The sequence below is a fragment of the Cnephaeus nilssonii genome (assembly GCF_951640355.1).
Source record: "Cnephaeus nilssonii genome assembly, chromosome: 11".
Lineage (NCBI taxonomy): Eukaryota > Metazoa > Chordata > Mammalia > Chiroptera > Vespertilionidae > Cnephaeus > Cnephaeus nilssonii.
Window position 1 is genome coordinate 28,871,785 of NC_137082.1, and position 144,179 is coordinate 29,015,963.

General features: G+C 44.3%; 4 protein-coding genes across 6 annotated transcripts; 3 read left to right on the forward strand and 1 right to left on the reverse strand.

The window, feature by feature from the left end:
• Window positions 1-598: 598 nt before the first annotated feature.
• On the forward strand, window positions 599-4,341 carry PROKR2 (prokineticin receptor 2; the record flags this gene model as incomplete). The annotated part of the gene is made up of 2 exons (XM_079784602.1): window positions 599-1,130; window positions 3,645-4,341. The coding sequence occupies exons 1-2, from the start codon at window positions 673-675 to the stop codon at window positions 4,339-4,341; spliced, it is 1,155 nt and encodes a 384-aa protein (XP_079640728.1). The 5' UTR covers window positions 599-672.
• Window positions 4,342-53,533: 49,192 nt separating this feature from the next.
• CDS2 (CDP-diacylglycerol synthase 2) lies at window positions 53,534-102,996 on the reverse strand. 2 transcript variants are annotated; one of them, XM_079784029.1, is made up of 13 exons: window positions 102,746-102,996; window positions 75,712-75,848; window positions 74,453-74,549; window positions 73,503-73,600; window positions 72,670-72,809; window positions 70,218-70,276; window positions 68,554-68,636; window positions 62,611-62,698; window positions 61,277-61,345; window positions 60,197-60,349; window positions 57,364-57,483; window positions 56,840-56,943; window positions 53,534-56,585 (listed from the first exon to the last, which is right to left on the reverse strand). In XM_079784029.1, the coding sequence occupies exons 1-13, from the start codon at window positions 102,800-102,802 to the stop codon at window positions 56,456-56,458; spliced, it is 1,335 nt and encodes a 444-aa protein (XP_079640155.1). In that variant the 5' UTR covers window positions 102,803-102,996; the 3' UTR covers window positions 53,534-56,455. The 2 variants fall into 2 exon arrangements, with proteins under 2 accessions (XP_079640155.1, XP_079640156.1); XM_079784030.1 differs by lacking the exon at window positions 61,277-61,345.
• Window positions 102,997-113,467: 10,471 nt separating this feature from the next.
• PCNA (proliferating cell nuclear antigen) lies at window positions 113,468-121,928 on the forward strand. The gene is made up of 6 exons (XM_079784897.1): window positions 113,468-113,899; window positions 115,947-116,044; window positions 116,215-116,282; window positions 117,235-117,429; window positions 120,197-120,320; window positions 120,619-121,928. The coding sequence occupies exons 1-6, from the start codon at window positions 113,679-113,681 to the stop codon at window positions 120,696-120,698; spliced, it is 786 nt and encodes a 261-aa protein (XP_079641023.1). The 5' UTR covers window positions 113,468-113,678; the 3' UTR covers window positions 120,699-121,928.
• Window positions 121,929-122,582: 654 nt separating this feature from the next.
• Window positions 122,583-138,986, forward strand: TMEM230 (transmembrane protein 230). Of its 2 annotated transcripts, none has more exons than XM_079783358.1 (4): window positions 122,583-122,705; window positions 125,266-125,386; window positions 126,772-126,894; window positions 132,141-138,985. In XM_079783358.1, the coding sequence occupies exons 2-4, from the start codon at window positions 125,288-125,290 to the stop codon at window positions 132,279-132,281; spliced, it is 363 nt and encodes a 120-aa protein (XP_079639484.1). In that variant the 5' UTR covers window positions 122,583-122,705; window positions 125,266-125,287; the 3' UTR covers window positions 132,282-138,985. The 2 variants fall into 2 exon arrangements, with proteins under 2 accessions (XP_079639484.1, XP_079639485.1); XM_079783359.1 differs by having other exon boundaries at window positions 122,594-122,712; window positions 132,141-138,986.
• Window positions 138,987-144,179: the final 5,193 nt, after the last annotated feature.

The window sequence follows — 144,179 nt, forward strand, 5'->3', positions numbered from 1 at the left end:
TCAGCCTGTCCATGTGAAGATAGATTTGGTCATTTCCAAGTCGGTGGTTTGGCCAGGAAAGAAGGAACGGTGCCCTGCTGTAGAGGAAAGACCCTGTTGTATCCCAGTCCTTCGGCTTCGTTTTCCCTGGCTAACGGATGGCACCACATTGTGACTGCCGTAGGTGCCTGGGCTAGCTGCCTGGAGCAGCCCATGAAAACTTCCAGGACCCCTGGAAGGCTGTTGGGGAAGGGGAGAGTGGTGACTGGGCAGTCAAAGGGGTCCCTGCCCTGGGAGGGGTCGGGGGGAGGCCAAGATACACATTCTTCTTGCATGTCTTTGGAGAGTCCAGCCCATCCTATGCCCAGTCCCTCCTGACAGCCCAATAGCCAGTGGAGGTATTTCCCAATTTCTAGATCTCATGTCTCCTCTCCCCTGCACCCTGGGTAGTTCTGTCTGTGGGTGGACACCAGGTCTAGTTGGCCTTACCTGGGGAATGCTACCAGATGTTCTCCTGGATGTTGTGCACTGGTTGTGTCTCCTTCCAGGATCCAGGATGGCATGTTAACTCTCCCAAAGATGTGGACAGGGTGCTAGGCTCACCGGCCTCGTGAGAGCAGAAGATCTGGACCCCGAACTCAACATACTCAGATCCTGAGACCTCCACCCACCACTCCACCTGCAAACTTCATCATGGCCACCCAGAATGTAAACATTAGTTTTGCACCCAACTTCAATCTATTCCAAGACCATGTCTCCTCCCGTCCCTTCAATTTCACTTATGATGATTATGACCTCCCTCTGGATGAGGATGAGGACATGACCAAGACTCGGACCTTCTTCGCAGCCAAGATAGTCATCGGTATAGCACTGGCTGGCATCATGTTGGTTTGCGGCATTGGCAACTTTGTCTTCATTGCTGCTCTCGCCCGCTATAAGAAGCTACGGAACCTCACCAATCTGCTCATTGCTAACCTGGCCGTCTCTGACTTCCTGGTGGCCATAGTCTGCTGCCCCTTCGAGATGGACTACTATGTGGTGCGGCAGCTCTCCTGGGAGCATGGCCATGTGCTCTGTGCCTCTATCAACTACCTGCGTACAGTATCACTCTACGTCTCCACGAATGCTCTGCTGGCCATCGCTATTGACAGGTGAGGATGTTGAGCAGGGGTAAAGATGGAGGTTGGACCAGGCTGCCCCTTTCCTCACTTCAGCTCTGACTGTTCGCATTGCTTCATATGTGAATGCTCGCTGAGCTATCACGGGGCAAGAGGAGACCTGGTTTTTCCCGTTGTGGCTCATGCTCCAAAATGGGAGCAAGAGTGAGGCTCCTGAGGCCCACCCCCCCCTGCTCTGGACTATGTCCCCGGATACCACAGTTGCTTCAGATGTGTATGCATGTTACATGACCATGAGTTGTATCAAACACAAAGCAAAAGCAGAAAGTTTAGGCAGCTTAATACTTAGAAGCCATGTGAGAGTTAACCAGGGCAGTTTCCAGTCAAGATAGATTGTACCCAGTTATTCTGTAAACACTACCCAGATCAAGATATACAACATTGTCATCACCTAGAAAACTTCCTGATGCCCCTCACCTGGCAATCCTCCCACCACACACAACCCTGTTATTTAACTTCATAAAAATGGAATCATACAGGGTGTACTCTTGTTTCTGGCGACTATAAAATCAACAACAGGGCTTGTTTGCATAAAAGGAAGGAAAAGCTTCCTTTGCTGTTTTGTATACATTTATATGCTCATTTGCATATATTTGCATGAGATGTTCTGGAAGTCCTTGCTCTGTTATAGATTTGTAAAGTAAAATTTCTAATAGCAGCTTATGATAAATCAGACACATGTTTTATTTCTGCAAAGTGTTGTAGGCCAGCAGGGGCTGTTTGAGGGGAGCAGTTGGTGTCACATTCTCTTGGTCCATCATTGTGAGCTGTGCTGAGACTTGTCTTGATAATGTGTTTTTAATCATCTTTTTTCCCTTTTGTCTCCTTTCAACCCTTTCATTTTTCTCTAGTTCTCAGTGCTATTTTGGTTTGTTGTCCTTTTTATCAACCAGTTGATTATTGTTTATGATAATAAAATGCACATACATAAGAGGCATCTTTTTTATAACAAAACTAGAGGCCTGGTGCACGGATTCGTGCACTGGTGGGGGGGCATGGCCTGCAGGGATCAGCCTTCTGTGGGAGCATCGCTCATCCCAGTCAGCCCAGCAGCTGTTCCCGCTGCAGGAGTGCACTGACCACCAGGGAGCAGCTCTTGCATTGAGCATCTTCCTCCTGGTGGTCAGTGCATGTCATAGCGAATGGTCGACCAGTCATTCTAGTTGTTCTGCCATTCGGTCGCTGGGCTTTTACATATATAGATTCCTGCAGGAAAAACAATTTTGTTATTGCAACTCTGGGGTTCTCCCTAAAACTAAGGTTTATGAAATGTACCATCAACCAACTGCAAAATTCCCTAGGCTACCATTTAATACAGTGAAACAAAGATTCCTGGGCCCCACCCCAGCCTTGCTGAATGGGAATTCCTGGGCTAAGTCTACATTTATATCTAATTCCCTGAGTGATTCTGATGTTTACTCAGGTGAAAATTATTACTTTCCTCATCCCCTTTGTCCCACTAAAATCTTTTTGTCTTTATAATGTAGGGTATGTTTTTTAATGTAACAGGAGTTTCTTAAAAGCAACCAGGTAAATATGCCTGTTCTACTACATATAAATATCAGAAGGACTACCTACTGCCAAAAAGCATAAGGTTCATGTGTAGAGGGCCTGGAAGAGATGCTATGTCAAGTCATAGAAATCCTAGAAGGAGAGTGTTGACCTCAAGAAACACATCCAAGCAAATAGATGGTAACAAACACCTTGCTTTAGGGTGTCAAGGTGACTTCACCCACCTTCTCATCTGAGCTTGAGAAAGCCCAAGGAGATGGGTGTAAAAGTTTTGTGTCAGAAACCTGGATTCTGGTCCCAGTACCAAGTGAGCATGGGCAAGTCCTTTACTTCTCATTAGATTCCTTGGATTCCACATCAGACCACCCTACTCTCCTGTTCAGTAATGCAAGATGAAACCAGCAGGGGAGGAGAGAGAAAGCCCTAGTCCACTGCCTTGAAAAGGGCCCCACCCCTTTATAGCATGAGATATTTGTAATGAAAAGTTTTCAAAGTATTGTGTTCTTGGTCAAAATGGCAAGATTGAAAGCCAATAGGACATAATAATAATAGGCCATATGTACTTATTGAACACCTACTACATGCCAAGCATTTTGCTAACATTATTGTATTTAACGTTCACAGCAGCCCTGCAAGGTGGTTGTCATTTTATCCCATGTTGCAGTTGAGGAAATACATCTCAGAGAGACTGAATGTTTCACCCCATACCCCAAAGCCAATCAAAGGAAAGGCTGGGATTTATTCCATCTGTTTGACCCAAGTTCTATGTTGTTTCCTCTACACCACTCACTTCGCCAAATGCCAAATTATGTTGTTAATAAGACAAAGCTTGTTGAAGCTGGATAAATAGGTGCATGGGATCTCATTGAGACACTTTGCCCGCTTTTGTGTGTGTTTGGGGTTAATAAGAAACTAATAAATGTTCTCAATAAAATGTTCTACATATTATTATTGATGGCTTCCCTCCCTCACCAGATATCTCGCTATCGTTCACCCCTTGAAACCGCGGATGAATTATCAAACGGCCTCCTTCCTCATCGCTTTGGTCTGGATGGTGTCCATTCTCATCGCCATCCCATCTGCCTACTTTGCAACAGAAACGGTCCTCTTTATCGTCAAAAACCAGAAAAAGATCTTCTGCGGCCAGATCTGGCCGGTGGACCAGCAGCTCTACTACAAGTCCTACTTCCTCTTCATCTTCGGCGTCGAGTTTGTGTGCCCCGTGGTCACCATGACCCTGTGCTACGCCAGGATCTCGCAGGAACTCTGGTTCAAGGCGGTCCCTGGTTTCCAGACGGAGCAGATCCGGAAGCGCCTGCGCTGCCGCCGGAAGACGGTCCTGGTGCTCGTGTGTATCCTCACCGCCTACGTGCTGTGCTGGGCGCCCTTCTACGGTCTCACCATCGTGCGTGACTTTTTCCCCGCCGTGTTTATTAAGGAGAAGCACTACCTCACGGCCTTCTACACCGTGGAGTGCATCGCTATGAGCAACAGCATGATCAACACCGTGTGCTTCGTGACGGTCAAGAACAACACCATGAAGTACTGCAAGAGGCTGATGTGGCTCCAGTGGCGCCCCTCCCACCACGGAAGCAAGTCCAGCACAGAACTCGACCTCAAAACCAGCGTCGTGCCGGCCACGGAGGAGGTGGACTGTATCAGGCTGAAGTGACCCTCTGGTTTTTCACAATTGAACATCCAAAAGCCAGTACTTGGAGTAAAATTTATGGATAGCCAAGTGCATAGGCTGCGTGCGAAAGGGCAACTGTGTTCATGCCTCTCTGCCCTCAAGTTACTGGATGCTTCTCAGTCATAACATGGAAGGACACCATACGCAAATCACAGCAGCTGACCTTGACTGATACCTGCTCAGCACCTACTGTGTATGCACAAGCACACCAGTAAGACTAGACAGAAGTAAGAGCTACTGACATTGAACATCTGTGTGCTAGCTACACCCAGGAGATTAGACTAGAGCAACAGGAGCTGACCTTTATTGATCACCTGCCCTGTGCAAAAAAATATTTAAATAACAAAACAAGCCCAGCCGGTGTGGCTCAGTGGTTGAGCATCCACCTATGAATCAGGAGGTCACGGTTCGATTCCCTGTCGGGGCATATGTCTGGGTTGCTGGCTTGTCCCTGTTGCGGGGCATGCAGGAGGCAGCCGATCAATGATTCTCTCTCATCATTGATGTTTCTATCTCTCTTTCCCTCTACTTTCCTCTCTGAAATCGATTAAAAAAATCTATTTTAAAAATAAATAACAAAATGGCAGAAGCTATTGGAATCACCAAGTTATATCTGGATATATAGATGCTCTGGATTATCTGGACTCACTCTCCATCTCCCCTCATTCTGCATCTCATGAGTGCAGGAATGTCAATAAAATAAGGCACCTAGACTTGGTGGAAATGTAAAAATAAGTTTGTCAGAGTATGGGGCTTACAGCCTCTTCAGAAGAGAGTTCATGCCATCACATTGAGCTTTTCCACTCAGCTCTTACTACCTCCCTAGGACATTCTCTAGTATCCTGGCTTCCAGAAAAAAATTCTCCCCATAGCCAGCCCATTGGTTATCTACTGGGGTGTGATTTCCAAGGAAAGAACCAAAAAATATTTTCCACTGATATTTGAAAGCTCATCATTCTTTTGTGTGAAGACAGATAATCCTGAAACAAGGACCACATCCAGTTCCTGATACCTTAGTGTAAAGTATTTCAGGGCTCTGGTGTCAGGGAGGAAGGGGACAGAGAAAAGGGTAGAATTTGCCACTGGCAACGAACATAATCTGTGTGGCTGTTTTGCTAAGGCCTGGATCACTTTTCTAAAATAAATCCTCTTTTACAAAATGAGCTATACTTGGAAAGTGCTTTTCAACTCTATGAGTAATAAAAACGGATCGCCCGGCCAGCGTGGCTCAGTTGTTGAGCGCTGACCTATGAACCAGGAGGTCATGATTCAATTCCCAGTCAGGGCACATGGGATAAGTGATATTGAATGGTGTGTCTGGACAAGGGAAACCAAACACTCCCACTTTTTCGTCCCTGTTTGGAACAAAGTACCCTGAACTCTTCACAATGCAGCCTGTCTACAACTGGGGCAAAAAAGGAACCCCTGTCCTGGGTTACAATCTGGAAGATTCAACTTCAGAGTCTCAGTGAGCACCAGGCTTTCAGCAACCCATGGCCCTAGAAGTGTTGAAAACCTTCCCTGCATGTTTCACACCCCAACACTGCATAATTGGTGGTATTATTATACATCTGTGGTGATTGTATTTGTCCTAATTTCTTCCTGATTCATTTGAGACAAAGACTATACAAATGGTACCTGGTTTGGGATTGGCCCATTCCCATTTGGAAAACTATTTTTTCTATAGAGAAAGTGTTATTTAGTTGTTTGTGTGGTTTTGTAAAATTATTTTTTGTTTCTTCACTAAACAGTGAAGTCTCCATCAACATTTTCTTCCATCACTACCCAGCAGACACCTGCAAGTCCAATCACTATACCCTCAGAAAATGGAAACTCATTTTCATTTTAGCCAAAGCCAAATAACTTGTAAGTTTTAATTTTACAAAATTACACATTGCATTCTAAAGCCAAGCAAATAATTATTTGGGGTTATCTGCATTGTTAAAAATATAATAATAATTGTATTTATTACCGCCTTTGTGACTCTTCTTCTAATAAGAAGATTCTTTAAGAGTAGACTGTGTAAGAAAAAAAAAAAAGAGTAGACTGTGTACAAATTGTGTCTGTTAATAGAATTCATCTCTTTTTCCTTTGATCCAAAATGTACCATCCTTTCTTCATTTAAATGTAACTGAAACAATTTTTGTAAACGTCAGTGTGTTTATTTGTGATTTTCCAGTGAATAAGAGTACTATGTTATTATCAAATGAAATAATTAACATATGGAATCTTAACCACAGAGTTTGAGCATTTGCCCCACTAATCTTTAATATATGTTAGATATTTAGATATAAATGAAGTAATAGCCATCTAAACAGTTCAACACTGAAACAGAAAGGGAATTCTTGAAGGTATTTTAGAACAGTGGCAACTCATATCAGCACCAGCCTCATCTTGGGTACCTCCTTCCAGTTTACAGCCCAGAAGTGTATTCATGCATGCAAATAAGCAGAAAACAGCTACTCCGTGCCCATTTTACCCTCTCATTTTAAAATTATCTCGTTTGTTTAATGAAAATTGCTGTTTGCATGGAAACTGTTCATTCATCTAACTGGTGTTAAGGTAATAAATTAATTACACTTGTGTTTAACCTTTTCTTCTCAAGACTAATTAATGGTAAGCCTAAGATACTTTTAATATGCTAAGATATATAAACACTTATACATATTATTATATTTTGGAAATTTAATCTCATTTTGCAAAAAGGGTTTATTTTCTCAGTCAGAATAAAAGAAAAGATGTCTTTATGATGAAGCTATTAGAGATTTTTCTTTCAGCATCCAACATCTAAAATAAGTTGATTCTCAAGTTGAAGAAATCAAAAGATGGCTTTAAGCCCTTCAGGCATAAAAATCAATTTGAGACTTACAAGGGAGAATGTGACATATGGGAGGTGATTGGAAAACTTAAAGTGAGTTCTGTTTCTAGGAGGAAATGATAGCTTTGAAACTGATCTCTTCAATTTAACGATTATTTCTCCACTGGGCTGCAGAAGACACACACACACACACACACACACACACACACACACACCAATAGGACGCCAGAACAGGAAAAGACTTAACGGCATATAACTCAACTCACTTCTTTCTTAGGCAAAAAGATCTGCATTTCAAATAAGGGAATGACTTACTTAATGATGCACAGCTAATCCTTGCTGGAACCATAACATTGGCCCAAGATCTCACTCTGGTTCAGTGAACTGAACTCAGTAACTGCCTGCCTCCCTTTGAGTCCAAAGGAGAGGTCCTCTCTAAGAATGCTTAAAGGGCCATTTAAGCTGTTTCTGACCTCATGGGAGAATCTTAAGCTGCACAGAAGATAGCTTCCCTCCCTCTGGCAAGCAAAGATTGCATTCCATCTGGGTTAAGAGACTTCATAACCCAGACTCCAGGATTCCAGAGAAACGAGCGAGAATTATACCAGGACCAATCCAGTGTTTCTGCCTTTCTTTTTCCTGGAGAGAAATGTCCCTTTGGTGGAGGTCTAAACACATTTTATGTTCATGTAGAGGGAGCTATTTGAAAGTGATTCTGGAGCCATGTGGGATGGCATATTGTGATGACAGGCAACAGTGGCCCCAGGAAAAGCAAGTGGTGGGAGAAGGGTTTGCTCACATTTAAAGACAAAGCAAGCCTGGGACCACAAAAGATACAGAGTGCATTCTTCACACACATTACTACTGCTGACCTGACTACAGGTCATTCTTCATGCCTCACAAGAGCCAAATGCCTCTGGTCACTCCGTCAGCCTCTCTCCAGAGGTCCACCAAACAGGTACACATTACCTCCTATGGTTGCTTGAACCACTTACTCCTTTACAGATATTCAAAGGGCTCCAGAAACAGTACAGTTTATCCCAGAGATAAACTAGTATTGGGGAAAAATGTGACACTTTCTTCAGATATAACAAATTGGTGAGAGGTGAGGCATTCATTGGAACTTAGAAAGAATAAGTAATCACTGAACAGGAAAGTAGGCCTCGGAGAAGCAGGGAGGTCAGCCCCTGGAACAGAAGGCCATGTGGGCACAAGGTCCTTGTATGCCTTTGTTGGTATCCCTTTATGACCTGTGTCACAGGCTGGGATGAAAGAGGTCGCCTCCAGGAATCTCATTTAATGCTGACCTTGGGTTTCCAGCTCTGGATCCAGCTCCTAGGCAAGATCCTGACATAATCCTTTGACCAAACTCTGCTGCAGGGATGGTCCAGTGTGTGCAGTAAAGGGCCTCCCCCCCCCCCCCTCACCTGGTCTCTGTGCTGGCTGCTGTGGAGGGACAAAGATAATGAAGATGCAAGCTTGAATATCAAGGTGACTCTCAAAATAATATATTTGAAATTGAGGCACTGTATGCACAAAAATGGAAGGAATTTAGAAGACAGATTCCTTTCAGCCATGGGGATCAGAGGTTTATGACGGGATAGTTAGGCAGACCCCTGGAAGATAGTTAATGGTGAAGAGAAGGTATCAGGCCTAGGGAATCAAATAAGTAAACTCATAGAAGAGGGGAAATTAGATGGAATATAAGTGGGACAGCAAATCATTTTATCTGATGGGTACATAGAATGCAGAGTTTTTAGGGGAGGAACAGATTCAGGCAGCAGACTGAAGATCAGGGTGAAGAAAGAGGCAGGATGTGGGGGTGGATTGGAAGAGCCTGGAACTCAATCACACAGGATTGGGTTCAAATAGTAAGTCTAATTTAGCCATGTGAATTTGGAAAGATAACTTACCCAGGTCTTAGTTCCTCATATGTAAAATGGGAATAATAGTACTTACATCATAGGAATTATATGTGGATTAAATATATATCTTAGAAAAATGCCTAGAACATCATAAGCAGTCAACAGATATTAACTATTATTTTAGCATGATTAATTCTAGAAACAGAATTACTCCTAGATGAATCCAGAACATTGTGTCATGTATAATGGATATAATATTTGGGGATTATCAAATCATTTTTATTTTCTGTGATCCCAAGTCTCTGGTATCATGTACACCCTATTTTACCTGGCCATCTCAAATCATAAAATGTCTTCCATAGTTTAGAGATGATGGCCTTTCACCCTCAAGGCTGAGCCAGGAAGTTTAATGACCCTCAAGAAGAAAACTATGATGTAAGGAAAGTCCCTTCCATAAAGGAAGGAGAAAATAGACCCCATCCCTTCCAGTCCCAATGGTGCTGGGGAAAAAAGAAGCAAAAGTTACTTGAAGACCAGATGCATTTGTCCTTGCTTTCTTCTTCAGGGGCTAAATCTAGGCATTGGAGATGGAGATACAATAGAAACATCAAAGGTATATGGAAACCTAAGATCATGGAGGAGGGAGGCACCAATGGAATCCTTCCCTAGGCTCACTGGGGGAGGATCCAAACCTCTAAGAAGACCCTGTATATGGTCCAGAGACATGGTAAGCAGCAGTGGAGGAAACAGCAAGATAGAGGAGTCCAAGGCAATGCCTTGACACCCCTCAGCAGGCAGGAATCCATAAATTTTTATGTTCCCCATAAATGGGTGGACAGAAGCCTGGGGTTGGGTCAGAGAGGCCATTACATATGGGGCCTTTGCAATCAAGAACAAGTATCTAGAACTATTGACCACAAAAGACCAAATGGCACCCCTTATTCCTCAGAAGTCCATTCAGCAGTAGAGCCAGAAAGAATCCAGAATCCATGTAACAGTATGTGATTCTCAGTCTTCCTTCTGCCCTCCTCCAGCATGAGGTCATGGGAAGCTCTACCATAATAGAAAGGAGTAATGGGAAGGAGCTGAAATCCAAAAATATTTCATTTGTCAGAAAGTGGATGATTTAAACGGAAGGGATTCTATTTAAGTTCAAAAAGACTATTTTTCATTGATAGCTGAGTTTAAGTTTGCTTCTCCACCTCCCAATGAGACAAAAGTTCATGAAACTTTGACCAAAGACAGAAAAAGTCAAGAAGCTATGTTTTCCTTGTATATCCCATGCAGTGCCAGCCACCAGCCATGTTGAAGAGGCAGCAGAAGATTAGGGACTGGGTTGGGGAGAAAAGAAGAAAAGCTGTCACACTGGAAACACATGATAGGAATGGAAATTGTCAGACAGGATCTAGATCCAGATCTTCGGAAATAGCACTCAAAACAATAAGCCAGTGTGTCTTCGACATGGACAGTACAGGAAAGTACAGTTGATATTGACAGCTTTGATATTTGTGACTTTGTTCATAAGCAACGACAAAGAACATAATGTAATCATTTGTTATTTTGAGAGCTAGAAGTTTCCATCTTGCACACCTCTAGGCCTTGCCAACCACATGGCAGCCCCATTTCAATAGAACTTTCTTGCTCTTTACTCAACATTGCATATCCAGTTGCTCTCATGAAATAATCAAAGACCATATCTCTAGTGGAAAAAAAAAAGAAGCCCTCTAAATGAAATACAATGGCTTCCTGATGTTGAAAGTGAAGAAAGAAATTAAGATATTATTATGTGGGAAGTTCAGAATCCTCTAAGAAAATGATAGTTCTGAACCAAAGAATAGAAGTTCAGATAAATTTAAAGAATATAACGACGTCCTTGATTATTCCAACCTATGGCATGAATGAATAGAATAAAAGCTTTATACAGAAACAAGAAGTGATTCATGACACTTTCAGCAAATACTCTAGTCTGTGAAAAAATTACATTTTACGAAAAATATTATATGCCACTGTGCTAGTCATACAATTAAGGATTCTCAAAGATCTAAATGGATCCTTCAGGAATGTCAAGGCTTTATCTTTTCCATGTTTTAGTTTAACTTCTGAGACCACCTCTCAAGAGTGCCTTGTGGGAAGATGGAGAATTACAGACCAGATAAAATTTTGATTAGGTATATTGATTCATGGCTGTATTAAAAGAACAGTGACTAAAATATCGGTGTCAATTTAAAGATTAGCTGAGTTCTCTCCCACCTAAACATACTTATCCACCCTCTCGGGCCATGAAAATGTCAGAAAACACGTTGGAGGCCAAGTACTTGCTTCCTCATCCTTCACCTTCACAGGATCTGCTTTTATATAATAAATCCAGGATGACTGCTCCTTGGAAATTTAGGAATTCCTATTACCAACTATCCTCTTAATATCTTGGCACCTTTTTTAAGAAAACAAAGAAGAGGTGGAATCAAATCAGGGGGAGGCCAGGAAATAAGAAGGCACCTATATCATCACCTTCTTGGGTGCCAGGTTCTGTGAGACTTGACATGTGGAAGCACGTTTAAACCTCTATGTCATTCATTTCATCATTTAATGTGGTTAGTTCCCTGCACCCCTGCTCCACCTGGAAGTCCTTGATGAGAAGTGAATAACTGTTGGAAGCACAAGGTATTTACCTTCATCCAGGAGTTGTTCGAAGAATAAGTTTGCAGGGTATTTGTTTAAATAAATTTTTAAATATATTTTTATTGATTTTAGAGAGGAAGGGGGTGAGAGAGATAAACATCAATGATGAGAGAGAATCATTGATCAGCTGCCTCCTGCACGTCTCCTCCTCATACTACAAACCAGTGTCTTTTTCATATTTTATGTAGTGCCATGTGGTGGGGTTTTTTTGCATTTTTATGCTTTTTGTTGGTGGTTTTTCTGCTTAAATGATAACTGAAGGGTTGTCCAGTGCTCCTAAATGCAAGAAGAAGAAAAACAACAACACATGTGTTAGATAGTTTCTTTGAGGCATGAGTTATAGTGATGTTGGCCATGAATTTAGTGTTAGTGAATCAACAATATATATTAACAATGTGTCTTTAAATAGAAACACACATCAAACAAGGTTATGTATTGATTGGCTAACAAAAATGCTGTGACCGGAGGCTCACAGAAACCTACCCCTGTAATTCCTCCAGGAGGAATCAATAACTAGGTTTCACGGTGACTTCATACAACTCAACTACTGCGAATAATGAGAATTGACTATAATCTCCTGAGTTGAAACCTTGTATGTCACAAGACATAACTTGAAGTGCTAGTTGAATGAAACCCTGGAGTTCAGGGCTTGACTTGATCAACTTGACACTTCAGGCAGCATCCGTGCCGCCCGGCCTCCTACACAAGTCTGCCACTTGGATACAAATTGAAACCCCTCGGAAAGAAAGGTCTGCAATGGGTGCACACACTTAATTAACCCACAGCCCACACTTTTTGGGGGATCACAGGTCTAGGGGAGCAGTCTTTTTTTTTTCCTTATTAAAAACAACAACTGAACTTGAAAGCTACAGCTCATCTGTCTATAACATTATTATGGAATGGAAAGAAGAAAACCACAGTCTCCCCATCGCAGAGAGGAAAGGAGGGTAGCCCTTGGCTAAGACTTCAATGGACTCAATGTGGCACTTTCAGAGCTTTTCAAAGTTGGTCTTTGCAGAGCTGCGGGAAGAGTTACTTACAGGTAGTGCTGTTTCTTATTCCCGGTCGACCCAGGTGCACAGTCTGAAGACTGAAGTTGAGACAAAAGAAAGGAGTCAGTGACCTTCCACATACAAATGTGAACTTTAGCCCTGGCCGGTTTGGCTCAGTGGATAGAGTGTCGGCCTGCGCACTGAAAGGTCCCAGGTTCGATTCTGGTCAAGGGCATGTACCTTGGTTGTGGGCACATCCCCAGTGGGAGGTGTGCAGGGTGCTGCTGATCGATGTTTCTCTCTCATCGATGTTTCTGGCTCTCTGTCCCTCTCCCTTCTTCTCTGTAGAGAGTCAATAAAATATATATATTTTTTTAAATGTGAAGTTTAACTCCACTGAGGAAACGTGGTTTTTTAAATTATGAGGTGTGAAGGAAAATGTTATTCTGTCTCCTTTTGGGTTTTAAATGTCTCTGACAATTACCACCTGTCCTTAGAGAGAGAGAAAAGAGGAGAGAGGGAAGGAGGGGAGGAGTGGGAGAGACAGAGACAGAGAGACACAGAGAGACACAGAGAGAGAACACATCGTCACATGCCTTCCCACCTGTTTCAACAGCCACTCACTGCAAAATCTGGAGGATGAAGAGGGGTGCCCGCAAACTATGCAGATGGGGAGACGATCTCTAAGGAAGACTTCATCCTGGGCTTTCTCTGTGGGAATGAGAATGACAAAAGCCACCCCTCACTGCAGGTCACTCGCATAGATGCCTTCCTCAGCAGCAGGGAAAGTTCTGCCAGGGAAAAGGGGCTGATCAGATTCCTTGGGTAAACAATGGAGTTTCTATGCAACAGACTGAAGTATCTCAGAAGGGAAGGGGAGGGGGGGAGATTAACCAGTGAACTTACAGGCATATATGCATAGCCCCTGGACAGACAATAGTGAGGGGGAAGGCCTGGGGAGGGGAAAGGAGTGGGGAGGAGGGGAGTCAATGGGGGGAAAGGGGAACATCTGTAATACTTTCAACAATAAAGATAAATTTTAACAAACAACAATGGAGGAGGGTAATGGGGGAATAAGGACACATATGTAACACCTTAATCAATAAAGAAATTTAAAAACAAAACAAAAACAATGGTGTTTCTAAAGAAATGAGTGGGAATCCCACTATGACGATTAAAGAAGAGTTGGTGCTTTGTTGCTTTAAAGCAAAAATAAGATAATAATGTCTGCTGTCATCCCTTCCATTCAACTTGTACTAGAAGTCACCATAATAAGACAAGGGGGGGGGAGGGGGAGATAAGAATTAGAAAAGAAGAATGCCGCCCAGCTGGTGTGGCTCAGTGGTTGAGCATCGATCGACCTATGAACCAGGAGGTCATGGTCCAATTCCCGGCTTGTCCCCAGTGTGGAGCATTCAGGAGACAGCCGGTCAATGATTCTCTCTCATCATTGATATTTCTATCTCTCTCTCCCTCTCCCTTCCTCTCTAAAATCAATAATAAAAATATATTAAGAAAAGGAAAAATGAATGCCATTGCCGTTATCTGCAAAGGATATGATTGTCTGCATAGAAAACCCAAAAGAAAGTAGTAAAAAGTAGTAGCACTAGCACTGGCAGTGTGGCTAAGTGGTAGAGCATAGGCCAGTACACCAAAGGGTCGAGGGTTTAATTGCTGGTCAAGGGCACATACCTGGGTTGCAGATTTGACCCCCTATCCCCAGTGTGGAAGGCAACTAATTGATGTGTCTCTTTCACATCAATGTTTCTCTTTCTCTTTCTCTCTCCCCCTCCCTCATTCCCTTCCATTCTCTCTAAAAATTGATGGAAAATACATCCTCTGATGGGGATTAACAACAACAAAAGTAGTAGAACTAATAAGGGACTGCAAAAAGGGTAGTTGGTTACAAGATTCAGAAATAAAAATCAATAGTGAACGTGACAAGTTAATCTCAAAATTCAAGCTACAGCAACTTTTTGAAGAAATTACTTATTCTACCAGAGAACAATCTATATATATAAAAGCCTAAGCAACCGTAATGACTGAATGACTAGAACTACCAGAAAGACTGGTCAACCAGTCGCTATGATGCGCACTGACCACCAGGGGGCAGACACTTAATGCAGGAGCTGGCCCCTGGTGGTCAGTGCATTCCCACAGCCAACCTCCTGCAGCCCCTCCCCCTGGCCGGCCCCTCTGATTGGCCCCAATCCGGGGGCCAACCGGCCAACCTCCCACTGCTCTCCCCCCAGCTGGCCAACCTCCTGGGGTCCCTCCCCCTGGCTGGCTAGCCCCCCCTGCCAGGCCAAGGGATCCCACCCATGCATGAATTCATGCACCTGGCCTCTAGTATCCTATATAATAAAAGGCTAATATGCAAATCAACCAAACGGTAAAATGACCAGCCGCTATGACACACACTGACCACCAGGAGGCAGATGCTCAATGCAGGAGCTGCCCCCTGGTGGTCAGTGTGCCAGAAGCCGGGCTCACGGCTGGCAAGCACAGCAGCAGTGGTGGGAGTCTCTCCTGTCTTTGTGGCAGCGCTAAGGATGTCCAACTGCTGGCTTAGGGCTCTGCAAGGAGCAGGCCTAAGCCATCAATTGGACATCCCCCAAGGGCTACTAGACTATGAGAGGGCACAGGCCAGGCTGAGGGACACAAGTGCACAAATTTTGTGCACTGGGCCTCTAGTTTATTATAAAGCTGTAGAAATTAAAAGAGGGGAATATTCAAATAGGCCAATTAAGCAGAACATAAAGCCCCAGCTATCAATGCATGTATATATGAAAATTAGCAAAATCAAGTTTTCTCCAATGTGGAAATCAAGGATCAAGAGCTAATTTAATCTTAGTTATAGAGAAATAAAATAAGACTTTTACACACGACTTTTTTTTTTTTTACTTGATTTTCTTTTTACTAAAAATTTACACACCCTACCTCCCCTTACACTCTATTGTGGAGGTGTTGAAAGGAATAAGGGAACAGGACCAAAAAGGGAAATGTGCTCCCCCACCACCCCTTTAGCCTTGTGCTAATGCCTACAGAGAGGCAGCAACATCCAGGTCATGGGGAAAGTACAGTGCCCAGGTATTCCTGAGTCACCATCAGCCAAGGGAGCAGAGGTGGGCATGGGAACCATGATGCCCTGGCTACTGCCAGGTGGATACACAAGGAAGGACTGAAAATAAACTCTCCTGACATTACTAGGCTGGGAGGCTGGCCCATGAATGGCTCTACCCAAGTAATATAATATATATTATTACCCATGTAATATAACCCCCATATATTACAACAGAATTCCTCTACTACAGATAACAAGCTACAACTCACTTCCTAAACATATTCTTCAATGGCCCTTCCTGTGCCAGAGACATTGCTTTCAAGTGTCTTTATCTTAATCATTCTTCCCTTCCCTTCCCAGCACTAAAGAGCAAGCCAAAGCTGCATAACTCATGAGCTATGATTCTGCCTTTATGTGTTTACCACCAGCTGATTTGTGTCCATTTCTGCCTGCAACTGGTCTCATCCTTTCTTAGGCTCCTCTAAGACCATGGGAGGAGCCTTTGACCTCCTTGCCTTCATCCACATTTCCTACTCCCGTTTCTCTGGCAGAACTTGCTCTCTCTCATGACTCTTAGCCTATTGTCTGACGCTGGTCTCATACCTGGTTCTAGGCTCCCCTCCCCATTGGATTGAACCCTGGCCCATGAATGACTCTACCCAAGTTATATAATATATATTATTACCCATGTAATATAACCCCCATATATTACAACAGAATTCCTCTACTACAGATAACAAGCTACAACTCACTTTCTAAACATATTCTTCAATGGCCCTTCTTGTGCCAGAGACATTGCTTTCAAGTGTCTTTATCTTTGCCCCCAATGTGAGTATCTCCGCTGCCCAAAGACCCCTGCCCCCTTCCTTCACCAGAAGGATGTTTCCCAGGTTTCAGCACCAGCACAGACCAGTAAAAATGACCTGTAATTTAGACCCATGTGACCCAGCTTTACTATTGGGTCCTGCTCCCCTATATCTCCTTCCCCCTCTAACTTGAACCCCTGCTGCCTCAGAAAAGCAATCCCACCTAAACTGGTATCTTGGTGCCTTTACTCTTTCTCCATGTGCCAGTCAAGGTCTTAGGAGGAAATAATTCAACTCAGTTGGTTCAAAAGAGAAGACTTTCACCAAGGGGCTATTTACAGAGGTGTGGGTGGGACTAAGGTAACTGGGCTCCCAGACACCAGCAGCAGAGGGCAGCTTTACCATCCTTAGGACAGGAGAACAAGGGAAGGAAATGGTGGCACAGGAGCCTGGTGAGAGCTAAAGCTACTGTGGAGGGGGCATTCCTGGACAGAGGGAGCCACTATCAAAGCAGGGGCAGGGGTAGATACCCTGACCTCTCCCTCCTGCTGCCTGCTAGTCTCAGGTGCCTTCCGTTGATCAAACCCAATCAGAACCCAACTGGCATGTGATCCCCAAAATGCCATCCATAGGATCAGCTGCCAGGCACCGAGCAGGGCAGAAAAGGGCAGAGAATGAATCGGGTGTACAAATAAGACAAACAGCCTACACCTCTCATGTCACACCCTTCATGCCTCCTGCAACCATGGTAGCTTCCGCTCTATCACAGCCAGGCTTGGACTCTCCTGGCCTCCTGACAGGGGGGTTTCTCTTAAGTCCATCACAAGGTGTCCACTCGGCAGTGGACATGGCATCATGGCTCCCACCATACTATTCCAACCACCCAGCTACCAGTGAGACCACAACTCTGACTTTTTCCCACTCCTGGTGTCAGGAATGACTGTGAACTTATGAAGAAAGGACAGGAAGGCATGTCTCCCACCCTCTCAGTGGAGGTGCAGGCAGGTGGGATGGAAGCAAAAGGGAGAAAGACCACAGGATTTAAAAGCCCAAGCCGGGCCTCCATGGAGGGAAATGACTCCTCCTCTCCTTCCAGGAGGTGCCAGCAAAGAACAGAACAGCTCAGGCAGCCTTGGTAAGGGCTATAGCCAAGACCATGTAACAATGCCCATTCCAAGTTCACACCCTTCATTCTGTCCAGACCCGGGACAGATTCCACCCCTGACTTGGACACTTAGAAATACCCTGCCCTGACTTAGTATGTTTCCCTACCTGCTTCTTGTATTCTTAGTTCCTTCTTCTCCTTTCTTTCTAGGTTTATTTATGTCATCCCATCACTTTTCGTTGTCACTTAGTCCTAATTTCAAGTTCTTTGCCACGTTTTAGGGACTTTTTAAAATATGGTTGCCCTAACAACTCTTGTAAAAATCACAGGCTGGCTGCATTATTTAGCAGTTGGCATGTCCCACCTTGGAACAACATTCTAGTAAAACAGAGGGTGTGTGCTACTGTTTTACGGTAACACTGAGATTTAGGGACGACCAGAATCAACACAGTCACCACTAGCAGGCAGGCACACACATTAACTCATTTAACCCTTCAGCTACCCTCTGAGGTATGAAGCATGACTAGTCCCATTTTATAGGTGAAGAAACTAAGGCTCAGAGAGCCTGAATAATTTGCTCCAGTTCATGCTGCTGTTGAGGGTCAGAGGTGGGACAGGAACCCAGATCTGGCTGAGTCTAAAACACATGCTCTTAACTAGTAAATCAAGAGTCCCCATGTAAATCACTTCAAAGGTCCCCAGGTGAAGATACAACCATGGGAGGTTGTCATGCAGACCTCCAGGATGCTACTGGCATCCACCCTTCTTTCTTCATGAGAAGCCTTCTCAACATGATAATTCTGCTTCTGGGCAATGGCTGGTGACGCTGATGCTCCCCTGATTCTCTTCCTTCCTGAGAACCTGGAGTGTTAAGGAGAATGTCCTAGTTAAAACACTGGTTTGTCCACCTTCTCAATCAGAACAGAATCTGACCCTGAGACCGAAGTTCAGGTGTAAGTGATTAAGAAAGAAGTTCCTTAACGAATTAGATAATTAATTCATTAGGGAGCAACCAATAAGAGAGTGGGAGAAACAGGATATGGAAAGGGAAGAAGCCAAGTGGGGGCATTTCAGGTGGGGCCCCAGGCTTAGCTGATCCCCTGGAGAGCTCAGAGATATATATGACACCTCAGATTTTGTCCACCTTGGGGAGTTGAGCCTCTGTACTCCCACGCCTGTCCTTGGGAAGGAGCAGCTTGGGGAAAGGGCAGAGAACTCCCCAACGCCCTAACCGGTTTGGCTCAGTGGATAGAGCGTCGGCCTGAGGACTCGAGGGTCCCAGGTTCGATTCCAGTCAAGGGCATGTACCTTGGTTGTGGGCACATCCCCAGTAGGGGGTGTGCAGGAGGCAGCTGATCGATGTTTCTCTCTCATCGATGTTTCTAACTCTCTCTCCCTCTCCCTTCCTCTCTGTAAAAAATCAATAAAATAAATAAAAAAAAAATATATATATATATATATATATATATATATATATATATATATATATATATATTTAGAACTCCCCGAGCCCTCTGGCTCTTTTGGGGGCAAGGTGGCTCCACTGCCCAAGACTATTTTCCAGAAGGTACAGGTGCCAGCGTTCGCAGCCAAGGGCACAGCAGCGGGGCACGCATATGGAGAGCCGGGCAGAGGGATCCGCAGGGATCTGGGCAGCACAACTGTGTCCACAACTCACACCAGCTCCTCTCTGAAGCCAGTAGTGTTCTACTTCAGGTGACAGATATCTCGACCCTCCTGGTGCTGTCGCTGTCGTCCAGGCAACTCTGAGGATGCACGCTTTTGCTTTCCAGCCCTGGCACAAGCTTTGTTCACCCCTCTCAGTTAGTTGTCTCTTTGTCCTGTCCATGTCCATGATCCTAGAGCGAGGGACAAAAGCAGCACTTAAGGGATGCACTGTTCTCTCCTCCTATTGCAGTCCTTTTTCTGAGTAGATCTGCCCCTCCTCTTTACCCGATGATTCAGAACAAGACTGAATGGCCAGGAACAGCCTCCCAGATGAGGCGACCTGAGACCCAGGCTGCTCGGGCAGGAACTGGGCCCTGTCAACTCAATAGTGTGCCATTGTGTCTTTTGTTCCCTTTTGCCAGCCTGCTGTATTCCAGGAACAAAACAAAGAACTTTTGTTTTCTCCAGGGAGTGAGGAGGCATAGGGACAGGGTCATTCCAAGAGAGGCCAACTGAGAGAGAAATGGGGCAGGGCCTCTAACTGCTCCTCATCCACCCCCTGTCATTGTCAGTACAGGAGTCATTTCTACAAAATCAAAACCCACGGCAGTTAGCACTTACCAAGCCATTTCCTGCAATATCTAGAGCAGTTCTGGGTCTCTCATCCACCCTTCAGTGCAGCGCACGTGCACACACATACACACACACACAGCCCTGACTAGGTACAGAGTGAGCAAGGGACCAAATGCTCCTGTCCCAGTCACACTCTGAAGCTAAATTCATGTGTGAAGTTTGAATGACCTATAGAACCAACCCCCAGCGCTCGTTCTCATTTTCTAAATAAGGAAATCAGGCCTAGAGAAGCACACTGTCGTGTGCAAGGTCACTGAACCTGTTGGTGGCAGACCCTGGTCTAGAACCCAGCTCTGCTGGTCCCCAGTCTAAGACCCTCACATTGGGCCACCAACACTCCACCCCACCGTGAGGGCTAGTTGTGGAGAGTCAACAGCAGGGCCCAGCAGGGTGAGGAGAAGATTTGTAGGAGAAGAAGCTCTTGAAAACCTGAGAAACTGACTCTCCTGGTCTTTCTCAGGCCAGAGCTCTGCCCAGGTGGGGCTGCCAGACTTACAAATTAAAATAGAGGATGTTCAGTGAAATTCAAATTTCAGATAAGCAATGAACAATGTTTCTGAATAACACTGCAACTCTATCCGACAACCCTATTCCTGAGGTTTGCATGGGGAGTGGGAACCCATACTGCCAAGGACTGCCAGGACCTTCCTCACTTCCCTGGGGGCTTTCAAGCCCTCAGTGCTCTGACTCCAGCAAATTAGATACGGATTCAGTTCTGGTCTGAAGTCAACAGAGCACTAGAGAGCAACTGGGGACGTCAGAAAGTTATCAGTTAGAAAAGACAGATTCCTAAGAGATCAGCCGAAGGACTTGTATGCATGCACATAAGCACAACCAACAGACGCAAACAGTGGGGGCGGGGGGATGAGGGCAAGTGCCAGTGGGTAGGGGAGGCTGGGGGGAGGTCAGTGGGGGGGAAAAAGAGGAGACATATGTACTACTATTTGTAATACCTTAAACAATAAAATAAAATTTTAAAAAAAGAAAAGAAAAGAGATTCCAAAGCATTGAGCCTGCTCCACCTCTTTGCTGTCTGAATTCCTCAAGTGAGAAATAGACTTGTCATGCTGAAATATCTACCCATCAGGGATACCCCTGTAAGAATGATGCCAAGAAAATTACTCTAATAATAAGTAGATGCTCCACACATATTTCCTAAGTGAATGAATGAGCAAGCCAGGGCCGGAGTGGAGTGTCGGGAAACCTGGTCTCTAAAAGACAGTGTTCCCATCTTGAACTGATACTCCCTCTTCTCTCCCAGGCCAGAGCCATCTTTCAGGGCTCAGTGGAATCCCCTCCTCCTCCAAGAGCAAAGCAAGTTCTTGGATGTCAGGGATCTGGTTCACTCGTTTAGGAACCCCAGGGCCTACGTCAAAGCTGGACACACCAGGCCTTTCTCTTGACGGTTTTTATCTCTCTTCTGCAAGCAAGAATCTTAGGGGAGGGTTTCAGCAAAATATTCATTAGTTTTCCAGGTATGTTTTTAATATGCTGATACCTCAAAATGAGGGTAATGCAATGGGGGTGGGGGGTTGGGATTATTCTTTAGTGGGCTTTACTGTTTTACTTTTATCTTGGGTGTGTATGGCTTTAATGGGGCTTTTGTTATTTGTTACCCTGACTTCATCTGCCATTGGGTTTGGCTGGTACAAATGGCAGAGTGATTAGAGCTATGTATTCTCTGGTTAGGGAGGAGAAGTATAAACCATTTGCTCTCAAGTGTCCTTGGTCAGGAAAGGTCTTGAGATTCACTAACTGGCTGTATGTTGTTCAAATTATTTGGCCTTATTTCATTTTCTTGTCTCGGTTTCCCTAACCCACTTGCCCAGGAATTTTCCTAGCTACTTACTATCCTGCTGCACTTCCAGCCTGCCCTATCCATCAGGGGTGAACCAAGAAAGCCCCAGGGAAAGAGGTGCGTTCAGAAGCCACAGGATTAGCCTGCACTGATATAAGGAATGCCTAGGGGATACATGGAGCCATCAAGTGTCTGCTACAGAGACTCAAGATGACTAAGTTCGTTTTTAGAAAACAAAGAAAATTTCAGTTTTGCACTCCTGAGTCTTGTGGCCTTGAAATATGGTTTTAGGGTCACACAAAGTTGAGCAGAAAATACCATTTCCACATACCCCCTGCCTCTGCCATTATCAACACCCTCACCAGAGCAGTGCATTTGTTACAATTGATGAACCAATATATTGACACATCATTATTACCCAAAGCCCAAAGGTCAGATTAGGGTCACTCTTGATGTTGTATATGCTATGGGTTTGAGCAAATGTATAATGACATGTACCCATCATTTCAGTATCATATAGACCAGGTTCACTGCCCTAAAATCTCTCTGTGCTCCGCCTATTCACCTCTTCCTCCCTCCAACCTCTGGCAACCACTGATCTTTTTTTTTTTAAATATATGTTATTGATTTTTTACAGAGAGGAAGGGAGAGGGATAGAGGGTTAGAAACATCAATGAGAGAGAAACATCGATCAGCTGCCTCCTGCACACTCCCTACTGGGGTCGTGCCTGCAACCAAGGTACATGCCCTTGACTGGAATCAAACCTGGGACCTTTCAGTCCACAGGCCGACGCTCTAACCACTGAGCAAAATTGTTCAGGGCAACCATTGGTCTTTTTACTGTCTCCATAGTTTTGCCTTTTCCAGGTTGTCATATAGTTGGAATTAAACAGTATGTAGCTTTCAGATTGACTTCTTTCACTTAGTAATATGCATTTAAGTTTCCTTCATGTCTTTTTGTGACTTGATAGCTCATCATCTTTTAGGGCTGAATAATATTCCATTGTCTGGATGTACCATAGTTTGTTTACTCACTCACCTACTCAGGGATATCTTGGTTGCTTCCAAATTTTGGCAATTATGAATAAAGCTGTTAAACATCCATGTGCATATTTATTTTCTGAGACATAACTTTTCAACCCCTTTGGATAAACACCAAGGAGCACAACTGCTGGGTTGTATGCTAAGACTATGTTTAGTTTTATAAGAAACTGCCAAGTCGCCTTCCAAAATGGCTGTACCATTTTGCATTCCCATCAGCAATGAATAAAAGTTCCTATTGCTCCACATCCTTTCCAGCATCTGGTGTTAGTGTTCTAGATTTTTGGCCATTCTAATAGATGTGTAGTTGCATTTTAATTAATTTTATAATAATTTTTAAAATTACATTTTAACACAGTTACAATTCTAAAAGAAATGTTTTTTGACATTAAATGTCCTCCCTTAGAAAAAGAGAAAGTTGGCCTTCATAAAGGAATTAAATGTAAGAAAGGCACCTTAATCCCAGCCAGCATGGCTCAGTGGTAGAACGTTGACCTATGAACCAGAAAGTCACGGTTCAACTCCAAGTCAGGGGACATGCCCAGGTTATAAGCTCGATCCCTGGTAGGGGACCTGCAGGAGGCAGCCGATCAATGATTCTCTCTCATCATTGATGTGTCTATCTCTTTCTTCCTCTCCCTTCCTCTTTGAAATCAATTATATATATACTAGAGGCCCGGTGCACAAAATTCGTGCACTGGTAGGGTCCCTAGGCCTGGCCAGCAATCAGGGCCGATCGGGGCCTTCCTTCATTCTGCACCACCCCCTGGTGGTCAGTGAACATCATAGCAAGCGGTTAAACTCCCGAGGGGATAATTTGCATATTAGCCTTTTATTATATAGGAGATATATATATATATATATATATATATATATATATATATATATATATACACACACACATATACATATATAATTTTTAAAGGCACCTTCAGCCTGAGGGGTCAGTGGAAAGGGTCAGGAAGCACCCCCTTCTTCCACAGCAACTGGCTCCATCTTTGGCCTCACTCCCCCTTCGTCCTCTCCTCTGTCCTACCCTCTTCCCACTGCCACTCAGAGGCTAGTGGTTGTAGAATGCAAACCCTGTGCCACACTCAACAGACTTTCACTATCATGATTATATTTTACCCCAGAACGTCCCAAAATGTTTGAAAACAGCTTTAAATAGAAGCTGAATGTATTTTAAGTGGAACTGGGAAAGGGGGTGGCTCTATAAGGAGCCTGTGGAGACAGATGCCATGGGGAGCGAGGGCGGGGTAGACAATTTAGCAACTCGATTCCATTCCAGAAGCCTCTGCTGCTCGTGAGCAACATTAAGTCACCAAAACTGCTGAACCTGACCCACTAGGAAGTGAGCAGTGTTCACACAGACGATCGTGTGCTGCCAAGGGAGTTTTCCTGGCTCGTGAACCCCAAAAGCCTGGAGAATTCAGTGTGGGGGTCAGTGGGGCTAATTCACCAGCTCCCCAAAGGGAGTTGGGTGTGAATGTGCACAGTATGGGGAATGGGAGCAAGCTCAGATTAATATTCAACTTGTTAACCCTCTCAACTTTAAACATGAGTGTAGCCCTATCCAGTTTGGCTCAGTGGATAGAACGTCAGCCTGTGGGCTAAAGTGTCCCGGGATGGATTCTGGTCAAGGGCACATGCTGGGGTTGCGGGCTCGATCCTCAGTAGGAGTGCGTGCAGGAGGCAACCAATCAATTATTCTCTCTCATCATTGATGTTTCTCTCTCCCTCTCCCTTCCTCTCTGAAACCAATAAAAATATATTAAAAAAATAATAAATAAATAAATAAATAAATAAATAAAGAGTGTAAAGAGACTCAAGGATAGCCCTAGCCAGTTTGGCTCAGTGGATAGAGCATCAGCCCAAGTACTTTAGGGTCCCCGGTTCGATTCCAGTCAAGGTCACGTACCTTGATTGCAGGCTTGATCCCTGGGCCCGATTGGGCACCTGCAGGAGGCAACCAATCAGTGAGTCTCTCTCACATTGATGTTTCTCTCCCTCTCTGTCTCTCCCCCTCCCTTCCACTCTCTCTAAAAATCAATGGGTCAATAAAGAAAATTTAAATAAATAAATAAATAAATAAATGGGAAAATATCCTCGGGTGAGGATTAACCAAAAAAAAAAGAGACTCAAGGATATATACATGGATGTGTATATACAAACAGACATATATACAGGGTTCCCAGGCAATTACTTTATGGAAATAGGATTGCACTATACATGCGTTTCTACATCTAGCTTTTCTCACTCACTGCTTGGGAAAATATCTCCAAGTTGTCTGTACAACTCTGACATGCTCCCTTTACTGAGTGCATAGTGCTCCACAGTGTGACTATGCCACGTTCAAGCCTGCCTCCACTTGTGGTATTTTATTCCAGGTTCTCTTTTGGCACAACAAACAAGGTTGTAATAAGCATCTCTGTACTAATCCTTTTGTACAAACTGGTGGTTTTAGTTCACAGGATAGATTTCCAGAAGGTGGGTACTGGGGCAAAGGTAGATGCATTTAAAATTTTTTGTATCGTTTTATTCAAGCATAACAGTAAAATACACAATTCTTAAGTGCATGGCTCAATGAATTTTTAAAGGGTACAGTTATATGTTTTTAAATTGTGATAGCTATTGCCAGATTGCTGTTTATAATTTACAGTTCCACCACAATGAGTGTGAGAGATGCCTTCACATCTCAGGGATTTTTCTTCCCAATTGGTTGGGTATAAAGTGATACTTTAATGTTTATAAATGAAATTGGATAGTATGTAAATTTTCAAGTTTGAGCATTTGCACTTGGCATACATTTCTGGGACTTTGTCCCGGGTGCTGCGTGAGTGGTCATCCATTTCTGTGCTGAGGAGTTAGTGCTCCATGGTATGGACGCACCGTGGCTTGTTTAACCTTTCACCCACTGATGGCTTCCCGGGTTGTTTCCAGTTTGGGTCTATTACAAATAGAGCTGCTATGAACATTTGTGTCCAGGTCCTTGTGTGAACCTGTTTTCATTTCTCTGAGACACATGCCCAGGAGTGCAATTGCTGGGTCATATCGTAGTTGCCTATTTACGTTTTAAAAAACTGCCAAACTTTTTCAGAGTGGTTGTGACATTTTACGTTCCCAATAACAATGTCTGCATGGTCTAAATTTTCTGAATGCTCGCCAGCATTGGGTGTTATCACAGTTTATTGGCCACAAGGAGAATTCAGTGTGGGGTCAGTGGGGCTAATTCACCAGATAGGTGTATAGTGATATCACATTGTGGCTTAGGCATCATTTAGGAGTAGGAATCCCAGCAGTCCTGGGCTCATGCAGCTCAGCCACCAGCCAGCCTGCCCACTCAACCCAGCACTCACACAGGCCCCAGCCAGGCCAGGGACACACTCTGCTCCGTACAGCACAGGATTGCAGGTGCCTGTCTTGTCTCTCCTGGGGACTGGGGGCTGCTGTCCTTCCTTAACACCTTCTTTCTCCTGCACATTGGAGATGAGGTGGATCACACTGGTTACATTTCCAGCACCAGAGCTCCTTCAAGAGTAAATGAAATGGGCCAAAACCGGTTTGGCTCAGTGGATGGAGTGTCGGTTTGCGGACTGAAGGGTCCCGGATTCGATTCCGGTCAAGGGCATGTACATTGGTTGCGGGCACATCCCCGGCGGGGGGTGCGCACGAGGCAGCTGGTCGATGTTTCTCTCTCATCGATGTTTCTAGCTCTCTGTCCCTCTTCCTTCCTCTCTGTGGAAAATCAATAAAATATTTTTTTAAAAAATAAAGAGTAAATGAAATGGAAATCTCAAAGACGTGTTACACATTTCCTGCTTTTCAACATTTTATTGCGGACTCGGGATCACTGATGAGCTTATTCACACCACAAATATTTATTGTGGTCTTTTATACAAAACGGAGACACTGGTATGAAGCGTGGTGTAATATGATGGTTAAGATAACATTAGAATGCCAATGGAGGCCATACTGCTTAGGTTAAAGCCTTGATGGTCACCTTCTAGCATATGGCCTTGGACAAAGTACCTAGCCTCTCAGTGCCTCTGTTTCCCCATGGCTCATGGGATTGCTGCAAGGAGTAAACTGGGATAATTCTTATAAAGAGCTTATTGCAGTGCCTGGCACAGAGTAGGACTCAATAAACTGACTGTTACAACGACCAGTTCGGGGTGCTCAATCTATGCAACGCACAGTTCTAGCAGATTTTCTTAAGTCTTTTAATTCTCACAATGATGCCAAATTTTTGTTAAAAACTGAACTGGATCCTGTAGAGGTTCTACTGCGTGCTGGATATTGTATTGGGGGGGGGGGTGCAAAGAGTGGGACTAAGACATCCTCAGTGTGACAAGTTTGTGGAAGAGACGAAAAGAGCAAATCCGTGATCATCCAAAGTGAGGGTAATTGGAAGTGAAAGCATAGAGCACAACGTCTATTATGAGGCCAAGGAGCTATTTATCAACCAACCTATCCCTTCCTTGTGCGATGACCCCCAAACACATCCTAACTTTCCATGGACCTGTGCTTCTGTGTCCGGCCCTTCTATTAGGTTCCGTCCGTCCATTTTCTCTCCTTGTGGCCATATCGCACTGCCTGCATGACTCCAACTTTCTCATAGGCCTGAAAGACCTCACCACTACCTTGTTCTTCTGTCAAGAGTGCTGTGGCTCTTCTTGGCTCTTTACTCTTCCATGTAAATTTTCAAAACAGCTTGTTGGGTTCCAGAATAACTTCATTAGAAATTTTTCCAGAATTATATTGTTTTTATAGTTCAATTCTGGGCAAATTGACATCTGGATGACATTGCATCTCCCTAGTCATAAATATGGCATTTCTCTGCATTTATTTAGATATTCATTCATATCTTTCAATAAAATATTTTTTTCGAAATGTCTTGCTTTGACAAGTGAAAAGCCTCCTTACGTTAATTTCCAAAGTGCTCATATAGTTCACATTGATTTTCATTAGTAATTGGCTTTTGCTATAGGACTTCAAGAAGAGCTGTTCAGACTAAGTTCTCATCAGCGAAGAGCAAAGACTGCCCCGCACCCTCGCGGCCTCTTCCGGGTGAGCCGGGCCTCAGCCTCCAGGACCCCAGGGGCCGGTGGGGCTCCCCGTGGGTTCACTCAGGAGCCAGTCTGCAAGGCTGGCTGGGAGAGAGCACGCTGCCCACCCAGCTTTCGTGCGGCACCACTGGGTGGCCCAGAGGCCCATGCTGCGCCCTGGCCCCGCGGTGTCCGGCTGCGCTCACTGCATCTCCGCATGGGGACTTGGGCACCGTGACTCATCACCCCCATCACCCCTGCCCCCAGGTAGCTGGGGAGAGGTCGCAGCCCCCCCGTCCGGGCACCGCTGGAGGGTGGTCCCCGCCACCCACCCCCAGTTCCCTCATTCCCAGGCGGTTTTTAATGAGTTAATTTTCTCATTCACTTGTATAAAGGGAAAAGAAATGCTAAGTGCTGAGGCCGTGCTCCGGATTTAAATAGGTTTTCAAAAGTGATATTCTTTCACTTTTCCAACAGACACTTAAACTCCACGTATGTGGCACTATGCTGGAGGCTACCAGGGAGCAGGTGGGAAATATATTGTAGTTGGTCTGTGTTCTAGAGTTTTCAATGTCTCCATAGAGACAAGTCATTACTGAGTCATTCTAAATTCCACAGCCCAGGGCTTCAAGCATACCCACCACTGATTTCAATTTGTTCTTCCCATTTGGCCCAAGGCAAAGTGATGACACTGACTGAAAATATGGGTCTTCTATATCCCCACAATGTACCTTCAAAAAAAATTGCCACCTACAACCCTCTTTATGGGACCAATGGTTTCTCTTCTTCAATCATCCTCGCCTTTAAGGGAAAGAATCCGAGGGCTTCCTCAATTCAATCCACTTGCGTGAGTTTCTTGTATTATAAAGTATTCCTATCATAAGCCTTTATCTCTAATTGGAGAACAAAAGACTTTGCTTACTGCTAAAGGAATTTTGTGTCAGTATTTGAGGAAATAGTTTTTGGAGGAGGGGGATTAACAAAGGGGAAGAGAGAACTTAAAATCTAGTGGCCATGTACAACCCTGAGTAGATAAGACTAAAGTTGCCCCATTTTTACTCTAATCCTAATATATAAAAAGCCAGGGGCTGTCATGACCAAAACAACCAGACAGATGACCGAATAGCAGTCTGTGTGCGGCAACAAGGCCGGCAGGGGGGTTAGTGAGGGACGACCAAACAACTGAACAGCAGGCTGTGTGGGGCGACCAGGTGGCAGGGGAGGGCAGTTGGGGCGACCAGGCCGGCGAGGGAGGGCAGTTGGGGGCAACCAGGCATGGGGGGGACAGTTGGGGGTGACCAGGCCAGTGGGAGGGCAGTAAGGGGTGACCAGGCTGGCAGGGGGCAGTTAGGGGCAACCAGGCCAGCAGAAGGGGACAGTTGGGGGCAACCAGGCTGGCAGGCAGAGGCGGTTAAGGGTGATCAGACTGGCAGGGGGCAATTAGGAGTAATCAGGAAGACAGGCAGGTGAGCAATTAGGAGCCAGTGATCCCAGATTGTGAGAGGGATGTCTGACTGCTGGTTTAGGCATGATCCCCGGGATTGGGCCTAAACCAGCAGTCGGACATCCCCCGAGGGGTCCTGGATTGGAGAGGGTGCAGGCTGGGCTGAGGGGACCCCCTCCCCCATGCACGAATTTTGTGTACCGGGCATCTAGTCTATAATAATAAAAACATAATATGCTAATTAGACCAGACAGCCGAACAGTGGAATGACCGTCTGGAAGAAGCCATGGCTGCGAGGGCCGAGGCAGCCAGGGCTGCAAGGGCCGAGCCCCTTGCACAAATTTTGTGCATTGGGCCTCTAGTAAAATAATAAGCCTAGAGTATGGGATAAAGAAAGAGGGGTGCATATACCCCTGCCTGCAACTTCCCAGAGGAAAAATAATTTGAAACTATAATATATAATTAAACTGACAAAAACTGTATTGCATACACCTTTTGTGGGCAGGTAAATTGTGAAACAAGTTAAATTTCCATTCTGCAACAAAACAGGAATTGTAAATCTTCCATCAAGGTAAGAAAGAAAATGTAAGAGCATTTTGGTATAAGGCAGCTACCTGCATCATTCAGTTATGCCATCTCTACATCCCTCACCAACTTCTTCATGTTGACACTTGTGCAGTTCTTTCTCTGTGACGAGGTTCACACCTCCGATATTTCCCTTCAGTCACTAGACATTTTAGCCATGTTTGGCTGTGGTTTCTTTTTCTTTTCTTTTTTTTTTTCTTTTCAGAGAGAGAGAGAGGGAGAGATAGAAACATCAATGATGAGAGAGAATCATTGCTCTGCTGCCTCCTGCATTCCTCCTACTGGAAAACAAGCTGCAATCCAGACATGTACCATGACAGGGAATCGAACTATGACCTCCTGGTTCATAGGTCAATGCTCATCCACTGAGCCATGCTGGCCAGGATGGCTGTGGTTTCTTTATAGTAGCTGTCCAATATAGTAACCATTAGCACATTAATTTAAATTAAACAAAATTTAAAATTTAGCCAGACTTTAAGTGCTCAGTAGCTACATGTGACTAGCGGCTACTGTAGATATTACACTGCCAGCACAGATATAGAACATTTCCTTCATACAGAAAGCTCTGCTGTACAGTGTTATTCTTCATAATTGAAAAATTTGGAAAATCAAATTAGAAAAAAATATACCTTTTTTTCCTCTCCCTGATTTTTCCTTTCTTTCTTCCTCCTCCCTCCTTCCCTTTTTATCACAGCCTTTCCTTACATCTGGTTCAGAATTCCTGGAAGAGACTGGACAGGATTCTCCAGGGACTATGAGTGCGAAGAAACTCCTGAACATGGCAGCGATGGCCAAAAACTTGTTTTGCAAGTACCTCACCAGTGAAAAGACTTCCGCTGTAATCAAAAGAAATTTCAAGAGGATGAATTAAATAGAAACTATTTAATAAATATTTTATAAATGTATTAATTAATAGGACAACCATTTATTATAATGAATGGATTCATGCGCGGGTGGGGTCCCTCAGCCTGGCCTGTGCCCTCTTTCAATCCGGGACCCCACAGGGGATGTTGGACTCCAGTTTTGGCCTGATCCCCGCAGGCCAGGTGAAACTGGCAGTCCAACATCCCCAAGGGATGTAGCAATGCGCAAAGTGGCAGGTGGCAGGTGGCAGGGGAGAAGCCCGAGCCAGGGCCAGGCACCACTCCCGTGCATTCTGGCCCCACTGCACCTGCGATGACCCCCAAACACATCCTAACTTTCAAGCTGCTGTCGGTAGCGCTGCTGTGGAGGCAAGAGAGGCTCCCGCCGCCACAGCAGCATTTGCCAGCCATGAGCTCGGTGAGCGGTGCTCCTGCTATGCACACTGACCACGAGGGAGCAGCTCCTGCATGGAGCATCTACCCCCTCATAGTCAGTGTGTATCATGGTCGCTTAGGCTTTTATATATATATATACACTAGAGGCCCAGTGCACAAAATTTGTGCATGGGTGCAGTCCCTAGGCTTGGCCAGCAACCAAAGTGTGAGTGTCTGGCATGGAAGGGCAGGTCCCAGCTGACCTCTGGCCCTGGGCAGCACCTGGACCCCCGGACCCCCGCGTGCCTCCCCTCTGCCTGAGTCACGGCACCGAAGTCCCCACGCGGAGATGCAGTGAGTGTGGCTGGATGCCAAGGGCTGGGGAGCAGCGTGGGCTTCTGGGCCACCCAGTGGTGCCACACGGAAGCCGGTTGGGCAGCGCGCTCTCTCCCAGCCAGCCTCGGAGACCGGCTCCTGCGTGAACCCACAGGAAGCCCAACCAGCCCCTGGAGTCCCGGTGGCTGTGGCCCGGCTCACCCGGAGGAGGCCACATGGGTGCGGGGCAGGCTCCTCATGGGTGCCTGGCACCTGAGCTTGAGGGCTTTCCCGGCGTGCGAGCCCTGGTGTCTCAGTGGAGAGTGGCAGGGGGAATGAGAGCAAGCTCGGGAGATACCCCCACATTCTCACTGCACCTCCGTCCCCATCACCCCTGCTCCCAGATAGCCAGCGAGAGGTCACAGCCCCCCACCCAGGCGCCACTGGAGGGTGGTCGCCACCACCCACCCCCAGATCCTGGTCCTAGTCTGGGGCCCAGCCCCAATCAGGCAATCAGGGCCTGCCCGCTGCTGGTCGCTGTCTGCAGGGTGATAGGTCAGGGCCGGGCCCCCCACCCAGCTCCCTCAGCTCCCGGGAGCCAGGCGGCAGCCCCAACCTCCACCACCACTGCTGGTCGTTGTCTGCGGGACGGATTGAGCCTTGCTTGCACTAGTTGGCCTGGCGCTGCCCACTTCCCTGCTCCGGGGCCAGCAGCGCCTCCACTGCCGCCCACTGCAGCGTTGCAGCGCTGACGCCTGCCAAGTTCCATGCTGCCCCCTGGTGGTCAGCAAATGAGTGGTCGAACTCCCTGTTAAGAGGACAATATGCATATTAGACTATTATTATATAGGAGAGTTCTCATTCTTAAAATTTTGTCAAATTTGCTTCATTTAACTTTTTGCCAAAGTGTTTATAACACATTCCAGAAATGACATTTTACCTCATATACTTTCTTATTCATCTCTAATAACGAGGCCTTTTCCTCCCTGCCCATTATATAATTATTATACCTAAAAAAAATAAACAATAATTCCTTTATATCACCTAGTACCCACTCCATATTCAGATTTCCCCAAATGTCTTTTGCAGTGGGTCCATCTGAGCCAAGATCACACCAGGACCACACATTGACTGCATTTGGTTATTCGGTCTCTCGACTCCCTCTCAATCCGAAGGCAGCTGGATAGCTCTGAGTTCAGGAATGTGTCTGGACAAGGCTACGCTAGCCTGGGGAGGCGGAGCAGAGGGACACAGAAGTCCGTGCTCATGGCTGAGCGTGCAGGGACCTGTAATAGTCCTGCATGTCATAAACTCCGAGACTGATGAGGTGTTCCTGGCTCTAGTGCAGAGCTATGTCTGTCTGTCTGGAGCTAGAGACACCGGCTTCCAGAAGGTCTAGGAACCCTCACTCCGTCAGGTGTTGTCATCTGACGCTGTAGCTCTAGCAGGAGAAGATTTAGGAATCCTCAGTCAGATACCATCTGATGCTGTAGCTCTGGGAGAAGTCTTGATGCACAAGTTCCACCTCTTTGTGGCTCGGTCAATGCTCCTAATCTCTGTGCAGTGAGTTCTGACCGGGCCAACTTCCCTCCCCATCCATGAGATAAGTGAGCCTTGTTGAATTACCCATCCATGTTTGTTTCTTGGCTTTCTGCCAATCTGAGCCCTCTCGTGTCATATTTCAATTCTATTCATTGTCACAGTCTTTCCAGAGCAGGCTCCCAGATTTGAAACATTTGTCTTGTTTAAAAAAAACAATTGTGTAATTTATCTTTAAGTTAGAAGCTCTTTTACAAACTTTGCCACCAACCAACCAGTCAACTCTTGTGTAGTCTAATTATTTTCCTGCTCATCCTTTTCAAAATGTCCTTATGCAGCCCTGGCCAGTGTGGCTCAGTTGGTTGAGCATCGTCTCATACACCAAAGGGTTATGGGTTCAGTTCCTGGACAGAACACATACTAAGTTGCAGGTTTGATCCCTGGTCAGAGTGCATATAGGAGTCAACGGATCAATGTTTCTCTCTCTCTCTCTTCCTCTCTCTCTAAAATCAATAAAAACATATCCTCAGGAGGATTAAAAGGGAGGAGAGGAGGAGTCAGACATCTTTTTTAAAATGTCCTTATGCACTGAGCTACATCAATGAAGGATTGCGGCTTTCCCCTCTCTGCTGCAGCACCTAGCTTCTGAAACAATGGTGGATGCATTTTTTATGGGATGCTCAATATCCTCACCCGAAACCCCTTTCTTTCCCCTCTCAAGTCAAAGTGGATGATTCTTGGTGGCTACAGATTTTTTACTTTTTATTTTCATTAAACACTGGTTTTATTCAAAGAGTCATTAGCATTGAGACTACCATCATCAGTTCATCTTTTTTCATGGCTCATTATAAATAGCTCTTGTGCCTGGTCAGCATGGCTCAGTGATAGAGTGCTGACCTATGAACCAGGAGGTCACAGTTCAATTCCCAGTCAGGGCACATGCCTGGGTTGCAGCTCGATCCTCCGTGGGGGGCATGCAGGAGGCAGTCAGTGATTCTCTCTCATCATTGATGTTTCTATCTCTCCCTCTACCTCTCTGAAACCAATAAAAAAAATTTTTTTAAATAGCTCTTGCATTTTATTTCTGACAGAGTCTAACAAGAACTGTAAGGGGAACATAATAGGAAAATCCATCTGTACTTTTGTCAAACGGTTGCAAATTTCCCACCTGTGTAACTTGCTTTCATATTTTCGACATCTTTAGAAATATTTTCTAGGTATCTTCCACATATTTTCTGGCCAACGACTGCATTTTAATTTTGCTACCTTATTTTTGCATATAGTCTCCTAATGGTCTTTACTCCAATAGGATGAGACAATGTATTATACAATGGCATGGAGTATTTTATCTTTTACCCTTAAATAGGAAATACCAAAGGAGGCATCCTAAGTATTTGTCATTAAGTTTAATGAAATTTTGTCAAGTTTTGGATCAGGTTTCCCATGACTTCAAAAGCAAAACAGTGAAGCCCTAGCCCAAGCATGCCAAACTCAAAAGCTAACACGGGCCAAGTAAACAAGGTTTAAGTTTATGTGGGCCGCAAAAAAACAAAAGCTTCAATTTTCATAGAAACATAGGTTTATTTCGATAGAGACATGCTGAATACAAAGGGCTGAAATGAATGAGTAATCGTTAACATAAAGTAATAGAACATTTTAATAAAAATTAAAAAAATTTTCTTGAACATTAACTTACCAGACACTGAATAATTGCACAAATTAATAAGCGTAACACAAATAAACCTATTTTTCTTGTTCTCCGAAAGTGAAATATTTCCTGTTGCGCACACCAAACAAGTCAGTCCAAGACAAATGATGTGGCAATGAGCTGCTAAAATATTCACTGCCAGTATTAGTGGAGAGAAATGGTGCGCCTGCATGTAAGGCGCATAAGGGAAATGAATGCATTACAATTACAGTAATCAGTCATTAGCGAATGTTGTAGTTCGTTATTAATAATTATGTGTTACAGGATATTGTAAAAATTAAGTTACGAAAATTTTACTTAAACGTTTCTTACATACAGTTATATTGGCTGGGTCACAAAAATATTCGTTGTGGGCTGCATGTGGCCCGCGGGCCGCAAGTTTGACATGCTTGCCCTAGCCGGGTTGGTTCAGTAGATAGAGTGTCAGCCCACGGACTGAAGGGTCCCGGGTTTGATTCCGGTCAAGGGCACATACCTTGGTTGCAGGTTCCCCGGCCCTAGTCGGGGTGCATGCAGGAGGCAACCAATCGAAGTGTCTCTCTCACATCAGTGGTTCTCTCGGTCTCTCCCTCTCCCTTCCACTCTTAAAATCAATGGAAAAATATCCTTGGGTGAGGATTAACAACAGCAACGACAACAACAAAACAAAAAAATGAAAAAGTACAGGGTTTTGGATTAGGGCCCACCTACTTCAGTAGGACCTCACCATAATCATATCTACAACAAGCCTGTTTCGAAGTACACTCATCTCCTAGGTTCCAGGAGCTTCCAGGGTGAAGTGTGATGGAAGAGAAAGGAGGTGTGCCTGCTGTAGTCACTGATGATGGGCTGAACTGTCTCCCCAACCATCACCAAATTCACAAGTTGAAGTCTTAAACCCCCATACCTCAGAATATGACTATTTGACAGAGTCGTTCAAGAAGTAATTATGGTTAAATGAGATCATTGGGTGAGGTTTAATCCAATACACCTGGTGTCCTTATAAGAGGAGATTAGGACACAGATACAGAGGGAAGGCCACGTGAAGACACGGGGAGAAGATGGCCATCTACAAGCCAAGGAGAGAGGCCTTGGAATAAATCAACCCTGCTGACACTTTGATCTTGAACTTCTAGCCTCCAGAACGGAGGGAAAATACATTTCTGTTGTTCAAGCCACCCAGCCTGTTGTACTTTCTTATGGCAAACTGATAGTCTAATATGACAGACTTAATAGTCACCTATATTTGTTAGCTCTCCCAAGGCCAGGATGTTTGGTTAGCCTGGAAACTTCATCTTGTAATCCTGCTAGAAAACTTTGACTATAGTGTTTTATTATCCCCAATGTCCAGAGACCACTAATAAAAACAAATCCAACTAATGCTCTACATCTGTGGAAACATGCTTACATCCGGGCATCTCATTAGTGTATTTCACACGCCCATATGGGGTGGTTTATATAGTCGGGAAGCAGACTTTGTTTTGCTAAGAATTATGAATGTGAGAGCTCCTGCATTAGGGTGGTTAGAATAACAGTGGGAGAGAAAAGCTATTAGGCAAGGCGTGCTTATTATCTTTTGTTTATAGAACATCTTCACACTGTAATGGTGTCCGGGGATATTAAAGTGTCTGATGAAAAAAAGACTTTATAACAACACAATATTACTCAGAGTTTCATAGATGGTTGGATTACGATGAAGTACTCAAATAGTTATTGATTTCTGCTATGTTGTGTGAGGAAAAACATACATTGCTCTGATTTTACCATCATCTTCTAAACAATTGGCAATGAGTTGCCGTTTGTCAAGGAACTGCTGTAGGTTTGGGTACAGGTCACTGTTCATGGAAATAAAGCTAATTGTTAATTACCCTTTTCATAATGGGAACAAAAGAGTGAGAAGACTGAAATTCCCATAGGTATCATTTCAATTTCCTCCCTCTCCCTTCCCCAGACCCTTAAATCAAATAGCAATGTTGGTTCCCAGAGTTTCTTCCATGTTTGTGTCCTCTGTCTGTTGACTGGTGGAAATGCCTATGAAGAGGTGAGGTGGCAGGCTCCAGAGGAAACAGGAGAGAAAGGGGAGATGCGTATCACAAACTAGATAATTCGATGCTCGTCCCAGCCTAAGTCTGAGCTTCCAGCTTGAGTCCCAGCCTAAGTCTGAGCTTCCAGCAAGTGGCTCAATGACCCTGGCATTCAGCCCTCAGAAGCATCAGCAAAAGAGTCTTCCTACTCTTCCAGTCACATTCATGGGTTCTTTCTGAAGCTCTCTATCTGAGCAGCTGCTCAACATTACCCAGATGTAACCCCTACAACTGCTCAGAACCGTCTCCCTTCACTCAGTGGGGATTTCGGAGACCATTTTGCTCCCCAGGGGACATCTGACAGTGTATGGAGCCATTATCAGCCGTCACTACTGTGGTGTGGTGTGATTTACTACTGGTAACTGGTAACCAGTGTACAGAGGCCAGGGTGCTGCTAAATACAATGCACAGGACAGCCCCCTACACACAAAACAAAGAATTATCTGGACCAAAATGTCAATAGAGCTGAAGATGAAAACCCTTTTCCAACTGTTCATGAGAAACTCCCTGCTCCAGCATTTTATCCCGCCTTGACCTACATTCGCCTATGCATCTACCCATCCGGTCTATAAATATTCGCCAAGCACCTTATCTGTGCTTGAAACTATACCATTTGCTTTTAAACACACATCAGATAAAATGATAAGGTTTTAAAGTGTAGATTGGTCACTAAGAAAGCACTAATTCGGAGAGTAGATGTCCCTTGTAGATATGGAGGCAATGCTGTGTGTGGATGGATGGACTGGGCTAGTGGATTGGCTGCTCACCATGGTGTTGGCTGGGCTCCCTCGTGCACTGCGGGGAACTCATGATCCACAGCCTCCCTCGCATGTCTGCCAGATGGCTGGCTGTTGCCTGGGACAATAAAGGCCCTTTTTTCAGAGCGCGTGTTGCTCATCCTTCAGGGAGCTCATTCACTTAGTGTTGTAGGGTTCCCAAGAGCACCATGAAAGGGAGAGCTTCATTGTGCAAGCACTTTTCAAGGCTGTTTGCAACGCAAGGCAAGTCATATGGCCAAGCCCAATTTCAGGAGTTGAGAAATAAACTCCACCTCTTGATGGGAGGAGCTACAGAGTCACATTGCCAAGGGGCAGGCTCCAAGGAGAAGAAAAATTGGAGCTATTTTTTTAAAATATTTTTTTATTGATTTCAGAGAGGAGAGAGGACCGAAATAGAAACATCAATGATGAGAGAGAACCACTGATTGGCTGCCTGATGCACTCACACTGGGGATCAAGCCAGCAATCTGGGCATGTGCCCTGACAAGGAATCAAACTGTGACTTCCTGGTTCACAGGTTGATGCTCAACCACTGAGCCACACTGGCCAGGCTGGAGCTATTTTTGCAATCAATCCACAGAGAGTGACTTATTAATCTTCTTTCTGGTTCCTCTTCCAGACCAAATACTGGATTATTCCCATTGGTTTGGTTATTTTCTCACTTTCACCTTACTTAAACCTCACCCCAATCCCAGGTGGGTCAACCAAGTAAGTTGGGTTTTTTGTTTGTTTGTTTTTAAACTTTTTTTTTTTAAATTGATTTCAGAGAGGAAGGGAGAGGGAGAGATAGAAAAATCAATGATGAGAGGGAATCATTGATCAGCTGCCTCCTGCACACCCCCTACTGGGGATCAAGCCCACGACCCAAGCATGTGCCCTTGACTGGAATCAAACCCAGGACCCTTCAGTCTGTAGGCCGATGCTCTATCCACTGAGCCAAACCAGCCAGGGCAAGTTTGGGTTTTTGTTATTGTTGTTGTTTTACTTTATAAATGTAAAACTTGAGGCTCAGTAAGATAGTTATAGCCCAAGGCCGAAAGCTAGTAAGTGACAGAAGTAGTCCTTAATAATGATCATCATATGTGAGTGATGACCAGATGTCAGGTACTGGGCTATGAATTTTCTTAATTCTCAAAACAACCCTCTCATGGAAACTATTTTACAGATGGGTAAGGTGAATCTCAGAGAGGTTAAATAACTTTCTCAAAGTCACACAGCACATAAGGCTGAGGCTCTAACCTAGGACTTAAATCCAGATTTTTCTGATTTCAAGAAGCCTCTCAATGTAACAGGGTTGTTGTAAAAGCAGGCTGAGCTCTTGCTGGAGCATTAGGTGGCCCCACCTTTGTGATTTGGTAGGACAATGCTGTACTTAGTGGAGACCATTTCTGAACTGAAAGCAATTTTCTCCACCAACTAAGCTGATACACAGGATAACAAAGAGCAATGTCCACCACAACCACGGCCAGTGATGTGGTCTGACAGGACTTACATAGCAACATTGTGGTCTGACAGGACTTACAGAGTTTCTTCGTGGGGATGGAGGCTCAGGGTGAGGAGCCTAGGTCTCGGGTCTGCTGACCTTTTTATCTTTTTAAATATATTTTTATTGATTTCAGAGAGGAGGGGAGAAAGAGAGAGATAGAAACATCAATGACGAGAGAGAATCATTGACCAGATGCCTCCTGTACGCCCCCTCCTGGGGATCAAGCCCGCAATCCGGGCATGTGCCCTGATCTGGAATCAAACCGTGACCTCCCAGTTCATAGGTCAATGCTCAAACACTGAGCCACACTGACCAGACTCTGCTGACCTTTTAAGAACAGCTCAGCCTTTGACCGGTATGGATCTTAGGTGAGTATGCAGTATGAATGATCAGCTGCATCCGGGGTGGAAGGGGAAGCAGCTGGGAGAAAGAGTTGTTTTGCTATCCATGTCAACACTCCGAAACAGTAGGAAAGAGAATATTCTTTTTCTCAATATACTTTTCTATTTACAAAAAGAATATGAACGATCTAAAACACTGAGAAAATAGTATCTTTCCAAAAATTCCAATCACCCCTACTTCCAATGTACCTGTTATGAATAAGCTCATGTCTGCACTCCCTGTGTTTTTGTACATGATTTATGTGTGTATGTAATTTATATGTATGCATAATAGAAGCATGTGTCACGTGTATGGGAGAATTTACAAAGGAATTTATATCTGCCTATATAATTTATCAAAATGAGGACTTCCTTTCTCTTTGCAGCCTGCAATCTATTGTCAGCGTTTGCCCCTCCCTGTCAGTCAATATTCTCCAGAGCACAACTGTAAGAGCTGTGACATAATCCATCATGTTGTTGTATCTTGGTCATCTAGCTGGATCCCAGGGTTGGTTGGGTGTTTAGGTGGACAGACTTGCAGGGTGAGGGTAGTGGGGATGGAGGGTGCATTCCTCTTATCATTGAGGCAAAAAGTTGGTCTGGAGTGGCCAAATGGAGATGAGGGCTAAGGAGGAAGGCAAAGCCTCTCTGGTTTCTGCCCCCTCCCCACACCTTCTCCTTCTACGGGCACAGGGTCCCACTGTCCTTGAGTTAATTAGAGATGCTTGGGGGAACAGAGAGTAATGGCCACACATTGCAACTCCCAAGGCCCCCTGGAGTGTGATGTTGTGTGGGATTGTGGAATGCATTTTTATTTTTTATTTTGTTAATCCTCACCTGAGGATATTTTTTTCCATTGATTTTCAGATAGAGAGTAGAAGGAAAGGAGGGAGGGAGGGAGGGGAAGAAGAAAGAGAGAGAGAGACACATCTATTGGTTGCCTCTTGCATGCACCCCAACCGGGGCTTATGCAAACTGCAACCCAGGTACATGCCCTTGACCTGGAATCGAATCCTCAACCCTTCAGTGGGGGTGTGGGGGTTGGTGGGTGGGAAACCAACACTCTAACCACTGAGTCACACCAGCCAGGGCTGCATTATTTATTTTCAAATCTACCTCACCTCCAAGCAGGCAGTTCAGCGTTTCCACAGTCTGTCCATGCTGCTAATCTAGTTAAGGACAGGGAGACTCATATTTGTATGCTAGTCAAGAAAAAGTATAACTTCAAGTGTATGCTTGAGGCTGATTGGCAATCTGAGGCTATATGCCAATTTTTAAAATAAGATCTAGAGTTCTCATCCTTTCTCTTTTAGGGAAGTTCCAGGAAGAAGGGACACATTTTCTTGTACAATCCGTCTGTATCTCTGCTTGTCATTCATGTGGCCAATAGAGTGTGTCTCACCCCAAACGCTCTGTGAATGAACCACGCTTTCCAGCTGTGGCTGTAAGCCTTCTTAATATACCATGAACTCACTTTATCCCATAGTATCAGATGGATGAGGAAAACACATTTTAACTGCTTGCATTTTGAGCAGCAGCTCAAACTCAGAGAAGCAAGCACAAGGTGCAGGGTGAGACCTGTTGTTTTGTTTAGCCAAGCGTCTTGATAGGTGGGGTTGGTAGAGAAAGTAAAGATTACAGTGGGCATAGCTTAGATGAGAGAGCTGAGGATAAAGACCAATTAAATCACCCTGCAGAATCACTTGACAGTTGCCCGCTGGCGCCTGGAAAAAAAGCAGTGGAGATTGTGGAAGAGGAAGTGAGACAAAAAAGATCCTAGCAAAATGGTGGAAGAAAGGTTTCATAGATGGGACCTAACAACACACTGCAGATATAAGTCAGTTTTTCCTAAACTCGTTTTCCTGCTTAGTGCGTCCATCAACTCAAATGGCAACTTTGTGCAAATGGGGAAAAGACGCATTCTCTAGACTGGGTGTAGACCCCTCATGTCTGGATGGATCCACACTGGGTACAGCTCCTGCTGCATGTAGGACCAGGTGAGCAGAGCTGTTTTGCATGCCAGCCCCATCACACAGCTTCCTTGTGTAACAGGCAATCTGTGTCACAGTATCTGGCAGGCTGAGCCACATGAGCCCGGTATTAATAAATGAAAGCCGGCCAACCATCTCCATGCCGTCTGCATGAATTCCTGGAGGAGATCTGCCACCCCCAGCACAGATTTCCTGCAGGAGCTGCATGGGCTAGTACCAGCTGGCTGTTTAAAAGAACAGAATACTAGCCCGGCCATCATGGCTTAGTCGTTAGTGGTTGAGCATCAACCTATGAACCAGGAGGTCACGGTTTGATTCCTGGTCAAGGGCACATGCCCAGGTGGTGGGCTCAATCCTCAGTGTGGGGTATGCAGGAGGCAGCCAATCAATGATTCTCTCTCATCATTGATGTTCCTATCTCTCTCTCCTTTCCTCTCCAAAATCAATAAGAATATATACTTGAATGAAATATTAGTGAAATATTTTGGAGCTGGGACTATCATGGAAATTATTTTGCTATTGTTTGTAAGTTGTGAGAATCTGAAACCGTGAAACTGCCACAGGCAACAACGGCATCCTTTGTGTCACGCTTAGAGACAGCCTGCGTGCCTAACCAGTCACTGCCTCAGATCCAGGGGCCCCTGTCTTCCCCAAAAGCTATTGTAGAAGATAATGTCAGTGCCCCACCCATATCCCCTTGGCCCCTACCATTCCCGTGCATGCTATGTCTTTCTAAGCTTGCGACTCATTGCTTGAGAGCTACCTCTGGCTGCAGACGTGTTCTCTGGCGCAATGGGTAGGGTGGGCTGGAGGATCTGATGCCCCAGAAGCTCTCCTCAACCGCTGGCCAAGCAGGTGGGAGGAACTTTGTCACCTCAGTGATGACGACTCTGAGAAATGTGCTCTTCATAGTCTCCCAAGTTTCTGCAGGGGATTAAGCCCCAGTTGCCCCCAGAAACAACCTGGTCATTAATACACACTTCTCTGTCTCACCTCTTCACAGCATTGCAGGTTTGTCCTGAACGCACTTCCAAATAAACTTCTTTTTCTCAGGGTCTGCTTCTAGAGAAGCCCAACCAAACCAAAGCAGCTGTTTAAAGGACTTAGTTAAATTGATTTTTCCTTCAAGTCTAGTTCTTCAGACTCCAGTGTAGACAGGAAGTAGTTTTCACAGAGGAATTTAACATATGCAAATGACATTCAAATCAATCCCACTCGGTGGGCAGACTAAGAACAATTGTTATTTCTGCAAACCTAATTACGCTGACGCCCACCGAATGCCAGAAAAAGAGAGACTGTCAAAACAAAGATAACAGAAACAAACACAGCAAGGCAAGCAGCACAGCCCTGGCCAGCGCTGTCAGCTCCCAGGTGAATAAGACTTTGCTGAGAAGTTCTGATTTCCAAAATGGGGAGAGGGAAATGGGGAGATGTTTCCTCTCTGAAGCACCCAGTTATGTTCCCACTCCCTGGAATCTCTCCACGTCTCCTAACAACCTCTGTCCTATACTAAGTAATGAGATTCCTTCAAGGAAACAATGGCATCCTGTCCACCTGTTGGGCAAGGCTCACATCTAAGACTGGTTCTTGATTCCTCTTTCCCTCACCACCCCATATCCAGTTCATCAGCAAACCACATTGCTCCTCTTTCTAAAATATATGCCAAGGGCCCCATGCCTCTCCCTTACAGCCCACCCACCTCGTCCAAGCTGCCATCAGCACCCACACATGGATGCTGCAGTAGCCTCTTACCTGGGGTCAGTTTGGGTAATTTGTGTCTTTCTAGAAATTCGTTCATTTCATTCATCCACCTGGAATTGCTTTTCTTGGTACGGTGTGAGATAGGTTTTTCACATTGATATTCAATTAATGCGGCACATTTATTGAAAACACTAACCTTTCCCCCACTGTGATATCACCTTTATCATAAATCAAGTGACCAGATATGGCAGGTCTGTTTCCCCACTCTTAATTCTTTCTCTTTATTTACCACTTTCAAGATTACTTCCTGCGTTGCTAGTTGGTTCATCTTTCTGCAACTGGTATTTAATACCAATGGTACAGCTTACTTAGAAAAAGCAGGATAAATGCTTGATTCTTTCTCTTTGTTTACTAGTTTTAGAAATAGACATGGCTTACTAGCTTCCTCCAATGGTGATCAATTGAGTTTTTAAGTATCATTATGAATTCATGTATTTAAATTTAATTGATATGTTGCAATCAACCGCAGTTATCTTTATTGATGTTCAAAACATCCCATCTTGGGGAGCCTCTTTTTGGCTCTGAGGCATTTCGATATGATCCCACTGTTTTTGTAACTCTCTTGCTCTCTCGTGTGTTTGCAACAGTAGATAACAGATAGAAAGCCCTTGGTCAGATGAAATTTCCACAAGGTTGACTGGTGACTACGAGAATTCAGTGTGGGCAGCCACTTATGGACAACAGATATGTCCAGGGAAGGGAAGGCCAAAGTCAAGAGCAACTCCACACCTGCAGTGGGACCATCTCGGGGGTGATGAAAAGGCCAAGCACACGGACCAGGAAGAAAAGGGGGCAGGAGACAGGAAGTAATAATAGCTAGTATTTATGAAATTTTACTTTGTTCCAGAAGCTCATCTAAGCTCTTTACAAGTACCAACTCATTCAATCCTCCCAACAATATCACAGGGTGGGCACTGCTGTCATCCTCACTTTGCAGATAAGGAAACAAACTCAGAGACGTTAAACCACTGGCCCAAAGCCACAAGGTCACGCAGCCAGGAATGATAGCAGGAGTAGAACTCAGCTGCTCTCCCAATCAAAATGGAAAGAAGACAAACCATTCCTCCTTCCTGAATGTGTTAAGGATAACTGTGGAGGACGATTCCAGCATCAGGTGGGGATCTGGACAATGCCGTGAAATAAGTGCCCAGCAGCATCTCAGTATGACTTTTAGTTCCAGCTTTAGTGCACAAGGGAGATAAACTCAGTCGCAGTTATAGCTTCCCTTCCCCTCTCTTCCTTCAGTGTCCAGCCCTGCCTTGGTGCCAGCACCTTTTCCTGCATCCCCCAGAAAGTCACCTCTCTGACCAAGGTGATAATATGACAAATAAGTCTCTAGTGAGTGATTAGTAGGTGCTAGGTGCTGGACAAGTACTTTGCATATGTTTTCAATTATCTCCATTTTATAGAAGAGGAGGCTGAGCGGCTGTTTTGTTCGAGGTCTCAAAGCCAATGAGTGTTGGGTCAGGATTCCGACTAGATGCATCTCCAAAGCCCTGCACTTGTGACCCACTGCTGCCCTCTGCTGGGCATGTGGCAGCACTGCCCTGTTGCGCTGGGCACCACGTTTCTTACCTAGGCCTTCAGCTCTTGCTGGATAAGCAAATCCATGGTGGGGGGAGTAGGTGGAAGCAGGTGGAGGGAGTTCTGGTCTAAAGGCCACTGAAGAGCCCATAAGTTTGCACTAGTCAAAATTACATGCATTATTTTTCTACGAAAAAACAGTATAATTGGTGAAACTTGAGTAAAGTTACTTAACAGTAAAGGGGCATCAAGTCTACAACTTTCAAACAATTCAGCAAAAAATGTGTGTGTGTGTGTGTGTGTGCAGAAAGAGAAAATAATTAAACAAATGTGGTAAAAAAATGTAGTAAAATGTTAACATTTGAGGGTTTCAGTGAAGTATGTAGGGAATTCTTTATACTTTCTTACTTCTTACAACTTTTCTGTAAGTCTGAAACTATTTCAAATAAAAAGGTAAATAATTGTACCTTCAGGAAGCCACCCACCATGGCGCTCCTGGGATTTTCTCTGGTAACCAATGGCGTCCATAGGAGATTGCGAATCGATTCTCCCCAGCTCCTCTCCTTGGCTCCTCTTCAGGATGAAAATCACGACAGCCAGGGTGGGTAGGGAGCATAGGGACCCTTGAGACACGGGAGGACGGAGCTGCCTCTTGGGCAGTAGCTATTAGGGGTCTTCAGTTCCCTGTGGGTGCCTGTGGGTGTCCCCTCCAATGCACACACATATTCATAACTACAAGCGATAGGGCACCCCAAAAGGATAAGCCTGGGTGTGTCCAGAAACTGGTCAGCAGAGTGAAGGGCTGGAAGGCATTCCCTGTGAGGAAAAGAGAGTAAGATGGGGAGCCTGGGAGAAGGCTGGGTGGCCAGGGGAGGAGCTAGTTGGGGTCACATGAGAAACATCACATTTGTCAGGCAAAGAGGAGCAGACTCCATCTGTGAGATGCAAGAAGACAGGTGAGCACTGCGTGGAGGTGCGGGAGGCACACGTCCTTCTACACCGTAACTCCTGGTGTGGAACATCATTCCCATGATTGCATCGGAAGGCTCACTCAGAACAACCTGAGCTCCCCCCTGGGGACCCTCTTACAAAGGGCGTGGCCCACTTGTGGGGGTTGGGGTGTCTGAGAGGAGATAGACTCACTGCAGGGAGTTTCAACTACCAGTTCTCAACCTTGGCTCCCCATTGGGATCATCCAGGAAGTTTTTAAAAAATAGTGTTAAAAGTATCACATATGTCCCCTTTTTTCCTCATTGACCCCTTCCAGCCCACCCCCCACCCCAGGCTTTCCCAGAATGTTTTTTAACACACCAATGCCTGACTCCTATCCCCATAGATTTTGACGTGATTGGCCTGGGCTGCCACCTGGCCATTGAGGTTTTTATTTTAAGTTCCTCGGGTGATTCTAATGTGCAGCCAAGTTTGCTTATCATTGACTTGGCATGCCTCCCTTTAAGGATCTTTGAATCTCAGGGAAATCAAGGCCGCATGGACAAGATCAGAGGGGCCCATCTTTGCTACAAGAATAATTTCAATTGCCTTGGTCAAGCGGATTTACCCTGAATGTAGTCTTCATCTGACGGACATGTTTGATCCTAAAAACATGCTGAGGTTTCTTGTTAAAATTGAGAAAAGACATTAAGGGAAGCAGCCCGCTGTTTTACTCCATTTGAGAGCTCCCTGGGTTTTTGTTGACTTTTGGAACTAGCCATATCCTTTGGTAAATATAGGGAGGTGATGGTTTTTGCTATGTCCTGGCCAGGCCATTGGTCCATTCTCTGGGGCTTTCCACGTGTTCTCTGAATAACCAAATACAGATATCACTCTTGCTTTGTTTCCCTCCCTCACCTTCCCTCAAGAGACCAAAAAGGCAATGGCGCCCTTCTCTTCCAGGAAGTTGAAGCATGGTAGCAATCATCTTGGGTAGAAACTGCAGTTTAACTTTAACCCTGCTGTTTTGGCTTCTGTACTTATTGGCTTGCTAAAACAATAGAAAAGTTACTTTGATTTTCTGAACTTATGTATGCTATCCCAATCAATTGAATACTCCATTGTTGGTGGTTTGAATATCCCCTTGATTGTGATCTTACTGGTCATCGAAACACATTCTTCTGTACCTGAAGACCAGGACTCTAAATTGCCTCAGGGGCTCCAGATAATGTGTGTCAGTTGACTCAGTGGTCCAAAGACCCAAAACTATAATTAATCCTTGTAGATAACTAACTTGCTCAATTTTGCTTCTGTAACTGCTTTGTGCAAACCAGGTTCCTCACTCCAAATACAAAGATGTAATCGATACCTTTGTGATATTCTGCCTATATAAGCCTGATGATGCCAGCATTTCGGGGCTGCGGGATTTGGAGTGCTATTGCCCCCTCGTAGCCGCCGGCTTTTGAATAAATGACTCCATAATTCGACTTCTTGATTGAGGTGTCCTTTGTGCGATTCGTGGTTACACTACAACAAAGTAACACCCAGGCCTCTGGGATTCTTCCTCCTTACCCCCTCTCACCACGCCCCCACCTCTCCAGGAGAAAGTTAGCAGCTGCCAGGTGGGAGTGGGGCCACCTAAAGACAAACTCCTGCCAGGCCTGTGTCCCCACTCAAGAGCTGGGTTGTCTGGACTCCCTGAGGAAGAAAAGATGGTCTCATTGAAGGGAAGAAGGAGTGGCCCCAGCTGAAAGTAAGCGGATCCCCACGTCCAGAACGATGAAGGGCTGGGCTGTGGACCTAACTCTTCTCCATCACTGATCCCATCCAGTCTCCTGGCGCTTGGTGAAGAATAATAACCACACCCTGACCACACCCTCCCCATGTGGCTGCTGCACAGGCACGTCAGACCTACTGTGTCCAAAACCAAACTCCTTGCCTTCCCTCTGTTCCACCGCCCACCAGATCTGTCCTCCCACAGCCTTCTTCAGCTCAGAAAGATGGCAGTGCCCTTCTTCCAGTGGCCAGAGCAGCAACGTCACTGTGTCCTGGACTCCTCTTTCTCCCCCCCACGCTGTACAGAACCCTTCAGCAAAGCCCGACAATTTGATGTTTCTCGCCGCACCCCTCGAATTGAGCCTCCGTCCTCCCTTGCCTGAATTTTGCTGTTCCTCCTCTCTGTCTCCCTGGGTCCACCCTTGCTCCTCTGATATCTACTCTCAGCACAGCAGCCAAGTGACTCTTTGAAAACAAACATTAGATCAAGTCACTCCTTGGCACTAAACCAAGCATGTCAAACTCGTGGCCCACGGGCCGCATGCGGACCACAATGAATATTTTTTGCGGCCCAGCCAATATAACGGTATGTAAGAAACGTTTTAATAAATATTTCATAATTTAATTTTTACAATATCCTGTTGTACATAATTATTAATGAACTACAACATTCGCTAACGACTGATTACTATCATCGTGTTGCATTCATTTCCCTTACCTGCCTTACGAACAGGCGCACCATTTCTCTCCACTAATACTAGCAGCGAATATTTTAGCAGCTGATTGCCATGTCATTAGTCTTGGACTGACTTGTTTGGTGTGCGCAACAGGAAATATTTTGCTTTCAGAGAACAAGAAGAATAGGTTTGTTTATGTTACGCTTATTAATTTGTGCAGTTATTCAGTGTCTGGTAAGTTAATGTTCAAGACAAAATATTAATTTTTATTAAAATGTTCTATGTTAACGATTACTCATTTATTTCAGCCCTTTGTATTCAGCATGACTCCATGAAATAAACCCATGTTTCTGTGAAAATTGAAGCTTTTGGGGTTTTTTTTGCAGCCCACACAAACTTCAACCTTGTTTATTTGGCCCATGTTAGCCCTTGAGTTTGACATGCTTGCTCTAAACTCTCCAACAGCTTGTCTTACTCAGAGTAAAAGCCAATGGCCTTGTCCCTGGGGATTTACCTACTCCCTCCCCCACCTCATTTCCCACCACTGCCCCTCCCCACTCACTGCTTCACCCACCACTGCAGCTCCTTGAAAACACAGGTGTGTTCACATTTGCTGTGCACCTGCCTGGAACTCCCCCCGCCTCCACACACCCCACCCTCCGCAACATCCTGTAGGTGTCCATTTGCCCAAACACCACCTCAGCATCAAGCCCATCCCTGATCACCCTGTTTATAAAAATGCAACCTCTCCCAGCAGCACTCCCTGTTCCGCTCTCCTGGCTACATTTTCTCCGTCTAACATGCTTTTCACATGTTTGCCACCCTCTCCTAAAATGAGCTCCATGAGGGTAGGGACTGTTGCTGCATTTCCGGTGTCCAGATGGGGACAAGCCCAGAGCAAGAACTCCACAGTGTTTGTTAAACGCGTGAAGACAGTCAGGATCTGAGGTGGCAGGTCGCCAGGTGCAGATGGCTGCACGGGTGCCTAGGGAAGGTGGGTCCTGGCGCCACTGACAGGGGCCTCCCCAGAGCGAGCCCATGGACCTCACAGGCCTGGAGGAGAGCCTTCAGCAGGTGGACTGAGACCGGGGGCCCCACCAAGTCCCCGCACCACACAGGCCCTGGGCTCCTGGTGCAAGAGAACACGGCAGCCTGGAAAGTAACTAATGCTGGGTTCCTCGTCAACCTTGGAAACTCATGGCTTCGAGTCAAATTTTGTTGGATTTAGAAAAGTAAACACCTAGAGTTTCTGGGGACCAGAAAGGCCAAAACCCCTGTCCCAAAGGCAAACAACCTGGAGGTCCAAGCATTAGCCTGCGGGGCTGGCCGATGGCTCGCAGGACTTCAGACTCAGGGCTCCTCCAGCCACCACCAGGGCCCACGGTCTCGCCAGGAAAGCCAAGTCCTGGGGTGGGGAGCACATGGGCCTCCCAGAGCAGGTGCTGCTGTGGTGTGACTGACAGGGAGCAGGAGCTCGGCAGCCCGAGGGGAGCCGGGGAGGGCGGGGCAGAAGGAAACCGGGCGGAGGAAGCAGCACGTGTGATGGCCAGACCAGGGCACCTGGAACAGAGAAGGACGTGCACCACCGTGTCTGTGAGGGCACCCGAGCATGGGGGTCGGATGGGCCGGCCCGGGGAACCCCGTGCACAAGGCTGAACTCTGACAAGGCCATGGGAAGGCATCTCGTGGAGAAAGCTCGCCCAGCGGTAGAGTGCGGAGCGGAGCAGAGAGGTGGCCAGGCTGGTGGTCAGAATGAAGGTGGGAGGGGCAGGCCTGGCTACGGAGGAGCTCACTCCTAGTGATGGGCTTATGAACAGACTGGGGGTGGGGTAAAGTACACTGAGTGGGGCAGGTGTAGGTAAAGGGCCAGGTTTGGATTTGCTTATGCAAAGCCCATATAAAGAGGCCTTGTAGGTACGTGTGAACTGTGAACTCGGACCTGAAATCGTGGGTGTGTTCATCGGAGCCCTAAGAGTGGGTGAGAACAGCCAGGAGAGAGTTCCTTGCAGGCAGAGAGCCACCATCAAAGGGCCAGGCTGGGGAAGAGACCTCAGGAAGGTGGCTGCGGAGGAGCAGCCACGGAGCAGGAGGAAAGCCAGGGAGCAGGTGGCCAAGGCCCAGGGCAGAGCGTGCCTCTAAGGGCTGGCAGCACCTGGGCAGGGACGCTGGTTCCACACAACCAACCCCCCATCTCCCGCCAAGTCAGCACTCCCCCTTAGGAAGCACACAGGATCCAGAATTTAATAGATGTTTATTTGTGTAACTGGAACTTTCAGGTGTATAAATAAGGTACTTGCCAATGTACAGTCCATCATGTTCTGACACTGCGGTGGGGAGGAGTCTACATGTATGGTCCAACACTGATCAGAGGGTGCAGAGACGACGGCTGTGCCACAAGCACGCGGATCTAGGGAAACGCCCCGTCAGGTAAAGGGCACAGCAGCTAGAAAATGCTCTCAACTCCCTTTCTGGGCTGGTGTTCCTTGGCACAGAGCCAGCAAACCCAGGACAGGAACCTAACGGAGGTGAAACATAAGCGTTCCCGCAGTCAAGGTCAGAGACAGCGATGCAGATGGTATCAGCAAACACCATTTCACTTGGGACAGAATCAGCAGAATGCTCAACCCAGCGGACCCTCTGAGCTCTACGTCCAGGGAAGGCTGCAAAGGGCTCGGCCCTGCCCCATGCGGGGAGGCCCCTGCAGGGGCCCTGTCAGGGGGCCTTTGTCCCAGTTGGGAGCCTTTTTCTCTACAGATAAAAACCGCCTGGTCTATTAGCTGCAACGATGAGGGAGCAAGCGCCAGCCCAGAAGGACGAGAGGGCAAGCCCATGGCCAGTCCCTCCCAGCAGCTGCTTACTAACCACCACAACACGTTCTCCTGATTCCTGCATAACCATGGCCTCGTGAATTAACTGAAGGGGAGAGGCCATGAACACAGTGGCCTTTGGATCTGGTCTTCATTCCCCACTGATACCCAGGAAACAGTTCCCAGTCCAGCCGGTAGTTCCGAGTTATTACTATTCCAGTGGCTTGAGAATTTCATAGGTCCCCTTTGTCAACACCATTCCTTCAAAGTGAAGAAACCTCCGCCTCACACACACACACACTCCCCAACTCCCCGTCTCCTTCCAGAAAATGAAATTAAATATTTCTCACGCAGTCGACTGCCTGTTCTCCCTTCATTCCTGAGTCACCCACGTGATCCTTTGCTAACCTACCATCCAACAGGAGCACCCCACATCATCTACCCTCAGTGGGCACCCGCTTCTCTCCTGCTAATACTTTTAGGAAAGCGTGAAACAAAGGCCCCGACTCGTTGCGTTGTCAGGGTGTGGGCAGAGCTTTCAGGCGTCCTGTCTGTATTCTCATCTGCTACGGAGGTGGCTTCTCTTTCTCCACTCTCTCTGGTTGGAGCTGTCCACTCGTACAGGGCACCGCTGCAGGATCCTGAGATGTGTGTGCTGAGCAAGGCCCTTGGCCAGAGGGGGAGTTGGGGTCCTGAGCGAATCACAGAGAGGCCCTCACCGCCCACGGAGTTGAGGCACCCCAGCAAGGGGCAAGTCCAGACCAGGGGCAGCAGGAAGTGGGCAAGACCTCAGGCACACCATTCCCGCTCAGTATGAATTTAAAGCACCCTCACGTCCTCATTCCTTGCGTCAGGCGGGCCTTCTAAATGAAGCACAGCACCAGCCTCTGTGGGCTGCTCCTCCCAGGACAGTGCGGCCGCTTTCCCGCGTGCAGGGCAGGTGGCAGTGTAGTGGCCGAGAACTCAGTCTCTGGCATTCCAGCACCTTGGGTTCAAATTACCAGCTGAGTGCAACAAAGATAACTACCATTGACTGAGCACTTACTATGTGCCAGGCACGGTGCTAAATGCTTATGTGTATTAGCTCGTAAATCCTCACACTAATCCCAAAAGGGAGGCGCTGTTCTCAGACCCAACTGGGCCCGAGTTGCACTTAGCCATCCCCAGACCCAGTTTGAGCCCAACATCTGTCTTCCTAACCGCTGCACTCAGCCTGCCCCAGGGCCTCCGTCACGGTTTGTTCCAGCTGCTCCCTCAGAGCCCCTGCTGCGGACAGCACAGTGACAGTCTGCCAGGACTTACTGTCTTGTGAGGTGTCCACGACGGTCACCTGGACACCCTGACTTCGGAAGAACAGGAACCCTGGGTACAAGTGACCTCGCCCCTCCCCACTCCACCCTTCTCTCAGCACATAATCACAAGGTGGACACAGATGTGAGTTACCCCGAAAAACAAAAGGCAGTGGTGACACAGGAAGAAGTTCCAGCAATGACTATCACACTGGTAGCGAAAATCACTCCCTTACAAAACTGACCTTGGGCAGGCTTCTTAGGGAGCAAGGCCACTGTGCAGTTTCCTGAGAGTGGTGCTCTCTGCCCTGAGTCATTCACATCCTCCCCCACCCACCCGTCCGCACCAAGGATATTCCTGGGCCTGCCAGGACTCACTGACAGTCTGAAGATCTGAACTCAAGGATCCACTCGAATTGGCCTCCAGCCAACTCAGCAACTAGCTTAGACTCAAATCACAGGGTTTGCTTAAGCTCCCTTAAAACATACCTTTGGAATCTTCTTGCATAATGTAAGTCAGTTTACAGGATAGGAGGCCCGGTGGGAAAAGATAAATACCATTGAAGTGGTTTCAAAGTCTACTTGTATAAAGTTAAAGGTGCATTTCACCCCTTCTGACAGAGACACTAGTTTCAAACATACATTATAGAATTGTACAACTCTAAATGTTTTAAATATAGTTACACTGTAGATACTAAAAGGTTCAGAATATAAAACTGGCCAAAAAAAAAAATCAAAAACATAAATAAGGCCCAGAACATGTGTACGTCTGTGATGCTGAGGCGGCACGTGCACACAAAGGGAAAGACTTGGGTGTCCTGTGAGTAGTGACAAGAAGAACTCACCAGGTTCCTCAAAAAAAGTAAAAATGGAACTGCCATTTGACCCAGCGATCCCACTTCTGAGAATATATCCTAAGAATCCTGAAACACCAATGAGAAAGAATATATGCACCCCTATGTTCATAGCAGCATTAATTACAACAGCTAAGATCTGGAAACAGCCCAAGTGCCCATCAGTAGATGAGTGGATTAAAAAAAAAACCTGTGGTACATTTACACCGTGGAATACTTTGTAGCAGTAAAAAAGAAGTAACTCTACCCTTTGCAACAGCATGGATGAAACTGGAGAGAATTATGCTAAATTAAATAAGCCAGAAAGAGAAAGACAAGTGTCACATGATCTCACTCATATGTGGAATCTAATGAACAAAATAAACTGACGAACAAAATAGGACCAGAAACATGGAAGCATGGAACAGACTGACAGATCTCAGAGGGAAGGGGGAGTGGGGGGACAACAAGAGGTTAACCAAAGAACTTACTAGCATATGCATATATGCATAACCCATGGACACAGACAACAGTGTGGGGAAGGGCGGGGGCAGGGTGGAGGGGAGAAATGGGTGGAGGGGATACACATCTGTAATACTCTCAACAATTAAAAACTCACCAGGGAGGGTGCCCAGGCTCAGCCCTCTGCAGAAGAGCCCCGGTTGCTCTATCGCCCTTGTTCATGAGCTCCTTTATATCACTACTTACGAACTAACAGCAACTTAAGCTCCAACCTGTCACAGGTCAGGCCTCCTAAGCTTGAGGGAAGAAATGGTGCAAAATTTCAGATGCACTTATGCCACTTTCACAAAGCAAGTGGGGCTGGGACAATCTAGTCCTTGTCCTGATGGGCAGACGCTACGATAGGGACTGGAGTCCACCAGGGGACCCTGGGAATCTCTCTCCCCTCTGGCCCTCAACTTCCTCACCAGCAAGGTGCTCGTGGCTCTCATCGAGGTACCTCGGAAGGTCGTTATGAGAATATATAGGATTCAAACTGGAAAACAAAACAAAAATCTCTAAACCAGGCACAGCATTTGGCACAGCATTTATGAATACAAATCAAGTGGGGAACATAAAGCCATGCATGGGAGTAAGAAACTGAATTCGCGAGGAGAGAGGGCACAGTTTCAGTCGCATTTTATTTCTCACACACACACAAAATGGATCTGAAGTAAGTGTGCCATTAAGATCTGCACAGGTATGTGTTAAAATAGTCTCTTGAATCTTATCTTAATGATGAAATATCATCAATAAATGGAAGAAAAACGTTGTGCTACATAGACACTGCTTTCCAGACTGCCCCCTCCCCCCCACCCCCCCCAAGAAACTCCTATCTCACCAGAGAGAACGTGGAGAACTCCAAAAACAAAAACCCCAAGCTGACCCCCTGGCATTCTTGCTGGCAGCTCTGGTAAGCAACCACCTTCAGTTTCCCAGGACCCCCAGGACCTCCGGACACCCTATCAGCAACCACTTCCACAAAGAAACGTGCCAGGCACCCTGATCCCAAACGCAGCCCTGAGTGACTCGCCTGCTGCTGGGCTCCCGCCGAGACGCCTGCCCCCAAGGACCCCACCATGCCCACAGGGGGCAGCACGAGACAATGAGGTGCCTTTCTGTCCCAGTTCAGGAGACCAAGCTCGTTCTTCAATAAGAAAACCAGGTTCATTCCTAATCACCGCCTTAATTCATTGCTGAGACACTGCCTCATCTTAAGGATAAACATTTAGAAAAGACAGGCAAACACTTGCTTTTGGGGGCCCAGGACATGACTCATTACCCACAGCTGCCTCTGCAACACGACCTTGCTCAGCCAGGATCATGGAAGACTGGAGTTAGAAGACCTCAGAAAACAAGAACGCAGAGAGGGATGCATCCCGAACACCCAGGGTCCACAGCCAGGACAAAAGCCCATGCAAGACAAAAACACATGTTTTTAAGGGGGACTTGGACCTGAAAGAGAGGAGCCATGTGCTAAAATGGAAGTGAAGGTTCAGAAGAAAGGCCCTGTCAATGCTGCATGCGTGTGGAAGGTCGAGCGGTCTCTGCCCCAGGATCTGGGCTGCGTGTAAGCTCAGGGAGGCAGGAAGGCTAATTTAAACAGAAACAAAACAGACTAGCACCAAGCCAGGTGCTAAAGCAAGCCGTCATGCTCATTTGGCAATGAGAACAACCGTGGCACAGAACAACTGAACACATTGGGGCACCAAGTTCTCTCTCCTGTACCCCTTTCTCGAAGTCAACCTCATCCCTATCATTAAGAAGGGAAACAAAGTAAACTACAGTTGTTGTTTTTTTAAAAATAAGGTCCCCCAGTAAAATACAAACTACATTTAACTGGTCACATTATATAAAAAGTGTGCATTTAATCTTCACAATAGTCAAAGCTCTAATTGGGTTGGGTTTTCCAGAGTTTTAAGCAGGACTTTGTGATTTCAGTGAAGAAGACTTGGCAATTGAAATCACTATAAGAAATAAGTGATCTTTAAAACATACACAATACACATTTGCCTCAGGAGTAATATATATACAATACAGCAGCTACGTGGGTGGTCAGTCAGGCAAAGGGGCACAAACGAGAAGCCCTCTGCTCCCTGTCTAACGGGCAAGCCCCAGAGAGGATTCAGCAGCAGCCAGTCCACAGCACAAGCATGAACACCATCGTCCCTGAAAAGACAGTGAGCAGACTGCCCCCTAGGAGCCATGAGCCTAAACATGGGGGAAGGGGCTCGGTTACAGTACATGCTACTGTATACACTTGAAATATTAGCAGTGTGGTGTTTTCTACCAGACTATTATAAATAATGTTGCGTGCTCTCTCAAGAAAACTTCTCAGTCTGTGATGAAATAAGGTGAAGCCATATCTTAAAGCAGGCTCAGGTTCCCCAGGATTTCACGTGGACAGAATGCTGATCTGAGAATAAGCCTTTGTCCCTCCAGCCCACAGCAGGCAGACCCCTGGAGCTCCAGGCAGGATTACAGGGCAGCTCGGGTGAAAGCTCTCCTGGCAAAGACATCCAAGCTCTACACCTCCTCCCTGCTGGGGAAAAGGGGTCGTACAGGTATGGGGGACGCCGACGGGGTCGGAACACATGAACAGCCACTCCCTGATCGAGCCCAGTTCAACTGATGAGACCAGAAGTACCTGGGCAACACTGTCTTCCAGGTTTTTAAAACTTCTGTTTAAAAAACCCAAATAGTTTCATCCCTATGACTTCTTTCCAACTCAAAAGCTATAGTTTACTCACAACCCAAATCATAAGCAAATAGACTGTATATACAGAATTTTTTTTAAAAAACCCACAGATAAAAAACACTCTACCAAAAAATTTAAAAAAAAAAATAAAAGACAGTGAGTTGAAGCCTTGTCATCGTTTCAGTCACAGCAGCTGGGCTGGCCTTGGTGCCCCGCCCCCTCGCTCAGTCCTGCTCTCTCAGCCCCGCGTGGCCCCTACTAGTCCTCCGTGCTATCTGTCAGCATCCCCTTGTCGATCAGGTGAGACTTGAGTGTGCTGAAGATGTGGAGCTGCTGTTCTGGCCGCAAGTTCATGAACTGCTGAATCAGCTTGCTTGGGTTCGGGCCCCTGGAAGAGAATGTGATGAAATGCACTGATGGGGCCCAGCAACTTCTAGGGCTGATTATCCAAGTGGCTGCTTCAACCTCTGGATTCTCTACTAAAGGGGCAGAGGGGCTCGGGAATCCATAAGTAAATAGTAGCAATGGAAAACTGCATTTATATTTAGAATGCTTTTCACTAAAACTGAGATATAGCTACAATTCTAGACTTTCACCCTATTAAAAAACCCACCAACTTGGTGCAGAGGGAAAGGCATGTACCTGATAAAACTGGCGATGTACACGTTGACAAAGGTGGCCATCAGATACTGGCAGTCAAAGCGATCCATGATGCCTCCGTGGCCAGGAATAGTATTGGCAAAGTCCTGTGAGAGGCAGGAGAAGAACTGGTGAGTCTCGCTCAGCCAAGATCAAACCCTGGCCTGTGGTCCCACCTCAATGTCCAGCTACTGCCCTGAGTAGCTGAGAGAAACTAAGTGAGAAGTAAGCATTGACTCAAATGCTGAGGCTATAATAGGACACAATCTTAAGTTACAAAAATGTCGTTTTTAAGAAAGAGGGAAGATATTAACAAATAAATGGAAAATCCAACTATTGAATTTTCCCGGAAACAATGTCTTTTTATGTAAGCTACCTAAATTCTGTGCATGGGTGAGAGCACACATTAATAGCCTAGTATTTTGAAGAGGTTGTAGTTGACGGGGTGGGGCAGGGGGAGGAAGGCAGAAGACAGGTGAAGAAGGGCTTGGCTGGTTGACAATGAGAGGAACAGAGGGTTTTCCTACTTTGATTTTAAAGGCTCGTTTGAATCCACTTGCGAAGAACCCTCCAAAGGGGCCAATGAGCGAGGCAAAGGTGGAGAGGGCAATGCTGTGAATCTGGAAAGGGTACATCCGGACGATTTTCTGAGAAGAATAAATGAAGTAAAAGTCAAGATACCTACAGGCCAGGCTTACTACATGTTAACATAAGTAACTCTTTATGCAATTAACTATATTCCCCCCCCTCCAAAAAACATAATTAGTAAGAAGACTGATTTTTTAAAAATCTCTAATGTCTGCTTAATAGAAGACATTAAGATATTCTGCATTTAATTTTTTGATATATTGTTTTGGTTGAAGTATATGAATAAAATCCAGCCTTACACAGATATGTAGTTGAAAAGAGGAAGAGTATTTTGGCACTATCTTTTCAGATAATTATGGGTATTCTTTGACACTACACCAGAATTTGATAAGTGGTAGTTCCTTACAAATTTGGTGCAATGTGAAATCTGAAATCCTATCAATAAACTTTTATACTCTTAAATTAAAATCCAATGGTCTATCTGGCACTCTGAATGGATCTTTTACCCATGCCTGACTGTGTGAATCCATTCACTGAGTTATGTCAACCTTCCAAATGCAGGCACATTTAGCTATACAATGTCAAAACATTACATATTAAAGCTACCACAGATCTTATCAGAAAACCCTTTAAGTATTAGGATGCTGTCAAGCTCATAGAAGGCACACACTTTCTAAAATTCTACACTCACATGAAAGCCACATTTTATCAGTGTTAACAATTACTGTTAACTGTTTTCCTCGAAGTGACAGGCTCATTTCATTCATTTTCAAGAAAAATATCTGTCAACTATCCAGTGTAAAACACTATAGTTTGTCAGTTCTTTTCAAGTAAAAATTGTTTCTATAAAAAAGCAGCTAGGGTCCTAGCTATTTTGGCTCAGTGGGTAGAGCGTCGGCCTGGGGACTGAAAGGTCCCAGGTTCGATTCTGGTCAAGGGCACATGCCTGGGTTGTGGGCTTGATCCCCAATAGGGGTCATGCAGGAAGCAGCCAGTCAATGATTCTCTCTCATCATTTATGTTTCTATCTCTCTCTCCCTCTCCCTTCCTCTCTGAAATAAATAAAAATATATATATTTTTAAATATATTTTATTGATTTTTTACAGAGAGGAAGAGAGAGGGATAGAGTTAGAAACATCGATGAGAGAGAAACATCGATCAGCTGCCTCCTGCACACCTCCTACTAGGGATGTGCCCGCAACCAAGGTACATGCCCTTGACCGGAATCGAACCTGGGACCCTTGAGTCCGCAGGCCGATGCTCTATCCACTGAGCCAAACCGGTTTCGGCTATATATATATATTTTTTAAAAAGCAGTTAGGCCCAGCCAGTGTTGCTCAGTGGTTGAGCATCCACCTATAACCAGGTCATGATTTGATTCCTGGTCAGGACATATGACCGGGTTGCAGGCTCGATCCCCAGTGGGGGGCATGCAGGAGGCAGCCCATCAATGATTCTCTCTCATCATTGATGTTTCTATCTCTCTTTCCCTTCCTCTCTGAAATCAATAAAAATATATTTTAAAAATAAAAACAAAAATAAATTAAAAATTAAAAAAAACAACAACAGCCAGTTCATAAATTAAGGAAGTGCCTACACACTTTTCCTTTAGGTAATCAAGTACTCCAGTATTCAGCAGAAGTGTTTTATGCTGTTTTGGTATAAAGAATATTAGAAAGGTGTGTACTCAAGGGTCAAAATTTAATAAGATTAATAATTTTACTATTTCACCAAAGACATCCTTAAAAGGAACTGGCTTATTTTTATTGAGGGTGTAGCATGAAGACTCCAATGATTTAGTCCAGTTTGATGCCACCACCTTCACCCATGCTAAGTCGCCCGCAGGTTTACCCACTACTGCTTTTGTCAACAAAGTGGACAAGGCAAATAATGTCACTGTATTATTATAAAAACTAGAGGCCCAGTGCACGGGATTTGTGCACTGGTGGGGGGTGTGGCCTGTGGGAATCAGCCTGCTATGAGAGTGCCGCTCATCCCAGTCAGCCGAGTGGCTGTGGACCCGCCCTCTGAGCGGCTGCTCCCTGGTCCGGCATCTTCCGTGGAGCCAGAGCACTTGTCTCTCCAGGGGACCCGGTCGGGGCCGGGCCCTGGGACAATAGCACTGCGAGGCGGCAGAGTAGGCCTCAGTCCCACAGTGGCCACGAACCCACCTCCCAGCCTCCGGGGTCACCCGGCAGCGGTGGCACTGTGCAGCCTGCAGGTGTCTGGAAGAGGCGGCAGGGAGCGAGGAGGAGGAACCTGGGGCAAGGAGGCGACAATAGCAGCCTGGGTTCCTGCCCGTCGGCCCGGGGTTTGCAGAGGGAGCAGCTGCTCATCCTGGTCAGCCAAGCGGGACTCCCACTGTGGTAGCACACGGACCACCAGGAGGCAGCTCTTGTGTTGAGTGTCTTCCCCCTGGTGGTCAGTGCGCGTCATAGTGACTGGTCAACCGGTCAATCTGGTCGTTCTGCCATTCAGTCACTGGGCTTTTATTATATAGGATAATTGTGACCTCAGAGACCCCCTGAAAGGATCTTAGGGTCCTCCAGGAATCCCCAAAGCACACTTTGAGAATCACTGGTCCTAATGATTTGAAGTAGGAAGAAAAGTCTCCTCCTGTCCTCACTGTAAACAGACTTAACAATTCTCCTTCATCCTGAGGCCACAACTTTGGGGAAGGGAAGGTGGCTTTTCTGAGTGGTGGAGAGGGGGCTCTCTTCTGCAGTCACTATCCCACTGAGGTTAGTTCCCTCCACGGAAGTGGCACATACCCAGCCAATGACCGACTGGATCACTTCAGGAATGTTGTACTCATGTAAGCGAAACAGGTCCGAGGGCTCACAGTCCACAGTGAAGCTGTTGGTGTCATTGTTGTACTCCACGGGGCAGACAAAGCATCTGTACCCAGACATCACATAGGACAGCTGAGGATGAAGAACAGAGAGACAGGCAAAGGAGACAAGTTCGGCCACCCTGCCTGGGCAGCAGATACCTGGTTTTCCCATGTCCCTTACAGTGCCTAGCACCTTCTAACTGCAAGCCACGCGCTGAATCAGAGGTTTAGGTTTCACCACATTTTACCTGAACTGAGGGAGGGAGGCCACACCCTGTTGAGGTTGTACACATACATACTTGCTCAAACATTCCTGTGCTGACTGAATCCAGTAAAGACGTGAGAAACGTGGAATGTGGTGAAGGAACTATAAGACGTTTCTACCCACTTGGAGAGCTACAGTCCATTTTCTCAAATTTCTCTTAACTTGGTGCTCACTGGAGGCAGGAGGTGAGGGAACTGTATAGGGAGAGGCAGGCAGCCAGGAGGAAGAAAACTGAAGAGCATTAAGGTAAGGAAGCTAACACTGAAGGACAGATGGACAACACACAAAGGGGAGAATGGTCTGGGTCAGAGCAGGGAATGGTGTTCTTAAAACGGCTGGGAGATCATCCACTATGAGCAGGGCACACAAAAGAGAAAATCTGAGCTGGAGTGGCATATTTCACCCCACCCCTTACTCGCCAGTGCCAATCACCCAGACCTTGACATAGCAAATGCCTGGACAAGAGCGCCACCTGCTGAGTGTTGCATGCATCGGCAAGAGAGAAGTACAGGTGCATATGGCCCCTGCTCCTAGACTACCAAGACCCTGCTTGAAAACTGGCAGATGAAGACCAGCTGGTGCTCCCTGTTCCAGTTACAGAGTGTGCCATGCTGGTGCCCCTCTTCAGAGCAAGGTCCCCATCCAGGACAGAGTCCTTGGCCTTGGGAGACATGCCCTCTAGCCCTGGACAAGCTTCAAAGATGGGTATGAGGCTTCTGTCACTCCCCCACCTAATAGAGAGCCACCACCTACCAGAAGGCCAAACAGCACAGTTGCAAAGAAGCCCCCAATGAAGCCTTCCCAGGTCTTCTTCGGCGACAGCTGTGGACAGAGAACAAGTTCTTAGCAGAGGGAATTTTGATATCTTTGGCTTTGGGACAATGAATATTTGTTAAAACTCTCTGTTAATCACCTCACCTTCTAAAATACCTCCATGCTTGGTTTCCTTGTTCCCTGCCTGATTCCCCTGTTTCCTTTCTTGAAGTAGTCATTCAAATCATTTAATTATATTATAGAACAGTATACTAATTAAATAACAATACTCAAATTCATATCAAAGCCCCCAAAATATGCTTATACAGTCTATAAAAATATTTTATTTTTTGCTGGAATAAACAAATATTTATGTGCAAAAACATGAACTTGGACCCTAATTTCACATCACATATAAAAATTAACTCAATCTGTGGGAAGGCGGGGGGGGGAGAGGGAGATAAGAAGTCAACCAAAGGACTTATATGCATGTATATAAGTATAACCAATGGACACAGACAATAGAGGGGTGAGGGCCTGTGCTGGGGGCGGGCAGGAGGAGACTGGGAGAAGTCAATGAGGGAAAAAGGAGACATATAATACTTAAAGAATAAAGAATTTAACAATAAAGAATTTAACAATAATAAAGAATTTAAAAATAATAATAAAAGTAATTAAGAAAAAATTAACTCAAATAGATCATTATTCATAAAACAGTATAACTTTTTAAATTTACATTTGACTCTATTCTTCCTTAGGCACCAAGTATGTATTCATTTTTTTCTTTCTATAATCTTCTCCTGAGTTTGAGCAACTCTCATTTTCTCTTTTCTGTTTCTGTCCATTTCTCTTAGTTTTTGAATTTTTGATATTTGAATTTTCTTTTTTTAATATATATTTTAATATATATTTTATTTATTTTTTTTTTTTACAGAGAGGAAGGGAGAGGAATAGAGAGTTAGAAACATCGATGAGAGACAAACACTGATCAGCTGCCTCCTGCACACCTACAACTGGGGATGTGCCCGCAACCAAGGTACATGCCCTTGACCGAATCAAACCTGGGACCCTTCAGTCCGCAAGCCGACGCTCTATCCACTGAGCCAAACCGGTCAGGGCATGAATTTTCTTTATTAGCTTTTTATTTTCTTGTGGGTAACTGTCGATGTTTACCTTTGTTTTTTCTTTAAAACTAATGTAATACCACCTTTCTCCAGGATGACATGAAGACATACACACCAGCTAGATCTCCTCTGTTTCCCAAGCTGATCTACTGTATTGAGATCACCCTTCCCCCCTTATGGTGATAGTTCATGTTAGGGTGATCCATTTACCTTGATGAGTGGGGTCCGACCAAAGAAGAATCCAAACATGTAGGCCATGATGTCATTACAGATCACGCAAGAAATGGGGACAATGAACCTAGGAAATAAACCAAAGGATAAACACTACCGAGATAATAATACCTCAAAAGTCCACAAAATAATACCATTCATAAATTCCAGTACTGAACGAAATAACTCAGAGTACTAAAGAGATTTTTAAATTATTATTATTGATTTGAGAGAGAGAGAGAGAGAGAGAGAGAGAGAGAGGTGTGAGAAACATCGATCGGCTGCCTCCCACATGCACCCAACAGGATGGAACCCACCACCTGAGTATGTGCCCTGACTGGGAATCAAACCCACCACCTTTTGGTGTACAGGAGATACTCCAACCAACTGAGCCACCCGGCCAGGACAGAAATAACTTTTAAAAAAGTAAAATACCAAACAAGCCCTTCCTACTGCCTGGCACATAGCAGGCATTCAAATGTTTACTGAATGACTACTAAATAAATAAAAGTGGCATTCTATAAAATGTCACTTATTCTTTTGTCATTATAAAGTAATTATCTACACAATAAAACAAATTTAAACTGTAAAGGAAAGAAAAAAAATAAAAGTTTTCCTTGTTTCTCCCATCCTATCTCCATTCCCCAAAATAGGCACTTGCAATCATTTCTGGTTTTTCTTCTTGTAGTAGTTGCCTCCATAATTCTAATAAGTAATATACACTGAGTGTCCAGATTATTATGATCTCCGAATGCATAATAATCTGGCCACTCAGTGTATATCCTATATAATAAAAGGCTAATATGCAAATTGTCCCCTCAACCAGAAGTTCGACCAGCAGGCAGGCCGGCCAACCGCCCATGTCCCCTCCCCCAGCCAGGCTGGCCGGACCCCACCCATGCACAAATTCATGCACCAGGCCTCTAATGTGTGTGTGTGTGTGTGTGTGTGTGTGTGTGTGTGTATGTGTGTATATACACACACACACACACACACACACTGAGTGGCCAGATTATTATGCGTTCAGAGATCATAATAATCTGGCCACTCAGTGCATTTACTGTGTACTTTTAGGAGCTCTATCTAGTAAGCCCTCCCTTTCCCTAGTACTATCCTGAGGGTAAAATCACATCCACACACACCTAGGTTTCTTCCCTGCCTCCCCCTGCTGGTCTGGTCATCCCCATCATGAAACTGGTGGTGGGGGAGGGAGGGGCACAATTTCCACACTTGTGCCATCACCCTCCTCTCCTCACTCTCCACTCTCTAACAGTCACTTTTTTAAAATTTCCTCTATTACAGACTTATGCATACATTTCCTGGCCCATCAACTATAAGCAACATTTCTGGACTTCCTGTTTGTTAAGGAGGGAATTAGAGCATCTGTATTCTCCCAACCCCCACAACATTTACTTCGTGGAGGCTTCTAGCACATACTCTCTGCTCTGCAGCTATAATTAAGTCTTATAGGTTGAGTCTGAAAACCAATAACTAGGGATTTTAATAACTGTATTACTCACTGTAGAAACAAATAGTATATCTGGCCCTAAAGATAGGACTTAGCATGTGCCACTGTTAAGAAACACCTAACAGAAACTGAAAGAAAGGGAAGGAGCTGTATGCCCTAACCATAATACCTACAACATTTATATAAGCTAGTCTTTGTTCCAAGCACTTTTTTTTTTTTTAAATATATTTTATTGATTTTTCACAGAGAGGAAGGGAGAGGGATAGAGAGCTAGAAACATCGATGAGAGAGAGACATCGACCAGCTGCCTCCTGCACACCCCCCACCGGGGGATGTGCCCGCAACCAATGTACATGCCCTTGACCGGAATCGAACCTGGGACCTTCCAGTCCGCAGACCGACGCTCTATCCACTGAGCCAAACCGGTCTCGGCGTTCCAAGCACTTTATGTGTATTTACTAATTTATTCCTCAGGAGGTAGGGGATACTATACCTCATTCTGAGATCTGGAAACAAAAGCACAGCCTGAGGTCTTACCCACAATACTTTAGTAACTCTCTTATATACCCTAGGCTAAGTTACACCACACCTCTTCACTAAGACCATCCAGCTTCTTCAACCAGCCTGCTAATTTCTATCAATGCAGATATATTTCCTGTTGAAACTGTGGAAGGCTGTTGGACAGGCACGAGTAGAGCAAGGACAATGGGCCAGGTACAGACGGTCATCAGGGCAGAAAGCCCTGGGTGCCCAGCAACAGGCAAAACTGGGAAAACAAGGTCTCGCCCCCAGGGTAACCTTTCCTCCCCTAACCTTTCCTCCCCTAGCGTATCACTGGTCACGTGGTCACTTCAGACCTCCTAACCTTTCTTATGGCTGGTAACGCGGTTCGGATCTTTCCTGCCCTGGCCTGTTACTAGTCATGTGGTAGCCCTTAAGCATTAAGACTCCAGACAATGAAGTTTTGACCCAAACCAAATACATCTAGGCTTCAGTTGTGTTTCAACTCCAGGCACAGAAAAGCAGCAAAACCAAACAAATGATGCCACAATGACCTCAGGACCAGCTGCAATGACTAATGACCCCCTGGCCTGGCTCTGATCAATCAGTAGAGACCCTTACCCTGAAGGACACACCTGGAAAGCTGATGAATGAATATTCTACTGAGATTTCCCCTCAAATCCCCACCTTAAAAGCCTTTAGGACAGAGGACCCAGCATGCTCTCCCTCCTCTTTCTCCCCAGGCTTGTTACCCTTTCCCTTCTTTCTCCTAAGCTCCAAAGGCCCTTCTTTTGCCTCTGTAACTTGTTTCCGGTGCCCATTTCTTCTACCACTCACTTCTACTCCAGTGACTTTCTAAATAAACTTTCTCTTGTAGTTTAGGTCTTGGCTCTGAATTCTTTCTTAGCCAGAACTCAAGGATCAAGGTCACTGAGCCAAGATCCAGTCTGACTCCACCCGTCTAACACCTGGTGCCATTCTCACCACCACCAAAAAACTACTGCATTTCTGGAATAAAATCTACTAAGTGCCAGTACAGTCATGTGCAGTTTAACTATGGAGATACCATTCTCAGAAATACAGTGTTAGAGGATTGCATCCTTATACCAACATCATAGAGTGCACCTACACAAACCTAGATGGTGTAGCCTGCCATACACCTAGCCCAGTGGTCCGCAAACTCATTAGTCAAATGAGCCAAATATCAACAACACAACGATTGAAATTTCTTATGAGAGCCAAATTTTTAAAACTTAAACTTCTTCTAACGCCACTTCTTCAAAATAGACTCGCCCAGGCCGTGGTATTTTGTGGAAGAGCCACACTCAAGGGGCCAAAGAGCCGAATGTGGCTTGCGAGCCGCAGTTTGCCGACCACGAACCTAGGCTATAGCCTATTGCTCTATAGGAGAGGAAAAATAATTTTCCCTCTATCCTTCTGGGCTTTTGGCTGACACATCCGTGTAATAATAGGAGAAAAACAAAAATTTACAACTATGTATACCAGGAAAACTGAGTACCTGGCCAAAATGGCTGAAACTACTACATTAAATAGCATCTTCAGCTGAAGACAAAAGAATATACTAGGGATGGGGGGAGTCAGTTATAGGCTATCAGGGAGAGCAAAATAAACAAGAGTAAGGTTGTTATGCAGATTTAAGTCCATTTGTTCTCTCCTGCCTCAATTAGTTTGTAGAAACAATGTTATCCCCCTCTTCCTGGTACAGCAGGGACCTTTACAAATGGAGATTTTCCCCTACAAATGCTAATGTATTTTACAAAAGGTAACTTCTACTTCGTTTTCAGAACTTATCCCAAGTCTGATATTTCTTAAAATTAACCAGCCTAAAATAATCCTATGCCAAGTAGAGATATTTGGGGTTGACACACACTGTTCCCCTATACCTCCTAATCTGTACAGTATGCTACTGTGCTGAATACTGTAGGAAATTATAACACAACCAGAGGCCCGGTGCACAAAATTCATGCAGGGGGGTGGGGGGGTCCCTCAGCCCAGCCTGCACCCTCTCCAAACTGGGACCCCTCGAGGGATGTCCAACTGCCCATTTAGGCCTGATCCTATCCTAAACGGGCAGTCGGACATCCCTCTCACAATCCAGGACTGCTGGCTCCCAACTACTCGCCTGCCTGCCTTCCTGATTGCCCCTAACCGCTTCTGCCTGTCAGCCTGATCACCCCCTAACCACTCCCCTGCCAGCCTGACTGATGCCTAACTGCTCCCCTGCCAGCTTGACTGCCCATAACTGCCCTCCCCTGCCAGCCTGGTCACCCCTAACTGCCCTCCCCTGAAGGCCTGCCCTCCCCACAACTGCTCTCCCCTGCAGGCCTGGGTCCCCCCCAAATGCCCTTCCCTCTAGGCCCAGTTGCCCCCAACTGCCCTCCTCTGCCAGCCTGGTCATCCCTAACTGCCCTTCCCTGCAGGCCTGGTCCCCCCCAACTGCCCTCCCTTGCAGGCCTGGTCCCCTGCCAACTGCTCTCCCCTGCTGGCCTGATCGCCCACAATGGCCCTCGCTTGCAGGCCTGGTCCCTCCCAACTGCCCTCCCATGCTGGCCTGATCCCTCACAACTGCCCTCCCTTGCAGGCCTGGTCCCTCCCAACTGGCCTCCCCTGCTGGCCATCTTGTGTCCACATGGGGGCAGCCATCTTGTGTGTTGGAGTGATGGTCAATTTGCATATTACTCTTTTATTAGATAGGATAGAGGCCTGGTGCACAGGTGGAGGCCAGCTGGTTTGCCCTGAAGGGTGTCACGGATCAGGGTGGGGGTTCCCTTGGGGCGTGGGACGACCTGGGCGAGGAGCCTGTGGTGGTTTGCAGGCCGGCCACGCCCCCCAGTGACCCAAGCAGGGGCCCTGGTATCTGGGATTTATTTATCTTCTATAAGTGAAACTTTGTAGCCTTGAGCAGAGGCCAGGGCCGGCCAGGGCAGGGGAGAAGCTTGGCTTCCTCCATCACCAGGGGCAACCCAAGCCTCCAGCTGGCTCCAGCTCTGTGGCTGCCACCATTTTTGTTGGGATTTATTTATCTTCTATAATTGAAACTTTGTAGCCTTGAGCGGAGGCCAGGGCAGGCCAGGGTGCGTGTAAAGCTTAGCTTCCTCCATCACCGGGGGCAACCCAAGCCTCCTGCTCTCTCCAGCTCTGCGGCCGCTGCCATATTTGTTTGGTTAATTTGCATACTCACTCCTGATTGGCTGGTGGGCATGGCTTGTGGTTGTAGCGGAGGTACGGTGAATTTGCATGTTTCTCTTTTATTAGATAGGATGGTAAGTATCTGTAATGCATCACACTACAACTTCACTAGGCAATAGGATTTTTTCAGTTCCATTGGAGCCACCATAGTGTATGTGTTCGTCATTGATCAAAACATTAAGCAGCACATGACTATACACATTCTTTTGACACATTGCCAGATTCTATTTGCTAAGAGTTTATTTTGAATGGTTTATCTATAATCATAAAATAAATCAGTTTATCATTCTTGTTTTTCCCTCCACATGCTTATCAGCTTTAGTATTAAGGGCTAGATAAAATTCAGTTGTTTTATCTAGTTATTTTCTATAGTTATTGATCTATTCAAATTTTCTTCTTCATGACATTTAGTAGTTTACATTTTGCCAGAAAGTCATAAAAATTTCTTCTAAGATTTCAAATTGGTGCCATACAGTTGCATTATCGTTGATTCTTTAAATATCCCTATACCTGTTCATCTAGAACCGTGGTTCTCAAAGTGTAGGTCCTAACGAGCAAAACCAGCATCACCTGGGAATGCACTAGAAATTCAAATTCTCAAGCCCCGCCCTAGATGTGCTAAAGCAGAAACTCAAGAGGTGGGGCTCAGCAACCTGTGTTGTAACCAGCGCAAGGGGAGAACCATTGGCTTAGAAGGTAAGGCACCTGTACATGAGAAACACTTACTAAATAAAAGGGAAAATTCTCTCACTCTCATCACTCACCAGATCATTCCCTCAAACAGGTTGTGAATAACAAGATGTGACTGGGTGACAACAATCAGTAACGTTACATGGGTCCAGCCAAACTGCAAAAGAAGAAAAAGAGTCAACTTTACCTATCGGTTTACCTTAAAAGGAACTTCAAATAACAGGCAGTACCAAATAGAAAATTGCTGAGAAACAGGTAGGAAAGATATTTGCTCTTATTAGAAGGGAGAAGGCACAAAACAGGCCTCTGGGAGAAATTCTGTCCCCCAGCTACAGTCCCCATCACGTCAGGACCACATGGCTCACTAGTAAGTAAGTCTTCTATGCTCTGAAAGCCTGGGTATTTATTGAGTGCCTGGGGCACTCAGAGAAGGAATATGTTCAAGTTGAGAAAGTGATGTAAGATATCTGTGAACAATGCCTTAGGCATTGAGGCAGGATCCTAAGAAAGGAGGAAATTCCTTGGCAAGTGGAATGAGGGAAATTGAGACAAATAGTTCAACAAGGCTGAGCAATGTTAACAAGGCCTGCTAATAAATCCCAAGATCTTATCTTCCCTAACGGAGGACACTTAGGAGCAAATGGTTTACACTTCTCCTCCCCAACCAAAGAGTGAGTAGCTTAAATCACACTAGTCAAGGAGAGAGATAACAGAGATCCAGATAGTGCCATTAGGGCTAGCCAAACCCAAAAACAGATGAAGTCAGGAGAATAAATAGCAAAAAACAAACAAAAATTAGAGCCAGACAAATCCAAGATAAAAAATAAACCAGTGAAGCGGACCAGAAAATGAACCCAAACTCCCTATATGCTCATTTTGATGCATCAGCATACTAAAGAACACACCTGGAGAACTGTTGACTATTCTGTTGAGACCCTCCATGAGACCTCCCCCTAAAATTCCTGCCTACAGAAAACAGATAAAAACACTTAAGACAAAGGACTCAGTGTGTGCTCTCCCTTGAGCATGCTTGTGCCTCTTCTTTCCTGAGGTGTATACTTTTGCTTTTTCTTCTAAGCTCTAAAGGTCCCCAGGAGACTTGCAACCGGGGGAACGGTGGGGAGCTTATTCAGGGCTAACCCCCTGAACCTATTTCCAAGGGCCCTCCTTTTGCCTCTGTAACTTGTTTCCTGAGTCCATGCAGCCCAGCATGGCTCACTTCTGCCACTTTTGTTACTGTAATTTCCTTTATTGTGTTTGGCAACTCCTGTTGCTGCCTTTTCTATCTTTGTTTCACTCTCCCCAGCTTTAATAAATGTACTCTCAAAATCACCTTGACTAAAATCGTGAAATCTTTCTTACATGAAGTCAAGAACCCAAACATTCCAGATTGTGCCAGGGCAGACCTGACTTGGTCCCAGTCTCTTTCTAGTAACAGTGTTACCTTGAACCTTACCTGGAGCCCACCTTCTTCAGGACCTACTGGAGAAATTGGTTAAATTAACTGGTATAAATTAAGTAACAGTGATTGGGTCTACTAGTAAGTGGATGTACAGTTGCCAAACTTAGTCAGGCTCTCTTCTTTCGTGCTCTGGGTTCCAGATACATACAGAACAGACTGCACTTGAGCTTTGATTTCTTATAGAAAAGATGAAACACCTGTTGAATTTCTATAGAATTTCATTTAAGCCAAGACTTCTGACATATATACACACACACACACACATATTTCCCTTACCATGTAGAACTGCAGACGGTAATGCTTCTTGACCAAACTCAATACAAACATGCAGAATCCTGGTTTGAGGAGGGAGGAGAAAGAGCAAAATTAATCACATTCTGCATTTACCTTTGTCCTAGTCGTTTCCTTTAGCTGTGTACATGATCGTGATTGTGATCCTTTGGCTAATTTCCTGGCAGCATCTAATCAGTGCACAATCCCAAACCCCAGGAAGGGGAGGGGGGAAGAAGACACAAACTGATTCTTTAGATAGCAATCAGAAGGGGAAAAAATGACTCCTTCAAGACAATCAAAGGAAGGTACTATCTTTAAATCTTGTAGATTACAATAAATTTGGGCTGTTGTTCACCAGATAAAAATATTTTGATCCTCGAGCAGGCACCAGCAAAGAAGTCAGGCCAGCTGCCTGATTTTATAACTAAAATTTTATTGAAACAAAGCTATACCCATTTGTTTACATATTGTCTGTGGTTGCTTGTGTGTTACAAGGGCAGATTGGGGAGTTGCAAAAGAGACGCTGGGCCCCCAAAGTCTGAAATATTGATTATCTGGACTTTTAAGAAAAAGTTTTCTACCCCTGTCCCAGTGAAGAGGTTTGGTGAACAGAGGATCCATCAGGTATGGAGTAGAAGCCACCCTTGTCTTTGATGCATATGGTGGCAAAAAATATCTGTAGCCTCCACCCACTTTTCCAGGAAGGAAAAGGACTTTTACCCATAAGTGTGCTAGGCCCCTCAAAAGCACTTCTGCCCTGAAGAGAGCACATCGCTGCTCCAGACACCGTTGACCTCCCGCTGGGGGGCCGCTTTCAGGTTCTGAGGCATATCCTCAATGTCTGCATATCCTCTGAATATCCTCCTCTGAATATCCTCAATGTCTGCATATCCTCTGAATATCCTCCTCTGAATATCCTCAATGTCTGCATATGCTCTGAATATCCTCCTCTGAATATCCTCAATGTCTGCATATCCTCTGAATATCCTCCTCTGAATATCCTCAATGTCTGCATATGCTCTGAATATCCTCCTCTGAATATCCTCAATGTCTGCATATCCTCTGAATATCCTCTTCTGAATATCCGCAATGTCTGCATATCCTCTGAATATCCTCCTCTGAATATCCTCAATGTCTGCATATGCTCTGAATATCCTCCTCTGAATATCCTCATTGTCTGCATATCCTCTGAATATCCTCTTCTGAATATCTGCAATGTCTGCATATCCTCTGAATATCCTCCTCTGAATATCCTCAATGTCTGCAGACTCCCTAGCAGTGAATTTTGTATCTTAATACCCAGGTGTCATTCAGAGCTAATTAAAAATAGGTCAGACAAATTTAGGCCAGAACAACTTTCTCAGGTGCCTCAAACCAGCTTTAAAGGCAACTATGGAAATCACTAGCACTAACAGAATGAGAGTTCAGTCTGAACTGAGTTTAGATTGACCAGCACTTCACTATCTGCCAAGTTTTAATGTATCAGATTTAATCCTCAGGAAGTCCACAGTTTTAGCTCTAGATTAAAAAAGAGCTCACTGAAACTCAGAATGACTAAGCTTCCAGTCTCACTGAGGTCACAGTCTTTGAAATCCAAATCAGTAAAATTTCCACCACTCTGCATGTCTGTCCTTCAAGGTGGTCTCCTAAGAAGACGCTCCTAAAGATGGCTGACTGTTTCTATTTTTGGGGGGGAGTGTGGGGGGGCTGACTTTTAAGTTATTAAAACAGGTGGCACCGAAACCGGTTTGGCTCAGTGGATGGAGCGTCGGCCTGCGGACTGAGGGGTCCCAGGTTCGATTCCCGTCAAGGACATGTGCCTTGGTTGCGAGCACATCCCCGGTAGAGGGTGAGCAGGAGGCAACTGTTTGATGTTTCTCTCTCATCGATGTTTCTGGCTTTCTATCCCTCTCCCTTCCTCTCTGTAAAAAATCAATAAAATATATTTTTAAAAAAATAAAATAAAACAGATGGCTTTTCTGTATACAATTTTAACTTTATGTCCTATTAGAATTTTGTTTATGCAAAAACATAAGCATGAATGTATAAAAATAGTGTATTCTTTTATAACCTGCCTTCTAGATTCCCTCTCAAATAATGTAATACTTTTATATTTCCATATTTTAATAAATCCATGTTGGGGGAGAAAAAGAAAAGGTGGTTTTTGTTTTGGTCACACCGTAGGAGTTAGGACAGGACCATGCTGTGCTGTCTTCCAACGGAGGCTGCCACACAGGGACAAGTGGCACAGACTGCAGTCCCCACACCCACAAAGCCGCTCAGTCCCACTTCTCTTACTAAAGAGCTGCTACAGCTCACTAAGGCAGAGCCCTCAGCTCTGCTCCCCTGCACGATCAGAGTTAACATCCTCAAAGCTTTACATTAACCAAGAAACTCCCCATTTCCTACTCAGCGGACACACAAAACAAGAACTCGCGAGCCATTCAATGCATACCTATCAGGTAGAGAGTAAAGGAAATGAACCGGTGGTATTTGCTGAGAATCCGCAAAGGCTCCTCTCTCTGGACCAAAGTGAAGAAATAATCCGTCACTGTTTCACCGTAGAAGAAATAATTTACACACAGTAAGAAGTACCTGTAAATGAAGACAGGTCACTGCGGTGGGGAGCACTTGCGGCCTGGTCTTACAGGGAGGCTGTCGAAGAACCAGAGGAGAGGACCAGAAGAGCAGTCCCCCACCCTCAGGACCCCCTGTTCTCAGTGACACTGTAGGTGAGAAGCTTGTCTAGAAACTTATGGCAGCTTTCATTCATCCTCCATTTATCACAAACCTGGAACTCAGTTTTTGCTCCTTTTGTAGAGTCTCTATACCTAACCTGAGAACACTCAAACCCTAAGATAACGCTCCAAAAGATGCCACATCCTGCCTCCTGGTCTTATTTCCACTCTTTCCAACAGGAACCCTGCATGCCTATCAGGTTGCCACCTATCTGCTTTGCTCCTGTCTCTTCCCTGCCTGGACATCCTCTTCACTTATCTCTCTTCATTCACTGTTCAAACACCATATTCTTCATAAAACCCTGCCCGACCTAACATGATATCTGCCTCCCCAGCACTTACTTCTGTAGCATGTCAGCCACTCTGCTTTCTACTAAAGACTCCTTCAAGGCCAGGCATATAGTCTGGCCTATGAAATACTCGGGTCTCAAAGGTGCTATGCAAGTCTGTGGCCATCACTCCTCTCCCACCCACCACCGCTGTAAATATCTACCACAAAACACTTATCATCCAAATCTGTTACGGGTCCCTAAGGGGCTGGAGAGCTTACCAGCTGAGGGTCCTGAACCAAGGTAGTTCATAGGAGTGGTAGACATTGTAGCCAATAGTGATAATCTCCTGGAAACACTTTATCTGAACACACATCACCTGCAGGAAACACAAGAATTAGACCACCTGATATGATCTTTGGAAACAGAAACCAACAGGTCATGGGACTTCAAAAAAAACACTATATTTAAGAAAAATGTCAGTCCCTCAGTGATTCATCTCCTTTCTCTCTCGCACCATCCCACATGGCAAGGTATCCTTTTATGTCACACAGAATAGATCCAATTTCTCATAATAAATACATGCTCCTGAAGTTTCAATTAACTTTTTATTCTAGAACCTCCCAGGACTCAATCAATTTCTTCCCTTTTTGACTTTGCACACAAATACTCAAAAAGCCCCAACATCTATGCTCCAAGAAAACAATAAACAAAACCAAGAATCACAGTCAGATCAGGGGTCACAATATAATCAAACAGTTGAAATAATAAAATCAAATTTTAAAATGAAGAGGCATCTCCTGGCCGTAGGTCAGTGGTTGAGCATCAACCTATGAACCAGGAGGTCACGGTTCAATTCCCAATCAGGGCACGTGCCGAGGTTGCAGGTCGAATTCCCAGTGTGTGGCATGCAGGAGGCAGCGGATCAATGATTCTCTCTTCTCTCTCCCGCTCCCATCTTCTGAAAACAATAAAAATATTTTTTTAAAAAAAATAAATAAATATAATAAAATGAAAAGGAATTTTTAACCACATACAACTGGCCTAGGCCAATGTCCCTCCACTTGCCTGCTAAAAAGTAAGAAGCCACAGATACTTTAAGAAAGAAATGTTCTGTGAAGCCTGGACCCCAAATGAGTCCCAGAACTAACCCAGCACTTGGCTCTTCAGATGGCCAATCCTGCATGACAAACTGAAGGTAGAACTAAAACAGTATGCAAATGGCACTTACAATTATCATTAAAACCATTGGTCCCAGGTAAATGATGATGAAGAAAAATGCAATCATGGCCAAAGTCAGGATGCCTCTCACCCACCAGTTCTTCCATCTAAGTTAGAGAGGAGGGAAGGAGAAAGCACGTTAGGAACCCAGAAATAACTGAAGCACAAACCCAAGGGGATGGCTCTTCCTGGGAGGAGAGGGCCTGAGGTTAGTGCCTTCCAGGAGCACCTCCTTCACCTGGACGACAAACTAGCCACAGGCTGGTGGGAGCAGGGCCGCTAGAGCAATGCCTCACCCACAGGCAATGGGCATTGCGTAGATTGTGGCTGTTGCCCATCCTCCCAAGGTGCAGGTGCCTGTCGCTATTGCAGTAGAGAGCAGACCACCTTGGCACATGCCAGAAATGTGTCAGGATCGCTGTGAGTCCCATCTGTTATGTCACCTGCATCGTTGTGGTGATAACAATATTAAACAGTGATAATAACAGGCATCACAAATATGCACCTGGCACCTTTATAAGGACTTTACGTATATTAATTCACTCAGCCCTCAACACTACTAGTTCTTACAGACGAGGAACTGGGTACACAGGCCATACAACTGTGAAGTGGTTAAGCTGAGACTGGAACCCTGGGAGCTGGCTCCAGAAACCATGCCCTGCACAATACCACCTTTCAAAGGACACGTGTGTGGGAGGCACCACAGAAACACGTTTAGACAATGTTTTGGGGTCTTATAGTTTGTGTTTTTAACCTACCCACATAGCTGGTGTTGGAGAGATCAGAGTCTCAGGGACCAGAATTCCAACCCTGGATTTACCAAAGTTAAGACATTTCTCAATTCTTCCAGGAGAATTTTTAAATGTCCACAAGGACATGCGGGGGAAAGGGAAAACTAAACTTTGAACTACAAACTTGGGCTCCTCTGTAAAAAGCAGTCCACCCATCAGTCAAACCCCAGGGACCATTTCTCCACATGTGCTGTGTCGGCAACATTGCCCACCACCACCCCACTGTCCACCCTTTCGTCCTCCTCGGACTGCCCCTCCCAGCCAGCCTAAAGCACCTTTCAAATGCCAGACCCCTCCAGGCTGTGCTCACAGTTGCTGTTAAGATGATGCTCAATGAAGCCCTGGGCAGAGGCAGGGGAGACTATAGCAATGCCAGTGGACTCCCTCAAGATTGTGGGCTGAGGGGCCTGGGTCTTCCATGGCACTTGGACAGGCAACAAGGCCTCCAACAAGCACCCACATCATTAAGCCAGGTTACCTTGAAGACAAGTTGGAAAGGGCCCTATTGAGGACCTCTGGGGTATCGTCTGCAGAAGTTACTAGGGGAGCAGCTTCCGCACGGTTCTCACTGTCCGATGCAGTCTCTCCATCTGCTTTTACTTCTGGTTCTGACTCCTACACAGCAGAAAAACAGAAGAGGAAAAGGTAAAAAATGTAGGACACTAAGAAATACATGCCTGTCATAGGAGATCTGTGGGCAAAGACCCAAATTGGGCCTGAGGACCTGGCATTGTCAGGTGACATAACAGATGGGACTCACGGCGATCCTGACATAGTTCTGACATGTGCCAAGGTGGCCCGTTCTCTACTGCAAGAGCAACATGCACCTGCACCTCAGGAGGATGGGCAACAGCCACAGTCTACACAATGCCCATTGCCTGACAGAGAATAGTCCAGAAGAGGGAGAGAGGGGCTCCTTCATACCCAAAGAATGCAAAAGGGGGCTGTGACTAGATTTCATTGGACCTCATTCCTGATCCTACTACTCAGAGCTTTTATTTCTTAAGGGAATTTAGCATAGTTGCTGTGAGAAGAGGTGGGTGAGAAATCAAATCACGTAGAATTAGAGAGTAACAACAATATTACTTAGTATCTGCATAGCCCTTCATAGTTTTTAGAGCGTTTCCCATACCTGTGGACCTCAGAGCAGTTCTGAGAGGAAGGGAAGAAACAAAAAGATCCCTAAATGAAGACCCGGACTCTGAGGAGCTCCATGGCTGGCCCCAAATCTCCTATTAGCCCAGGTCTTCTGAATTATGTTTGTTCATCCCACTAGATTTCCTTTTATTCAAGCATCTTGGAATCCATTTTTTTTCCCCAGTAAGAAATTCAAAATGAAATAAACTAGAAATGGCAAAAGGATGTTTTACCACATCTTTAAAGATTCCATTATGTATGTGTGCAATCATATTTAAGTTTGAATTAGGGAAATTTGAATTTCCCAAACTAGTAAATATATGAAATTGAGAACCGTTTTTATGTTTACTGGCATCTGTATACCTTCTTTTGTGAAATGTCTGTCAAGTAGCTAGTTTCCTACTGAGTTTTCTGCCTTCCTTTCATTGATTTGTAGGAATATTTTATACATCCCAGACTTAAGTATTGTGTCACTAATATGTTCTCCCAGCCTTGTCTAACCCCAGCCCCACCCCAGTCATTCCCTCTAACACTCAAACCTTCTCCCTCTCAGCACTGGCCACAATAAGGGTTTACAAGGCAATCTTTGCAATTGTCTATTGCTCCCTAAAGATGGGAACCAAGACACTTTGTTCTCACAACATCCCATGCCTGGCACACAGGGAAATACTTAGTAATGGATGGGAGGATAGAAGAAGGAAGCAGGGAGTTAATTCCAGGTATGGTAAAGAGATACCCAGCGCCTATCCTCAGGGAAACAGGTATTTCTAAATTAAATTGCAACTGTGATAACACCACAAAACCGAAGGCCTTTAGTCCGAGATTGGCTTTGGTAACGGACCTATAGAGATGGTCTTATTACTCGAATCTGAGGGAAAGAGCTATCTATACCTTCTGATGACTCCTTACGCTGCCACAGTTGGGCCAGCATCCTTACCTCATATTACTGATTGTTACAGATGGCATGCGGTTGATAATCCTATCTAATAAAAGAGTAATATGCAAATTGACTGTCACTCCAACACACAAGATGGCTGCCCCCATGTGGACACAAGATGGCCGCCACAAGATGACCAGCAGGGGAGGGCAGTTGGGAAGGACCAGGCCTGCAAGGGAGGGCAGTTGTGGGCGATCAGGCCAGCAGGGGAGGGCAGTTGGGAGGGATCAGGCCTGCAAGGGAGGGCAGTTGGGGGCGATCAAGCCTGCAGGGGATGGCAGTTAGGGGTGACCAGGCCAGCAGAGGAGGGAAGTTGGGGGCGACTGGGCCTGCAACGAAGGGCAGTGGGGGCGGGGGGGGAGGGACCCAGACCTGCAGGAGAGAGCAGTTGGGGGGGACCAGGCCTGCAGGGGAGGGCAGTTAGGGGTGACTAGGCCTGCAGGGGAGGCAGTTAGGGGTGACCAGGCCAGCAGGAGAGGGCAGTTAGGGGCAATCAGGCTGGCAGGGGAGCAGTTAGGCATCAATCAGGCTGGCAGGGAGTGATTAGGGGGTGATCAGGCTGGCAGGCAGAAGTGGTTAGGGGCAATCAGGAAGGCAGGCAGGCAAGCAGTTGGAAACCAGCAGTCCTGGATTGTGAGAGGGGTCCCAGTTTGGAGAGGGTGCAGGCTGGGCTGAGGGACACACACACACACACCCCATGCACAAATTTCGTGCACCAGGCCTCTAGTGTTAAGATAAAGAATGGAAAGCCCTGACCAGTGTTGCTCAGTTGGTTGGGCATCCTCCCAAGCACAGAAAGTCACACAAGTGCCTCTGGACTTCAGTGTCCTCACCTTATAAAAGAGGCCTAGCCTGGCTGGCGTGGCTCAGTGGTTGAGCATTGACCTATGAACCAGGAGGTCACGATTCAATTCCCAGCCTGGGTTGTGGGCTGGATCCCCAGTGTGGGGCATGCAGGAGACAGCCAACCAATGATTCACTCTCATCATTGATGTGTCTATCTCTCCCTCTTCCTTTCCTCTCTGAAATCAATAAAAATATATTTTTTAAAAATAAGAGGTCCAGAAAGGGCCCTCCTTACCTGTGGGGGTTCACTGAAGAGATACAACCAAACTCCCACCCATGACTGTGACCCATTCTACCACCCTGAGAAGTTCTGAAACACAGCAGCACCTCCCAAATTATCCCTTTCCAGTGAGACTGAAGACCAAGGCATTCAAAACAGCTTTCCATTCTTTATCTTTTTTTTTAAAGAGAGAAAGAAAGGGAAAAGGAGAGGGAGAGAGAGAGAGAAACCTTGATGCCATGTGATCGGCTACCTCCTGCACACACACACACACACCCCATCCTGCACATGCCCAGGTTGCAGATAAGAGCCTGCAAGCAACCTGGCATGTGCCCTGACCTGGAAAATCAAACCAGCAACCTTCCGGTGCATGGGAGGATGCCCAATCGAGCCACGTCGACCAGGGCTTTACATTCTTTATCTTAACATTATCACCCACACCCCATCTGTAACAATCAGTGATATGAGGTAAGGATGCTGAGTGATTATCTAGACCTGACAACTAAACCAAGGGGCTTCAACATGAGAGCACCTGGGCATGACCACGGAGGGCTCCCAACAGAGGCTCTCCGGGAGCATCTAGAAGCCACAGGGGCTGAGCTTGAGCACAGCAGGCAAGAAGGCAAGTGCCTGTGTGTATTGCTCACTCACACACACACACACACACACACACACACTCACAAGCCCCAGCACAAGGTTATTTTTAACTTATCCATTCTGTTGTCAAGGAGACTCGCAAAGGCTGCTGGTTCCTCGGGGAGGAAGGGCAGGAAGGAGCCAGGCAGAGCCCCTGCAGGGGAGGGGCAGGGAGCTCCGGCTCAGCACTGACTCCCTCGACCTTCCAGGCCCTCAGATAAATGTTAGCCCAGCATTGTTTCCTGCTGTGTCATCGTACGTGATTCCTCTCCCTCCTTGCTAGGATGGGGTGAGGCCAAAAGTAGTAAGAGATCAAGAACTGCTATAAAGACACTGACTATTGTTATAATCAAAGAGGTCAGGCCTGGGATGAACAACTAGAAAATTAAGTAAATGCCCTGAAGGAACAAGCCTGAAGGAGATTAACTTCCCACGTTTTACCTGCAAGGTCTCAGGCCTCACCCCAGGCCACTGAAAAAAAGCCCTTTTCTGGAGGCTCCGTCTGAGCAGGAGACCAACATCTACACAGACAACCATTCTCCCACCAGCAGAAAGCCCAATTCTTGTGCAAGGGAAGGAAAGGGAACAGCCTCAGAAGACATGAATGCGGAGGGGGCATGTCAGCCAGCTCTCTAGGCTCCTGGCCCCGAGCCAACCACCCTGCCCCAGCCAAGTGCCACAGGAGAGCAGGCCAAGGGAACAGAAACTTAAGAGAACCTGGAGAGGTCTGCAGTGTTCTAGCTCCTCCCCACCCCATGGGCAAAGGCCTTGCACTTTGGGCTGCTAATGCCTGAGTAAAGGAGGCCAAGTGCAGCTTCCATCGTGGACCCAGAAGGAAGCAAGGACCTGGAGCCCGTTTGCTCCCAGAAGAAAAGTGGCACATGCTGGGCCAAGAGTCAGGGGTGCCCAGCATTTTCACTGGTTTGTTCCTCCAGAGGATGGCAAGACAGGCAGATGGAAAGGAAGACTTGCTGCAGGAGGAAGCAGTAGCCAGTCAGGGAGAGCAGGGTCCAGGGCCCGGCTCTCATGCTCATTACACTAGGCGCAGGCCTCCATTGTCTGGTCTTCCCAGTGGGGAAAGGATTCCCTCGTCTTGGTCGTTTGTTGGGATGATCAAATACAACATCAATGAATGTCTATAAAAACTAAAAAGGGTCTGAATAGCAACACCCCACACATACCCCTCAATACCCTTACCATGTGTACAGGACAGAAGCGCAAGAACCTTAAACACCCACCCCAGGCAACCTGCGTACCTTTCCCAAGGAGAGTGGAGTCGGGAAAGAATGGTGGCCATCAGGCCTTGCTGAGACGCACGTGCTAACCAATTACGTGAGCTCAGCATCTGCCTGACTTGCTTCCTCTCTCACACCTCCAACAGGCAGCCCCAACGCAAAACTGATTCACTTCCCAAAATTACAGTGGAGGTGGACGTCTGAAACACAAATACTAGTACTCTCTGAAGTGTGGGAAGAAATAGGAGAACTCATTTCTATTTGTCTTGTTCGTATTTTCTTTCCTGTGCGTGCTTTATAAAGGACCTATCAGTACATGTATACAACTTAGTAAGTTTGTGCAAGCTGGGACACACATAGGTGTCTTGTTTCCCACTTCACTGAGAAGTATCTGGAACATAGCAGGCACCCAAAGATTTGTTGAACTCATAAGATAATTAATCCTACTTGACCTGCCATGGACGAGTGTCCAGACTGCACTGAGAGTATGACAGAACCCATATGATTTCTAACTCACAGGCCAAGACCCACACCCTGGCCTCCACAGTGGCCCTCACAGCAGAACCAGACCTGCTGGGTGGTGGGTCTGAGGGCCCCCGCTCAAGTTTTCGGACCAGCACAGGGCAGCAAGGAGAGGCTGCCTTGCTGCTTCAAGTTGTATCAGCCCAGCCCCAACCCCCCAGCCCCTCCCCCCTCCCCCCTCCCTCCTTCCTTCCTTATTTCCTTTCTTCCTTCCTTTCCTTCCTCCCTCCCTCCCTCCCTCCCTTCTTTTCAGCCCGACGATCCAGACCAGAGGCTAAGTGAAGTACACCGTATCTCTCAGATTCTGTCTCAATCACCACCCATCCTCCGCCACTTCCTTAGCCATTTCCCAAGGGGGTTGTGGTGCTGGCGTAAACAGGAAACAAAAGTGGTACTTTAAAAGAAAGAGAAAAAAGCTCCCTGTGAGGCCGCCTTCTTTCTGGGTCGCTTAGCTCCTACAGGGAAAGGCAGAAGCACTGAGGGTGATGGACACATGGAGTCTCCTGAGTACCAAGGGCTCAGGTAAGACCTGTCGTCATTTTGGAGAAACTCGTGCTCCAAAGGCTTCTCGTACCAGCCTTCCAGGGCCCTTCTCCCAGCCACAGCGGCCCGGAAGCCAACAGCAGCAGCCCCTCAGAACAGCACAGAAGCCTTCCTTCAACAGAAGCAAGAGAAGGTACCAAAGGAGGACTCGAGGGAGCAGCTGGCTTTTCCTGGCCTGGGGAGGGGCCGGGCTAGGTCCAGAACAGCATTTGTAGAACTCGTTTACACTGTATTCTCAGGCTGAGAAATCCTCCCTCTTCTCATTCCCTCTCAATTCTCAGGCTTTCCTGACGGCCTGCCTTGTGCTAACAAAAGCTTACTGGGCAGCATCCCTTGAAGGCTCCCTTTCTGTCACTCATTGGTATCAGGGGCCCACCCTCCAACCTCTATTTCTCAAGACTCCACAGTGACACCCACAAGTGGCAACACTGACCTTGACCAAAAAAAGTGTGGCTGTGGCCAAGCTGGACAGGAGCCCTGGGCATTGTGTCAACTGGGCTCCAAGCAGATGGGACTCACCCCACCCCACACTCCATTTCTTTACAGATGCCAATTTAGTTTTGTACCTTGCTAAAGAAAATATATTAACATTCTGTTCATGTTTGCCTAAAAGGAGCTAACAACTAGGGAAACAAAATAAGTGGTACCATCCACTAGGGTTTTTCTTCTCTTTTTCATTTTCAAAGCAATTTCATTAAAGGTAGTACAGTAAGTCCTCACTTCACAGGACTTGTCAATAAGCTCTTGGAACTGCGGTAAAAGTACACATAAAGAAACCAATCTTACCACAGGCTAATTAATATAAACAAGAGTTAAGTTCCTACAGCATCTCATCAATGTCATAACAAAACCACATTGAACGAAATGATGTTATTTGAGAACCTGCTGTACTCAATGCTCCCAACAACCCCATCTTTTCTAATGGCACTGCTCAAATTCATGTGTGTTTTTTACTGAGTGACTCCATAACTTACACAAACTATGTTTTGCACTGTTTTACATGCAAATTACAACCCCTGTCCTGCAGAAAAGTCATCAGGCTGAGCCTAACCTTTCTGTTAAAGATCTGCTTACATCTCCTTAGTCAAACCCTATGGCAGCTGCCAGGACAACTGACTCCTCCACTTACAGACACATTCCCAGGGTAGGAATTACAGGTTTATCCTTAATAAGAGTGTTAGAGACATGTGTGTGCGCATGTGTGTATGTGTGTTGTGTGTGCACGCACAGTGCTAGGAATAGCAAAGAAAATATTTCTAGCTTTTTCTAAGGTTAACTCCCTTTGACAAGTTCAACTGTCTGAACAAAGGATAAAATAGGATCCCTATTTGGAAAGTTTAAAATCATCCCCAATATGACTATACCTTGTCCTCCAAAAGCCTCCTAAGGTGATTTACAGAAAATGCGTTCAGCTACTCCAGATAAACTGCTGCATCTACAGTGCCTCCACAGATAACTGCACTCCACACTGAAGAGCTCCAGAGAAAGGACAAGAAAAGACAAAAAGAGCACATAGGAGATCCAGCTTTTGAAAACCTAACTCTGGCTATGAACCATTTCACTTCCAGCACTTTCCATAATCAATTCTAGGTTTCAAGTTCATCAAATAGAAGCTCAGAGTGGCTTTTTTAACTCTGTGTATTCCCTTTTAATTAGAGAGAGAGAGAGAAGAGAGAGAGAAGAGAGAAACATGAACCGGTGCCTCCTGTACCCACCCTGACCAGAGATCAAACCCAAAACCTGGATATGTGCCCTATCTCGGAATTGAACCCACCACCTTTGGTGTACTGGACTATACTCCAACCAACTGAGACACACCGGCCATTAGTGTGGGGAAGACAACCCTGGAGCTACAGATGCAACTAATAGGTAAAAGGGCTATGATTTCAGCCCTTCCCAAAGGTTAAAATGACTGAGTGGAGGGGAGCCCCCAGGAGGCACCCATAAAACCCAGGGTGGTAATGAGCTGTATTTCCAGACAGCAACTAATGTGTTGCCAGGAATAATGAGTAAAGAGGCATAGTAAAAGCTTTTAGAATCTGAAATGGTTCAACCCTGCCCTACAAAATGTATAATGTCTGTGCACATTTTCACTCCTTTCCCCTGAATAATGGAAAATGCTCCAGGCAGAGTCACACATCTGCCCTTTGAGCCAATTGGAGGGCCCCTTCCAAAGCTAACACTTTAAGATGTTACTCTCCTACTAAGAAACACCTTTGATATTCCTCCTCCTAACATTACTATCACCTGAAATTATTACACATTTTTCTGTCTCCCACACTGAAACATAAACTCCATGTGGAAGGGACTTCTGTTTTTCACTGCTACATCCCCATGGCCTGCAATGCTGCCTGGCATATAGAAGGTCCTCAATAAATGTTTCTTCACAGAGGGAGGAAGAGAGAGGAGGGAGGTTAAGGACTAACTAAGGAACTCTCCACTTCTGAGTCTGTAGGCTAAAATGGTAGGCATAAACATCACACCACAATAGCCAGTCACTTTGATATCCCCATTTTACGATGTTTACATACATTTGCAGGTTCCATAAGTGGAAGGAATGTGAAAGTCTTAAGAAAGTCATAAGGAAGAACCATCAAACATGCTGAATACAGGTGAGTAGTAGAATGAGAAGAAAATGTTTTAAACCACAAGAGCTGCTGACTGCTTTCTCCTCCAGCATTCTGGCAAAAAGGAAATACAGACATACCTCAGAGATAGTATGGGTTCCGTTCCAGGCCACCACAGTAAGTGAATATCTCAGTGAAGCAAGGTGCACCTGTGCATGCCTCCTGCACCTTGGGCTTCCAGAAGCTGAGTTCCCTGCCAAGGTGATTTCTGCTCCAAGCAAAGACAGCCAGGTCCATTAACCAAAATAGAAATTACTCACCATCTTAATAACAAATGCAACAGCAAGGGCCACTCGATCCTCACACTATGAACAATGTGGCTGTTGTCTCTACCCAACTCCATTTCAGCTGAGGGTTAAGGTCAACGAACAGAATAAACTTTAACACCTCAGTTATCTGATATAAAAATAAAAATATCTGGCCCTGACCAATGTTGCTCAGATGGTTGAGCACTGTCCCATGCACTGAGGTCACTGGTTCTATTCCCGGTCAGAGCTCATGCCCAGGTTGTGGGCTTGATCCCCAGGGGGTGTACAAAAGACAGCTGATCGACGTTTCTCTCCTATCCATGTTTCTCTCTCTCTACCTCTCCCTTCCTCTCTCTAAAATCAATATTTAAATCTACTAATCCATAGTGAAATTTCTAAAAAAACAAATGTCAGCCCTAGCTGGTTTGGCTCAGTGGATAGAGCGTTGGCCTGCGGACTGAAGGGCCCCAGGTTTGATTCCAGTCAAGGGCACATGCCCAGGTTGCCAGCTCAATCCCCAGTGGGGTTGTGCAGGAGGCAGCCGACCCGTGATTCTCTCTCTTATCATTGATGTATCTATCTGTCTCTCCCTTCCTCTCTGACATCAATAAAAAATAATTATTTTGTTAATGTCAGCTGTTTCATCAATAACAAAATAAAAATGGCTTTCTTTTAAGTGTTTGGGGTAGCAAATCTTCTACCCAAAGGTAACTGTGCACCTCTGCAACAAGGATGCTTCCACAAAACGTTGTCCTACATTTTCTTTGTCAAAAAACAAAGTTCAGGTGAGTAAATTTTAAAGATCTAATTGGCTTTATTCAATGATTTATGAATTAGGCAATATCTAATCTAGCAAATAGAAAGAAGCTCTGAGGAGCTGTACAAAATTAAAGACTTCTAGAGGTGGAAGGGATGGGAACAAGAAAGTTATGCTGGGCAAAAAAGGCCTTTGCTCTTCTACCTGCAAAGGCCTTAGGAGCTAATGAATCAAGAGGCTGTCTGCCCCAATAATATAGACCCTGTGCTTTAGTACTCTGGTTTGAATCCTAGAGTTTATCCTCCCTTACTATCAGACCACTGGCCATAGCATACCTGCCTTTCCAAGCTGTCTCTCATTCAGAGACCTCTATCAAGGGAGGGAACTCAGGAGGCCAAGGCTATTAGAATTAGGTCTAAGCAAAGAATGGACAGAGCCAGACAGTTCACAAGTTCACAGCTGAGAGGGTCCTCAGGCCCAGTGTCCAATCAAGGGCTTCTTGGGGTAGACTGGGACATCACCCTCAACTGTTCTCAGAGCATTTACTCCTAGAGGTCCTGGCTAGAAGCAATAGCCTCACAACCAGGAAGGCTTAAAGATGACAGGACAGCTCAGCATGCAAGCCCTGCAGGTAGGTATTCTGGAGCCTCAGGGAGACATGGGGTGGGAAGAAATCTACCCACAGGTTTCTACAGGCAGAGAAGGAAATGCAAGCCAGCAAAGTGCTTTACTGCACAGTGAGAGTGGGAGCTGAACACACCCAGCCTAAGCCATTTCTCACACCTGCATGCCATCTATACCGATGCAGAGTTTCATTGAGGGCGGAGGGTGGGGAGAGGCGGGGGGCGGGAGGGGGCGCGGACAGAGGAAGAATGCCATAAAAGCCTCCAAACCACACAACCTGCAGAGCAATGAACAAATGTACACAACTCATATTCACAAAAACACACACTAAAACATTCTCGGTACTTAAGAATGATAATATTGAATTCACTAAAGCCACATTAAAAATGAATACCAATCCTGTAAACACAAGATGGAGTGAAAAACTAGACAAAAAACAAAAAAGGCTGCATCTAACTTTCCAAAGAAGCAAGACACTCTGTCTCAGGGAGAGAGTATCTCAGGCACGAGGCAAGGGGGGACCAGTATCTCAGGCATGAGTAAAAGGGGGAACCAGTACTGAGTGATCTTGGAAGAAATCATGTCACCTCTAGGCCTCGAGTTTTTTCATTTATAAAACAGAAACAAATCCCATCTCAAGAGTATTGGAGATAAAACAAAACAAGATAAGGCTGTATTTTTGGAACTGTGGGTCGAGACCTATTGGTTCTTGAAACAAATTCAGTAGATCACAACTGGCAAAAATTAGAATAAAATATGATGCCAGAAGTCAGGCTAGTAGCAGCTACCACTGAGAGAGGAACTGATTAGAAGGACTCACTAGGGAGCCTTCCAGGAACTGGTAATGTTTTATCTGATCTGGGGGCAGGCTACAGAGACGTGCTTATTTTATGAAGACTCGCCCCACTGTATAGTTACAGTACAGATACATTTCTGTATGTATATTACACTTCAATACAACTTTGCTTAAAAAATAGAATGAGCCCTAGCCAGTTTGGCTCAGTGGGTAGAGCATCAGCCTGCAGACTGAAGGGTCCCCACAGTTCAGGTCCGGTCAAGGGCATATGCCTGGGTTGTTGGCTCGATTCCCAGTAGGGGACGTGCAGGAGGCAGTCGATCAATGATTCTCTCTCATCCTTTATGTTTCTATCTCTCTCTCCCTCTCCCCTCCCCTCTGAAATCAATAAAAAATAAAAGAATGAGAATCAAACAGACCAGCCCTAGCCAGTGTGGCTCAGTTGGTTGGAGCATCGTCCTGTGCACTGAAGGGTCACAGGTTCTATTCCCGGTCAGAGCACACACCCAGGTTTCGGGTTTGATCCCTGGAGCATGAAAGGGAGGCAACCAATCAATGTTTCTCTCTCCCTCTCCCTTCCTCTCTCTCTAAAATCAATTTTTTTTAAAAATTAACAAAAAAGATGCAAAGAACAGAAAACTTCTGAATGTATCACAGATAGTAAAAGTACTGCTTCATGAAACTTTTGCTTCAAAATGATTATATACTCAACCTTGTATAGGGATACAAAGTAAAATATATTTGTTCCTCTGGATCAAGGTCCAAAAAAGCCTGAAAGGCCTGAGGCAATGCAGAGAAATATGTTGTAAACGAACTCACCATACAAATGTTGGTTGTTGTAGGGGTGGAGGCAGAAATAAGGAGAAGACCTGACACTGCTGACCTTTTACAGATGAAAATCTAAAACAAAAACACAGCACCGCCCTAGCCGGTTTGGCTCAGTGCCTAGAGCGTTGGCCTGCGAACTGAAAGGTCCCAGGTTCGATTTCGGCCAAGGGTACATGCCCGGGTTGTGGGCTCAATCCCCGAGAGGGCTTGCAGGAGGCAGCTGATCCATGTTTCTCTCTCATCATTGATGTTTCTATCTCTCTCTCCCTCTCCCTTCCTCTCTGAAATCAATAAAAATGTTTTTAAAAAAACAACACAACACCTGTGTGGTACAAAGGCATTCTAATGACATGCTTCACCATTACCCTATTTATATCTGAGCCTTACCCACACCTAGGTTTCCTCAGTTAGAAGCCTTTTTCTTTCTCTCCATAATTCTCAGGAAGAGGAAGAAAATCAACCAATAAAGTAAACTGCCTGAAGACTAACTTTTATGTAATCCAGTTCAAAGAAACTAATAATGAAACTAATTTCCAAACTAGTGATGAAACTAAAGACAAACAGAAAATGCTGTCTTTTAACCAAAAACCACAGCAATTAGCAATTAAAAGGCTACAGTCTGTGCAGCAAAAACAAATAAGTAAATAAATAAACGTTCAAAGTAATTAAACAACAAGTGGGATTTGGAGATGAAAGATTAAGAGGAAAAAATTGCAGTTCAATGGTCTCATCACTCCCCTACTCCCAGTTACATTTCAGCACCAAGTAAGAAGTTCACCAAAAATGGACTGAAATCAATGTCACCGGTGATATATATTTTTCTCTTTCCTTTTTCTTCTCTTTTTTTTCCCCCCTTTTCTCTCAGATGTTTCTTTCTAATGAACTGACCATTACATTTCCTAAATTCTGAAATGGCCAACAGACCACAGAAAGACATTTCTTAGGCTCCTGCTTGAAACCAGCAGCTTCGGCAAACTACTGGCCTCCATTCAGGGCCAACATTGATGTATATTTTAAAAGCCTTTATTGCATTTTAAATGTTAGTAAGTTTAATTTTGAATTTAGTAAATGTATTTATTTTAATACATTTTAGTAAGTCTTAATTCTGAATAAAAGTTTTAATTTTGCTTATTTTTTTTTACTAACCTAAGAATAGTCATTTTTATGTTTAGCATTAAAATTTTTATGTATTTAAGTTTTTACTTGACATTCTATAGTGTGTCCAAACTTTGTGCATCTGAACCACTTAGTTTTACTGTCTTTTTAATTTCATAAAGTCTTTTTAGCATAAACATTTCTTTAATCCTCACCTGAAGATATGTTTTTTATTGATTTTTTTTTTTTTTTTTTTTTTTTTTTTTTTTAGAGACAGACAGACATTCGTTGATTGGCTGCCTCCCGTAGGATTGAACTGGCAACCTAGGTACTAGTATGTGCCATGACTGGGAATTGAACACGCAACCTTTTGGTGCATGGGACAACACTCCAACCAACTGAGCCACCCAGCCAGGTCTGTAACATAAACACTTTTTAAAAAAATATATTTTATTGATTTTTTTACAGAGAGGAAGAGAGAGGGATAGAGAGAAACATCGATGAGAGAGAAACATTGATCAGCTGCCTCCTGCACGCCCCCTACTGGGGATGTGCCCACAACCAAGGTACATGCCCTTGACCAGAATCGAACCTGGGACCTTTCAGTCTGCAGGCCAAGGTTCTATCCACCGAGCCAAAACGGGTAGGGCCATAAACACTTTTAAACAGAATACTGAGGATGATACTAAGCACATCATGTTAATGAAGCATGGTACTTTAATACTAAAAATAAATACTGATACTGACATGCCAATATTTTCTTTTTGCTCCTCAACTAAGCTCACAAATTCCTCCTGAAACCAGAGTCCTAGTTCTCAATGCCCAGCCAGTTGCTAATCTTCGCAGCTGCCTTAGCACCACTCAACCTCTTAACAACCTCGTGTGCGGGGTACAGCCAAGACTGGCAATGACCAGGAGTTTGTGACCACATCAACAGGAGAGCTGTGTCTTCGAGCTCTACCTTTGTTCCCCCTGGGACAGTCAGTTTCACCCCCATGACAGATCCACATGCCTTTACTGAATTGAGTAGAAGCTGCTGAAATCCAGGACAAGGAGCTCAACTCCAGAGAATGCACCTGCTAAAGACAGAGCGAGAGACAGCACTTAACCAGGATTTGGACAGCCAATTTCCACAGAAGCCTGGATGACAAAATGTGAGGCAGAAGGGGATTCCACAGAGGAGCTGGGGCTAAGCTGGACCTCAGGATATAAGGGCTCTGAGCAATGCAGGTCTCACACTGCTGCAGCCTGCAGGGCCTGTGCCAAGATGCCCTTGCCTCCAGCTTGCAGGCCCCAAGGAACTCAGTGGCCACTGTCACCACCTCCTCTCTCCAAAAACGGATGCAGAATGAGGTAAGGGGTCCCCCTTACCCCATGGCCCTGCTGGCTAACCCTGAGAAGACCACAGGTCCTCCCATGTTGGGGCTCTTTGGCCAAATTGTGGAAGCAATATCACTGGGAGACCAGGAGGTGAAGAAAGTGGAATGACTATGGCAAAAAGCATGGAACTGAGATTCAACTCCTCTGGGTTCCAATTCTAACTTGAATTTCAGGCCTTTTTGCTTATCCCTGTAAATAGGAGCCAATACTCCTGATAATCCAGCAAGCCCCCTTCTAGAAATGTATACAAGTGGCCAGCTGCTCACTGTGTGGGCCAGACCTTGTAATAACATCACAACCTGAGCAGCTCCCCTGCCCCAAGGCTATCCTAGGCTATCGCAGAGGCATGTCTGTGAAAAATGGATTATTTTTAAAAATCCTTTAAGAACAATATCACAGTTTAGATCTCTCAACTTCTTTAACCCATAAAATCAATAAGAAAGATTTGAACATGCCAATAGAAATTATTAGCCAAAGAGAAAGACAATTTGCCAAATAACCTGTATACTTATTTAATTTCACAATAATCAATGACAAAAAAAATAAAAAGGCCATGAGAAATCATTTTTCTTACATCAGATTGAATGAGTAGATGAAAAGAATATTCACTGTGGACCAGGATGAGAAAAAACTAGTACACTCATATAGCACTCACGGAAATATAAATTAGTACCACCTTTCTGAAAGGACATTTGGAATTATGTATTAAGAGCCTTTAAATGGTTCACATCTCCCTTGACCTAGTCATCCCATGTCTAGTGAATATCTAAAGAAACACATAATTTAGATGAGGATGTTCATTACAGTATTGTTTATAAAAAGAAACATCCTCTATGTCCAACAATAGAAGAGTTTGCCATGATCCATTTAACAAAAATAGGGAGGAATACCAAGCAGCCATTTTAAAACCTTAGGAATAAGATTAGTGGGAAATGATGAAAACATTAATAGCAATTACATTCTGGTAGTAAAATTAGGATACTTTCATGTCATCTCCACATTTTTCACAAAACAAGTATTGCTTTCATAATTTTAAAAAGCACAAAATGACTATATCTAAGCCCCTCACTCCTCTGTGCCGACACTACTGTATATAGGTGTAATATGATTTCAAATCCACTTGTTTATGACAATGACAAAGACAAAGAAAAGTTGTTTTTAGAAGTAAAGTTGTTTTGATATAAGAATGCAAGGATGTCATCATTCTACATCTGTTGTCACTGATAACCAGAGAGCAGCTCCTCTGGGGGCTTATCTGTAAGAACTATGGAGAAGCAACTACGCCAGGGGGTTATCTAGAAAATAAATACTGGGAGTTGGTGAGCACCATTACAGAGTTTTGGTTTGGGCAAAGTGACTCTTCCTGACCTAACTCTCTGACCAGCCTTGGGGTATTCGCCCCTTTCTAGGCAAGGCCCTCCAGGAAGACAGTGGTGATAAACCTCTCGCTGGCCCTGTGAAAGAGATCAGCCTGCCTACCAGCATTGGCATCTTCGTTCCCTAGCAACGTGCTCCAAATCAGCTCTAGGCTAGACCCCCCCACCCCCCACTCTCCTACATACTTTAACTCATATAAAAAGGTACACCTCATATTAAATTTGGACTTGATTCCTCTCACTTCCCCTTACCTGGAACAACAGTATGTTCATCTTTCATACATTTGGAGTATGTTATTTCTTTATTTTACTTATCCTATATGCTATTGGCTTGTAAAGTTATAATTCCGACAGCAAACCTGTGCTAAATAAACAACTGGCAAAGACAACTCAGTCTCTGAGCATAACTTTTGCCGCCTCCCAAACAAAAAAACAGACACCTTTACTATCTGGCATGGCCATCACACTTGGGGACCCCTGACCCATTCTCTGTCCATCCTTTCAAGCACATTTCTGCTCCTCCAGTTCAAATGTCCACCCCCAACAAGCCTCTTCCTCCACCCCTGCCCAGGCAGGGCTTAAATACCTCAGAATAACGAGTGAGCCCTGGAGTCACACAGATGAATACATATGGCAATTTGAGTCTTCAAAGCAACCAGAAGAACGAGTCCCCAAGGTCAGCTCCCACGACCACCGTACTTAATACCGGCATATCTTGTTTTATTGCACTGCACTTGATTGCACGTCACAGATGTGGTGTTTTTTTTGTTGTTGTTTACAAATTGAAGGCAAGACCATTCACCAGCAAAAAAAAACACACAAATAAACAAACAAAAACAACACAGCTCGCTTTATTGCAATGCTCACTTTATTGCAGTGGTCTGGAACCAACCCACTGAGGTATGCCTGTACTGAACTCATCAAAGCTGAGAGAGATTAGTGGCCGATGGAGACTAAAAATTCTGCACCAAATTTCCTGAAAAGAAAGATCCCTGATACAATGTCAAACCATCCTAGTTTTCCATCCCCTTTTTGACCCCCCTGGATATTAAAAGTCTTTGTTTCCTCAACTTATTTTTTATTCATTGATTGATTTGAGAGAGAGGAAGGGAGAGGGGTGGAGGAAGGGATGGAGAGGAGGAGGAAGGGATGGAGAGGAGGAGGGGAGGGAGGGAGGGAGGGATACAGGGAGAGAGGGAAGGAGGGAGGGAGAGAGGGAGGGAGGGAGGGAGGGAGGGAGGGAGAGGCAGGGTGGGAGGGAGAGAGAGGCAGGGTGGGAGGGAGGGAGAGAGACAGAGAGAGAATTTGTTTGATTTATGCATTCATTGGCTGATTCTTGCATGTGCCCTGAGCAGAGATCAAACCTGCAACCTTGGCGTATCAGGATGACGCTCTAACCAACTGAGCTACCCAACCAGGAAAATGGGGGTTCACTTTAGTGTTTTGGATATTTTACGACCAATGAGAAATGTGAGAGTCGTGTGTTAAAACACCAAACATAATAATTGAGATAATTCTTCCTGAGATCTAGGAGATAAGATGTCCATTACAGCTACCAGGACTCAAATGGAACGCTCTGGAACAATGAGATGTTTCACTTGTCTGGTGAAAAGTCCCTAGGAGAATGGATATCTCTGGAAAAAATAGTTCTTTGTCAAAAGTTCTCGAAATAGCTACTCCCCAGTGACACCTTTTCAACAGATCACTATGTGCAAATTGAAAAGAGAATTTTGTGGAATAGACAGAAGATAGAAATGCCAACTACTCAAGAGAAAACTGAGTGTTTGGCTGACATCCCTGCGAGAAAACAAAGCTCATGGTGGACCTTGCTCTTTCCCAAAATTAAATTATAGGAGGGTCCAAACACAACACAGACTGGATTTTAGTGGGAGATTCTATTAAAAATAGCCAAGCCAAGCCCTGCCGGTGTGCATCAGTGGCTGACTGTCAATCTATGAACCAGGAGGTCATGGTTCAATTCCCAGTCAGGACACAAGCCTAGGTTGCAGGCTCGATCCCCAGTAAGGGTTGTGCAGGAGGCAGCTGATCAATGATTCTCTCTCATCATTGATGTTTCTAGGTCTCTTTCCCTCTCCCTTCCTCTCTGAAATCAATAAAAATATATTTTTTTAAAAACTACCCCATATCTACTCCTCATTCTACTTGACATCTCTGTGGTACTTGACATTGACCTTTTCTTTCTTCTCAAAAACTATTCTCTGGCTTTGGTAACACATCACACTCTCTTGACTCTCATTGGTCTCCTACCCTGTCTCCTCTTCTCAATCAGCCAACTCAAACAATATATAGTCACATTGCCCTTCTTAATGTCAAGAGCAGAAGCACAGAATTCACGTGTCATCAAACAAGAGGAACCATTTTTATCTGTCTCACACACAAAACAACAACAAAAGTGCAGCAACCTCCTGCTTCTAATGTTGTAAGATCAGCTCAGTCAGCTCAGTCTCTCAAACTTCCTGTTGAAGAGGGCAAACAAAGCCCATGCCTTTTGACCTTAATATCCTACTGAAATGAGTATAGTAAGAATTAAAACCATGGCCTTAGAAATAGTAGGGGACAGGGATCATCTGTGGATATGAGATTTCAACCAAGTAGGTTGAAGAGCTAAGATGGATGAAATAGAACAGAGAAAATGCAGCCAAGAGTATATACTTCAGGCTCCAGGGAAGTAGGAGCACTCTGCTCTCTGATACTCTGGAGAAGCTCTGCATTGAGATCTGGTAACTGGAATGGTGGATGAGGTTGAGGGAGTTCTGCTCCCCACCTACTCAACCTAAACTGAAGTCGATCAGACAATAAGACATCTAAGCACACAGAGGTCTGTCAAATTCCCAGTGTCAAAATTTATGACAGAGACCTTAACCAAGACAGGAATCAGGAGGACCTGTAGGGGCTCCCACACTCTATGTCAGTCAAGAAAGCATGATAGGAACACCTCTATGGTTATAATAGCCCCTCCCTTTAACCTTCTTTCCCCCTCTTTAAAGAACATGACACGCCATGGCTGCAGGTACCAGATTGCAATCCTTTCATTTGCCCGAAAAAAAATCCTTTTTGATAATGAAATACCTAGTAGACTTTTTGTTTAGGGTAGAGAGCAGTCAGGAGAGAGATGAGCCAAGACACTGCTGTGTGTCTCTCCCATTCTTCCTTGTCTGAATGGGAAAGTTTATTTGGGTTATCTTGCCCCCGCTCCTACTGTCCCTCTCCCACAACTGTACTTGGATAGAAGAGGGGTGACAAGTAACCCTTTTAGTACATGGTCACCAGGCCCAAGGAGGTGATTGCTGGATATCAAACTGTGAAAGCTTGCCAGTTCAGGAAGCTCTATACCACCATCAAAATAAATGTGACTCAGCGAGTCTGACAATCCACCACAGGATGTTAGATTTTGATGAAACTATACAAGAGTATTCCTAATATGGACCCCATCATTATTAGGGTGACCACATAATGTATCCTCCAAACTGGGCCAATTCAGGGCAAAAGAGTGTCACCCTACTCAACACCCACCTAGTCCACACCCATTACTATTGACTTATTCAGCCCTTCTTTTCCTTGGTGAGAAATACAATTCTTTAAAGCAACAGTTCTTGATTTTTTTTTTTAATCTCAGGACTTCTTTATACTCTTTTTTTAAAATATATTTTTTATTGATTTCAGAGAGGAAGGGAGAGGGAGAGAGAGGGATAGAAACATCAATGACATGCCCGGCCGGCGTGGCTCTGTGGTTGAGCATCAACTTATGAACCAGGAGGTCGAGATTCAATTCCTGGTCAGGGCACATGCCGGGTTGCGAGCTCAGTCACCAGGGTGGGGCATGCAGGAGGCAGCCGATCAATGATTCTCTATCATCATTGATGTTTTTCTCTCTCTCTCTCCCTCTGCCTTTCTCTCTCTGAAATCAATAAAAACTTATTTAAAAAAAAAAAAAAGAAAGAAAGAAAGAGAGAGAGAGAGAGAGGAAGACTATAAAGGACCAAATTTAAGAGACCTGAAAAGGGGGCTGAAATTATTTTTCCCCTGTAATTCATAGGGTGGTTTCAGAGCTGCTAGAAAATACAAAGGACAGATGGACTAGAAGAGGCTGAGAACAAATTCTGAAGGGAGGAAGTTCAATTAGAAGGGTTTGCAACAGTGCAGGCATCAATTCCTGAACTACTGGAAATACTCAGGAGCAACAGATAAGGAATCCAGATATCCTATGGCAGGGACTGAGTGAGGGAGCAGAAACACTGAGACTAACAGATTTCAAGCTGCAGAAACTCAGAGATCTGATTCTACTTGCAGAGGTGATAGAAAGAGGAGGGTCAATGTCTAGAATGAGAGAAGTCAAACTTGAGACAAAGTAAGTTTACACTGACTGAGGGCATGCACCTAGGAGTGTTCTGCAGACCACTGAAACCACAGAACTAGGAAGACATAGATGTGGAGAAGAGGCTCTGAGAGTCACCCACTGAGGGGGATCCAGGGTCCTCACATAAGAAACCCAGGAACAGACAATGTTACCAGTAAATCCCAGGTCTCAATGGCTCTTTCAAAAATAACAAAGTCTAGCCAGGGGTGGCTCTGTTGGTTGGAACATCATCCCCAACACCAAAAGATTGCGGGTTCAATTCCCGGTTAAGGCACATACCTAGGTTGCAAGTTCCATACTCAGTCTATGGGAGGCGGCCAATCAATGTTTCTCTCTCTCTCTCTCTCTCTCTCTCTCTCTCTCTCTCTCTCTCTCTCTCTCTCTTCCTCCCTCCCTCCCTCTTAAAAGAAAATCAACGAACATATCCGTGGGTGAGGATTTAAAAAAAATTTTAAAAAGCCAAGTCTTCACAGAGAAGCCCCAGCTGGCCCTGTGGTGATTCAATACAGGTAAACAAATCAAAAGGACATCTGGCCCTGGCTGGGTGGCTCCGTTGGTTGGAGCGTCATCCCATTCACCAAAAGGTTGTGGGTTAGATTCCAGTCAGGGCACATATCTAGGTTGCAGATTCAATCCCCAATAGGGGCACATACAGGAAGCAACCAATCAATGTTTCTCTCTCACATCAATGTTTCTGTTTCTCTCTCTCTCCTCTCCTCTCCTCTCCTCTCTCTCTCTCTCTCTCTCTCTCTCTCTCTCTCTCTCTCTCTCTCTCAATTAAAAATTGTGGGGAGTTTTTATTTTTAGAAAAAGGACATCTGATTGATTTCGGAAGGACAGGTCAGGTCCTTCCATCCAGACAGCAACCACTCATAAGCACCACAACCTGGAATGAGGGGCTGCATCTGGGGAGAACTAGGTAGGAAGGAAGGAGGTGCTCACAGTGCACTCTTTGCAACCTATCAAATTCTGAACCATGTATTACTCAGTCAAAATAACATAATAAAGTTTAACTTTCCTTAAAAGGTCACTCAACTTAGTGGGCCCTATGCCATCTCCACTGTTGGGGCAAACAGCATGAGAACAAAGATCAGGGACTGGCAGGATGAGCTGCCTAATGGGGATCAGGTCTGCCCTCGCTGGCACCGTACCACCATCCCAACCAGGCAATCATCACGTGGCAAGGTATGGAAGGCAAAAACTCTGCCCAGTGCCAGTAATAAATTAGTATTTTTCCAACAAGACCCTAGCAAAATTAATACTAATCAAGTGTCAGGGTCTCTCTGTCTCCTTTCCAAACCAGAGGAGCACGATACAGGAATGGCTGTGCTCTCTCACCCCCAGCAGCCTCCAGTGCCAAGCAGGAAAGCCAGGGTGTTACAGCACATGGTACAGGTTGGAAGAGTACGCAAATCAGAAATATTGACACTTACATTTTCCCAAATGGCTTAAAGGATGATTATTTGCACTGCAAAATTAGTTACAAGATTCATTTCAAAGAGTCCCCAGATGCATTCAAGTTATAGATTTCTTCAAATCAGTGGAGAAAAAAGGATTATTTGGAGCCAAAATTGGTATAAAATCCTGGACATTTTCCTCATGAACACAAACAGCAGCCATCCCCAAACCCCCTGAGCTAACAGAGATTGCATACAGCACACTGGATTCTGTGAGTGTCCCAAGGAAAAGGTGTGTTGAATACTGAATGATTATTGCTAGAACAAACAGTTCTGACACTAAGAGCCATCAACCAGAAAGCATTTATTCTGAGCAACCTCACACAGCTCAGAGTACCGCCCTGGGAGTTCCTTTCAAGGATACCCCAGAGGCTGCTCTCAGAAATGGGCTTCAAAATAGATAATCACCAGTCACCCAGTAACTGGGAAAACTGGACCTAACCAACTGTTCTACCAAAAGAACAAATTGTTTCTCAGAATCTCTACATTGACTATCTGAGAGTATATTTTGACATTTTGAAAGATTTATTTTACTATTTTTATTTTTTATTTTTGTAGCCACATAAGAAAAACAGATGACATTTGGGTTTGCTTTTTTTTTTTTTTTCGTTCTTTTTGGGCATTTTTTTCTATCAAAGTCAATCAATGCAGAAGCTTTTAAAATCTGTAAACTAATTATGTGCCCTTGAAATGGTTAATTGTATGAAGCTTTTTAAATTCTCTCTTTTTTTCCTCATTATGTTGCAGACATAATGAGGAAAAGAAAAAGAGAGAATTTAAAAAGCTTCATACAATTAACCATTCTGCACTTAACCAACTGTGTGACCTTAAGTAAGTAAACTCTCTGGGCTATGATATCCAGTTCTATAAAATAACCTCTAGGATCCCCTTCAAGTTCTAACATCTGATAAGAGCAATTTATCATTTTTAAAAGACATGAATTATTCTAAGAAAAAAAAATCACATATTTGTGCACACATGCACACAAACATTTTAAACAAAATTAGCTTTAAAAAACAATTTAGCCCTAGCTGGTTTGGCTCAGTGGATAGAGCGTCGGCCTGCAGACTGAAGGGTCCCAGGTTCAATTCCAGTCAAGGGCACATGCCTGGGTTGCAGGCTCGATCCCCAGTGGGGGATGTGCAGGAGGCAGCCGATCAATGATTCTCTCTCATCATTGATGTTTCTATCCCTCTCTCTCCCTTCCCTCTCCCTTCTTCTCTAAAATCAATAAAAATATTTTTTTAAATAAAAACTATTTTAAATACTCATGAATTGGGTAGTAATTGAATTTTAAAATAAAATTATACTGTTGATCAACATAAATTAAGAAACTTAAAATGGTGGGTATATGACAAATCAATCTTTCACCATTTCTCCCAAAGTTAAGATTCACTGATTTTTCAATACCAAAGTACTTCTTAATGAAGAAAAATTTTTTAAACAAAGCATTTCTTCTATATCTGAAGTAGTTATAGTTCTTAAAATAAGATCTTGCCGAAACCAGTTTGGCTCAGTGGATAGAGCGTCGGTCTGCGGACTGAAAGGTCCCAGGTTCGATTCCGGTCAAGGGCATGTACATTGGTTGCGGGCACGTCCCCGGTGGGGGGTGTGCAGGAGGCAGCTGGTCGATATTTCTCTCTCATTGATGTTTCTAGCTCTCTATCCCTCTCCCTTCCTCTCTGTAAAAAAATCAATAAAATATATTTTTTTAAAAAAAGAAAAGAAAAAAAAAGATCTTATTATTTTAGTAGTTCACTCTTAAAAGTCTATCAGAAAACCCACTTCTAATTATTCAACACTATCATACAATATATTAGCTTGTGCTGAAGGAAAGATAATTGTATACAACGATGTTGCTTCTACAGCTAAAGCTTGACTGTGATTCTGAGCACTGAAAACCTCAGCAAGAAAATGAACTGAAAAGAAAGCCAAGCTCTGTCCATAACACTTTCCTTAAAAGGTGATGAATAGGAAAAGACTACTCCAAACATGTATAACTCAAAGGTTTAATCATCTTCCAAGAGTGGAAGGTGAATATTAAAGTTTTTTTCTGTAAAACCATGTTTCAACCAGAAACAATAACTAAAATATTATTACAATGTGACTCTTCCTGCCCTACCTATGTAACATGCATACTCATTTAATCCACATGAATGGCCTCTGATGCACATGCTGTTTTATTGCCCTATTTTAGAGATGGACAAACTGAGGCTTTTATACAAGTGATTTGCTTAGTTATACATCTCGTAGGGTGCAGAACCCAGGCTCAAGATGAACCTGACCCCTAAGCCCAGCTTTAAACCACTGTCTTCAGTTAAAATTTAAACTCCCTCTTCTAAATAATGTCACTATTTCCTCCTGATACTGGTTGCATCAATCTAGACAGGAAGCTTGGAAAGGAGTAGAGCTCTAATTTAAATAACACTCCAGCATTTAAATTAGAGTACAGCAGAAAACCGCAAACCTTCGCTCTAACCTCTAAAACAAAGACTCCTGAAATGCCAACCCAATCATAAATTTTAAGATGCCAATCTTTTGGCCCAGGCTTCATCCTCTTCTTTCCTAAACTACATTGTAAAAACATGGTTGGAAAGGAAGAGAATCATTCCCAAAGTTTAAATTCCAAGTTTCTTAGTTTGGCAACAATACTGTGCTTTGGAACTTTAAAATTACAAGCATGGTTCCCAGAGAAAAACATTTCCTTTATTAGCAACAGGCTCTGAAAATTCCATTCTGATGCTAAATATAACAAAATATCTCTAACTTTTATAATAAACACATTCTCCAGATTATTTTGAAACTACTGATTGTGTGCTTATTTACAAGACAATTTTGCCATAGCGGTTAAGCAACTGTAACATTTTAAAGAATCTTTCAACAGTTCTTTTAATAAATTGATCTGATATTGTTTTCTGAATTTTCCTATGAAATAAGCAAGTTCCCATTTCACAATTCATTTCCCTAAAGAGATCTCCTTTTTTAGTTATTTCTAATTTTCTTAAGTTCTAACAAGAATATGGGCAAGCCCTGGACGGGTAGCTCAGTTGGTTAAGAGCATCTTCCTGATACTCTAAGATTGCAGGTTCAATCGCTAGTTGGGGCACATTCAGGAAGCAGCCAATGAATGCATGTGTGAGTGGAGCAGTTCTTTATCTATCTCTATCTCTCTCTCTCTCTCTCTCTCTCTCTCTCTCTCTCATAATAAGTAATTTTAATTTTAAAAACAGATTACTGATAAAACCAAAAAGCATGGAAGGTTTTACAACCTATGAAATAAAATAAATCAATATTTTTTAAAACTCTACAATATACATTCAACAAAGGCAAATATAAGCAAGAAATTCAGACTGTTATGAGATCTTCCAATTATCTAAGATTAGTCTAATATAAGCAAGAAATTCAGGCAGTGATGGGATGAGGGACTGTTTGCCTTGTTCTGAGCTAATGGACTACATCAGGCTTTTAACAGAATACAGTAGCTGCTGTACTTTAGGAAGCAACATGTGCTTAGTGGACCTCACAACCCCAGGCATTCTGTCATTGTATAAGTGGTTTAAGTGCAGTTGTAAAAATTAAGCCACATTTAGCTGGACAGCTCCTTGTGTCCTCCCTACCTAAAACATGGATGAGAAAGTCTTTTCTTGTTAAGAGATTTTTGTGGGGCTTTTTGGTTTTTGTGGGTTTTTGTTTTTTACTTTATTGAATTTATTGGGGTGTCATTGGCCAGCACTTTTTCTCTGGAAGATGGATCCAAGGAGTTTTGGGTGGGGAGGATAGGAACTTTGGTTTCACCTTGTAATCCAGTGTGTGGGGGAGGCAGAAGGGGAGGGGGAAGTTTTGTTTTATTTTTATCAGCAAGTATGTCTAATGATTACAAATAGCTTTTTTTAAATATATGTATCTTTATTGATTTCAGAGAGGAAGGGAGAGGGAAAGAGAGATAGAAACATCAATGATGAGAGAGAATCATTGATTGGCTGCCTCCTGCACGTCCCCTACTAGAGATCAAGCCTGCAACCCAGGCATGTGCCCTCGAACCTGGGACTCTTTCCACTGAGCTAAACCAGCGAGGGCTACAAATAGCTTTTTAAAAATATAGCACGCTAGTTCTCATGCCTTGTTTTTTCTCCCTCTTCTCATACCTTCAAGGCCCACAAAGTGCCATTAATAAGTCTGATCCTGTCACCCTTAAGCAGGGCTACATAGCCTCCAACTAGTACACAGGGTGGGAATAGAGTTCTTCCAGGCCCAACCAGGGTATTTAATAGGAAAATTAGAGATTTCAAAGTACCTTGTCTCTGCAAGTAACTCCTAAACTTACACAGAAGCCCTAAATTTTCTCCAAATTTTATTCTAAAAATCAATATGGAGTGTTCTCCTTGGATGATCCTCTGTCAAAAGCAACAAGAGTTGTTTAAAACCCTAAGCATTCTTTCACCTAAGACATCCCTCCTAGTAAGACTACTCTGCACCCTATCACCAAATCTGCCTTCCTAATGTCTCCCTAATATCCCCTTCCCTCCAGTGATCAAAACCTGCAAGCTACATAAGTGGGTGCTGTTGGCCTGGTATACTGCAACAGGGATTGGTGGAAACCACTGCTCCTCAGCTCCAGCCAAATGTTCATCAGGTGGGAACAAGATGGAGGATCTTCCAATTATGCAACATAAGCAAGAAATTCAGATCGTTATTGATGAGAGAGAATTTGTTGTTCCACTTATTTATGCATTCATTGGTTGATTCCTGTGTGTGCCCTGGAGAGGGATAGAACTCCAGGGGACTACGCTCTAACCAACGGAGCTACCCCGCCAGGGCAAGTCTTCTTGTTTTAATTTAAAGGAACACCTGAACCAAAGAAAACATTTGCAGGTCACCCACTAGCAATCCCCCAAGTTTACCATTCTCTTTCATGCTGGTGCAGGTTCCCTCAGTCCATTCTACACACCGCTGCCAACTCCAGTGCTCAAAACCAAGCACTGCTCGAAATACTACCATGAAGTCCCAACCCATATGCTGTCATTCAACATCCACAGCATCACAACCACACCCCCATTACCTTCCTCAACTCCCCTACACAAACCTTTCATTTCAACGAAAACAGTCTACTCCTCTCATCCCTCACCCCCCAACCAGCTGCATCCCCGCCAAGATGGTCTCTTTTTTTACCCTCCTGTACCCCATTAATGTCCACACGTAAAGCAGGGAGCAAGCCCCTCTATTGGGAGTAGACTTTCCAACACCTGCTGACTGCTTGAGTCAAGAGACCTCTCTGCTTAACCTTTTGCACTCGGATGTCGAGTGAGGCTCGACACGGTTAGCATTAGAATAAAGGAATCGAGAAAAAAAGCAAGCGAGCCAATGGATTTCACTTTCAAGGGATTTAAATGTCCTTAGAGGCAAATCCCAGGGCCTTGTCTTGATACCACCACCCCCAAAATTTAGAGGGGTGCGGAAGAGCCTCAGTCGGGCACAGAGGAGTAGAGTCGCCTGCCCGAGAAGGCTTTAAGGGGGGTCTCGAAGTCTTCACCCCCAGGAAGACCTCAGGATGTGAGGGGCTGGAGGGGCACCCCCAACCAGCCCTGGGAGGCAGGCGGCGGTGCGCAACCTCCCGCGCGCTCCTTCTTGCGCCGGGGAGATACCACCCCCAATCGGACCCCAGAGCCGTGTTCCGGGAACCCCGACTTGCTGACCCCTGACGCGCTCCTCGGGGATCCCGCAGCCAAGGACCCTCGCGCTGCCAAGGCCCGGGGCCGCCGGCCGCCGCCACAAAGAGTCAAGGAGCTGGACCACCCCTCTTGCGCGTGCCACCCGCGGACCTCCGGCAGGAGCCGCTGCCCTGACCGCGCCCAGCCGGATGCCGCCTTTACCTTCTCCACCGGCGGTGCGTCCGGGTCGCGGACCGCCCTAAGCCTCAGCTCGTTCATGCTGGAGACTCGGGGCGACGTCGCCGCGGACAAGCAGCGCAGCCGCCCGAGCGGGAAGCTCAGCGCGGGGCGCGGGCGCGGGCGCGGACTGCGCTCGGCTGAGCCCGCTCCGCCTCAGCAGCACACAGCTTCGCAACAGCTCACAGGCCCCAGAGCCGCCGGGCCCCCAGCCCTTGACCTCGGCCCCGCCCAGCGGCGCCACCGCCCTTTCACCGGGGCGGAGCACAGTGGGCCTCCTCCCGCCCCGCCCCGCTCGCTCCTCTTGCCAGGGCCCGGGAGCAAGCGCGCACGCGCGCAGGGACATCCACCAATGGCGCGAACCCGGCAGGGAGGCGGGGCAGTGAGGGAGGGGCGGGATAGAAAGGCGTGCATTGGACAGCAACGTGAGGGGGCGGGGAAAGGCGTGAGTTTCCGAGGAAGACTAGCCAATGAGAGCTCCCGCCAGGCCGCGGAGGGCCGGCGCTGGCACCCTAGCTCCTAGAGGTAACGGGTTGCTGGAGGTGAGAGGCGGCAATCCAGGGGCCGCTCTGGGCTTTGTGTCCTGCGTAGCTAGGGCTTTTCCTTCCAGCATGTAGACGCTCGTTAAGTCCTGAGTGAAGAGGCCTGGGGAGCCCACTGTGTAAGAGGCGGTCGTCACGTGATAAGGAGGTGAAACCCAAACTTCAGTCTGCATTGTTTTGCAAAGTTGCCTCTAGTACTTACTGAGCGTTAATTATGTGCTAGGCAATGAACCAAGTAAATTGCTTAAGTCTATCTCATTTAATATGCACAAAGCTTGGCAGGGATCTTCCTCGGTTTTTCAAATTTCTGTCTTCTGGTCCTTTTTTGGACAGTAATACTGCCAACTTTGTTCACAGCCAAATCCCTTATGTACTTGACACAGCCTAAGTATTTGCTGGAAGGGTTTAAATTTTCTCCTAAAGGAAAATGATTTAGCCAAGGTTTCACAGCTAGAAAGTGTCCACTAAGAATTAAAACACAGATCTGTTATTGATTTCTGAGAGGAAGGGATAGTGAGAGAGAGGGAAACATCAATGATGAGAGAGAATCACTGATTGGCTGCCTCCTGCACGCCCCCCACTGGGGATTGAGCCCGCAACCCAGGCATGTGCTCTTGACCAGAATAGAAACCAGGACTCTTTGGTCCTCAAGCCGATGCTGTATCCACTAAGCCAAACCGGCGAGGGCCAGATCTGATTCTTACCAAAGCCCATGCTAACCTATGTTACTTAAGCATCGCCTTCAGTGGTCCTCGTTCGCTGTCTTGTAAGTGATGTAAAACAAGCATAAAATGAGGTCTATGTCCTTAAGCATATTGTAATTTAACAAGGAAAGAAGCTTGCACACAAAAGAATTACAGTTTCATATAAGTAATTTTGATCTGAACTGTGGGGTTTGGGGAAAATAGAATTCTAGATTTCTGTAAGAGTATATTTCCAAGTTCCTGTAATAGTACTTCACCATGACAGTAAAATGAATGTGGAAGAACACTGAACACAGATTATGTTTTCTTTCGTATTAACAACATTGCACAAATACTTGTTTGGGTTTATTTGGAGAAACAGACCACTCCCTTCAATTTATTATCTCTGTAAATTATTTACATAAAGCTTTGCTTTTGTGTTTTCTTTTGTCTTTTGTTTTAATGTTATTTGTAAAAGTAAATAACATGCTGATGCTAATTTTAAAATTCCTAATCTGTTGAGAACTGTGTGATCACCGTTTTGACTCTTCAGTGGTCACTTCTTGTGTAAATTAAGTAAGGTTTATTACCTAAAAAAACTAGAAGGACATGAATGCAGAGAGTGCCACAAAAGTCATCCTCTTGAGACAAGTGAAGGTGCTAGTGTCCAGATCCTCACCTTTAGGGTACATAATGGTGAGAGGTCACATCTGAGTGAATAAACATCACATCAGTTCTTCCAGAAGCTCAGCTGTTCCTTTTCAACCCCAACCTAATACAAAGGAGGTTGGAGAACCAGTTTACTTAGATCAGAGTTTCAGTATGATTACTAAAGTAGATAACCCCCTACAGTTTGGCCTGAAGAAATTTCTCATCCATAACACTCGGCCCATCAGGCTAACTGAACTCAAGACCACGTAGATTCTTGAAGTCAGTGCTGTGGAGAAGATGGGTCGGGTACTCAGACTTCTGGAAGTCATGCCAGTAGACCTTTAGGTCAGCTTTAGGGCTTATCCATCAATTGTAGAAAGAAATAAAAATCTCCCCCACGTGCAGACCAAAGAAGAATTTTGTTCCTTTACATTACCTTCCATCTCCTCCTCTATCCCTGATTTTTCTTTTCTTTTCCTCATATTAGCACTTTCTTTTAGGGTCATTTCTTCCAGGTTTGTGGCATATCTTATATACAGCGATTTCATTACACTCCTTGGTTAGTTCCATTATTTTGAGATGTTATTTTGATTAATAGAACTAACTAGCATGAGATTCTTCATCTCCCAGAATGTGCAAGCTGACTGTGAGCTCAGCATGAGTGGACAGCTGTTGCTATAATTATTATTCTATAATAAAAATACTTCCCCCTTTCTTGATATTTAAAAACTGCATTGGGCCCAAACCTGTTTGGCGCCGTGGATAGAGCATCAGCCTGAAGGCTGAAGGGTCCCAAGTTTGATTCCGGTCAAGGGCATGTACCTTGGTTGCAGGCACATCTCCAGTGAGGAGTGTGCAGGAGGCAGTTGATCGATGTTTCTCTCTCATTGATGTTTCTAATTCTCTATCCCTCTTCCCTCCTCTCTGTAAAAAATCAATAAAATATATTTTTTTTAAAACTGCATTGGTACAAGTGGCAAGAAAATTATCCAGTTCCCTGAATAGTATTTTTCCTCTCTTAGAGGGGAAGAATTGTCAATAAACAATTTATTGTTTAAAGAATCATCAATAAACAAAAACAGGCTTTATTTGCTCTTTATTCTGCCCTTCATATTACCTTTCTAGTTCTTAGTTTGATAAGTGATCTCAGCTAAAACCTCATTAATTGTTTAATGAGATAACATGCAAAAATGGAACTGAGAATGGGCTATACAGAATTGACAAACTTCTTAAAGTTTCAAGAATGCAAATCCTGACCTACCCAGTTTGGCTCAGTGTGAATAGTGTTGGCCTGTGGACTGAAGGGTCTCGGTTCGATTCTGGTCAAGGGCACTTGTCCAGGTTGTGGGCTCAATCCCCAACCGGGGGGCATTCAGGAGGCAGCCAATTGGTGATTCTCTCTCATCATTGATGTTTCTATCTCTCTCTCCCTTTCCCTTCCTCTCTGAAATCAATTAAAATATATTTTAAAAAAATAATGCACACCCACAAACTTACAGACCTATTAGATTATTAGACAGTCCACGTAAATACTACAATGTCAATTTCCTCTGACAAACCTTTGGTCTTACTTTTTCAAACAACTGGTCTACATGGTGGGGGCAGGTGGCTTTCAGCACAATTATTCATCTATTGACCACACATGCTGAAACAGTAACTTTCAGTCCTGATTATTCATTAGAATTAACTGGAGAACTTCTCAAAAATACTAACAGAGGGCCCACCAACTGAGCTACATAACAATCTCTGGAAAGCACCTAAGAGGAAATGGATTTTTGTTATTATTAAAATCCCAAGGTGAGTCTAATTGCAGCCAGGATTGAGAATCACTCTAATATATGATATTACCTTGTAAAGAAATTTGTCAGAATTTATATAAAATAGTTTCTTTTTCTCCCAATATTCATTAACACATTCTGAGCAACAATATATGGTTGATGAAGACACTAGAAAATGCAGAAAAGTACAATGAAAAGTATTAAAATCATTTGTGGTACCATCAGCCACAGATAATTACTGTTAATATTTATATTCTTTTTTAAACTTTTTTATTAAATTTATTGAGGCAATATTTATAATAATAAAAGTGTAATATGCTAATTAGATCGGATGTCCTTCAGGGACGAAGCTGGGGCTGCACCCGCCATGGCTGCGAGGGAAGGATCCAGGCAGCCATGGCTGCGAAGGCCTACTCTTGCACGAATTTCGTGCATTGGGCCTCTAGTCCTATATAATAAAACCCTAATATATGCAAATTGACTGAATGGCAGAATGACTGGTCGCTATGATGGGCACTGACCACCAGGGAGCAGACAGTCAATGCAGGACCTGCCGCCTGGTGGTCAGTGTGCTCCCACAGGGGAAGCGCCGCTCAGTCAAAAGCCGGGCTCATGGCTGGCAAGAGCAGCGGTGGTGGCGGGAGCCTCTTCCGCCTCCGCTGCAGGGGGCAGTAAGGAGCAAGGGGTCCCAGATTGCGAGAGGGATGTCTGACTGCTGGCTTAGGCCAGATCCCCCTGGGGACATCCCCTGAGAGGTCCCGGACTGTGAGAGGGCACAGGCTAGGCTGAGGGACACCCCCCCCAAGTGCACGAATTTCGTGCACCGGGCCTCTAGTCTGTTAATAAAATTATATAGGTTTCAGATGTACAATTCTATAATACATATTGTATTGTGTGTTCACCACCCCAAGTCAAGTCTCTTTCCATCACCATTTATCCCCCCACTAGAGGCCCGGTGCACGAAATTCGTGCACGGAGGGGGAGGTTTCCCTCAGACCAGCCTGCACCCTCTCCAATCTGGGACCCCTTGGGCCTAAACGGGCAGTTGGACATCCCTCTCACAATCCAGGACTGCTGGCTCCCAACTGCTCACCTGCCTGCCTTCCTGATTGCCCTTAACCGCTTCTGCCTCCCAGCCTGATCACCCCCTAACCACTCCACTGCCAGCCTGATTGATGCCTAACTGCTCCCCTGCCAGCCTGTTTGCCCCCAACTTTCCTCCTCTGCCGGCCTGGTCACCCCTAACTGCCTTCCCCTGCAGGGTTGATCGCCTCCAACTGCCCTCCCTTGCAGGCCTGGTCCCTCTCAACTGCCCCTCCCTTGCAGGCCTGGTCCCTCCCAACTGCCCTCCCCTGCTGGCTTTCTTGTGGTGGCCATCTTGTGTCCACATGGGGGCAGGATCTTTGACCACATGGGAGCAGCCATATTGTGTGTTGAAGTGATGGTCAATTTGCATATTACTCTTTTATTAGATAGGATACCCTGTTCTATATCCCTCACCCCCCAATATTTATATTCTTGCCTTTTCATCCTACTTTCTGTGCACTTACACCCAGATAAAAGAATTTTAGAAAATTGGAATACTATTGTTTGTACTGTTTCATAACCTGACTTTTCTTTTTATCATTAAATGCCCTTTAAGAATGGTATTTGAAAGGCTATATGGGGCCCTGGCCAGGTAGCTCAGTTGGTTAGAGCATTGTCCCTATATGACAAGGTTGCAGGTTCCCATCAAAGCATATACAAGAATCAACCAGTGAATGCATAAATAAGTGGCACAACAAATCGATGTCTCTCCCTCTCCATCTTCTTCTCCCTCTCTATTCCTCTCTCTAAAAAATCAATAAGTAAATAAAAAAGAAAGGTTATATTCCATTCATCTTGCAGATTTATCATAATTTACCTAAGAAAGACCATATTAGAACTCAAGGTTATTTCCAATTTCAGGGGAATTATTCATAACTCTGTAAGAATCATTCTTAAACATGCCTCATCTTGGTAAGTACCTCTAATTACTTCTTTAGGAAAACAATCCTAGAGATTAAGTTTCTGTGCCAAAGAATAAATAACATTCTAAGGCTTTCCATACACATTTCCAAATTACCACTAGAAAAATTATGCCTATTTATACTCCTACTAGTGGCCTGGTGCACGGATTCATGCACATTGAAAGGAAATTAATTAGAATTCCTGGGGCAGCGCCGTGGCTCGAAGGGTGTCTGTGGAGTGAGCAGGGGTCCCTCATCAGAATGGGTTCCTTGGCCTGGCCTGCGGGGATGGGGCCAAAACTGCCTCTCCAACATCCCCCAAGGGGTCCTGGAGTGCAAGAGGACAATCTGCAAAGTTGCTGTTGTACAGGGTGTGGAATGCAAACGCAAGTGTGCAGTAAACCAGATTCGGGCTGACAGTGCCCCAGGAACAACATAACCCACAGCCAAAGGTGGAATCGCGCAGCCCCAGGAGGAATCGGGCTCCCTCCTATCTGGTTCCTGGGTGCAAGTCAGCAGCTCCTGCATTGAGCGTCTGCCCCCTAGTGATCAGTGGGTGTCATAGGTACCGAACAGTCGGACGGTCATTTAGCTTTTTATATAGAGATCTTTAATGCATGGAAGTGCCCACTTTCTTGAATCCTTCCTAACAAGTGGGTGTTAGCACAACTTTTATTAATTTGGTAGGTTAAAATTCTATCTCCCTTTAATTTCTATTTCTTTATTAATATGGCCAACCATTTTTATTCATACATTTACTGAGAACACTGGAAGCCAAACACCTCTGGCTTTTGTTTACATGCTTTAATTCCCCTTTTCTCTTAGTCAGTTTGAATTGGGTTCTGTGTCATGGAAACCAAGTATATGAACCAACACAGTGCTCTTAGGCATACTGAAGTTTTAAAACTTATGTTTTAATAGGTTTTTTTTTGCCTTATATGTTTAGAAGCCACAGCAAAATCTCATAATTACTTACTAAAATACTTTCCCAAATCCTTTTTAAATTTATTGATTTGAGAGAGAAACATTGATTTCTTGTTCTAGTTATTTATGCATTCATTGATTGATTCCTATATGTGCCCTAATCAAACCTGAAACATTGGTGTATTGGGACAATGCTCTAACCAACTGAGCCACCCCTCCAAGAGCCTAATTTTTCATTTCTTATTTGGTTTACATTTATTTACATTTTAAATTTTTACCCGGAATTTATGTCAGTGAACAGTTACTAGGAAGAGTCTAGAAGTTTAACCAATTGTTTGGTCATAATTTACTTAATTCATTCTTTCTCTCACTGATTGGAATAGCACCATTACCAGATATTAAAGTGATCGTCTTAAATCACACATTGAATCATGTCAAAGACCTTCTTTTGATAACTTCCCCATGTATTTACAGAGGGCTTTCAAAGTCCTATAAGATTTCACCCCTGCCTTTGTTTGCAAAATCACTTTGCACCACTCTCACCATTGTTCAATATGTTCCAGATATATCAAAGACTTTTGAGTTCTATTATGTCAATTATACCTCAATAAAACGAGAACACCCCCCCTTGCCCTAGTCGGTATGGCTCAGTGAATAGAGCACTGGACTGTGGACTCAAGGGACCCTGGTTTGATTCCAGTCAAGGGCACATGCCTCCATTGCAGGCTCAATCCCCAGTAGGGGGTGTGCAGGAGGCAGCCAATCAATGATTCTCTCTCATCTCTCTCATCATTGATGTTTCTAACTCTCCCTCTCCTTTCCTCTCTGAAATCAATAAAGATATATTTTTTTTAAATTCCGTGAAATAGATGCATCTAATAGAAATAACAGAGGAAGAGAATAGAGTAGAAAAGTTAATATTTGAAGCCATATGGTTGAGATTATTCTGGACTTAATGAAATACATGAATCTTCTGATTCAGGACTCAAAATTCTCTGAACATGGTAAGTAAAGCTAAATCCTTGACACATTGTAGAAAAACTAAGGAATTCTACAGACCAAGATAAAATATCAAGTGCAACTAAGGAAAAATGCTGTAATGAAAGTGAAAAAGGAATAATGAAGCTGGGGGAAGAATATATATAATGGGGAAATGATCTACACTAATAAAAGAGAAATATGCAAATTGACCATACCTCCACCAGCCAATAAGAGTATGCAAATTAACCCAACAAAGATGGCGGGTTGATTTGCATACGCAGGTGCAGAGCGGCCGGGCGGGGCGGGACGCATGCTATGAGGAGGAGGGTGGGGGGCGGAGAGAGCTACAGGAGTGGCGCTCCACCGGAACAGAGAAGACTGAAGGCTCCTGCCAGAGCGAAAGGCGGCAGCCAGAACAAAGGCCTGGGTTCCAGGTGCCAGAGGAAAACCGGTGCCGGCAGCCAGGAGAAGGAAGGCCTATTGCAGGAATCTTCGTGCAACGGGCCTCTAGTTAACATATAAAGTGCTCCTTTAAAAAAAAACAAACTACACCTTGCTCATGACAATGAGGCAATAATTTTTTTTCCTTAACTGAATCAACCACTTTATTATTTTTAAAAATATATTTTTATTGATTTCAGAGAGGAAGGGAGAGATAGAAACATTAATGATGAGAGGGAATTATTGATTGCTGCCTTCTGCACGTTGGACCGAGCCCACAACTCAGGCATGTGCCCTTGACTGGAATCGAACCTGGGACCCTCCGGTCTGCAGGCTGACACTCTATCCACTAAGGCAAACCAGCGAGGGCAAAAGTGCTCCTTTTAATCAATGTGAAAAGGACAGTTTAATGGAAAAAATATAAACTTGCAATGGTCAAGATACATATGAAAAATGTCCAACTTGTAACACTTTTTATTTATTTCTTTTTTGTGTAACACTTTTTAAATATGCAAGTTGAAATTTTCACACAAGTGAAAATTTCTATAGTTAGAAAAATCAGGGGAAATGAGCATGCTCATAGTCTTGGCTAAAATATAAATTGCAGTCTTTAGAGGTCAATTTAGCAACAATAATAAAATATTTTGTTTACAGATACATATCCTAGGGCAAAGGAAACAAAGGAGAAGATAAACAAATGGGACTACATCAACATAGAAAGCTTCTGCACACAAAAGAAACCATCAACAAAACAAAAAAGGGAGCCCACTGTATGGGAGAACATATTTGGCAATGATACATCTGATAAAGGTTTAATATCTAAAAATATAAGGAACTCATACAGTTTAACAAAAGGAAGACAAACAATCCACTTAAAAAATGGGCAAAGGACCTAAATAGACCCTTCTCCAAAGTGAACATGCAGATGGCCAAGAGACATATGAAAAAATGCTCAAAGTCACTGATCATCAGAGAGATGCAAATTAAAACGACAATAAGGTATCACTTCACACCTGTCAGAATGGCTACCATCAACAAGTCAACAAATGACAAGTGCTGGTGGAGAGTACACTGCTGGTGGGAATGCAGACTGGTGTAGCCACTATGGAAAACTGTATGGATTTTCCTCAAAAAATTAAATATGGAACTGCCATCTGACCCAGTGATCCCACTCCTAGGAATATATCCTAAGAAACCTGAAACATTTAAACAATAAAGAATTTAAATTAAAAAAAAACAAAACCTGAAACACCAGACAGAAAGAATGTATGCACCCCTATGTTCATAGCAGCACAATTTACAATAGCTAAGATCTGGAAACATCCCAAGTGCCCATCAGTAGCTGTGTGGATAAAAAAGCTGTGGTACATTTATACCATGGAATACTATGCAGCAGTAAAAAAAGAAGAATCTCTTACCTTTCAGACAGCATGGAGGGACCTGGAGAGTATCATGCTAAGTGAAATACGTCAGTCAAGAGAAAGACAAGTGTCATATGATCTCATTCTTATGTGGAATCTAACAAAATAAAAATAAACTGATGAACGGAGTGAATCCAGATCCAGAGACATTGAAGCATGGAACAGAGTGCGGAATCTGGGAGGGAAGGAGAGGAAGGGAGGGGGGAGAGTAATCAACCAAGGACCTTGTATGCATATATGCATAACCCATGAACAGACAATAGGGTGGTGAAGGCCTGGGGTAGAGGGCTGGAGGGAGTCAATGGGAGGAAAAAGGGGGGGGGGGCATATGTAATACTTCCAACAATAAGGATTAAAAAACAAAACAAAACAATAATCAAATATTTAATGTGTATACTCTTCCAGCCAGCAATGCTAGTTCAAGGAGTTGATCTTGAAAAACCACCTACGTGTCCAAAGGTGTTTGTAATTACAAGAAATTGGTCAATTAGGTTGCAAACCTAAGATACAGATATTGCGATTCGCTTTATTGCCTTCCCCAGGTGTGGCAAAACCCTCCCTCTTCCAGCAAAAATATCCCTCTAGACTGCCTTTCTGGCTTTATTGCCGTGGTATGGAAGGAACCGCACTTATCTCCGAGGTATGCCTGTGTTTCTCCACCTTTTTAAAAGGTATTCATTAAAAAAATGTACGTGGCATAAAACTAAATATACTTTATTAAGTACATTGCATAAGTGTTAACGGTATGAACCCAGTTTTTTTTAAAAAAAAAACACACGTGTATTTATAGAAAAAGCAGCTAAGAAAGCTGTATACAGAAACGATTGTGATACGAGCCTGGTGCGTGTGTGTAAGGGTTTTAAAGAGATGGTGGTGGGAGCTGAGAATTTTGTTGTCATAACTGTACACCTTACATCGTTTGCCTTTTAGGACCACATCACGTAAGTGCACACTTAAAGCAAATGTTTTCCTCAGGCTACAAGGCGTCTTTCCCGCCCGACAGGGGCTGGCAACTCTCTGTCCCCGAAGCAGGGGCTAAGTAGGCAAGACAAAACTGGAGCTCGTGGACCCCGCGCCTGAGCCTCAGTGCTGCCCGGACTTGTCCAGCGTTCAGACTCCGCAGTGACAAAAAGGCTGGCGCTCCTACCAGGCGGCGTTCCGCCCGCCCCCGAAGGCGCAGCGTTCCTATCCCTCCCTCACCCACTCTCATCCTCCAATGGGTGGCCAAGGAGGGCGGGCTTAGCGCGAACTAGGCACACGATTAGTCCTGGAACCTCCCGCCCAGGGGTGGGCGGGGCAGCGTGGTGACGTACGGTCACGGGACGCAGAGGCGGGGAGTGCACGCTCGCAGACCCGGCGGTATTAAACGGTTGCGAGCGGAGCGTTCTGGTGATCGTCCTACGTCTCAGGCTCTCACCGCTGCGGCAGCCCGCTCGCTCTGTCAAGCCTAGGCCGGCTCCTCTTCCTCCTTCACTTCGCCTCTAGCCGCGTCGTTGCGACTCCGCCACCATGTTCGAAGCGCGCCTGGTCCAGGGCTCCATCCTGAAGAAGGTGCTGGAGGCGCTGAAGGACCTCATCAATGAGGCCTGCTGGGACATCAGCTCGAGCGGCGTGAACCTGCAGAGCATGGACTCGTCCCACGTCTCTCTGGTGCAGCTCACCCTGCGCTCTGAGGGCTTCGACACGTACCGCTGCGACCGCAACCTGGCCATGGGCGTGAACCTCACCAGGTGAGCCCGGGAGCGGCGGGGGAGCCGGGCCCTCGTCCCCTCACTCCCATTCCCTCCCCCTCTTGGCGGGAGCTTCTCTGAGCGGGCCCTCATTGGCTGGTGTGGGCCATCCCGCCTTCGCATTGGCCTGCTGTGCCTGGGGGGCGGGACCCAGTGGAGCGCGCGGTTCCGAAAGCCCGCGCTGGCCGAGGCGGGAACTCGCTCTCTCCGCGCCATAGTCACAAAGCGGGCGGTGGCGGGAAAATGACGGGCTTCCCCGGGCTGCCAGGAAGACACACTTCTTTTAAGAGCTTTAGTGTTGAAAATATTACATATGTTTCCTTCTTATCCCCGTTGACTCTCTACTAGGCCGCCCCCGCCCATCCCCAGTCGTGGATGACTTGAACCGCTTTATAGTGTTCCCTACTTGTCTCCTTACTTAGGGACAAGAGCTTATTTCTGGTCTTTTATTACAAAGTTGTAGTGATCACCCTCTTGAACTTGGGGAAAGATTTCTCCAGGGCAGTGGCTTGCAACTTTTTGATCACTATCTAGTATATATACGTGTTTAAAGTTTTGAAACCTTATGAGAAATATTTACCCGTTCTACATGCTGTTGCAGGATTCTAGGGCAGGGAAAATGGGGAAAGTTAAAACAAGGCCAAACAGTGTGGGCACTTCACAGCCAGCTTGTAAATAACAAGCCATTATCTTCGCCAGCCAAGGATACTTGAGAGCAAATGGTTAAAAAGCTCCCTAATGAGAGAATGCAGAAAGGGAGGGGGGAAAGAGAAAAAAGGCAGTTTTATTCCCTAAGCAGAGAAGCCAGCAGTCTCAAGGTTTGGCAAGATAAAGTTGCCAGGTGCTTCTCATGAATTCTGAGGTCACAAAGTAAAAAGGATCCTCGAGAATTAATCTATGCCAGAATATTCCAGCAAAGGAATTTTGAAACCTATAGACTGGCTCGCTCTTCAAATTAGCTGAGAGCCCATCTGCGCTTCATAAGCCAGAAGTATTTGCCTGCTTTGCTTTTTCAATAAAGGTGCATGCATTAATAAATTGGCTTTTCAAAACACAGTCAAGGTCTCTCATATAAATTCATTTATATGAAAAGACAAGAATCGAGGTTGGGAACAGCCCCCTCCCACTGACTGAGGGGGCTGTCTCTAACGCATGGCATGTCTTTTATTGTTTTTAATGGTCGTCGTGGTCCAATTACTTACTCAGCCACTAAGAGGATTTGCAGTTCAGAATATACTACTTTTTCATTTATATTCAAAAGGGGAAATTACCTGTGGCAGGCTGCCAGATTGCATTCCAAAGTGGCTGGACCGGTTTACTGGTCATCCTGGAGTACATTTGCCTAACTTGCCCATTCTTCAGCCTGATGGCTAAAAATGGTAACTCCTTGTTTAATGTCTTAAACTCTTTAACAATCTTAACACGGTGTGGATTGTTAGGCTTTTGGCCAGGTGAGGCAGGATGTGAAAGAGTTCGAAACTAAAAGAAAAGATATGTATAGAGAGTTTATTTTACTTTGCAGAAGGGAAAGGGTGGGTGTACTGCTAATCAATACAAGGGCAAGAAATAAACTGCAACTGCTCTTTTGAAGGGTAATGGCTGCTGTTGTTAGGTGACAAGAAAGGGAGGGGAGTTTGGAGGTTGGAATTGAGCAGACTTAGGGGGTTTTAGTTAGTTATTTAGGAGACAATCAGGAGAGATGTCCTAGGGAGGTGTCTTACCAGTATTTTTTCAAAGCCTGCAAACCATTCTTAGAGCAAAAGTTATGAAGAGTTCAAAAGTGGCTTGTTTGAAGAATGGGTGTAGGACTTTCTATTAATTATCCCTGAGTTGTAAAAACAAGGAGGAGGGTTATACAAAAATGTAGCCTTGAAAGTAACTTGTCTTGTAGTTTGAACAGAGGGACTCTTTGAATCAGAGGAGCTAACCATCTTGGATTTTAATTACCAGGTGTTTCTAATAAATTGTGGAAGGCTACAGCAAAGAAAAAGAAGCATTTTCTTATTCTTCTACATCAATTTTAAATCCTGTGTCTTCTCTGTTCTAGCATGTCCAAGATACTAAAATGTGCTGGCAATGAAGACATCATTACCCTAAGGGCTGAAGATAATGCGGACACCTTGGCACTCGTATTTGAAGCTCCAAGTAGGTTATACTCTTATACTGAGTTATCCTGAAGAAAACTAAAACGCAGCATCAGTATTTTCAAAGTTGTGAAAAATTGAAAATAATGTTTTTTGAGGCTTATAGTAAGATTTACTTCATGTTATAAGCTTACATGCTTTTCTTCAATAATGTTTGCTTTCTTTTGGTAGACCAAGAAAAGGTTTCAGATTATGAAATGAAGTTAATGGATTTGGATGTTGAACAACTTGGAATTCCAGTGAGTATCAGTTTGATTGAGTGTACTGTACATGATAGCTACCTAAGATATGTTAATATAATTTAAAGCCTACTTTCTAACAACTATATATCTGCTGGTGCATGTTCCAAAGTGGAGTTACAGTACTCTTAAAAAAATGGATCATTGGTTGACTTCATTGTTGCTGAGTGAGTATTAAGATTAGAGTTTAGAACCAAGGGGCAAAAGTTTATTAGATTAAGTTTATCAACATTAAAGGAGAGAGGTAGTGTTGGAAAGTCTTAAAATTCTCTTCCCTGGAAAGCAGTAGTCACGCTTGCACCATCGTTCTTATGCCATAGTCTAATGTCCTCTTTTCAAAAAAAAAAAATTTTTTTTATTGATTTCAGAGAGGACGGGGAGGAAAGAGAAATAGAAAAATATCAATGATGAGAAAGAATCCTTGATCGGCTGCCTCCTGCATACCCCACCCTGGGGATTGAGCCCACAACCTAGGCATGTGCCCTTGACCTGGAATGGAACTATGACCTCCTGGTTCATAGGTCCACGTTCAGCCACTAAGCCGTGCAAGCCAGGCTCTAATGTCTTCTTGATTTAGCCCTGAAGGATGGATGATTTGGGGAAGCTCTACTTCCCTGGATTTTACTGTTAAAAGGTTTAACCCTTTGCACTCGCTTGCTTTTTTCTCGATCCTTTATTCTAATGCTAACCGTGTCGAGTCACACTCGACATCCGAGTGCAAAAGGTTAAGCTCTACTTTGTTTTCTTAGTATAATTATTCTTATAACGTACTTGTTTCAGATCTGCATTTCTTTTTTGTGGTTGCAGTGCTTTAAGTCACACAATAAGTTTCAATGTAATTCTGAGTTCTCCTTTAGATGCTGATTCTTCAGGACGAGATGGTACCTACCAAATCTTTTAATTCCCAGTAATTGATCTTTAGGGTTTTTTGTTGTTTCATTTTGTTTTATAGGAACAGGAGTATAGCTGTGTAGTAAAGATGCCTTCTGGTGAATTTGCGCGTATATGCCGAGATCTCAGTCATATTGGAGATGCTGTTGTAATTTCCTGTGCAAAAGATGGAGTGAAATTCTCTGCCAGTGGGGAACTTGGAAATGGAAATATTAAGTTGTCACAAACAAGTAATGTCGATAAAGAAGAGGAAGCTGTAAGTAATTATAAAATAAACAGAAAAAATACTTTGAAGAGAATTACAACACTGCTTAATATTGGGTTAGTCTGTTTGGGCTGCTATAACAAAATACCATAAACCTGATTGCTTATAAGCAATGAAATTTTATTTCCCACAGTTTTGGAGGCTGGGAAGCTGGCATATGTGGTGTCTGGTGAGGACCTGCTTCTTGATTCATAGACCGCAGCCTTCTCACCTGGTGGAAGGGGCAAGGAAGCTTCCTAGGGTCTTTCTTTTTACTCTATTTTAGAGAGGTAGAAACATCAATGATGAGAATCATTGATTGGCTTCCTCCTGCACACCTCCTACTGGGGATCTCGCCTGTAACCCCAGGCAAGTGTGCCCTGACTGGGAATTGAACCATGACCACCTGTTTCATAGGTCGATGCTCAACCACTGAACCACGCCAGCCGGGCTGGGGTCTCTTATAAGGACATAATTCTATTCATGAAGGCCCCACCTCTGAATACCATAACATTGGGGGTTCAGTTTTAACATTAAAGGGGGAGGAGGGACATGATAAACATTCTCTATAGCAAGATAAAAATTAGAGAAAACTCGAGAGAAAAATAGACAAAATTGCATTTTTACAATTTGTAAAAAGTGGAAGATATTGTTGAAATCTGCAAGTGATTTATAAGTGCCATCTAATTTATAATTTGTAAGCAGGGAATGCAAATTCAATGTTTCCTTTATAAAATCACTGAACAATGTGTTGGTGTATCAAACGCACACATAGTCTTAACACGTTAAGTGCCCAGCCTGTTTTGTCTTCTGGACGGAAAGTATAGTGTCAGTCACCGGTGACTGACTGGGCGCTTAACGTGTTAAGAATAGGATTGAGACACTAGGTGTCTAACCTTTAGGTTTCTGGAGGTATTTACTCTGCTTTTACCAAGTAATTCAGCACAGGATACCTCAACAAAAGGATCTAATTAGGGGTAAAAATCTAGCTGTTAGGAGCTCCTGTGTAATCCACATTTAACAAAAAAATAACACACTATTTCCTAAATATCCTTAAAATAAGGTTTTCCTGTAATCAGGTGTTTGTTTTTTATTATTAGAGTATTATAAACTAAAATTTGGTAATTGTACTAAAATAAAACTTGCTAGCCTGTGAACATCAGTTAACTGTGTAAATCAAGAACAATTAAAGGGCCTTATTTCGAGATTATTAGGATTAAGTGTAACATTCAAAGTGCTTAACACAGTATCTAGCATATTGTAAGTTTATAGTAAAGATTAGGTATTTTCTTATCCCTTGCTTGAGCAGTCAGCCCACAGATTAAATGAAGGTAAACTCCGTTTAAATAAAGACTTCTCTATTTTTAATATTGAATGTCCAACAATAAAGCTGACAATACATAAGAAAATAAAAGGGTGGTTTTAATTTATTTTCAGATTTATTTTTTAATTGATTTTTTAAAGGAGGGGGACATCGGAACCAAATGAGCTGCCTAGCCAGGGCTCACATTTATTCTTAAATCTGTATAAAAACACTCCCACACTAAATGAACATATTTTATATACAACCTAGATAGGCTTATGACCATAATTTCAATGCACATCATGGTAATGCACCTTCACATATTCTCTCTGCAACATGAATTTAGTAGTAGTAATATCTGTTATGGATTCTTTAATAATGAGCAGGAAGATTCTTTAGATGTTTCAATATGTGGATCTCAGGTATGTTTGTTCATTGAGCAGGGAATCCTTTGAGTTACAGCTGTTCAAATTGTTTAAACTTCAAGGGGAATCTCTCAGGTCACCATTCCTCTGGTGCCAGTCTAAATACTTTTTCAAAGTCTATTAAATAAGCAAAACCGTAGGGACTAATTCCAACCTTTATCTGTCTCCTAAATTACATTTCACTCCCCTTCCAACTTTGATTTTAAAAATTTTCTAACAGTTCATCTGTAAACATTTTAATATTACTTGAGGTAATATTAAAGTTTAATATTACATTGTAATATTACATTAAACTTTACCACATACTATAAGAAAATTATTCAATATTAAGGCAATTTTCGGTGTTCCTATTTCCTTGGTCACGTCAAAATTGCTTGAATCAAAATTTTAAGAAGGTACATAACATTGCATTGCAGTTGTTTTCAATCCATTGGTTTTCCAATTTGTTTTTGCCTCTCCATTACAATTTCACTTGTTGAAAAAAACTAGGTCATTTGTCATTGAGCCTCCCAGAGTCTGGATTTTGCCAATTTCATTCCTTATGTCAATTAATATGTTCCTCTACCTTCTATTTCCTATAAATTAGTAGCTATAGCTCTTGAGGCTTGATATTCAGGGTTTCTTTGTTTTAGGGGTAGGATATCAAGAATACTTAATAGATGGTGCTGTGTACTTATGGTGGGAGTCATGGGGTATCTGAATACCTTTTTGTGATTTTTAGCACCTATAAATAGTCATTGTCTAAATTCATTAAGTCATTATGTTTAGCAGAGTTGTAATATATTAATATATTTCATTCCTTTATTTATTAGCTGGTTTATTTTCTAGAGATACTTCCATAAATAAATGCTCTTATTACCTAATTTGGTTTCCTGAAATTTGGTTCATATACAGCTAAATAGTTGGTTGTTTTGCTTTATTAACCTATTTTCTAAATTAGTTGTATATCACCCTCCTATGTAATAAGTTTTTTTAAATATAATTAATGAATATGTTGTAACTTTCTTGACATTTTTTTCAGTATGATGAATCATTTGCTTTTTCCCCTTAGGTTGCCATAGAGATGAATGAGCCAGTCCAGCTAACTTTTGCACTGAGATATCTGAACTTCTTTACAAAAGCTACTCCACTCTCTCCTACAGTAACACTCAGTATGTCTGCAGATGTACCCCTTGGTAAGATAATTTGTTAAATCTTGTTTTTAATATATTTTTATTGACTTCAGAGAGGGAGAGAGATAGAAACATCAATGAGAGAGAATCATTGATTGGCTGCCTCCTGCACGCCCCCCCACTGGGGATCGAGCCCACAGCCAGGGCATGTGCTGCCCTGACTGGGAATCGAACCAGGGACTGTTTGGTTCGAAGGCCGATATGCTATCCACTGAGCCAAACCAGCAATGGCTAAATCTTGTTTTGTAGGTATGTATGTGGTACATCTCAGTAATTAACCCATGTTCCTGTCTTCTTTCAGTTGTAGAGTATAAAATTGCTGATATGGGACATTTAAAGTACTATCTGGCTCCCAAGATCGAGGATGAAGAAGGATCTTAGGCGGTTTTAAAATCCAAGGAAACAAAACTAAGCTCTTTGAGAACTGCTTCTGAGATTTCAACATGCTTTTAAAAGTCTCTTTTGTCACCAAATTTGTACCTGAGTACATATGTAGATAATGTTTTCTGTAAATAACCTATTTTCCATTCTTTACGATTTAAAGCATAGTCTCAAGTCAAATCTGGTCTTATTAACCTAGAACTACTTCTGCCTTATATAGAAATAGTTTTTAGGATTTTTATAACAAAGGGTTTTGACTATTAATGCAGTTTTAATAATTGTTTTCAACTTAAATAAAAGTTTGAATTTCAGATATCACAGGACAGTGCCTTCATTTGAACCTTGACTGTTGAAAGTATCCTAGGGAATTTACAATTAGTGCTACCTTTTTTGTGTAAATGTTATATATTTTTTCAATCTAGAGCAGCCAGATATAAATACATTAGAATATAGCCGTAAAAAGTACTCCAAATGCTGTAGGTAACAAGATATTTGTGAAGATTCAGTTGTCAAATTTATTTTTGTATTCTCACTTGAGCTCAAGAAATGAATGGGAGAATAGAACAAATTCTATGTTTCATTAGTTTGTCTTTTTTGTAAGCAAAGACTAACACTTTCAGAAACCTAATGTACTCAAAGTTAGGTCGGTTTGTAAGACTAGTATTGTTACAGGGCAGTGTTTCTTTAGCCTAGGGAACTTTACAAGACTTATAAGAGTTACTAGATCTGTGGTAGGGCCCAAGGAGTATAAATAGCTTTATTTGAGACTTACCCCGTAAAGGATGAAAATGGCTTATCTCTTATGGGTGTTGGGTTCAACCGAGAAAGTGAAAAGGCCCAGCAGTTGTGAAACAGGCTATTTAAACATTCCCAGTAATTGTGCTTACAAGGTCATAAATTGGCATCCTACATACTGAAGGCTGTTTTATTACATTCCTTTTCCCCATTATATTTTATGTTTGGATTAAATAACTGGTTTCTTTGTTGTAGCTGGACTTGAGTTCTAGTGATTGGACTTTAGAACTCACTGTATCCAGTGGGTAACCATTACCTTATGTGTGCCTGGGCGGAAGGAGATTGGCAGCAAAGGGGCCTGATGGAGTTTTTTGGAGTGATGAAAATGTTTTATCTAGACAGGTGGTGGATGGTTCCAAGACTGAATTTGTTAAACCTCATCCCATTGTACTTTTATGTAAATTATACCTTAATAAAGCTGACACTTAAAAGCTTCACGTGTGGCAAAATGTTTCTTGTGGGCAGACCTCTCTTACCTGGGCAAGGCCTGATGGCCTAGGACAAACTGCAGCACGCGAGCCACATGGGGCTCTTTGGCCCCTTGAGTGTGGCTCTTCCACAAAATACCAGGTGTGGTGCGATTGACACTTCGTGGCCCAAGCGCAGAAGTCGGTTTTCGGCTCTCAAATTTCAATCGTGCTGTTGATATTTGGCTCTGTTGACTAATGAGTTTGCCGACCACTGAACTAGGAGAGGGAAACGTACAAGAGTGGGGCCACTCGAGCGAAGCTGTGAGGTAATAACTGGCAAGGACTACAACTCGCCCCCTTGGAAGGGGGGCTGCCCTGGGCAGTTGGCCCAGCAGCTCAGGTCGGACAGGATCGGCTTCGGCCCCTTGGGGGGGCGGGGGGCGCCACTACCTGAGGCCAGAAAAGACAGGTGGCTTGTCCAGGGCCTGACAGCCCGGCGGGGCGGGCGGGCGTGGAGGGGGCCGGCTGCAAGCCCAGGACGGGGCGCCTCCGAGAAAGCCCGGTCTCCTGCCGACCACTGGCCCTCGCGCAGGGCTGAAGAGGTGTTTCCGGAAAGCGGGTTGGGGGCGTCGCTCCCGGTGATGCCACTTCCGTTGCGCCGCCTTCCTGTGCGCGGTTTCCGGCGTTGATCCGGTCGGGGCGGGGCGGGGCAGGCGGCAGTTAGGTGAGGCGTGTCATGAGCATCTCCGTTTCCAGCGGCGAGCGGGCAGTCGACGCGCGGACGACTGGGCACGGCGCTCCGGTGAGGGGTGCGTCCGGCGGGGCGGGCGCGGGAGAGGGCCTTCAGGTTCCCGGCGGCGCGGGGACGGCTCCCCGCTGCAGTCCAGCCCCGAGCCCTCCGCACCGCTGGCCTCTTCCAGAAACCGGCTTTGTTTGTTTTCGGTCTAAATTCGTGTGGGTTCTTATTCCTCTTCCCGGCGAGGTCCGGAGACAGGCCGGAAAGCAGTGTGTGCCGGCGCGGCGTGCCAGGCGCTGTGCTGGTTGCTGCGACGTTGCGGGGCTGAGGGATTGAGGGGTGCGATGGAGCTGGTAAAAACCCTGTGGGGAACTTTGGAAACATCGATTCCCGTGTTCCCTTTTCCCTCTTAGAATTCTTACTCCTCTCCCTTCTCCCTCTCGACCTGCGCGTTTTGTTTCGTTGCGGGTGTATGAATACTGTAGTTAATGGCAGAGGACATAAACTTCGACCAATACAAATCAGAGAGGATTAACTGCCCTCCTAAACCCCCACATATTCCATGTAATCGGATCGCAACAGTTACAAACCTAGTATTTGATTCAGTTTAACCATTTGTTTATAAAATCAACAACAATAGGCCAAATGGAGTAACAAACCAAAACTTAACCTCACTGCACTTTTTAAAAAATATATATTTTATTGATTTTTTACAGAGAGGAAGGGAGAGGGATAGAGATTTAGAAACATCGATCAGCTGCCTCCTGCACACCCCCCACCGGGGATGTGCCCTTGACCGGAATCGAACCTGGGACCTTTCAGTCTGCAGGCCCACGCTCTATCCACTGAGCCAAACCGGCTTTGGCTAACCTCACTGCACTTTGAGTCCCCTCTTTCTGAGGTAAAAATCTTCCCTGTCAGCTGCTATATGGGATGCGCCTGTTTCACCACTTGAGTAATAAAGCCAATTAGATCTTCAAACTAGTTGAATTTTGTTATTTAACACCTTTTAGGGTGGCATATAAGTTAGCACACTCTTTTTTTTCAATACTTGATATCTGCAGCAGTATGTAATTAATAAGAAGGGATATGAGCATTTAGCACCAATTCCTTTATAAAGCTACTTAGTTTAGGTTGAATGGAGGCCATTTAACATACCTCACTAATACCTGGGACTAAGTACATATAAAGCACTGCCACCTAACCAGTAATTATTTACTGCCGTTACTATAATGATTATTTGTAAAGTGTCATACCAGAGGAAGGCCAGGCTTTGCTTGTTTGTTTGTTTGTTTATGTTACCCTTATTGAAATACCTAATTTTCTCTTTTAAAAGAAATGAAATAGCTTTACGATCAAAATAGATTTCTTTTTTTATATATAACTGGTTTTATGGAGGAAAAGTATACAAATGTTTTTCAATTCAAATGTCTTTTTTTTTTCTTTCTCCTAATCCTCACCCGAGAATATTTTTTCCATTGATTCTCTATAGAGAGTGGAAGGGAGGGGGGAGAGAGAGAAACATAGATGGGACAGAGACACATTGATTGATTGCCTCCCACACTGGGGGGGCCAGGACCAGGGCGGGATGGAACCTTCAACCTAGGCACGTGCCCTTGACTGGGAATCGAACCTGAGATCCTTCAGTTCTTGGGCCGACACTCCAACCACTGAGCCATGCTGGCCAGGGCTCAAATGTCTTTTTTTTTTTGTAACAGTTTATTTGAACTAAAACATAGGCGGGGAGCAATATCTCAAATGTTCCTAAATGTCATTGTTTTTAAATCTTATCTACTATCTCTTAAACAACTGACAAAATGGCCATGATTTTTTAAAAATGTAATTATAGAAGTAATCTGGAAAATGGAATCACTACTTTCACTGCTTGAGTGGGGCAGAGAGGCAGGCAAATCAGAAGTCACTGGTACAGTACTGATAGCCAGGAGCTTATCCAAATTTACAAGAAGCTTTACAAATTCTTTGCATTAACAGCATGATATTCATCAGGGGGAAATAGGCAAAATGTAGGTATGAGTGTATTCTATTCCCCACCCTCTCTCTACTTCCTCCCTAGCAAATACGAGAATCACTTGAGTATATGCGCCTCTTGCTTTTTTCTGAAGCAGGGACAAGAGGCAAACAATACTATAGCAGAATGGTTGAAAATTTGGACTTTGCATAAGTCCAAATGATGCTACCTTATACCATCCTGGCTACTGGAATCCCCAGTAGAAAAGTGAAGTACTCAAGATTCTCCAGCATAGATGATGGCTACATTGACCTTCAGGTAGACTTGGACTTGAATCATTACTCTTACACCCTGTATGACTTTGGAAAAATTAGGAGGCAGGGGAACGTTGGTGGCAAGGTACATATGAGTTCTGTTTTTTGGTCATTGTCTTGACTTGCATTCTACGAGGACAAACCAGAGTGGGTATATAACGAGGCTATTTTCATTTTGTCAAAAGAAGGTCAGGTTCTAAGAGCAGTAGAGCCTAAATTGCCATTTGCTAGTATGTCATCACAGCCCAGAACTCCAAATCACTGCATCTGAGATGCCTGAATTTATGGGCTATATAAAACACCATTGTTGCTTGCAGACATTAACAGTTCTCCTTGTTTTCAGACTGTTGCTGTGTCAGTGTGTTATGATGCCATCTCGTACCAACCTGGCTACTGGAATCCCCAGTAGTAAAGTGAAATACTCAAGACTCTCCAGCACAGATGATGGCTACATTGACCTTCAGGTAAGTGCACAAGAGAGCTGATGAGACTGGCTGGCTCTGTTTCTGATGAGCTAGCAGGAAGACCTGACGGGTAGAGGTTTTTGCTAACTGTCCCTGGGGATTAGAGGGAGCAGCAAGAAAGAAACCCAGCACCTTTCAGCCATAGCCTGCAGAGGAGGGATCTTGGCGGAGCTGTTTCAAACCAATATAAATGCAGTTCCTTCCTAAGAATTTTCAGTTGTAATGACAAAGCCCAGCAATTGCAAATTTTATTTAGTTTATCTGAAAAATAATCAGACTGTGTTTTGTTAAGTAGGAAAAAATTTTAAGGGCTTTGTCATCAGTTTGTTTACACTTTAGTCAAAGCCAGTTCATCTTTTAAGGGAGAAACTAACTGCTAAAGCCAGCAGATTGTGGAATTCCTTCCTCTTTCCTGATGCCATGAGATTGTTTATTAAAGGTATTTTTGGTGGCAAACAGTAAGTAAAACAGAGTATTTATTAAGCTTGTACCCTACCCTGATGATTTTTTTATAAAATACTTAATGGCGTAGCATCTCCTTTTGCCCATTTCTCCTTAGAGGAGAGTATTTTAGGTGGAATGAGGGCCAAGGAAGAAGTAGCAGGCAGCCATCCTTTTAAATATAAACAAATCAATTATTCTTTGTACTCTTTGGACCTGCACTTAAAGGAGAAAGGTTTTTTGTTTTGTGGGGTTTTTTTTAGTATATCTGGGAAGTTTCCAGCCAATTAGGTCATATATAGCCATGAACCAAACCTTAGGAAGTTTGTTTGTGAATCTTAACCTTGAATTGAACTTGTTAAGGCAGGTTACTTGTTCCGTGGGGCAGGCAACTTCTCCCACAGTTCCTCTGAGGTGGGTGGTGGCAGGCAACTAAAGCTTTAGAAAAAGCTGTTTCTAAAAAGCTTTGACTGTATGCTGACTTAACTCTAAAAGCCAGAAATCACTTATTTTCTTTACTTCTCCAGGTACAAGCTTAATAAATACTCTGTTTTACTTACTGTTTGACACAACTTCTCCAGATGTTCACTCTTGCATCCCTGTAGATCAGTACAGCCTTCCATGTACCAAGCACTTAATAAATACATATCTAATCAATGAATAACCATAAAGTACCTTTTGTTTTGTAAGAAAGTAGTTTTTTTATGGTCTGTGGAATGAGACTAGAACTAGAAATAACATTCTGCTGGGACTGCCGGTAGAGCAGTAATTAGAGCTTCATCTCCTGCCTATCCCTTTCCTTTCTCTCCCAGAGCTGCACTGGGTGGTAGGGCTTACTTCAAGACACATGAAGCATTCATATTGGTTCTTACTATCCTCCTTGCTTTAAAGTATCAGCCCTGGTATTTTCATAATGCTCTTGTCTTGTTTTGTTTCTCTTCCAGTTTAAGAAAAGCCCTCCTAAGATTCCATATAAGGCCATTGCGCTTGCTACAGTACTGTTTTTGATTGGCACCTTTCTCATCATCATAGGCTCCCTCCTGCTGGCGGGCTATATCAGCAAAGGGGTAAGCTGAAGGGTTTGTGGGAATTTGCCATGAGGCCTCTAAAATGTGAGCCAGGGCTCTATTGTTTTATATTCGAATCTAGTAGCACAGCATAAAGCAGAAAAGGATTTTGTTTTATGAAGATTTTGTTCTCTGATAACAAAAAATGTGTTTCTTCCTTTGAGCAACAACAAACTTCTCCCACAGTTGCTCTGAGGTGGGTGGTGGCAGGTCAGCAAATTTTTCTTCTGTGATATTGGGCACTTTTCCCACTCTCATAGTTTGGGACAGCAAAACTAAGCCTGGCATCGAGGACTCCTGAATGATAAAGGCTATAACTGGAGGAGAACACTGTTATTGCAGCTTTGCAGTGCTATAGACTTTCTAGTCTGTTTGGGGAGAGAGAGTAAGGCTTGTGAAAGTCTGGGGCCACTAACCAAGTGAGGACTCTTAGCTCATTAATCGGCGCCTTCTTATATTGGGATTTGGTTGCAGTCCCTGTTGAGCTTCAGTACGATACCTTAGAAACCTGAAGTGATGCTTGCTGGTTCTTGGGCTGTACACAGATACTTAAACACAGCATCTAAGTTGTTCTGAACTTGCATTGACCATAATTCATGTTTGTTCTTCAAACCAGGCGAAGGGATTATGGTCACATTGCTCTGCAGAAGGAACACAGATAAAAACTGAAACTGGGCATTATCATTGGACTTGGCAATAGTAGCACTGTCACAATAAAATGGCTGTATATGGGTTTTAAGGAGTATATCTAATTAGAAAGTATATCTAACTAGGTCCTTCGCTGTTTAAAACTATTATATGGCCACCAGATGTTTCCTTGGTATGCAGTCTAAGTTTGAACACCTGACCTCAGGACTGCACCTTCAGTTCACTTTTATTGCAGCATGCAGTATAAATCCCAGGAGTTTAGTAAAGTGTCTATTAATCACGTTATAAAAATTGAAAGTGGAAGTGAGATCCACATGCAACAAATACCATTTACCTTGTGTGGTTTATAAAGACTACTTTATAAAAAACGATAATAATATTAAGAAAATCAGTAATAGCTTTTGTTTTGTTTGGGATTTTTTTTCCACTTTTTATTACAGACATTTCAAACAAAACAGAAATAGATGTAATAATATAACGAACCCCCATATGTCCACCACTCAGCATCAACAGTAATAAACATTTTGTTTCATCTATCCCCCTTAACTTTTTTTCCTGTATATTAAACCAAATACCAGATTTACATTTTGCTGATAAATTCTTAAGTGTGCATCTTCAGTATGTATCTAACAGTTTTTACATAAATCTAGGAGTGTTGTCTTACTATCGTTTACCTTGTTCTATTCCTCATATTTCTTGCAAATGGTTAGATTTAGGGGTTTATTTATTATTTTTAAATTTTCATTAACTTTAGAGGGAAAGAGGAAGGAAGAGAAAAACATCAATTTGTTGTTCCACTTATTTATGCATTCATTGGTTGCTTTTTTTTTTTTTTTTTAATTTCAGAGAGGAAGGGAGAGGGATAGAGAGATAGAAACATCAATGATGAGAGAGAATCATTGATTGGCTGCCTCCTGCACGTCCCCTACTGGGGATCGAGTCCGCATCCTGAGCATATATCCTTGACCGGAATCGAACCTGGGACCTTTCAGTCCACAGGCCAACACTCTATCCACTGAACCAAATCAGCTAGGGCTCATTGGTTGCTTCTTGTATGTGCTCTGACTGGGAATTGAACCCATAACCTTGGACTCTCTAACTAACTGAGCTATTCTGCCAGGGCTAGGGACTTATTTCAATTTGGATTTAGTTTAGTTTAGTTTTAGAAAGAATATGATTCTCAAACTTCAGTGTCAATCTGAATTACCTTGCGGATATGTTAATACAGATTTTTTCTTTTTTTAATTTTTTTTGCTTCAGCATGTCTGAGATTTCGCTGCCTGTGGATTCCTCTAGTATTTTTATGGTTTCCCGTCTTACGTTTAAGTCCTTGATCCATTTTGAGTTTATTTTTGCGTATGGTGTAAGTTGGTGGTCTAGTTTCATTTTTTCGCATGTATCTGTCCAATTTTCCCAGCACCATTTATTGAAGAGACTGTCTTGACTCCATTGTATGTGCATGCCTCCTTTGTCAAATATTAATTGAGCATAGTGGTTTGCGTCGATTTCTGGGTTCTCTCTTCTATTCCATTGATCTATATGTCTGTTCTTGTGCCAGAACACAGATTTCTTGCTCCCACTCCCAGAGATTTCAATTCTATAAGTCTAGAGTGGGGCGTGAGAATTTGCATTTCCAAAAGGTTCCCAGGAAATGCTGGTGGTCCAAGGACTATATTTTGAGAACATTGATATAACATTACTTAGGAGGCACATAATGATTGTCCTCATTTTTAGTCGATACTAAGATTGATCCCTGGCCCAGCCCGTGTGCTCAGTGGTTGAGCGTTGACCAATGAACCAGGAGGTTCTGGTTTGATTCCCAGCCCACATGTTGGTGGACCCCTTGTACCGTATCCAAGAGAAGGAAATAGAAAAGCCAGTTTTTAAAGAAACCATACAGTGATTATCAGTCTGTGTTAATCCTAGTGTCAAAAACCTCATTGGGACAGGCAGGTCTTTCTGGAAATTGTCTTTAGGAGGACAGAATTGTATGGTTACTCCAGATAAATGGGTGAACTTACTGTTTTTTGGCTCTGCAGCATGGAGCCTACTTATGGAATTTAGCTGCAGGAGAAATGACTTGTTTGTAACTTACTCTTACTCAGAGCCCTGGCTGAGTATCTGGGTTGGTTAGAGCATCGTCCCAATACACCAAGGTTGTGGGTTTCATCCCTAGTCAGGGTACATACAAAAATCAACCAATGATTGTTGAACCTCAGAGGGAAGGCAGGGGAGGGTGGGTGGGAAGAAATCAACCAATGAACATGTATGCATATATGTTTAGCCTGTGGACACAGACAATGTGGTAGTGAGGGCCTGGTTGGGGGACAGGAATGGGCTGGAAGAGGTTTATGGGGGGAAAGGAGGATCTATATAATCCTTTTAATAATAAAGATTTTGAAAAATAAAAAAGAAATCAACCACTGAATGCATAAATAAGTGGAACAACAAACTGATGTTTCCCTCCTTCCCTCCCTCCCTCCCTCCTTCCATTCCTTCTGTCTAAAAATCAATGGAAAAAAATATCCTCTGGAGAGGATTAACAACAACAACAAAAGAGAGAGAGGGAGAAACCTTACTCTTAATCTGAAAAAAAAACATCTTTCCATAATTTTGATTTCTGCTCCACACAGACTAGGGCAGGCGTCCTCAAACTATGGCCCGCGGGCCACATGAGGGTGTTTTTGCCGTTTTGTTTTTTTACTTCAAAATAAGATATGTGCAGTGTGCATAGGAATTTGTTCATAGTTTTTTTTTAACTATAGTCCGGCCCTCCAGCGGTCTGAGGGACAGTGAACTGGCCTCCTGTTTAAAAAGTTTGAGAACACCTGGACTAGGGATTTTTAGCTTTGTGTTCTGCCTTTGACATTGTTCACATGTACAAAACACTCCTGTCATGAATTTCTATCATTATATGTAGATTCTCATTTGGGGGGAATAGGGGCTGCTTATATTGGACAAAACCCCTGGAAAGGCTCAAGAGCCCCTCTTGAGCAGGCCTGCAGTTTATTTGAGAAGCGCTGTTCCAGGTTAAGGAACAAACCCTCTATCTAAAATCAGCATAAGGAGGCAGTCTCTCTGGTAACAAGTGCCCTGGGGGGAAAAACTGCCCCTTTCTTTCCTCCATTTTTGGTTTTTTTTTTCTTTTTCTCTCTCTCAGTTGGCCTTTCCATGAACTCTGAGGACTTATTGGGGAGGATTGGGGAGGGGAGGGCTAAAGAGAAGGCTTTGCTGATAAGCTCAGAGCAGAGCCTCAAGGGACCCAGCAACATTAAACTCCTCTCCCTTAGGGACCTCCAGCACAGGGAGGAAGGCGGAAATCCTTTCCCACTGGAGCCCTGTGGTTTTGTTCCAAGGCCTCACTGTGGCTCCCCCATTTCACATACTCATTAATAAGAGGAAGGTCCACTGGGGCAACAGACACCGGCATGATTTCAATGAGCTATTCAGCCAAGGTGATCGGGGCTGGGGCAAGCAGCTCAGTTATTTAAGTCACAGCACGAGGGACATGTCTGCTTCCCTAGGAGCTGAGTGCCAAGACAACATACAAATGCCTCTAAAGTTGCCTTTTCCACCTAAAATACCCGGCCCTTCTATCCCTCTCAGGTTCATGTGGCCTGCTCTGATGTTTCCATAATAGAACCCTTTTGTCCCTTTGTCCTTCACCCCTGTTCACAAGATACGTCTATTGCTCTGCCTTCCTTATATTCTCTTAAGCTTCCTACTGCTGTCTTTGTGCCTGTTTCAAGCTGCTGCTGCCTCTATTTCTGGTGAAGATCTTTCAGAGCCGGGCTCAGGCCTCTAAGTGCTGTGTTGGGTATCAGCATTTTGTTTTTACCTTTTACATGTGATCGTGCTGTCATTCTGTTTTACCTAATAAATCAGTGGACTTGTTTACAATGTGATATTTTCTATTAAATCCAATATATTTTTTAAAAACCATTATATTAGTTCCAGGTGTATAATATAATTATTCAGTATTTGTATATATTGTGAAAGATCACCACAATAAGTCTAGTTAACATGCATCACCACACATAGTTATACATTTTTTGTGTGTGATAAGAACTTTTAACATCTACTCTCTCGTCAACTTTCAGATATACTAGTAGAGTACAGCATTCTTAACTGGAATCACCATGCTCAGGACTTATTTTATAACTGGAATTTTGTACCTTTAACTACTTCACCTCCCTACTGCACAATGAAGAACTTTTAGTAATATTTTGGCAATACCTTGTTATCAGAGACAAAAACAAGGCACAGGGTGTGTTCACAACTAAAAACTTTAAAGAAGGAGCAGAAGAAAATAAGTCAAAATATTTTATGAACATGGATAATTTATTTTCTTTATAATTTTTTGTATTTTACAGTTTTTCTGCAATTAGTAATCAGGAGAAAAAAAGATGTAAAACCTTTGCTAGGTAGTATACTATTCAAAGAAAATGCACTGGAAAGTATAAGATGCTGATCTATGGATTGGACTCATCATGTGTTATTTGAAATTTTATTATTTTTTTTATTTTATTTTTTTCTCTTGTTATTTGAAATTTTATAATTTGTGTGGTACTAATGCGTTTGCCTCCTTTTGCCACCAGGGGGCAGATCGGGCCGTTCCTGTTCTGATCATTGGCATCTTGGTGTTCCTGCCAGGGTTTTACCACCTGCGCATCGCTTACTATGCATCCAAAGGCTACCGGGGTTACTCCTACGATGACATTCCAGACTTTGATGACTAGCACCTACCTTAGCCCTGAGGGGCAGAGTCAGATGGGACTGAGCTCAGCTTTAAGATACTGAGCAGAAACTATAGCTTAGGGCTAAGGAATTCTGCAGGTTGCAGATGCTTAACAAAACAATGGCCATGTTTTATGGGTCCATCCTAAGAGCTTACAATTAGCTAATTAGGGCATGCTTTATATTTCATCTCCTGGCCCTGACAAAAAGCTGACAAGTTTTTCCACATGAACCTGTATCATGGAAGAATAGCAATGTTAATTGGAGAAAGTGGGAGGCTATTCTGTAGTGGGAAGTGTTGCTGCCACCACCCTTTTTAGAGTGGAGCGTTTCTTTTAAATAGTCTTTATTATCAGTTTGTTCTTGTGGTAAATGGAAGACTGCAGTTTTGTCAAATTTCTTATTACTAAGTAATTTATTTTGAAAATACGTAAGTATCTTACCCCCTGTTCAAGTGGAAGACCTTGGCAAAATCAAATATTAGTGTGGGTGCATCTGAAATATTTTTTACTTGCTTTCTTATTCAGAGCAATCAGGAATTTTAAACCTCAGAGCAAGTTTTCAAGATGTAAACACTTTCTCTGCTCACCATTCCTTGGCCAGCACTGATCTGGCTCACAATTAGGTTGGGCACCATATAATTTGGGTAATTCTATCCTTTATAGATTAAGATGTTCTGTATGTCATGCCTTTAAGGACTAGACTTTTGGCAGTTTTCTAAGGAAAAATGTAGATAAGTGGTTGTTAGTTAGAGTTTATAACCCCATTGTTAGCACCTTGTATTATGATGTCCTTCTTCTGAAGATTGCAAGATTTGGCCTGGATTCCTAGGGGACTAGATTGCCTTAATTTGATTTTGTTTCCTAGCTTGCAAAAGGTGACTTACGTTCAAAACAAAATGTCAAAATCTAAGTCCTACACTTAAATGAGTTAATTTTAAACATATTTCAGAAAACATTTTAATGATTAAATGATATCTTAGATCCCAATACCCAGGACTACTTTTATTTTTAGATAACTGGCATTGTAGGTCAGCCTGCTTTCCAGTAATTCTTTTACTCTGAGGTTGTGGATTGGCAACTAGAGGCCTGGAAGTGCTATTAGCTGGGATTTGGAGGACTCTGGGTAGAGCAAGTTTAACTGGGGAGGATGAGTTCAACTTTGGGTGTGTTAAGTTTAGGTGTCTGCTTGACATTCAAAAGGAGCTGTTGACAAGGCATTTGCAATGCACAGGTTTGCAGTACAGGAAGGGAGTCTAGGCTGGAGGTAGAAATTTGGGAGTCAGTGTTGGGACAATATATCCAGGAACCATGGGGCTGGATGAGATCACCCACAAAATGCACATGGGAAAAAACACTAGAACTCAGGAAATGAGGGACAAAGAGGGTGACCTGAAGCAGCCTCCAAGATTAGATACATTTGTTAATGGGAGGGTAGGTTGGGGAGTCCAGTAGTCTGATTAAAGTTCTTGGGCCTTGGCAATGAAGATGTGAGGAAATTTATAAAGCTGTTCTGGGCAGTATTTGCAAAGCAAAGCTCAGACCAGAAGGTCTTTTTTATAAGGGTAATGATGCTATTCGTTAGGATAGGGGGGAATGGAACAGGAGGACATAAAGTGGAAAGTATGCATTTGGTTGGTGTGAGTAAACATTTGTGCCCCACCCCATTCCCCAAGGTTATCTAATTAAGTTTCTTGTATACCCTTTCAGAAACATTCTAAGTATGTATGTGTATATCCTTTAAAAAACAAACAAACAAAAAATGGTCTCCCATTGTATAGTTTTATAATTTCTTTTTTTCTACCTATTTTTTTATTGATTTCAGAGAGGAAGGAAGACGGAGGGAGAGAGAGAAAAACATCAATGATGAGAGAGAATCATTGGTCGGCTGCCTCCTGCACATCCCACACCCGGGGATTGACCCACAACCAGGGTATGTGCCCTGACTTGGAATTGAACTGTGACCTTCTGGTTCATAGGTTGACGCTCAACCACTGAGCCACGCCAACCAGGCTCTACCTATTCTATTTTCTATATCTTTCCATATCCACAGAGATCAGCTATATTTTTATTTATTTCACTTATTGCACCTGAGGATATTTTTCCATAGATTTTTAGAGAGAGTGGAAGTGGCGGGGGGGCAGGGGGGCATCAATGCAAGAGACACACATGGATTGGTTGCCTCCCTCAGTCACCCTGACCAGGGCTGGGGATCGAGCCTGCAACTGAGGTACGTGCCCTTGACCAGAATCAAACCTGGGACCCTTTAGTCCACAGGCCAATGCTCTGTTCACTGAACCAAACCGACTAGGGCTTCAGCCACATTTTTAAAATGTAAATTAAAAGTACAGTTTATCATGCTATACATGTAGTCATAGGGTTCTAAGAACAGAGACCATAAAAGTCAGATTCCTAGAGCATGAATTCCTTCTTGGATGTCCCCTGAGGGATGGTCCTCGTTCTATTTGAACATTTGGGCTCATAATTTCGTTCCATTTGGGATTGTTACAGATATACTGTTTATTAAGCCAAAATCAGAATCCCTGTAAATATGCATTGACAGCAGTTGTATATTCTGGTGCTTTATAGAAAACATCTAGCCCGGATGGCGTGGCTCAGTGGTTGAGCGTCAACTTATGAATCAAAAGGTCACAGTTCAATTTCCTGGTCAGGGCACATGGCATGGGTTGGGGTGTGCAGGAAGTAGCCGATCAATGAGTCTCTCTCAGCACTGATGTTTCTATATCTCTCTCCCTTCCTCTGATATCAATAAAAGTATATTTTTAAAGAAAAAACATCTAGACCTCCATAATAATAATGAATGTTTCTTGAACCCTTTGCCCAGTGTTGTGTCAAGCACTTACATTATGTATTCTATTTCATTTTAGTCCTTGGGGAAAACCCTGAGTTGGGTAAGATTCTTAGGTAATAGGTTGGATATTTGCAAGTCAAATTTAGGAAAAGCCTGAATTGACTTACCAAGTATGAAAGCCAAATGACTTTAGGGGCTGGACAAGTAAAGAAGTGGGAGGGGAGTATGCACTGTGGTAGTAGGGATGAGTGTCAATCACCAAATGTTTATTTTACCTAAAAATGGCTTTCCCTCCCCTCTACTCTGGCCTTTATAGTGTTGGCCAAACCATGTGCCCTAGCCTTATAAGGATTTTCTTATTTGCAACAATTTTGCCTCTCAAGTCTAAAAGTCTTACCCCTGTCCTAACCGGTTTGGCTCAGTGGATAGAGCGTTGGCCTGCAGACTGAAGGGTCCCAGGTTCGATTCTGGTCAAGGACATGTACCTTGGTTGCGGGCACATCTCCAGTGGGGGGGGGGGGGTGTGTGTGCAGGAGGCAGCTGATCGATGTTCCTAACTCTCTATCCCTCTCCCTTCCTCTGTAAAAACATCAATAAAATATATTTTAAAAGTCCTCCCCTATTGCATCAGCTGTTCTACATATGATGGCTATTCCAGACCCATTGCCTCTGGATGAGCTTCACCTGGTCAGTGTGCCAGACACATTTTGGCTGCTTCCTTTCTGCCAAGAATTGACAAGTGCTGAAGGTAGAACAGGAAAAGATAGGGTTTGGTTAGTGAAGAGCAGAGTTTACAAACTAGTAACCACATATGTTGGCCTTCATTTTGTTTTTAAAAATGGCAAGGTTCACATTATCTTTATTTTTGGCTTTTCTTTGTTACTGAGAGACTACAACCAACTGGAGCAAGGTAGCCAAGCAGCTTTGGCTGAGCAGAATTCTGCAGTTCACTGCACTTCTCACCACTGCTTAGTTAATTTCATTCCCAACCTTATGCTAATTTTCTTCATTAAGGACAACGTGTCTGATGGGCTAGTGCTTGTGGTCATTTAGGTTTATTGAATGAAGAACCAAAGCCAAGAGTGCATTTCCATCCAGGACACTTCCTGTGATGTATGGACAGATGGCTGGCACTATTTAATTCACACTTTCCTAAATGAGCCTCTATCACTTGCCTGGCAGGCCATCTACTCTTCAGAGTTGGTGCAACCCAGTGAGTCAACTACAGTGAGCTCAGTTCACAACCACTTGTGAGTCCCCTCCTCTGAGGTTATGCAATGTTCCTGCTAGCTGGCACAGAAGAACCTCCTGTTACTGGTGTGGTGAGAGAAGCTGGTAGAGGGATAATCATAGCCTTGACTTTTTGCTGACCTTCAAAGGGTCATAAACCAAATCAAGACACTTTAGTTACCTAGCTCTGTCATCTAAATTCCTTTCCTGAGCCTGGCTGGTGTGGCTCAGAGGTTGAGAGTTGACCTATGAACCAGGAGGTCACGGCTTGATTCCCGGCCAAGACACATGCCCAGGTTGTGTGCTCGATCCACAGTAGGGGGGCGTACAGGAAGCATCGGATCAATGACTTTCAGCATTGATGTTTCTATCTCTCCCTTCCCCTTCCTCTCTGAAATAAAAATCTATAATAATAATAGCATAATATGCTAATTAGGACGACCTTCCAGACTAAGCTGGGGCTGCTAGGGAACCTCAGGTGCCAGAGGGAAGCCAGTGCGGGCAGCTGGGGGAAGACCTACTCTTGCATGAATTTCCTGTATCGGGCCTCTAGTATATATATATTTCTTTCCTGAGGCTTCTCTCCTAGACTCCTGGTCTCACAGGTGTGTGATTCAGTCATGGTTTAGTGCCAGTGTGGGAAGGCATAGACTATGTATTAGCTACAAGGTATTGGGCAAATTACCTCTTGGGCCTCAGTTTCCTCTTATTACCTCTTGGGCCTCAGTTTCCTCTTGTAAAGTGGCATAAACCAGTTCCTACCTCATAGAGTAATTGTGAGGATTAAATAAAACAATGTGGGCCTTGGCCGGGTAGCTCAGTTGGTTTAGAGTGTTGTCCCAATAAGGTAAGATTGCAGGTTCAATCTCCAGTCTGGACCATAGTGAATGCATAAATACGTGGAACAACAAATCATTGTTTCTCTCTCCCTCTCTAAAATCAATAAATAAAAGTTTAAAAAAAGAAACAATGTGGGAGAGTGCTTTACACAGAGCCTGGCACATAGTAACCACCCAGTAAATGGAAGCTGCCCCTTGAGAAAGTGAAGGTCAGACTTTGGCTTCAAGCAGTAGTGCCGGGGTTGAAGCTGAGGAATAGGAGAGCCCATCAGTTTTTCCCGAGGCCAACCTGAAGACCCGGCTGCTCCATGGCGAAACTACCCCAGAGCTAAGGGCCCGAGCCAGCATGGCAGTCAGCCCCCGCCAAGGCAGAGCTCCCTTCTTTGACAGAACTGCCTACTGGATGGTGGGAGGTCCCCATCCCCTGGCCCTCCTTCTCCGGTGTGCAACTGGGCCTGGGAGGCTGAGTGCTCCAGTCCTTCTCTGGAACAAGAGGGAATCGGGGAGGACAAAAGCACCCCACTGTAGCCGACACGTGGGCCACAGAGGCCCTGCAGGGATGGCTGTGAAGACGAGGTAATGCACTGGGGCTCCATCAGACTAGCTCTCCTGGACCTTGTCCTTCCCTCTCTGATCTCCCCATGGTTTCCATTTTTACCTCTCTGCACTTCCTCTCCTCAGTCTTGCCCCTTTGCTTTTCAGAGTGGTCCGTGGACCAGCAGCATCAACATCACCTGGGACCTCCTTAGAAATGCAGAATCTTGGACTTGCCCCAGCCCTGCTAAATCATAACCTGCATTTAACACGATCACCAGAGGGTCCTTTGCATGTCAGTGTCTAGGAAGCACTGGTCTGGGATACCCTGCACCTTCTAGTCCATTTTCTCACTCTGAGACTGTACCTCCTGGCAGCCAATGGCTGGGGGTGGGATGCACCCAACAGTATAGCCCCTCCTCCATCCACCATTATTCTCCAGCTAAAATAACTCCCAGAGTCCTGAGGCCCTTTGACAGAAATGGCATGGAAATAATGCAAGGAGCTTTGTGAAGGTCTTTTTTTTGTGAGCAATGATAAATCAGAACAATCCCCATGGGTGGGGAGGGTCCATGGCAGGACTGGAAGCACACTTCGATGCTCTGAAGGCCAAGGGAAGGGAACAAGGTATAATTTATGACCCAGTGAAAGGCAAGATCTATTTCTCTTGGTTTCTGTGGAAGGTAGGCCTGGTGGCTCAGGAATTTAGCCTGACCCTGGAGGCGCTGGATTCCCTCCCTGTCTGTGACCGATGCTTCATTTTGTTCATTCCTTTCACTAACTTGAGAAGAGAAAGCTAGAAAATGCTCGTCTGAAGGATCAACTTTCTTGGCCAAGATGCTAATCCTCTAAGAGGGTTTTTGATAGGATTAGTATCTGCAGATTTTGCTCTGAGACCACCACCCACATGATTAATAACCTCATACAACTGAAAAGATGGAAGCAGCAGAATCACCAACATAGCTTAGGAGGGTGTTTGGCCTAACACAGTGGTCGGCAAACTCATTAGTCAACAGAGCCAAATATCAACAGTACAACGATTGAAATTTCTTTTGAGAGCTGAAAACCGACTTCTGCACATGGGCCACGAAGTTTCAATCGCACTGTACATGCGCGCCCACACGTGGTATTTTGTGGAAGAGCCACACTCATGGGGCCAAAGAGCTGCATGTGGCTCGCGAGCCGCAGTTTGCCGACCACTGGCCTAGCAGAATTGAGAAAACAACCTGCACCGGGTGAGAAGAGTGACCGTGACGAACTGGGGTAACTCAGATCCCTCTCTGGACATAGCCACAGGCTCCTATCCCTGTAGTTGTGATCTGAACGTTTTAACCTTTTGCACTCGGATGTCGAGTGTGACTTGACACGGTTAGCATCGGTAGCAGCTCTTTTTATACTCTTTGAATGTATCAATAATTTGAAATATAAAAAAATCCAAATAAATAAGTTCGTATGAAAAGAAACTCCAGTTTTTTATTCTACTGCCGTGCTTTGTAAAATCTGGGGTATTTAAAAAATTAAATCCCGAGTAGAATAAAGGGATCGAGAAAAAAGCAAGCGAGTGCAAAGGGTTAAGACTTACTGACAGAGGACTTGCTGAGAGCTCAAGTTTCCCTTTCTTGGGGATGTCAGAAAAATGCCAAGTTTTCCCCATTTAATGGTGAATGAAACCACTCAACATGAGACCAGGAGAGCCAAGGAATGATCCTGGTGCAAGATCAAGGAATCCTTCTCATTCTGAACATTGACTAGAGGTGATCTCCCACTGTTTCTCTCCTAGGTATGTGTACCCTGCCTCCAGCAAGGAGCTGGGGAGTCTTCTCTCTCTTTCGGTCTTATCTCGTGGATTGGCAATAAAAGGAGTTAATTTGTCATGGCAAAGAGATTAGGACTTTGCAATCTTGAAAAACAAAGCAGGCATAAAGTCTATTAAGTCATATAGGGTGTTGGCAGGGTGGACCCACATTTACTCACCAAGGCCTGGGTCACCGAACTTGATACTTGAAAGTACTTTGGGGGCAGAATATCTCTATTAAAACAAGTCAACTTAAATATTAACCAAAAAATAGACCACAGAGTTTTAAAAGCAGCTCTAAATACAATTAGGTGCTCTCCTCCACTTGTCTTAACTATTATCAGTTACAGCTGCAATCTAATCTTGGTCTTATCTCTGGAGTTTTATTTTAACTTGCCTTTTAATTCACCTTGAATTCTACTTTTAAGTTCATCCATGAAACATTTTGGGGGCACCTACTATAGACTTTGCTAGGTATCAAAAAGGATTCATCCACTTGCTTCAGAAGTTTGCAATTTACTTAAGGAAAAAGATCCATACCGGAACTAGCTAACAAATGTAATAAGTAATATTAATAAATGAGTAACTTAGAGAATTGTTGCTCTGCTATGTGGATTGGAGAGGAAAGGAGACTCAGCAGGCTCTGGGAAAGGCAGGTGGGAGGGAAACTTGGACTGGCCCCAAACTGGTAATGAGTGCTGTGGTCTGAGGTCCCCAGGCTGGACATTGAGAGAGTTGGATATTAAGGTTGCCTCGGTGACATAGGACTAGGTTGTGACCAGCTAAGGAAAACAATAATTTTCTTTTTAAATGTTATTTTTCTCAAAATTATCAATGCATATACTTTTAAACAGTCAAATAGTTCTGCTCGGCAGGTGTGGCTCGGTGGTTCAGCATCAGCCTATGAACCAGAAGGTCACGGTTTGATTCGTGCTCGGTTGGGGTACATGCCCAGGATTTGGGCTTCATCCCCAGTAGGGGGCATGCAGAAGGCAGCCAATTAATGATTAATTGATGTTTCTGTCTCTCCCTCTTCCTTTCTGAAATCAATAAAAATATACTAGTATACATACATATTTTTAAAAAGCTTGATGTTGCCCTGGCCAGTGTGGCTCAGTTGATTGAGCATCATCCCATATACTGAAGGTCACCAGTTCCAGTTCCAGTCAGGGCACACACCCAGGTTTTGGGTTCCATCGCCAGTCAGTTGAGTGAAGGAGGTAGTTGATCAATGTTTCTCTCTCATACTGATGCTTTTCTTTCTCTCTCTCTCTCTCAAATAAGTGAAAACATATTTTTTAAAAAGCTTGATGTCTTCATAAAGTAAATACATAAAATCTAATTCTTAAATTGACTTTTAGCCAATCCACTCATGTATATTTCATCTCTACCCCCACTTTTAGAGGTTACTTGGCATCATCAGTTCCCTGAGTTTGGGAGTGGGGGAGTCTGTATTATAAAATCATGTTGCATCTGTAGTTTTCCCCCTTTGATCAGGATTCATTATTCTGTAATAATTGGGAGTAAGGTCAGAGTGAGAGGCTCTGCCCAGTCTGCTTGTCACTGAGCAGATGAACTGCTCTTCCTAGGACTACCAGGATTCTAGGTGAGAGGATCTGGGCTGTCAATGTCACAGCATAGCAATGCATAAACTCTTTTGTTTAAATATATTTTTATTGATTTCAGAGAGGAAGGGAGAAGAAGAGAGAGATTGAAACATCAATGATGAAAGAGAATCATTGCTTGGCTGCCTCCTGCACACCCCCTACTGGGGATCAAGTCCGCAACCTGGGCATGTGCCCTTGACCAGAATTGAACTCGGAATCCTTCAGTCTGCAGGTCGACGCTGTATCCACTGAGCCAAACCGGCAAGGGCTGCACAAACATTTTTCTCTCATGTCTGTGCCACAAATGGAATGGAAAATGAGTTATGATTCTAGTACCTGAGCCCTGATCTTGTTCCTCTTGCCTCACATAGTCCTTGTGTTTGGCCCTGTTTTCATATACCTTCTTCCTGCTTTCTTGCATGTTTCCCCACTACAGGCCTTTTGCTGGTACTCATGTTCCCTTCTCCTCCAGACCCTTACAGGGCCTAAAGTCTGCTGAGTTCCCACCACCCATATTCAGATGAGTTCATATCAACAGTGTCATTCCACATGCTTAGCCTTCAATCATCAGTGCACTCTCTGTTATTAGACTTGGTTCTTTGGCCCTTGCTCACACGTCTGCTGACCCAGCCAACTTAGGAGACACAGGTACTTTACTCATTGACTTATATACCAAAAGTGCTCAATACATATATTTTAGACACTCAAACAGGAATAGCTTCCCACCTTTTCAAACCTCAAATTCCCTTTGGAAACACTATCTTTTTTTTTTTTTAAGGGAAATTTAATTAGAACTGTGTTTGAAGAAACTTTTTAAAAGAATTTTCTTTTAAGTCCAGTTGCTCTTGAGACCTTAAAAGCCCCTGGAATGTGCAGAACCAGACTTGGCAAAGATTAGGTCCTGGGGTTCAAAACCCTGTGACTGACTGACAGTCTGCAATGAGGGTAGAAGGCATCAGGTCAAGGCATGGTTGTCTGTGGTCCAGGAAGGAGAAAGCTGCATGTTGAAATCTCTCTGGACATAGCCAAGACTGTGAGAGCGTCTCTGGTCATTTGCTGTCAGCCCAGGGTTTTCCTGCCATGTGGTCATTCTCCGGGCTTTGAAAATTGTATTAAGATTAAAGACACCGTACCCCACCCCCATTAACAGTTTGCCATTGTATTCCTCCAGAAAACAATGCATATGTATAGATGCTTTTTAAACCCTTTTCATTGTGAAATATAATACCTGTACAGAAAAGTACATGAAACATAAATGTATGGCTTAAATAATTATCATAAAAATGAAACTCAAGGAAGCACCTCCCAAGTCAAGAAGCATGACACGGGCATCCTGGATGGATGGGGCAGCATGGTAAGAGGTAACAGAGCAGATGTGGTCTGAGAACTGTCTGACTTCTTTATGGCTTGGTAGGTTGTAACAGGTGGGCTTAAGGAGGGAATGCAGGCCGGTGAGATGTTGAAAACCTCTCTATGCCATGGGAAAGAGTCTAGCCTATTGAGGGTCCAGCCCTTCTCTTCACAAGTAAGTCCAGAGAAAGTATAACTTTTCTTCTCTGAGACTAGAAGATTAAAACAGGAAACCCATCTTTGATCAAACCCATGAAACTCCTGAAACTGTACCAAAACAGACTCCTCTGGGTAAAGATGAGAAGAAGCACTTGGCTCATGAAAAGATTTAGGAATACAAAAAGAAAATGGAGCAGGAGAATTGGAGGAGAGTTGCTTCCAGTAACGGGAGGAGTACGCAAAGAAGAGTCACTTATGTGATGAGATTAGAGAGGACATTAGAGGTGGCCACCTGGACTCTAAGAATAGTGCTTTCGATAAAACAGGATTCAGGGGTAGACCCTTGGAAGAGATTATTGGGTACAACTTTAAGAGTTTAAAAGTAGAAATGAAATGTATTTTATTTCAGGGAGGAAGGAAGAGGGAGAGAGATAGAAACATCAATGATGAGAGAATCATTGATTGGCTGCCTCTAGCATTCCACCTACTAGGGATCGAACCCACAATCCAGGCATATGCCTTTGACCAGAATTGAACCTGGGACCCTTCAGTCTGCAGGCTAATGCTCTATCCACTGAGCCAAACCAGCTAGGGCCAAATGAATGTTTTAAAAAGCACACACCAAATTCACTTATGAATGTTGATCTTAAAATTGTAAGTAAATTTTAAGATCAAATACAACTGTGGGTTAAACACAGGCAAAGTCAAAGGTATATTAAGAAAATCTATTCTGTACTTCATTACCTTAATAAGTTAAAGGAGAAAAATTATATGACCCTCTTGACAGATGCCAAAAAGGCATCCTATATAATAAAAGGGTATTAGGCAAATCGACTGAATGATGGAGTGACTGGTCACTATGACGCACACTGACCACCAGGGGAGCAGACGCTCAATGCAGGAGCTGCCCCCAGCCCGCAGGCCCCGATCACCTAGGGACTGTGCCCATGCACGAATTTAGTGCGCTGGGCCTCTAGTTAGATAAGACTGTGCATCTATTCCTGATTTAATAAAACAAATTAAATCTCTCTAGCCAACTTCATGTAGGCAGATATTTCTTAACATTATTAAAAAAAAATCAATAGCAAATGCCATACAGTAAAATACCAGATGCTTTTCTATTAAAATCAGCAAACAGGTAAAGGTACTAATATTTGTCATTCTGGTTAAACAAAGCAAAAGCAGACATCAATCTCAGTTCATATACTCAAGTTTAGAAGAAAGTGTTCCAATTTTTTCTGCTTTTTAAAATAATTTCATTGAAGCCCTGACCGGTTTGGCTCAGTAGATAGAGCATCGGCCTGAAGACTGAAGGGTCCCAGGTTCGATTCCGGTCAAGGGTATGTACCTTGGTTGCGGGCACATCCCCAGTAGGGGGTGTGCAGGAGGCAGCTGATCGATGTTTCTCTCTCATCAATGTTTCTAACTCTCCCTCTCCCTCCCTCTCTGTAAAAAATTAATAAAATATATTTTAAAAAATAATTCCAGCCCTAACTGGTTTGGCTCAGTGGATAGAGCGTCAGCCTGTGGACTCAAGGTTCCCAGGTTCGATTCCAGTCAAGGGCATGTACCTTG

Coding starts and splice junctions, on each gene's coding strand:
- CDS2 (XM_079784029.1), bottom strand. CDS start 102,802: ATGAACGAGCTGAGGCTTAGGGCGGTCCGCGACCCGGACGCACCGCCG. Junction 72,810..73,502: donor TGGTTCAGGACCCTCAGCTG/GTAAGCTCTCCA, acceptor CTTCATTTACAG/GTACTTCTTACTGTGTGTAA. Junction 56,944..57,363: donor AACGAGCCTTTAAAATCAAA/GTAGGAAAACCC, acceptor TGCCTCTCACAG/GACTTTGCCAATACTATTCC.
- PCNA (XM_079784897.1), top strand. CDS start 113,679: ATGTTCGAAGCGCGCCTGGTCCAGGGCTCCATCCTGAAGAAGGTGCTG. Junction 113,900..115,946: donor ATGGGCGTGAACCTCACCAG/GTGAGCCCGGGA, acceptor TCTCTGTTCTAG/CATGTCCAAGATACTAAAAT. Junction 116,283..117,234: donor TTGAACAACTTGGAATTCCA/GTGAGTATCAGT, acceptor TTTGTTTTATAG/GAACAGGAGTATAGCTGTGT.
- TMEM230 (XM_079783358.1), top strand. CDS start 125,288: ATGATGCCATCTCGTACCAACCTGGCTACTGGAATCCCCAGTAGTAAA. Junction 125,387..126,771: donor ATGGCTACATTGACCTTCAG/GTAAGTGCACAA, acceptor TTTCTCTTCCAG/TTTAAGAAAAGCCCTCCTAA. Junction 126,895..132,140: donor CGGGCTATATCAGCAAAGGG/GTAAGCTGAAGG, acceptor TTTTGCCACCAG/GGGGCAGATCGGGCCGTTCC.